We start from the raw sequence: 130,685 nt of genomic DNA on the forward strand, positions 1-130,685 counted from the left end.
AAAATTACCTGTCAGTTTAAAAATTGAAAATATAACGGATTTTTAGAGACCTTTTTAACCCAATAAGAGATTCAAATAGAGTATATGCTATATCCCTGGATGATAAACTTAATATTACAAAAAATATCCTAAGAGTACATATTTTAACATTAAATAAATTTTAGAGTTCATCTGGAAGAAGAATATATCATAGTCAATAAGACTGAGAGAGGGCTTCCCTGGTGGCGCAGTGGTTGAGAATCTGCCTGCCAATGCAGGGGACACGGGTTTGAGCCCTGGTCTGGGAGGATCCCACATGCCTTGGAGCGACTTGGCCCGTGAGCCACAACTACTGAGCCTGCGCGTCTGGAGCCTGTGCTCCGCAACAAGAGAGGCCGCGATAGTGAGAGGCCCGCGCACCGCCATAAGAGTGGCCCCCACTTGCCGTAACTAGAGAAAGCCCTCGCACAGAAACGAAGACCCAACACAGCCATAAATAAATAAATAAATAAATAAATAAATAAATAAATAAATAAATAAATAAATAAATAAATAAATAAATAAATAAATAAATAAATAAAAATAAATTAAAAAAAAAAAGAGCCTCCTGAATCATAAAGGAAAATTTCAGGTGAAACAAATTTATCATTATAAAAAAAAAAAAGGACTGAGAGAATTAGAGGTGGGTTGTTCTACCTGAGAGAAAATCTTATTTTAAAGCCACAAAAACAAAAACAGTTTTTCTTCACAGGCATGAGAATAAGCAAGGGGAAGTCTGTTCAAAGTTTGAAGTCTGAAAATGGACCAAGTATAAATCTTTCACGTTAATAGGGTAAGAATGGGCTGGTAGATGGCTAGCCATTTTTTTCACAGCTCTCTGGGAAACCAGCAACTCCTGCTCCATGTGGGAGCTGTGGGGAAGGTCTCCCCTTCCTCCTGAGGGCTTAGACAATCACACAGTCTATGTACCATCACAATTGTCTACTCTTTCCCAGAAGGTTACTGTGACAAATCCATACTCTGCCTTGGGGTACTACAGAGAAGGAAGAAAAGTTTTATCCAGGGTTTATGAGTATTCCTCTGAACTCGGTAGCTACAATTTTTCGAAATGTATACTGGGCATGCAGATCAAGCACAAAGACATACTGAAAATAAGTTGTTAGAAAGTCAAAAACATTTTTAGTTTATGCTCTTGATTCAGGGCTACATTGGGGTGAGTTCTTTGGAATGCACTTAAACACTTTCCAATTCGAATTCTTAGTGAATGCGACATAGGTGCATGTTCTTCTCCAGATTCTGGAAATACCTGACTCTAAATGGCAGACCCCTTGCTAAAGTTCCTAGGTAAAGAGAGTCAGCTCATACATCCCTGCACCCTTAAGCAAAAGGCTAAAGGGCATTGTCCCCCATACTAGACACAAAGGAGAGGACCCGTCACCTTTGTTCTGAAGTTTGGCTCTCCAGGCAAGAGATCTACCTCAATCATATGAATTCGCCTACCAATTTCCCCTAAAACTTCGCAGCCCTTCAGAGCATAGGAGAAAAATGGGACTCCAGAGAGAGAAAGTATCACAGGCCATGGGGGTACAGAGGAGGCACAACCAACTGTCTTGTGGAGGAGTATGAGAAAAGAAGAGCCTTCTTCCAAAATACACTCTACTCTTCTATATCCTAGATTGCACTTGCCAATTTACACATGTATGCCACGTTAAGAGTATGAGCTATCTGAGCACAGAAAGCAGGCTCCATAAGTCTTTGTATCACCATGCCCAAGCATAGTGCCTAGCGCATTATATGTACTCAAATATTTGCTGTGAAAAAAAATTGAGAAAATACTCTGTGGCTGTCAAAAGCAAAATACTGATCTCTGGATCTATTAGTTTGGGCTTTCACCTTCACACCTTCAGAAAGAAAGAAAAAAATTCTCTCATCAAAATCTCACTAGATGCAAAGGCAGAATGGATTACTTGTTCTATTCATGAAGCAAAATATGTAGGTATGGAGTAGGAAATCATCTCCACTAAATAGCTAGGAATAAAAATAAGGTGTTTGGATTTAATGTTTGATTACCATGTAATGGTTTGAGCAATGGGTTCCAAAACCTCAAGACAAGGTGCCAATAACCATTTGAAAAACAGGCCATCAGAAAGCCTGGTGTACTGCGTATTGCAATGCAAAGTGTGGCATCTAGCAGATTTTGCTTTTTTTAGGTTCTAGGGACCCCCATTAAGAAAGATTTTGTCACATTTATTATTTACTCTCCATCTTGAATTTAATTTTTCCTTGAGGGAAAAAATGCTGTCCCGTAAATAAACTGAATCTTCTCAATCTAGACCTTAAAGAGTAAACCTATTTCTATTTAACCTTTAAAACTCTGAAAAATCCGATCAATCCTTCTTGTTAGTACCCAATATGTGTCAAATTAAGTGTTACTAACGTATATGATGGAATAGAACTCTTTATCAAGAAACTAGAATGAGTGTTTCAATATTTGCAGAGTTACCTATTTTGCCATCTGACAGTATATACTACAGCTGATCAATCTTTAGCAGACTCTTTTAAAAAAAAGCTTAAGACCATCTTCACTACTTCAGAACCACATAAGAAATTCAGAGGTGTTGCATTTTAATGTCAACTATTGTAGTAAAAGTTGCCAGTGCCTGCCCAGATCCCTTTTCACCAGGCTGATATATGCATTCCCCAGTTGCTATGAATATTGGGGGCTCAGTGTTCACAGCTGCATTCTTTTCCAGAAAATTACCCTTGACAATAGAGGCCACCTCACCCGGAGGTGTCTGGGACAGCCCACAGCCAATGACCCACGGAGACAAGGGTATAAAGACCAGCCATCTTGCCCCACAGTGGGGCATCCTATGGTGCCATTCATGCCCCAGAGAACATATCATGGTGCCCATTACTACGTTCTGTTGAATCTCCTTCCGAATATCTATCACTTTCTCACCATTCTAATTGCTTCTCAACCCAGTTCAGGAGCATCTCTCACCTCACTATTTGAATTGCCTTCTGAATCAATGTTCATCTTCCCATAGTCCCTTCTCTACAATATTGCCAGAACACTCTAAGATGCAAATTTAATCGTCTTCCACTTCCCCTCCCACAACACACGTGCCTCTACTTGAAATCCTTCAATAACCATCCCCATCACCTACACAGAGGCAGTAAATGGAACTCAGTTCATCCATGCACTTTGTTTCTCCTCTAAGGAAATGAGACCATGGAGCAAAGAAAACCCTTGATATACATAAAATACAATGCAACTTGATGGCATTTATCTACCTTGAGAGCCAAAGTTAGCTGAAACAGTTAACTATAATCTTGGAGGCATTAGAAGACTTCCATTTAGTAGAGAAGAACTAAAAGACAAAGTAAATCCAGGGCAATGGGTTACAAAACCACTCAATTCCCTTTCTAAGTTAGGGAGTTTATTACAGCAAGTTAGGACTGAGTGTGTCCTACTGGTGTTTGGGGCAATAATCTCCTGGACCTCTGGCCCAGGAATCTCTTGGTATATTGTATGGGAAATTTCACAGGTTAAGGTTGGGATGATGATTAGTTCCTAAGTGGGTAAGTAATGATGAAAGTCAAACCTTCAGTAGTATAATTATGTTAAAGAATAATGTGTGCCTATTTGATACGTAAGTATCTAATGTTTGAAAGTTTAGCCTGTTAGAGAAACAGACTGACTTGTGATTCCGATTTATAATACACAGTTGAGTAACTGATTTAGACTTTTGGTTTTACATTAAAATCTACCTTTACAACCAGTACTGCAATATTTCATAGAACTTGTTTCCCTCCTCTCTCACTTTTTACTTTCAGAATCAGGAGATTTTATAGTATCTGGAATAGTTTGTCAGATAATATTAAAACAATATAATAAGCTTATGAACAGTTTAAAACCTCTATAGGAATTTAAGTTGTAAATCCCCTCATTAAACTCCACTGTAACAAATTTACTATATTTACAAATTGAATAAGATTTGAATATCAAAATAAAAGAATAAGGCTTCTCATTTTGAACTTCAATGCATTAATAAATCAAATACATTTAACGACTAAAGTAGCCCCTGAAATAGTATTTTCTGGGTTAGAAAGGTCACCCCTCAAAGTCATTAGGATCTCACAGTGACATACAAATCCAAGCTCAGATCCTTGCAAAATCATAAAACATAGCAAAATTGAGCTGAATTCCTGCATGACAAAAATGTCCCCTCCTTGAGATGGTTCATGAGTTCTAGGTCACCACAGTCCCTCCCCATACCACATACACGCATCGCTCAGTCACTCATTTACCTTTACATTCCTGGTTTTTACATAGGCATTAGCTATTTCAACCCATGTCTCTAGAGCAGTGCTTCTCAACCAGAGGGGATATTGTCACCCGGGGGCCAGCTGGCAATGTCTAGAGACATTTTTGGCTGTTACAAGTATGGGTGGGTGCTACTGGCATCTAGTGGATAGAGGCCAGGGATGCCGTTAAAATCCTACAATGCACAGCATAGCCCCCAACAACAAAGAATTATCCAGCCTAAAATGTCAATAGTGCTAAGGCCAAGAAATCCTGACCTAGAAGAATGCATCTAAAACCCTCCAACACGGCACAGAGGCCTTACAGTGATCTATCATCTTTGTGTATCCTGGAAATTAATCCATTGACATTAAATAGGTCACAAGTATCTCCTTTCTTCATGGTTTATAGAGTCCTCATTTGTCTTTAATTTCTTAAATTTTGATGAGTTTCTCTTTTCTTTAAAATTTGTTCTTTATTTCCTTCAAGAAACCCTTCCTTACACTGAGATTGAAGATACTCTTTTTTGCTTCCTTCTAACCATCCTACAAGTATTTCACATTTATGTCTTCAATCCATATGGAATTTATGTGCTGGAATTCAGAGATGTAATTTTGTTTCCATATGGATAACCCATAGCATCAACAGCATTTATTGAAAGTTCATCTTTCTCCACTAGTTGGTAACACCAACTTTGTCATATACTGAGTTTCCATGTAAACTCTCACCTGTTTCCAGGCTATTTTCTATTTATTCCTGTGATGCCATTATTTTAAGTTATACTTTTATTAGGGAACTTACTATCTGATATGATTCCTTTCTCTCGCTTCTTTAAATTTACTCTTACATGAATTTCAATGTAGGCCCTCTTGGAATTTTACTTGAAATTGTACTGAGTTTATGGATTAGGTAAGGATAACTGACTTTTCTCATTGATGAATATTGTATCCCTATTTGGATTTTCCATGACTTTAACAATTTCTCTGTAATCATAATGATAGACTTATTCCTGGGTGTTATATATGGTTTGTTTTTGAGGTTTTTGGTTTTTACATAATTTTTCTTTAGTTTGGATCTTATATATGGCAAACTTGCTGAACTGTCTTAATAGCTTGTCTGTAGATTCTCTTGGATTTTTCACTTACTCATATTACCTGGAACAGTTTTTTCTTCTGCAATACTTGCTAATTTTTTGTCTCATTGTACTGGCTCTGATCTCTAGCACAGTTTTGAAGAGTGGATGTCTTCACTTTGTTCTTGACTTTAAAAAGCTTTGCCTCTAATGCTTCACATTTAAACATTTTTTTCTTTCTAGATTTGTGGCCAATACTTTCTATCAGGTTAAGGAAATTTTATTCAGTTAGTGGTTTTCTAAGTTTTTAACATCCCTAATGGGTGGTACTAGACCATTTATAACACAAAGCAGCTTTGTTCTTTAAGTCTGCCCAGTCTTCCTGGAGGACTTCTTATATTAGGAGATGCAGCTGGAAAGCCTTCCTCCATCTTTGAACCTGCCTCCTTTTCACCCCTAGCCTTGCTCAGCATCTTTCAGGGAAATCTATTTAGCTTAAATCACTTTTGATTGGGATGCTCTTTAGTTTTCAGAGATTAACCCATTCACAGAAATATCTTAAGGGCCTTAAAAACTACCTCCTATCATTTCACAGATAGTTTGCAGGAGGTAAAAGAGTTAGAAGCCTGGCTATCAATTGTGGTCAACACATTTGATGTTGGGATCAATCTTTAAGGGATAAATCTTTAAGATTCTTGGAAGTATACACATGCCTCAACATTCCATTGTCTTCAAGCTCTTATTTAACTCCTTACTCAACCAGTGAGCAAGTCCTGCCAAAATACTAACACAACTGTACCCCAAAACTCCTGGGTGGCTGAGGAAGCTGGAAGAGGATTTGAGTGTGTACTCTCACACACGTGAAGGAAACTACTTCCATCAGGCAAAAGACCTCTTGAAGTGTTAAACTGTTATGGGTAAACAAAAATTCAGCAAAAATAATCCCTAGGTCTTATAAAAATAAAATGACATTTCAGTGTTCTTTCCCATCTTTTTTTCCTGTGAGAAAATATGCAGTGTTGAACAGTTGGTTTTTCCTTTGTTTCTTTCATTTTTTTCTGTACCAGTTACTGGGGGACAGTTTATATTTTAATTTCATCTTTTCTTCTTCACACAATTAAAGGGGAAAATAATTATTCATACTGGTTTCAAGCCAGGCTGCGTCAGTATTGTACCTGGGAAGGAAATGGGTAGGTTCTGGGAAAGGTGTTTTCTCCCCCCAATCAAAATACATATGTTGTTGGACGATTTCTCGTCAGCCAAAAAACAATGTTTGACTATTTCATTCTGAGTGTTATATATAACTTTCTGAAAATGTCAGAATATCTAACGTAGGCAGCCTGCTTTCAAGTGAACATCTCCTTGGTTATAATCAATTTACTTGTAAAGGCTGACACTGTTCTGAGTCATCTAAAAAGCCACAGGTTACTTGTTGATTAATCAAGGACCTCAAAGCATATAACTGAGCTTATACTTTTTTTTTTTCCAATCCTAAAAAGCTATGCATCTATCTTGTTCTCTGAAAGTTATACAGACATACCACAGTACCCTTTATGCACAGGTATGGTGGTTGCTGTTGGTATGTATGGGGGAGAAACACCGTTCTAAGGAGGCAAAGAAAAACAACAATTCGGCAGTGGTGCAGAATCAAATCCAAATTTCCCACTCGTTTTTATTGAAAGCAGCTGTTAATGACCTGCAGTAGGCAAACGATGACATTTATCTAAAAAAATTTTCAGTGGTCTTCCCCTTTGGGTTATTTTCTACATAAATTAGTCATTTTACGTATTCTTTTTCTTTGGTAAATAGAAAAAGGTATTTGCCTTTCTGGTTTTTCACTTTGATCCTTTATTGGTATCAAAAGCAAGTTAGGTCTAGACTGATGTTAAAATGAGAAGTGTTCTTCTGCCCATTTTTCTAACAAAAAGATACTACAAATAAAATTTAAACTTCAGTTCTGTCAAAAAATGGGCCTCTTCTATGTTCTCCAGTAGCAGATACAGGAGATCAGAGATCAAAAATCACATAAATACAAACATACATTCAACCTCTTGCCATACGTTTTCTTCTCCCAGGAAACCTCCAGCATCCACCACTTACCTCATTTTTTATGTAGCTGGTAGGAAATCTGCTTGATACACAAACTCTTTTTGACAACTGTAAAGCTGTGGTCAATTACGCCCTTTCTTGTATTTTCCAGGTCAACAGCTGTGCAGTACAGCAGTTAACACTCGTCTTTAGCCACACTTAAGAGTTATAGCGCAGGGAAATTCCTTTCAAGATTATCTCCTTTATTTTGTTGATTTTTAACAAGGAACCCCCCAAACTTTATACTACGTGTAATGGGCTTGAAACAGATTAAGCAGCAGGATGTGAGTTTAGAGTTCTTATTTCTGAGGCAGAACAAATCCTTCCTCATGCCTCCTTTCTGCTTATCCTCAGCCTTTCTTCTTCCCCACCCCCTCCCAACCAACAACTTTTCCCAGCCCTGGAGTAACAGCGGAGAATTATACTACTTCAAATCTTACAATATATTGTTAAACACAGCATTCCCGAATGAGAGAAAGACTAATGAAAATTCTCGTTGGAAAGCTCCTGAGGTAAGGGGAAACCTATGATATCGACTCTTTACAACTGTGAAAAACTTTCAGTTTTGAAAAGTAAGAAAGATACCATCAGGCTAGCGTAGTCTTCAATACTGCACGTCTCCCTTTACTCTTTTTAACTGCTACCAGCTGACTCACACTCCGACTCAGGGGCCCTTGGCAACCAACAGCCCAAGCCCCCTAAAGCCTGCTAAGGACCACCAACAGAGCACAGCGGAAACGCCCGCGGACCCTCCTCTGTGTTTAAATTGCAGCGGGAGGAGGCGTGGCCTAACGTGAGTAGGAGAAAGCCACGCCCCCCAAGGGCGGGGCTGTCTCCTAGCCACCGCCTCCCTAGAGGCGGGGAAGGGGCGGGGGAGCACGCGTGACGTCATCCAGGGAGCCCGCCCTGGTTGGAGGGAATTTAGAAGAGACTAGGCGGGAAGGAGGCGGAGTCTAGTTGCCCCGGTGATGGGTTGCCCGGCGGTCGCCTGGTAGTCGGCCGCGGAGGTCCTGGCTGCGCCAGCGCAGGCCGCGGAGGTCTGTGGGCCGGAGCTGACGCTGGGCTCTTTCTGTCTGTTCCGCGATGGCAGCGGCAGTGGTCATGCCGTCGGGTTTGGAGGATGGGGTGTCTCGGTCCCGCGGCGAAGGGGCCGGGGAGGCGGTCGTGGAGCGGGGCCCCGGCGCGGCCTACCACATGTTCGTGGTGATGGAGGACCTGGTGGAGAAGCTGAAGTTGCTGCGCTATGAGGAGGATCTCCTCCGGAAAAACAACCTGAAGCCCCCGTCCAGGTGGGTGCCCTCGTCCCCCGAGCGCCTGGATACTGGCTGGGCTCTGGGGAGATGCCTTCCTCCGGCCTTCGGGGGAACGCCAAGCGCGAGTTAGCGAGCACTTGCCTGCGTCTTCCTACGCAGGAAAGGGCACTTCACCCCAAACTTGGCGACGGAGGGCCGGACTACTCACGGAGCTTAGACTTCGTATTTTTGTAGGGAGAGTAAAGTTTTGGAACTACAGATAGGATTGGAAGACAGCTTGCCTAGAGCACACACGCAGCTCCATAAAACACAATTTTTTTTTTTTTCTGATTATAAACGTAATAAAACAACCTCATAGAAAACTCAGAAAACACAAGAAAATGTGTAAAAATAGTACTGCAATCACTCATAATCTCATCCCGCAAGATGAATGCCATTATCAATTTAGATCTATCTCTAGTTTTTGTTTTCCTCTTTGAGAGCCTGTCCCTACAACTTGTAACTGTGGGTACCTAGACCTTGCTGAGCACTTTATATGCAGTTAGTAAACTTGTTCACTAATTGCTGTGGTTTAAAAGACTTCTGCCCTTGCAGTAACAGTATTCTCGGAAACTGAGAAGTGAAAAAGGCAAATGAAATGACGATTATTGGAATTGTCTCTCTCTCATAGAACGCAAAGGCCTGCCCTGTTCTGGCGGGGAATAAGTCCATCATATCCTGAAGCCACTGGCATTAGTTACTGAGGATAGTGGACAGCTAGAACTTTCTCTTCCAGTCAGTGTAGCTTAGTGATAGCCTCATAAATAAGTTTTGTAGCTTTCCTTCACATTAGTACTTACTTAATTTTTTTGTGTTTATTTTAGATCAAGACTTTGTAGTACTTAAAGGCTACAGCTAGTCTCAAATAATTTCCCTTGACAGTTTGGATCTCATTTCTTGCTCTCTTCCAATAACTCACATTAGAAAATATGTAGGCTTCATGTAAACTGCCCATATTGCTAAGCCAGTCCATAATAGGAGAAAAGTTAGAGGAAGAATCATTGTTGCTTGATTCATGATAGAAATTGTAGGATTGGAAGTTATTACTTAAATGAATAGGATAATATAAACAACCAACAACTTCTATGTTAATAAAAATGTGTTTTTTTTCTCCAAGTATATTTTTCAAACTAAAAGAAAGGCCTTAAGGTTCTATTGATATAATCTCTATGCTATTTCCTCAGGAGTTCAGCAAGGTACTTTGAGTCATGGATTTGCATGGAAATATCCTAGTTTAATGGTTCTCAAAGTGCAGTCAACAGACCAGCAGAATCAGTATCACCTGGGAACTTATTAGAAGTGGAGGCCCTTTCCCTGGTCTAGTGTATCAGAAATCCTAGGAGTGGGGCCCAGAAGTCTGTGTTTTAACAAGCCTTCCAGGTGATTCTGATGCCTGCTAAAGTTTGAGAACCACTGTCCTAGGTCTACAGTATTTATCAGTATCCATTCGTCTGTCTTGGAGTTGTTATCAGCTGATACGGAAAAGATGAGTCGTTAGAAGTGTGTGAACATATATTGATACCTACCTGGAAGGAGTTCATGGCCTTTTTTTCTTCCCAGCTTTCTGTTATCTTTCAGAACATTTACACTTACCCTGCAGGAAAAAGTTTTGGAAACAGGAAGGAGTAGACTGCTGATTCTTATGAAAATTAGTTATAATATCTATAAATCCAAATGTAAACACAATAGTGATAGCTACACATAAAAGCAAAATAAGATCTTTGATCAAACTGACAAATGCTGTTGCTAGCAGGTTTTATTCCTGATGTGTTTAGGCACAAATCATGTTGACCCTCATAGGGCTAGTTTTAGTAGGCTAGGGGATTTAATCTAAGGCAAACGAATGTTTGTTAGACTGGGGATGTGATACAAACGCAGTGGTTCTTACTCCTGGCTGCACCTTAGAACCACCTAGGAAACTTTTGAAACATGCGCATACTGGGGCTTCACTCCCAGAAGTTCTGATTTAATCTGAGAGGGAAGAAGCAATGTGTAGTAAGGTAGCAATAGTTTGACAAGCTCCTCAAGTGATTCAATATGCAGCCAAGATGAGAAAAACTGTTTAACCTAGAGGATAGGTTAGAAACAGTAAGCAAAGGTAACAGTGACATTGTAAAAAATGTAAAAATGCATAGTGAATAATCATTAAGGTCTTTTTTTAAACTCTGAGCATCTCTTAATTCCAAATGACCATTTTCTGGAAGTACTCTCTTATTAATTATTCCTGACACATAAATGATTTTGGCCAAAGTTCTACATGCTCGGTTTTTTAACATGACCTGCACTTTCTGGATGTAAAGTCTTTGATCTAATATTTTGTGTCCAGTAGTATTGCCCTTATCCTGTTGATTAAAAACTTTAATGTGAGTGTTGTGGATTACTAGAAACTTCAAAGAGTGAATTATCAATGTGTTTTGTTGTTAGAGCCATTTGGAAAAAAAATCCTTTGGCAATTTTGGATTTAGCTCCTTTAGCTACTATGGACTTGTTTGAAATATTTCATATTCTACCCTCCCCCCTTCTTTTGAAACAGACACTATTTTGCACTGCCTACCAATCCTGGGGAACAGTTCTACATGTTTTGCACTCTTGCTGCTTGGTTGATTAATAAAGCAGGACGCCCCTTTGAGCAACCTCAAGAATATGATGACCCTAATGCAACAATCTCTAACATATTATCTGAACTTCGATCATTCGTAAGTGTAAACAACTCTCTTCTTTCTGCATTTTCTCAAGTTAGGACATTTTTAATATTGATAATACAGCCACGTAAATGCTAGCCTTTTAGAAGAATTCTCTTTGAATAACTATATATACACACATGCATATATATGTGTATATATGTATATATATAATTATATCTAGATTTATTTTTCAGGTAAAATCGTCTCAGAATGGTTGATATTATAACATTAATGCCACTTCTAAACATGTTTAGTGTACACACATTATAGCCCAAAGTAATAATATTTTTCTTAATCTTGATATGTCTCTGAGATAAATTTATGGATACTTAGTTCTCCTTCTAAAAAATGACTAAAAACTAGGAAGCTGAAACACTGTATTTTGAAGGGAACTTTGATTTAATAGACCATGATAGCAGTTGTACTTTTCTGACTTTTCCTGGGGACAAGCAGTAAGAATTTTTGGCACACATGTTATTGATTTTTGACAAGTGAATCACTTCATCCTTTGCATGGTTGTTTAATGATATGATACCAACCTAGTGGTTATACTGAATTTTCACTCTAACAAGATCAATGATTTGTTCTGCTGTCATGAGGTTATTGCCTTTTAATTTGATACTTTTGACAGTAAAACATCTTCATTTTCCTTTAGTATTTCTGTACCAATGGATTAAAAAAAAAGACTAAAGAGATGGATTTCTAAGAAGCAATGTAATTAGTTATTTTAAATCATATTTGAAGAATAGAGAAGTGATACATTTATTCAGCAGTACTTTGCTTAAAATATTTTGACATTTGCAATATAAAAAGTTATACCCAGTTTATCTTTTGTATTTCAGGGTAGAACTGCAGATTTTCCTCCTTCAAAATTAAAATCGGGTTATGGAGCGCATGTATGCTATGTTCTTGACTGTTTAGCCGAAGAAGCATTAAAATATATTGGTTTCACTTGGAAAAGGTAAAAATTACCCAACCTGGCAACAGTAATTTTATGTGCGTAGCTTTTTCTTCTAAGGGTTCAGAGCTATTTAATTGAACTGATAGGAAGTATTTCTTCTTGACTGTTCTAAACTGAAAATGCCACACTTAATTAGAAAAGTTAGTATAGACAAAATTGGAATATCTGGTATCTTCAAAACCAGTTCTGATATTGTGCCCCTTCCCAGTTCAGATATATAATTATTAAAGATTTAACTGTAACTGTATATCCTGGTCAATTTAGGAAATTTTTTAAAAGTTTGTTTGCATATATTTATTTATACAACCAAAGATAGTATATACTTGGGGGTAAATGATAGCTACAGATTTAAGGAAAAAAATGGAAATTAATATAGTATTTTAAGTGGGATTTTCTCCTTTGTTTATAGTGACTGGGCAAGAATAATACTGAAGAAGCCACCTGACACTCTGTTAGGCATTGTTCATTGCTTCTTTCTCTGACCTGTGATTTGTTTATATTTCTATTGTTGTATCTATACCATGGTATTAAAGTCATTTGTTTACAGGTCTGACTTTCTTGCTAGAAATTATGAAATCTTTGTATGTACTCTATGGCAGTTAACATAGCATTTGATGTATCATAGATACTCAATAAATGTTGACCACTTGGATAAGGGAATAAAATATTAAGAAACTGTCAATTTGTATAGGTTATAATTAGAAAATATATAAATTTGGTCCTTTGGAGATTGGGATTATTGATAGGTTAGAGACTGTGGAAGGCATTATTCAGGTAAAAACATGAGCAAGCAGTGATTTTGGATTAGAACTAACTTCTTGGAAAGGTGTATATATTGTTTGTATATTTTAATGTATATTCAGTTACATTCTCTCAGGAAAGTTATCTACTCTCTATTAATGAATACTTTTAAAAACTTACTTGACTTAGGTTATCATCAGGTTGAATCATATGAAATTACCGATATTCATCTATTTTTGAACTAAAAAAAGTGGTAATTTCATATGCTCCAACCCAAACAGTACTACTTAGTGCAGTGTGAAGAATGAGTACATAATCTACATTACTTCTTTATTAGATTCCATGAAAAGTTATGAGATATCCTGCATTTGGCATTTTTTAAAAATTATTAAATCTATTGCCTAATTAATTCTAAATTCACCAGAAATTATTGGTATCTTAACCACTATTTAATTTGGTACTTCCTTTGTTTCTTAGCATATCTTATTCTTGGCCACGCATTTGTGATTTGGATAATTTATAGGGACCGTATATACATGGGGGGAAAGCAGGGGGAAACATTGAAAATAGGGATTAGAGAATGTATCAACTATGTGATATGTAAGTGACGTAGAAGTTACGTGTTTATAGATGCTTATTTTATATATCTAAATATGCTAAAACAAACCCTAGAAAACGTAGAAATCCTAGGAAAACATTGCCTTTAAGATATTTTCTAGTTCTAATTAGTTAAAAAAAAAAAAAAAAAAGGAAATTATTCTTTAAGAAGATTGATTTGGTTTGTAGTACTTTACTTCCTTAGTATTAAATGTCGATTTTTGTATTTTGTTAACCTATCTGAGGTATGGATTTTTAAAATAACTTTCCAGGAGTAAATGCAAATACTTTTTCTGTAAAGATTTATTTATTTTTTTTATTTTATTTATTTTTGCTTCATTGGGTCTTAGTTGCGGCACACGGGATCTTCATTGAGGCATGCAGGATCTTTCTTTGTGGCATGCGGGCTTCTCTCTAGTTGTGGTGTGCGGGTTTTTTCTCTTCACTAGTTGTGGCACACAGGTTCCAGGGCGCATGGGCTCTGTAGTTGTGGCACACAGGGTCCAGAGCGCGTGAGCTCTGTAGTTTGCGGCCCACAGGCTCTAGTTGAGGCACACGAGCTCAGCAGTTGTGGCACGCGGGCTTAGTTGCCCCGCGGCATTTGGGATCTTAGTTCCCTGACCAGAGATCGAACCCTCATCGCCTGCATTGGAAGGCGGATTCTTTACCACTGGACCACCAGGGAAGTCCCCAAATACTTTTGAGTATTTTCAGTATGGGAAATGTGTGTCATTAATCTTGATGGAGAAATGAGTGTTCAATACTTAGTGTTAGGACCACTGATTAGATTTTGGAAATAAGAACAAAGCTGAAGTCCTTCTTATTACTTCTCTCAAAATAAATTTCAGGACTTCCCTGGTGGCGCAGTGGTTAAGAATCTGCCTGCCAGTGCAGGGGACACAGGTTTGAGCCCTGGTCTGGGAAGATCCCACATGCCATGGATCAACTAAGCCCATGTGCCACAACTACTGAGCCTGTGCTCTGCAGCCCGCAAGCCACAACTACTGAAGCCCACACGCCTAGAGCCTATGCTCTGAAACAAGAGAAGCCACTGCAATGAGAAGTCTGCGCACTGCAACAAAGAGTAGCCCCCGCTCACCACAACTAGAGAAAGCCTGCACGCAACAACGAAGACCCAATGCAGCCAAAAATAAATAAATAAATACATTTTAAAAATTTAAAAAATAAATTTCAGATTGATCAAAGATGTAAATGTGAAAAATGAAACTATAGGAGTGCTGAAAGACCAAAGGGGTGTGGGACGTGTCATGTGATGCAAAAGCCTTATGTATATGATGTTAAAGCTAGGACCCATGCAAGAAAATGTTGCTAAGTCTATGCAATAAGAACTGTAACAGTCCTGAATAGCTAAAAGTATAAGAAATAAATAGGAAAAATATTCTTAACACAGTTAGGCAAAGCATTAATTTTCTTAGTATACATACACAAGGACAGAGGGCATAAATATGCATTTCACTGAAAAACACACATAACCAATTGAAACATGAAGAGGTATTCAACCGCTCTCATGTGAAAGAAATGCAGTTAAAACAAGAGTGAGGTTTTTTCACTTAGATGATTGGCAAAGATTAAAGTTTGTATACCATATTGGCAGATGTTTACCATATTGGCAAATGTATGGAAACAGAGTCCCTGTTGTTGGGAGTGTAAATTAGGGTAACGTTTTGGAAGCTGGTTTTAGCAATATCGAGCAAAACAATAAAATGTACAAAGTTGTCGACCCAGCCCTTATACTTGTACAAATTTATTTTAAATGATATACATAAACGATAAATGTATAAGGATGATCTTTTCAGTACTGTCTAGTAAAGAAACTAGAAACAACGTCAATTTTCAGCCAGAGATTGCTAGTCATATGACTTATGGTTCAGTGGAATACAGTGCAGGTGTGTTGGGGGCAGCGGGGGGAAGTTGTACACTTGACCTTTGAACAATGCAGAGCTTAAGGCTGTGGAAAATCCGTGTATAACTCGTAGTAGGCCTTCCTTATAAGCCGTCGCTCCAAATCTGCAGTTCCGCATCTGCTGATTCAATCTACCAGAAAACGTGTAGCAGTGTAGTATTTACTATTGAAAAAAATCTCTGTGTAAATAGACCCACACAATTCAAACCCATGTTGTTCAAGAGTCAACTGTATATGTACTTAAGTGTGGTATATTAGTAAATAAAGAAAGTAGGTTGGCTAACAGTATGCGTGGTATCATCCCATTTATGTACTTGATTCTTCAAATTTGGAGGTAAACATTTTTGCTTCTTTACGTAGAAGGTTTCAAGAAGGATACATGAAACATTTAACAGTGATTCTGGAAAAGGGGGCAGGTGAAAAAGGACCAGAACTTGTGTAGCGGGGGGATCCTTGATATTCACATTATACCTTTTTGCTCTGCTGAAATGTTTTGTTTTTTACTCTTATCTCATGTTAAGCTTTATTATTTTAGACCAACATACCCAGTGGAAGAATTAGAAGAAGAAACTGTTGGAGAAGATGATGCAGAATTAACATTAAATAAAGTGGATGAAGAATTTGTGGTATGTGTGTTGCTGAACTTTTTGTTCATTTTCACCGTTGGATTCATTTCCCTTAATTCTCCTAGACTTCCATTTTCTGGAATATATTTTATTTCATTGTTTCTAGAGAAGAAAAGCTTTTGAATAGAGTGCCAAGTATCAGTTGTTTAGACCTTTAGTTAAGTTAATGCTCATGTTCTGTAATGATTGAGGTCTGAATTTTAGCAGAGGTTCTTCAAATGTAGACAGGAAGTAGTAGACCACTAGTTATATGGGTTAACATTTTATTAACAACCATTCATGATCTTAAATAGGCCATAAATGATAAAGAATTTAGAAGAGAGCAATAGAATTTAGGATTAATACATTCAGCTTCATAAGAACACCATTCATTTCTCAGGAACTCCTTTATGCTTCTAAAATTAGGATGATTACCACCCTGCAGGAACTTAAAAAATACTTATACATACCAACATTATTTAAATTGTTTGGCAGCCTCTGGGCCTATCTGCATTCTTAACATTCTATCCATAGTGTGAAATTAAATGTCCACGTCTCTACAACAGACTAGACTAGGAAAATGGTGGAGAAAAAGAGCTTTTCCTCAGAACCAGATATGGATTGACCCTGGTGTTTTAGGAAGTGTACATATGATTTGAAATTAAAATGGCAGGGAAAAAAACTTTGTAGTGTATTTTACTGTCATAAACCAATTAAATTTTTCAGGTGATTTTTTGAATACACAGAAAGTATATTCTGTATTTCAGCTTAAAGTAATTTACTAAGGTTCTATGTGCTGCAAAGATATTAATCACTGCATTATTTTATAGTGAATGATGAAAATAACCATTAAATAAATTAGACTGTATCAGATAGTAGAATATCATATAGCCATTAAAAATTGTTTACAAAGAAATGTTAGTAACATGAGGATGACAACTTATACTATATGCATAAACTCAACTATATAAAATATGCAGAAAAAGAAAAATAATATTAATATATTAACATTAGTTATATATGGGTAGAGGGATTATGGATGATTATTTTCTCTTCTATGCATCTTTATATCTTCAAAGTTTTTAACATGTATTTTATTAGCAGTAGAAATATTTTAAACCATATGTATTAGAAAGATGACTGCTATTTATAGAAGGAAAAAGACCACTATAAAACTAATCAATTTAAAAGATATCTTCCTTAATGTGATAACTTTTTAAAGTTAAGGTAAAAATGTAGTCATTCATGTGTTTATTGAGCATCTGTTATGTAGCAGGCACTGGGCAAGAACCTGGTGGTGCTGGATGTACAGAAACTCTGAGGCAGGAAGGAGCTTAGCATGACCAAGGAACTGAGAGAAAACCATAGTGGCCGGATCTTCTAAGTGAGGGGGAGGGTGGCTTAAGATTAACTGGGAAGATAGACCAGGTCCAGATCATTTTGGGCGTTTTAAGTTTAGACTTTATACTTTGTGTAATAGATCTTTCCATTCAGGCTCAGAAAATTCTAAGTCCTCACATAGTCCCAGTTGTTCGTCTCACTTATTTTACTCGGGTATCTTCCTCATCTTGTCTTCTTAGTTACTGTTTATTAGTTATTAGTTAATAGCTTATCTACAGATACCTGGTCCTAGTGCATCAATATTTAGCTTCAAAGACCTATAACTCAAAACTGCTAGTCAGGGGGAAAAAAGGAAGAAAACCTACTAATCAGAAGGAAAACTCTATGAGGGCAGAAACCAATTTTGCACATTTTTTGTATCTCCAGTTTATTATGCAGCGCCTGGTGCATAGTAGGTGTTCATTAAATATTTGACCAAAAATCACCTGTCAGCATATTGCTTGTACCTTTTAGAAATTATAGCTTTTTTTTTTTTCTGAGAATGATTTAAAGTTCAAAGCAGCATTATTGTTTCTGTAAATTAGAGAAACAAACTAGAAAGCAGCCTCTTCACACATTTCTTGCGAACTGTGAAGTAGAGACCTTCTACTGTCATAAGATCAAGCTGAAGGCCTTCCTCAGAGGGTTGCCTCTGAGGCTGTCATGTCTCTTGAATTTTTTTCTTTCCTTTCTTCCTTATTGTCATTGTATTATCCTAAGGAACCCTCCCTTACCTCTCCCATTCCTCTTGCTAAGGAGAGCTGGATCAGTGCCAAAAAGCCTTTGGCTGGTGGGATAGTTCTTCATTTTGTTGCCAGTTTGTGGGGTAGCTCAAGGATGGTAAAGATCATTTCTGACAGAGTAAAGTTAGTCTATAATCAACAAGAAACTCGAAACCTTCAGTTTTAGACTGGCCAAATAAAGATAGGACACACTGGAAAGAAAGAGAGAGAGAGAGAGAGAGAGGGAAGGAGGGAGAGAGAGAGGCAGAGAGGAAGGGAGGGAGGATGGGGATCACGACCCAGAATATTTTCAAAGAATATTCTCACAGAATGTTCTCACGGTATATAATCATATCCTTAGTAATTGGCAATAAAAGAATTAAGAGGATACATATTAGGCAAAGAAATGACAGGAAATTGTTGAGTGCCTTCTAAATTACTGAGATTAAAATCCTCTTAATTTATTTTAAAACTATTTTTGAGTCTGTTTATATTCAAATTCCTTTCGAATGCTTTCTTAATAATATTTAGTAACTTAAATCCTTTTTCTAGTACCTACTGTTAAAGCTTTTTGCCTATGAGTGTTCAAGCCACCACAATTCAACAAGTATTTATTGATCACCTGTGTAAATAGTACTGATTAGGTTATTATAAAAACATTATAAACTTGTCTCTTCTCCCATGGGCACTGAGTCACTGGCATTTCAATCATTTGCTCTGGTTAAGTAGAGCATCATTAGTGCAAACACAGGATAGACTGAGCTGTTTCTCAAAGGTGTGCCTCTGCATGTATGCTTAAGATTTAACATGTAAACAGATCAGTTTTGTCTACACCTCTATGCCCCACTGCCCCCATCGCCAAAAATACGAACGTTAGTTGAGTGTATGGAATCTGCATTTATATTGTTTCATGTTTTACTAAAATCTTTCCAGTTCCCCAAAGATTAGCAGAGTTCTCTATCTTGTTTTAGTGGCCCTACTCCCAGAGTTTCTACTTTCTGAGTAGCTCTGGGATGGAGCCTTACATTTTCACAGGCTCCCAGGTGATGCTGATGCTGATGCTGCCTGTCTCAGAATCACATTTTGAGAACCACTGTCTTACATACTTCTTTTAATTTCTTTTATTAATTTTTACTGGAGTATAGTTGCTTTACAATGTTGTGTTAGTTTCTTGCTGTACAGCAAAGTGAATCAGTCATACATACACGTATATCCACTCTTCTTTAGATTTCCTTCCCATTTAGGTCACCACAGAGCACTGAATAGAGTTCCCTGTGCTATACAGTAGGTTCTCCTTAGTTATCCATTGTATACATAGCAGTGTATATATGTCAGTCCCAATCTCCCAATTCATCCCATTCCTCCTGACCCCCTTGGTAACCATACGTTTGTTCTCTACGTCTGTGACTCTATTTCTGCTTTGCAAATAAGTTCATCTCTACCATTTTTCTAGATTCCACATATAAGCGATATTATACAATATTTGTTTTTCTCTTTCTGACTCACTTCACTCTGTCTGACACTCTCTAGGTCCATCCATGCCTCTACAAATGACCCAATTTCGTTCCTTTTTATGGCCGAGTAATGTTCCATTGTATATATGTACCACATCTTCTTTATCCATTCCTCTGATGACTGACATTTAGGTTGCTTCCATGTCTTGGCTATTGTAAATAATGCTGCAATGAACACTGGGGTGTGTGCACCCTTTCGAATTAAGGTTTTCTCCAGATATATGCCTAGGAGTGGGATTGCTGGGTCCTACGGAAGCTCTAGTTTTAGCTTTTTAAGGAACCACCATACTGTTCTCCATAGTGGCTGTACCAATTTACATTCCAACCAACAGTGTAGGAGGGTCCCCTTCTCTCCACACTCTCTCCAGCATTTATTGTTTGTAGATTTTTTGATGATGTCCATTCTGACCGGTGTGAGGCGATACCTCACTGTAGTTTTGATTTTCACTTCTCTAATAATTAGTGATGTTGAGCAGCTTTTCATGTGTTTGTTGACCATCTGTATGTCTTCTTTGGAGAAACGTCTATTTAGGTCTTCTGCCCATTTTTTGATTGGGTTGTTTGTTTTTTAGATATTGAGCTGCATGAGCTGTTTGTATGTTTTGGAGATTAATCCCTTGTCAGTTGCTTCATTTGCAAATATTTTCTCCTATTCTGATGGTTGTCTTTTCATTTTGTTTATGGTTTCCTTTGCTGTGCAAAAGCTTGTAAGTTGCATTAGGTCCCATTTGTTTATTTTTGTTTTTATTTTCTTACTCTAGGAGGTAGGTCAAAAAAGATCTTGCTGTGATTTATGTCAAAGAGTGTTCTGCCTATATTTTCCTCTAAGAGTTTTACAGTATCCAGCCTTACATTTAGGTCTCTAATCTATTTTGAGTTTATTTTTGTGTATGGTGTTAAGGAGTGTTCTAATTTCATTCCTTTACATGTAGCTGTCCAGTTTTCCCAGCACCATTTATTGAAGAGACTGTCTTTTCCCCATTGTATATTCTTGCCTCCTTTGTCATAGATTAGGTGGCCATAGGTGTGTGGGTTTATCTCTAGACTTTCTATCCTGTTCCATTGATCTATATTCCTGTTTTTTGTGCCAGTAGCATACTGTCTTGATTACTGTAGCTTTGTAGTATTGTCTGAAGTCAAGGAGCCTGATTCCTCCAGCTCTGTTTTTCTTTCTAAGATTGCTTTTTTTCTTCGTGGTATTTTGTGTTTCCATACAAAGTGTAAAATTTTTTTGTTCTAGTTCTGTGAAAAATGCCCTTGATAATTTGAAAGGGATTGCGTTGAATCTGTAGATTGCTTTGGGTAGTATAGTCATCTTCACAATACTGATTCTTCCAATCCAAGAACATGGTATATCTCTCCATCTGTTTGTAACATCTTTGATTTCTTTCATCGGTGTTTTATAGTTTTCTGAGTACAGGTCTTTTGCCTTCTTAGGTAGGTTTATTCCTAGGTATTTTATTCTTTTTGATGCAGTGGTAAATGGGCTTGTTTCCTTAATCTCTCTTTCTGATCTTTTGTCATTAGTGTATAGGAATGCAAGAGATTCCTGTGTATTAATTTTGTATTCTGCAGCTTTACCCAATTCATTGATGAGCTCTAGTAGTTTTCTGGTAGCATCTTTAGGATTTTCTATGTATAGTATCATGTCATCTGCAAACAGTGACAGTTTTACTTCTTCTTTTCCAATTTGGATTTCTTTTATTTCTTTTTCTTCTCTGATTGCCGTGGCTAGGACTTCCAAAACTATGTTGAATAATAGTGGCAAGAGTGGACATCCTAGTCTTTTTCCTGATCTTAGAGGAAATGCTTTCAGCTTTTCACCATTGAGTATGATGTTCGCTGTGGTTTTGTTGTATATGGCTTTTATTATGTTGAGGTAGGTTCCCTTTAAGCCCACTTTGTGGAGAGTTTTTATCATAAATGGGGTTGAACTTCGTCAAAAGCTTTTTCTGCATCTATTGAGATGATCATATGGTTTTTATTCTTCAGTTTCTTAATGCGATGTATCACATTGATTGATTTGCATATGCTGAAGAATCCTTTCATCCCTGGGATAAATCCCACTTGATCAGGGTGTATGATCCTTTTAATGTGTTATTGGATTTGGTTTGCTAGTGTTTTGTTGGGGATTTTTGTGTCTATGTTCATCAGTGATATTGGCCTGTAGTTTTCTCTTTTTGTGGTATCTATGTCTGGTTTTGGTATTAGGGTGATGGTGGCCTTGTCAAATGAGCTTGGGAGTGTTCTTCCCTCTGTAATTTTTTGGAAGAGTTTCAGAAAGGTAGGTGTTAACTCTTCCCTAAATGTTTGATAGAATTCGCCTGTGAAGCCATTTGGTCCTGGACTTTTGTTTGTTGGAAGATTTTTAATCACAGTTTCAATTTCAGTACTTGTGATTGGTCTGTTCATATTTTTTCCTGGTTCAGTCTTGGAAGGTTGTAGCTTTCTAAGAATTTGTCTGTTTCTTCTGGGTTGTCCATTTTATTGGCGTATAGTTGCTTGTAGTAGTCTCTTACGAGCCTTTGTATTTCTGTTGTTACTTCTCCTTTTTCATTTCTGATTTTGTTGATTTGAATCCTCTCCCTCTTCTTATTGATGAGTGTGGCTAAAGGTTTATCAATTTTGTTTATCTTCTCAAAGAACCAGCTTTTAGTTTCATTGATCTTTGCTCTTGTTTTGTTGTATATGCTTAGAGAACCTGCTCAGACTGTATTTACTGTATATTGGAGAGGGGATTGATTCTCAAAGGGTCACTTCTGACCCCATTCCCCATATCAGTTGGGCTAGGAATCAGGACCAGCTTGGAATCTACCTGAACTTTTCTTTTAGATAGTTAATATCTAAGATACAAGGTTAGTATCTTACATGTGTATATTTTACATCCTTATATAGATTTAATATTTAATATCTTTAAACTTGAGCATATAAAAGATGAGATGTCAAAAATATACATTAATGTGATTGGTCCCTGGAGTAGGTGAGAGTATTCTATATCTGTCAGCCTCTTACTTTTGTCCACTTTAGTCATGTTACTCAAAATTTCCATTAACTCCTTCCAGTGTCTCTTTATTTCAGATATGCCACTTGGGACTGTTTCTTGTTATGTTTTTATGTTTATTTATCCCCAGTTTCACAGCAGTGGCATCATTCTCTCTTTTTTTCTTTTCTTCAGTGACTCTAAAAGAGGTCCTATTTTTAAATGGCATCATCAAAACCTCAAAAAACAGATAACATTATGCCCTACTTTATGCACACTGCTAGGCTTTTAAATACTCTTTCCTGCATTAGTCTTTCTATAGAGCTTAGCATATTAAGTATGTGAAATCTGAAAATACCTTTTTTAATTACAACTTTTATAATGATTAACTTTTAAACTCTTCTATTTTTCTAAGGAAGAGGAGACAGACAATGAAGAAAACTTTATTGATCTCAGCGTTTTGAAGGCCCAGACCTATCGCTTGGTAAGTTACATGGGATACACACAGGACCAACAGGCAGTCAGTACACATATTCTGCTGGAAATTGAAACAAGTAGAAATCATTCTTGGCCATTGCTTTGTGTGTCATTTGAAAAGTAGCTCTCGAACTGTTTTTCTATATATACAATATTATAATTATAGCAAATATGAAAATCAGAGGGGCAAGTGGGAAAGCCTTCTGTCCATACCATGGAATATCAACTCAGTGCTTCTCACGTAAACTGGAAATAATTGATTTGCCTTTTGTTATTTTTTTATTATGGAAAAATGTATATAATTCAAGTTATTTTCCATTATAATGGGCAGTATTGAATGGTCTTGATTATAGGAAATACTCAAATGGTAATTCTTTGAAATAAAATGGTTTATATTAAGACTGGTATATGGATAGGTAGTCAGATGTTGCTTCAAGTCAGTTTTTGCTCTGTTTTAATTAGGAAATAAACCCAGTCTATAAAAGAGAACCCCCTCAATGAGATATTTCAAAAGTACGTTTGGGATTTTTCTATTTTCCTATATGTATGTAATATTTCAATAAAGTGATACCTATTGCATGCTCAAAACTGTATGTATGAAACACAATCTTATTTGTTCTTTATTTAATTATTCTTATCTCAATTCTACCAACAAGTTTGGATCTAGGGTTCATGTCATGAAGACTTCCTTGGCCACCTCACCCCACGCTGATCTCTTCACTTATTATTCACTGCCTTAGTATTGTTAGTCAGCATTAGTAACTATTATTAATGATATGTGTGCATTTTCTGCCCAACTTGAGGTGTAATATAACAAAACATTGTGGCTAACTTGACTGAGTGTGAGTTGAATTTGACACTTTCAGTACTTAACTAGCTGTCTGACGTTTGGTAGGTTTCCAACCTTCTTGTGCCTTATCTTCCTCATCTGTAAAATGAGGATAAAAATATTACCTTTTATGTAGAGTTTTTAAAGATTAAAAGAGTTACTACATCTAAAGCATTTATAACGATGTCTGGCACATAGAAAGTACTTAAAAGGTGTTGGCAAAAACCAAAACCACACCTTCCCCCCACATTCCTTCTCTCAAATCTGACTTGTACAAGCTCCTTGCTAACAGGGATAACTATCATTTTTTATATTCTCCATAGTATAACACAGAAGATTCTGAATAAATGCTTCTTAAATGAAAGAATGTATTTTTTGTTGCTCAATTGAAAATTATTTCAGAATAATGTGTTAACATTTAAATCCAAACAGATAAACTCCAGTTGTAACAATCCATTTGCACATCACTTTGTAGTTTTCAAAGTACTTTAAAACACGTTTTTTAGTGACCTTGTAAGGCATTTGAGAAGATATTATCTCCATTTTACAGATACAAAAACTGAAATTTATCACCTTGGGACAGTTTGATCTTTTAAAAAGCTAATAAATTACAGTGGCTTAATTTGAACTCAGTTTCTCCAAACTCCCAATTCTATTGCTTTTTCTCCTTTACCTTATAACAGGAGTTCAACGGGGTAGATTCCTATCTTAAGCAAGGACACTGTGGTGCTTGGTGTTCCTGTATGTGTTGAAGATGTGATGACAGAGTTCTAAAGTATGAAGAAAAAAACAAAAGTAGAGATGCATACACAGTTATTCTTAGAAAGAAGCTGATATTTGTACTCTTCATTCTTATATTGATGGTATAAATAGAGGCCGGTAAAGGCCACTTGTGATTCCCTCTGGACTAAGTAGTTTGAGTATTGGGAAGGAGCAAAGTGATTTAACTTGCCTTTACCACTACTCTAAGTCCCTATTGGTTCTGATTTCAATTTTTCACTTCAATTAAGCTGTGTAAGGATGGGTTTTCCGCCTACCTGTGACTTTATAATTATCTAGGTATTAGATCCTTTGGACAATGATTACATAACATATACCTTTTTGAACTAAGACTGTGTGGTTGCATTTTCACAAGAGGAAGAAGTCTGAACACCAGGTGTTTGTGGATGGTCAGCCATGAAGTACTAATGAGGCAGAAAACCCTTTCATATTTTAAAAAATCTGGCAAGTTTATGATGTTGCCCACTAAAGCCATCTGCCTGAGACAGCTGTATCTGACTATAGCTTGCGATGGCTCAGGCTGCTCTTTCCCCAAGACAGAATTGCGCTATAGGTTAGTAACACAGATTTAAGATTTTGTGTTTCATGCAGCATGTGGGCTCCCAATGCAGAAGAAATATTATTTTACTAAAGTTGATGTGATGAATTCTGCACTAGAGCAAGAATGATGGATACTATCTAGGAAATTGATGTACTAAATGTATACGTGAATGTGCCAGCCCAGCAATGTGCGGATTACAACGGTCCCCCTCTACCTGTGGTTTTGAGACAATAGATGCTTCTCCAGTCATTCTCTAATCCTCCCCCTGCTTTATTGTTCTTCACAGACTTCGGCATTGTATTCATCTGATTTGTTTATTGTCTATCTCAACCAGTAGGATGCAAACTCATCTAGAGCAGAAGCTTTTTTAACTGCTTTTGCACCTGTGCCTGGTGTGTAGAAAGTGCTCAATACTGAATAATGTTGAATGAATACACACGTGAATAAATGCTATTTTATATTTATAGTTTTATGAGAAAGTATAGTTTAATCTTCATAGAGAAAAGAACTTCTCAGCAATAATTGGGTCCTCTTCTATGTACTGTGTAGGATAATGCAGGGAGAAATCTACTTATACTCCTTTCTTTCATTAAATAAAGCAAAGTCTAGGCCCTGAAAAGTGTGCCCTTAAGTATCAGGATGACTCAAGAAGCTGGGTGTACACAAGCATTTTCCTGAGATTTGTGGTAAATGGGGCACGAGAAAAGGTAAATGAAAGAGACATAAGTTGCAGATTGTGTTCTCTGGAAGTGGACACTGAGACAGAGTTTGGGATGCAAGATGTTCATGGTGAAAGGCCGGGGTAAGAAGTGTTGCCTGCTGGGCCAGTAGCTGGAGGCGGTCTGCCCTGGGAAGGACGCGGCCCCAGGTAAGGTGGCTCTGCAGGTGGGACAGAGCCCGAGGGAGCTGACAGCCGGAAGCCGGCTGAGGGCCACCTTGCCCGCAACTGAGCGCAAGTCCTTCCTTGAAGGGAGACCCTAGAGGTCTAGCTTCCTGACTCCCACTGCATAATTGAAGCCTGTAACCGCTAGTTTGAAGAATTTGTAAAGAGATGCTGTGTGCCCATTGACTAAACTTTAAGATGTCTGCCTAATCAGACCATAACGCAGCAGCAGTATTTCATGAGCACTGAAACCTTTGTTCTAGGAAAATGGCGCTTCCGATCAATCACGAACGCTTATAGTGATGGCACTGGTTTGTTTCGAAGCAGGTGTTTTTCAGAATAGTTATTTACTTTGAGGTTTAAAAAAAATATTTTAAAGCCATTTTTACTGTGATTTCTTCCTCCAATTCTGTTACCCCATTGTGGTTTTACCAATACTACACGCATACCTCATCTTGTGGCGCTTCACTTTATTGCGCTTTGCAGGTACTGCATTTTTTACAAATTGAAGGTTTGTGGCAACCCTGCATCAAGCAAGTCTACTGGTGCCATTTTTCCAACAGTATTTGCTCACTGTGTCTCTGTGTCACATTTTGATAATTCTTGAAATGTTTCAAATTGTTTTCAAATGTTTCAAAATGTTTCAAAATGTTTTTCATTATCGTTATATTTGTTACAGCAATTTGTGATCAGTGATCTTTAATGTTACTACTACAGCTTGCTAAAGGCTCAGATGATGGTTAGCATTTTTAGTGATAAAATACTTTTAATTAAAGCACATACATTATGTTTTTAGATATAATGCTATTGCACACTTAATAGACTACAGTGTATTGAAAATATATCTTTTATATGCACTGGGAAACCAAAAAATTTGCGTGACTTGCTTCTTTATTGTGGTATTTACTTTATTGAGGTGGTCTGGAACCAAACCTGCAATATCTCTGAGGTATGCCTGTACTTTGCAAGATAATAACTCCTGCAATTAGTGAGGGATTGCTTTATTTTTCCAGAGTTTGATTTGCAGGTTAGTTATTTAAATTTTGAATTTTTTCTTAGAAAAAAGTATGGATAGATATTAGTTTTTGAGGCTAGCCCACAAAGTTCTACACTCTCTCTGTCCCTCTGATTTCTGAATGTTCTTGAAATCTGAAATTGAGCGAAAGCGTCCCTGAGAGTGGCCGTGGTGGGAGGGACACTGGTGTGGAATTAAAGCCCTGACAGTTGGGCAGAGCCTGTGAGGGTTAGGGGTACGGTATAATGTTCAGAGGTGTGAGGGGTGGGAGCAGGGAAGGAAGGCTCTGGTGGCAAGGTGTTTGGCAGGTGTTCTGGGTCATTCCTGTTTCAAACTTGAGTATGCTGATTGGAAAGTGCCTTATGTTCATGGTAACTATGCTGTAATTATGAGTGGTCTTTGTAGCTCCCCTCCATTCTGAAGCTCAATAGAATCACAGCAGTAGTGTTCTGGCAGCATGATGCAGATGTGTCATTCTTCTCCCCCAGTGAAAAAAAAAAGGATGGGAGGGAAGCTGTGTGCTCTCTGAATTCTATTTTTAAATGCCCATCACTTCATTTCAAAAAATTTTTTTCAAACATGCCATAGACACCATTCTTCCTTGAGATGCTAAATTTGAGGTTTTAGAAACCAAATCCTGAGTTATACAGCATAAAACCAACTATCTCAAAAGGTTTAAACACAATTGGTTTCTAATTACTTAGCAAAAAATTCATTGTACCAAGAATGAGAGAATTTTTAGCTTAAAAAGCAAAAGCTGTAAGGAAGTAAAAATCGGCTTAGAATAAAAATCATCATTTCAGTTTTAGTTTAGGATGTCATTGTGGCAAGGCTGCAATGTTGTGATCAAAAGGGGGAGAAGATGGATCTACTTCGATTAATATCTTAAATACTTTACATTTTCCTCATTTTACATATGATTTACACTTTACTCTTCAACAAAATGTCCTTTCTTAATACAGGAAAAAAATACCATTCTACAACATAATGTGCCCCATAGGATGCCCCTGGTTCTGATTCCTGCTCGAGGAAAATGTTTTTTCTTCTTTTTTCCTGAAACATTTGGGTGTGAGTTCTCCTGTCTGGGCTCTGACTGTGGGAAGTCTATCGTTGGTGTTTCACAGAAGAAACAATTAAAACGCCACGTGTTCGAGTGTGATGGAACACATTGCTGAGTAAATGCTTTTATTTCTCTGGTAGCTAGGCCGTACCACCCCATCAGTTTTACATCTGGAGGTGAATAGGAAATGTAGGTTAGAGAAGAAAGCTGTACTCCTCTCTGCTCAGAGGAGGCTCAAACAGCAGTTCTTGCTGAGTGTAAAAGAGAGTTTTACTTGATCTTTAGTGTAGCTTTTGAACGCACACTTGAAATAGGAAAGATCCTTATTTCCATTCGTGGTTTTATTGTGAGCCTAGAAAGAAGTAGGAAGCAAGGCCTTTTCAAGGTCCCTTCTAGCTCAGTCCATACCTTCAAGGTCAACGCTACAGTGGAAAAGCAGCCTTAGATAAAATACTGACCACACGTCACTAGCCATGTGGCCATACCGATTTATCCTCTCTGTAACTCAACTTTCTTATCTGTAAGATGGGGACACAATTCAACCAAGGGTTATTTTAAGATTAATAGAACTTGGGCACCACACCTAGCATGGTGCTGGCCTAGAGTATACATTTGATGCATTTCTTATTTTGTATAATTTTTTACCTCTCCTAGAGACTGGAATTAGTTACAAACATTCTTAGGTGCTGTAGGAAAATAGAAAAAGCCCCAGTCTCTCAATACAAATAAATTTCTAGATCACCATGAGTATTTTTGAATAAGAAGCTTACATAGCATATAAGTTATCAAGAAGGTTGCATTTTGATGTAAATTAGGAAGCTCTGGTGATAGCATGGCTTTATTTTCATAATCTGTCACATGAATTATTATTGAAGGCCCATTGGACTCAATCTGCTGTCACGTAGGGTCTCCCCTACAGAAATGACTAAGGGGAATTAAATGAAAAGTAATACAATGATTTTTTTTCCAGGAATCATTTGAAAGCCGTCCTTTTATAAACGGGTAGGTTGTATTTCCTAAATCAACACTAACAGCCTATGTTTATTATGTAATTCAGTATATTAGATGCATACCCAGAATGTGTGCTTTTTTTCAGTCCTCCTCTGCAAATGTACAATCTTTAAATACACCCACCCCCACCCATCCCCCCCTAACAGTGTTAGTGCTTTGAATATCTGACTAATGATTCACTTTCATCCAGGACATCTAGTTAGTTACTAAGACCTGTGGATGCGGCCTTTGAAATCTCTCTCATGTTCATCTCCCCACCTCCCTTTTCCAAAACATTTTTCATCTTGCTCCTCAATCTTACTTACCAAAATATGACTTGAGTCAGATCATTCTGAATTCAGTAACTTTTGATGGCTTTTCGTTGTCTTCAGGTCAGTTTATACAGATTATAAAGCAATACATTTCTGGTCTGGCTTTCAAAACCCTTAGCGATTTGACAGCTGTCCACATAGCCAACTTTATTTTCTTTCACTGGAATAACTTTTCCAGGTAAGTTAAAGAGGACCTCTCATAGGTTTTGAAACACCTCAGGAGTATATCTGCTCTCTCATCCTATCCTCTTTTCCTTTGTCTCTTACCCCAAATGCCTTCCATCATCTCCCTACCTGACTCTTCAATGTTCAAGGTTCAGCTCAAATTCTGCCTTCTTAGTGATACCTTCCCTTCTCACCCAGCCCCATTTAATCCTATGATCCACAAATCTACAAGCCGTAAATCTTCATAAAACACAACTAGCATGTTCTTTTATGAGGATTTTTTTATCATTTTATTCACTGTCCCTGGAGTAGCACAGTACCTGATATATAGTAGGTACTAAATAAAGTTTGGTGGGTTAAGTTATTTTACCTTGTCTGTAACTTTACTTTGCCTCCCCTCTGGCTTAAAGGACAAAATTCACATTCCTCAGCCTGTCCTCTAAGGTCTTTCACAATATATGCAATTTTTTTTGCTCCCCAGGATTCACCTTTTTAAGCCCCTCATCTCTCTTCTCGTATGATCTTCACAAGCCATGTTCATTCAGTATTTCATATTTTGGCTTATGATGCTTTCCTGCCTATATAAACACTTGGCTTGCCTTTTCTGCCTGTTTACATTCCAAACTTCCTTGTAAAGTTAAACTTAAATCTCACCATCGCCATTAAAATGCACTTCTCTCTCTTATTCAAACTCCTAAAGCATTTACCACCTGTACCAGCTAGTTTTTGGAAGTTAATCAAACTTATATTTTTACTTGTTTTTATTGAAAAAACTTTATTGTTTTTAAAAGGGAAGTATATTCCTTGGTTTGTTTTTTTTTTAAATGAAAGCACAAAAGAGTACAAAGAAAAAATTTAAAATTTCTTCAAATCTCAGCACCCAGATATAAACATTATATCCCTTTACGCATAATTGCCCTGAGGTCATGTAAGATGCTAACATTTAATGAATCTGGATGAAGGGTATATGGGAATTCTTTGAGCTACTTGTGTAATTTTTTGTAAGTCTGAAAAAAATTATACTGACACAAAAATAGATTAATGAAGTAGTGCAGAGTTCATAAAATAATCCACATATACAGTTATATTAGTATATGAAGCAATGCAAATCAATCAGGAAAACTAACTATTCAATTAAATGGTGATGGGATAACAGGCTACCCATTTGGAGAAAAAAGATGGACTCCTCCCTCATATCTTACACCCAAATAAACCTCACATGGATCAACAAATTAAAAAATGATGAGGCACAAGAATATGAGTGGCAAGTGTAATATTCATGGGTTGAAATAGGCATAATAAAGCATGGCAAGAAAACTAAAAACCATAAAGGAAAAATACTAATAAATCTGAATGCATAAAAATTAAACCCTTATATATGGAGGGGTGAGAAACACCATAAAGTTAAAAAACAAGTAATAAACTGGGTGGATATAGTTGTAACCTATATGACAAAGGATTGATAGGCATACAGTAAGGTGTTTCAGAGCTTGTGCTCTAGGGTAACATTGCCTGGGCCCTGCCACTTGCTAATGATGTGACATTGGGAAAATTACCTAACTGCTCTCTACCTCATTTTTCTCATTCGAAAAAAATAGGAATAAGGCTCCTTTGATTCATGGTGTTATTACTGGGCACTTAACCCATATGTAAAGGCATCTAGTACCAAGCTTGGCATATAATAATGATAATTATAGCTGCTAACATATATTGAGGGCTTACTATGTACCAGGTATTGTGAAAGCCTTTCAAATACATCATTTAATTTAATCCCCATATCAACCCTTCCAGTGAGGAGAGGGTACTATTATTATTCCCATTTTACAGATGGGAACCCTGAGGTTTAATGACAGCTACTAAGTGATGAAGGGGGGATTTGACCGGAGACGGCATTCCTGACTCGTCCACTTAACATTTACATCATGCTGTGGTGATTCTCAAGACAACTTAGTTCCCTTTTCCCTGAGTCCTGGGAATATTTACTCTTGACAGTTAATTGGACTTTCATGTTCCTCTCAGTAGGTATATGAATCGAGTTCTTCAAATGTATTTGAGCACTGGTATATCCATGTGGTTACAATCTCAAAAGAAACCTTATAGAAATTCATCCCATTAAAAAGTTAGACTTATTTTGCACACTCTACAACAGCAGTCCCCAGCCTTTTTGGCACCAGGGACCGGTTTCATGGAAGACAATTTTTCCACGGACCGGGGGCAGGGGTGGGATGGTTTCAGGATGATTCAAGTGCGTTACATTTATCATGCATTTTATTTCTGTTATTTTCACATTGTAATATGTAATGGAATAATTATACAACTCACCATAATGCAGAATCAGTGGGAGCCCTGAGCTTGTTTTCCTGCAACTGGATGATCCCATCTGGGGGTGATGGGAGACAGTGACACCCAAAGTGTGTTGCTTATGGCCATTTTACTCCGTGATCTCATTTTGGTTGCTGTCACTGCAGAAAACCCTGCTTCACAAAGATAGGATGTTGGAAACGGAAGCAGGCTTTTCAGTGCTTTTGTGGCAATCTCAGGATACTCTGCCTTGACTTTAATCTAGAACATATGGAGATTTGAAGTTGTCTCAAACATACTTTTAAGGCCACCATCATTTGCGATCTCAAGCAGTTGATCCTCTTCTAGCACGGACAAAGTCATTTGCCACTCACTGGTAGGGTTTTGATATGAGTTTGCAAGCAATTGATTTATTATGGTCTCTGTGCAGTCAAACCTCTCTGCTAATGATAATCTGTATTTGCAGCCGCTCCCCAGCGCTAGCATCACTGCCTCAGCTCCACCTCAGATCATCAGGCATTAGATTCTCATAAGGAGTGCGCAACCTAGATCCCTCACATGCACAGTTCACACAGTAGGGTTCACGCTTCTATGAGAATCTAATGCTGCCGCTGATCTGACAGGAGGCGGAGCTCAGGTGGTAATGCGAGCAATGGGGAGTGGCTGTAAATACAGATGACGCTTCACTCACTCACCGGCCACTCACCTCCTGCTGTGCTGCCTGGTTCCTAACAGGCCGCAAATACAGGTGCACGGCCCAGGGGTTGGGGACCCCTTCTCTTGGTATTGACCAAGTATAGTATTTGAGCACTGGTATATCTATGTGGTTGCCATCTCAAAGGAAAGAAGCCTTTTAGAAATTCATGCCATAAAAAGTTAGACTTATTTTGCATACTCTGCAACACCAAGTATAATGTCTACATTAGTTCCTCCAGACATACTTCCAGGGGTACTTTCTTTTGGTTTTATTTTGAGAAAATAAAAAGTCAGAGATGGTTTTATCTTAGCACTTAATGTACCAATGTAGCTAAAGTAGTTAAAGTAGTAGCAAAGGTAGTTTGATGTATTAAATAGAAATAATATTGGAGGTTAAATTCTCATTCAAAAATAATTTCATATTTCTTATTGGAAAATTAAATTTTTTTTGTGTTAATTTGGGGAGCTTTCTTTTTACCTCTTTTGATTGGTTGGAGCATAATTTATTCAAATCTTGGTTCACATTATAACTTAGAATAAAATTTCTTTTGATAGTCTTAAAATTGAACTTAAGAAAACCTTTTATGAACTTCATATATTTAAAGACAGAGGCTACCATCTATTTATTTCTTTTGATAGATTAGCCGGGGTTTAATTTGGTTATTCAGAACAAATCTGAAGATACCTTTTTTATGGTATTAAACATTTTTTTCTTCATAGTAATATAGTGTTAAATTATGTAAAACCTAATTTGGAAAGAAAATAATGAATCAAAATCACAATTTGTGCTTCTTTAATCATGAAGAAGAATTGGCTTGTAGGGACATGAAAGGTTTTAACTCTGCCTTCAGTATAATTTGTTAAAAATTATTGGATTTTGATGGAACACTCTTCATTGAAATAACTTATCCCTCTATCTAGCTTTATTGATAGATTGTAAGGAAACAGGGACACTAGATATCCTTAGGAGAAACCCTGTTTAATTCATAGTAAGACCGTATATACTATATTAGCCTTTTGGCCACCTATCCTATCTTGAAAAAACAGCAGATGAGGAAAAATGCAAAAAAGTCCTCTGAGCAACCAAAATAAGTATAAACACTTCCATTTAAAAAGATTCTGTGAAGAGTCCTAACCTCACTGCCCCCTGTCCCTGAGTGCTCACTTTTCCCTGTATTCTGACTTCGCGTAAATTCTAACAAGCTTGGTTATTAGGTTTCTAAACCCACAGCAGCCTAGGAGGAGGAAGGGGTGCTACAGGCAAGCAGGGAGACAGCCGCAGGTGATCACTGGCATCTTGATAACAGGAAGCTACAGGAACAGTTTACAGGCAGAATGTGAGCAACTTTGGTTATCTGGGATCATTTAGTGTGGGGTCAGTCATATCCAGATTTCTCCGCCCTGAGGGCATCATTGTATTACGGAATAGTACATACAATACGAGACATCAAAAAGATTAAATTATAGGCAGTAAGGGACTTCCCTGGTGGTCCAGTGGTTAAGACTCCATGCTCCCAATGCAGGGGGCCCGGGTTTGATCCCCGGTCAGGGAACTAGATCCCGCATGCCGCAACTAAGAGCCCGCACACAGCAACGAAGATCCTGCGTACCGCGACTAAGACCCGCTGCAGCCAAATAAACAAATAAATATTTTTTAAAAATTACAGCCAGTAAATGTCAGCATTTACCAATATCCAGAATCCAGTCTGACAGTGGTGTCTGATCTTCCTAAGAGGTAGGGATTTTGGCTTGGTAATTGTAGACGTAAGCACCTCCACTTATTCTCGTTTCATTACTAGTTCGGTCTTGGGATCTTCTAACTCTCCCTTCATCTCCCGTTTTCACCTGGAAGTCTGTGAATCCAGCTTCTGTCCAGGCCCTTACGATCTAGGTCCTCCCAGCAGGCTCCCATTTGAACTTGTGATCTCTCTGTAATGTCTGACATGGGGACTCCATTCCCAAGGAAATGTCTTCTCATTTCCTTGCCTGAGCAAGGTGCCTGAGCCTTGAGCTTCACTCTTGGGTCTGCCCATGCAGCCATATATGTTCCCTTTACCAGACACGGTCTCAGTCAGTGATAAAGGGATGTTTTGTAGGGTTGCCATAATTAGTCAAGTTTTAGAAATACTGCCTTATGCTATTCCCAGCTTTCTTCTTTATTCCCAATGGGGGAATATCTTAACCAGAGCCAACTGCCCAATCTGGCTTGGACCCTTGGGATCAAAAAGATCCTGTAGTACCAGGCTTTTGTTGTTATGGACCTAGCAGAGTTGAAATGAGTGGAGTTAACTCTTGCTGATATCAGGAAGTCATAGTCAACATTTCTGTGGCCAGTAACCTGATTAGTCCCCGAGTTTAATGACAAACTCTTACCAGGTTTTCCAGTAATGAGTGTGCAGTACCCATTAGGAATAGTCTCTCCCCAAAGAGATAGTTTTAAGTTCTTTGTTTTAAGATGGCAACTCAACAGGTTTACCAAAAACATGACCAGTGCTTCCACTGTATATCACCTGTAACAGTTTTCTGTATTAATACTTAATAGGTCCGTCTCTCTCTGTTAATACATTACTCCCTGTTCTGGTAGCCGTGGCCTACCTGGAGTCCCCAGAGTTAAGAGGTTTTGTATTTTGAAAATGTATCAGGTTTTGTAGTCATACTTAGCCTAGTTGACCAGAACAGCTTTGCAGCACTATGCACGCTATCCAATGCAAAGGGCTTTATATATCCTCACATGATCTCCCTTACCGATATGCAGGGCCTTCTCTTATTACACCCCTATCATCACAAGACCAACCACATCCAACTATGTATATTTATGTGTGTTTGTGTGTGTGTGTATAAATACACACACACACAGAGAACACAGTATTTCTTCAGATGCTTAACTATCCCATTAATATTACTTGGGAAAAGGGGAGACTACTTTCTGGAACAGGATTCTGAGCAGGCTAGTAACATTGCATGGGTTTTTTTTTGTTTGTTTTGGGGTTTTTTTTGTATTTCAGGTTCATTTTATTATTTTTTTAAATTTATTTTATTTATTTTTGGCTGCATTGGGTCTTCATTGCTGCACGTGGGCTTTCTCTAGTTGCAGTGAGGAGGGGCTACTCTTCGTTGCGGTACGCGGGCCTCTCATTGCGGTGTCTTCTCGTTGCGGAGCACGGGCTCTAGGCGTGTGGGCTTCAGTAGTTGTGGCACGTGGGCTCAGTAGTTGTGGCTCGCAGGCTGTAGAGCGCAGGCTCAGTAGTTGTGCCTTAGTTGCACGGGCTTAGTTGCTCTAGGGCATGTGGGATCTTCCTGGACCAGGGCTCCAACCCGTGTCCCCTGCATTGGCAGGTGGATTCTTAACCACTGCACCACCAGCGAAGTCCCTCAGGTTCATTTTAGAAACAAACTTCTCAGGATTAAGGTGATGGTGACATGGTTCAGATCAAACATCTTGGTGGCAAGCTGGGGAAAATCATAGGAGAAGATCCCAGGCGTGTTGTCTGTCAGCTTGGCAATGATGTTTGAGCATTGACCAATGTGCTTGGGTGCAGGTTGTGAGGAAATAATGATATCGTCATCCTGTCCTTAATCTGGTCCACAAGTTGAGAGCAAAGAGCTCCATACAGAGCTCTTGATATAAGGCTGTGCAAGGCAGATGGCCCTCACATCAAGTGTCTTGAGTGGCGGATGACCTGTGAAAACAAGTTCCTTGACAAATTTTTTAGTGACCGTGTGGACAGTAATTAGCTTGGAAGGATGCTGTGGGAGAAGACACCACAAATATAAAGTATATTTGAATTGCCTCTTAATCAAAAGAAAAAATAGAAGTGACCAAATAAAAATATTTGGAGCTTATGAAATTAAATTTCACTGACAAAGAAATAAAAGTGATCATTTTACATATGAAGAGGCACCCAACCTCAATGATGGCCTGGGGAAAATAAATTACAATGCCAGTATAATAGTTTTTATTTCCGTTATATTGAAAACTTAAAGTGCCTTTGTAGCATCTCTTGTCATCGTCAGTGGAAACAAGCCCTTTGCTGTACTCTTACAGGGAGTATACATGACTAACACCCCTTTTGAGGCAGTTTGTCTCCCCTTTTGCTTCTTCAGGATCTGGGCTTTAGGGGTTCTGTGGGGCTGATGTTTGTGTGATGACTTTGATATTTCCTGTGTTCTTGGGCCTCTGGTCAGTCTCCTTCGGGCACTGATAATTTGATTTCCTGGCCCTCGGTCCCCAGGAAGGTCACGGCTTCCGCCGGAGGGGCCCCACCAGAGCTGGCGGCGCTGCGGCCGTGGGCGGGGTCGGGGTTGGGGGTCACTCCACCCTCCCATTGGGCTCTGGGGCGGCTCAGCGGCAGTGGAGGGAAGAGGCCCTGAGCCAGGCGTTCCAGCTCCGCATAAACGCGGGCTCCATTCTGGGCGGCGGGGGTTTGGGAGGTGGGGCCCCTCTGCCCTTAGTCATTCCGGGAGGGAGGGAGGCAGGGAGGCAGGGGCACCCGGGGAGGGAGCAGCCCGGAGCGCCAACCTTGCACCTTCAATCCTTGTACTGACCCTGGGTAGTATGCCTCAAGGTTACGTTAGGGGATGCCTTAGACTGTTGTCTTCAACTCTCCCTTTGGCAGTCTTAGGGTCAGTTCTCATCAGTTTCTTTTTCTTAGGACCAATTATTACCCCCATTAACTAGCCTCAGACTCTTCCTAATAGGCTGTAAACTCTTTGCAGGCAGGGATTAAATCCTTTTATCTCTCCATACCAAGCACAGTGCCTGGATTCTTACCTTGAATGTTGTAGGAGCTTAACAAATGGCTTACTGGTAAATTAATTAATTATAAACGAGACTTCGGGATAACCTGTGTCTTATTGAGCTTCTAATTGTTTCTTCAGCAGCATTAACTGGAAAGTGCAATTTCCCAGGAGCCATGCTTTATCTTAGTTAATGTTGTTTCAGAGAGGGACTTTGTCATGATGATGTAAAATTTTGATTAAATGGAAACAGCAGTTTATATCTCTTTAACTAATAGCTCCACATAAAATACCATTTGTTATTAGAGAAACAATCGGAAAGGAAAGGTTTTCTCAAAGTATTATAACCAAGGCGTGGTTAAAATGATTTATACTTCATATGTAGGGCTTGCTCAGTTAATGTATCCACTTATTAGGCATTAGGAAATTCTGAGTGAGGAACAACGTTATGAAATAGATGTGCAAAGATGGAAGTAGGAAGAGACTGTATAGTTTGAATAAGTTAATGCTGCTCTACCAAGCCTAATGTTCTCTTTTTTTGCCCTTTCTTCATTTAGTAACTAGGCCATTTCCCCCAGTATATTAACTATAGCCTAGGAATGAGTGAAAATTTTTGAGCTGCTACATTATATCATTTCAGGACATTGGGAGTAAGAATTAGCAAATTACTGCCTGAGGGAACCAAATAATAAGCTAAGAAGGGTAAATGCAACTTACTGAAGGGCCCAATATAAAACCAAATAGTATTATAGCTTATGCACGGGGCTGTCTTGATGTGGTGTTTGATCTCCATGTACTTTACTAACTCTTAGATTCTGAGTCCGATTCAAACAGAGCCAATGCTAACCCATTTGCCTTTGTGAAAATTAGAACGATGTGCCCTTCCTTGAGTAAAAATTTTAAGTATGTTATGCCCAGCTTGAACAATCCGATGTTCAGGCCTGAAGAAGGTGGGAATGTGGATGGGTACCCTCTCTGGCTTTGTTTGGTGATTCTGGACTCCACCCTCCTGTAAGGAGGGGAAGAAGGAGGGATGGGATGGAGGGGATGATGGGGTTGGGGAAGAGTGGCTCAAGGATTTAATCAGTAGCACCAGTTTCAATTCACCCAAACAGTGGTTCTGTAAGTCAAACTTATTTTTAAATCAGTGACCAGAACACCTACGTTCTATTAAGAATCATACAGAACTGCTGCTTAAGAGGACGTGCCCCTTTTTGACTCAGTCTGGCTCTGTGGGATTGGGATGTGAGGCTCATAACCCTGGAAGGAGCAAGCCTGTGTATATATCATACACACGCTCCAAATGTCAGGGCTCACATCCCACTGGTAGTGTGTACATCCTCCCACCCCCCCTGTCATCCTCATAAGTCTACCCGGTTTTTTATAGAAAATGAGCCGGTCAGAATTGGGCCTCCTAGAGCCAGGGATGGGTACTGGGATGTGCCAGTGAGTGTGCAAGTATGTGAACATTAATGAATGTCAGTGTGGAGTTTCATGACTGAGAATTTTCACTGTGGCTTTAGGTTTCCACTGGGAGACCCAGTATCTCTTCTCATGCCATCACATACATTCTTATATAACGTCACACATGTCCGCTTTGTGAATACTGCCACCCGTCCCCAGCTATGACGCTATTGTGCTACCTTGGATTCAGTTTATATAGGTCTATAGCATTATATTAGGTACTCAAAATAATACAATGTTTCTATATTTAAATGAGCACTTTAATGTTTAAAATAGAATCTTGGACATTATTCACTTGGAGTTTCCACATTTTACTTTTCTTAAATTAATGCTTGTATTTTTTATACTAACTGAATAAATTCAGACCACATATTGTGAAATGTAAAAGCATATATTAGTTACCCATTCTCTAATTGCGTGGTTAGAACTGTATAGCCCCCTGAATTTCTGAACAAAAAGCAATATATGCTCCTTTTAAGGCTCTGAGTTTGTTCAGAACTTGCTAATATGAGCTGGGAGGTAGGAGAGAGAGAGAGAGGCTTTCTCACATCAGCAGTGCCCTAGAGACTCAGTCAGGAGTCAGTTCAAAGCCCCTAAAGACCTCAAGCTCCCCCCAAAATTAAATCCCAATATAAGGTTATTCTTGTACTTAGTGTTATACTGGACAAGAAATATCTTTTAGTGACATAAATTCACACTGAGAATGTAATTTCACCATGAGGTTGTTTATATAGTCTTTTATTTTTAAATGTTGTATTATGGGAAATTGCAAACATATACAGAATTAGAATGAGATAATGAACCCTTATGCAACAGTACCTGGTTTAACAGTTAACATTTGGTTGATCGTGTTTCCTCTAAAGCCCCTCCCTCCTTTTCTCTTTGCCCCATAATATTTTAAAGTAAATTTCAGACATTATGTAAATTCACCTGTAAATATTTCAACATTTATCTCTGATTTATAAGGCCTTTTTTTTTAACATATCCACCATGTCATTGTCATACCTATAAAATTAATAATAATTCCTTAATATCATCTAATACTCTTCGACATTCAAATTTCCCTGATTGTCTCAAAAACATCTTTTTACAGATTGTTTAAGTTAGAATCCATGTAAGGTTTATACATTGTATTTGGCTGTTTGTATCTCTCAGGTTTCTTTTTTTCTATATTAATAAATTTTTATATTTTTCTTACTCTTTAAATAATTTTTCAAGGGAGCATAAAAGGAAAAATACTACCAAAATTAATGCATTAAACTTTATCTTTAAATCATTAATTTTTACATTCTTTATGTTTTCAGAATCATACATACTTAATGCCGAAATGTGGAGGGCTGAGAAAATGGAAAAAAAAATTTTTCCTTTTCTCATTCAAAAACAGGCCTGAATTGAGCTTATTACTCAACAGCAGAAAACAAATGCAGAAAGTCGACCCCTACCCTATTTGAGTTCAAATAGGTCTGCATTAAATCACATTTTTAAGCTATATTATGGTTTGACCTAACCAAAATATCACCTTATAAATACAAAATTTGTAAACAATGTGCCCTTTACTTCTGGGATCTTATCTTTTTTGTCTTTCAGATTTTGGGTTTGTATTTCAGTACAGTGAATTCAAACTAAGACAATGTTTTCTTACCAAACATGTGAGTGTTTGTATCTTTTCTACCATTACCAATTAACATACCTAAATGGCTTATTCATTTGATAGTATTCCCATTGAGTTCACTCTGATATCTCAAAAAAATTATTCTTTGTAAAAATAGTTAAATCACATATTTGCTTCTTTTATAAATACTAACTTTTCTATTCTACCAGGTTGGTGCATTATTTTCTTTCAACATGGATAGGAGGACAGAAAAAAATTTCTTCTGCTGCTGTAATTTTAATACTACCATGCTTGATATAAATTGTGCAGTGCTGCTAAAATGCCTCAAAATTTTACCATTTCTTTTTATAAACTCTCAATCCTGTGATATCTTTCCTTTCTTAGGATATGAACGAGTCTGCCAAACAAGAAGATATTTTGGAATCCACAACAGATGCTGCGGAATGGAGTCTAGAAGTGGAACGTGTACTACCACAACTGAAAGTCACGATCAGGACTGACAATAAGGTATAGAAGAGAGAACACATTTTGTTCAGATAGATTTTTATAAGGCCATTTCAGGGTCAAGGGTACTCCCAGTTACAAAAATGATTTAAGAAGGGATTCAGTTTCCAGTGTTTTATTTTAATAGAGATTTAATAAATTGTTGTTGAATGAATAAATAATGTAATATGGCCCACAAAGCAAGGAGTGTATCTTTAAAATGATTTGGAACACATCATATTTCCCTGGGATTAAGGCGTATTTTCTCAATACATTTTGATATATTTTCTTGGCAATCATATTTTGTTTAGGTGAATAGTGAATGAAATTGGAATTCTATGACTGTATACTAACTGAGTAGAGTTAAAAAATGGTTTAGAACTCTGCTGGTTGGCAAAACAGAAGGCGTCCTGGAAGCTACCTTACATAATCTACTCAGTACACGTGATTAAAAGTTAAATATTAAGAAAATAATCAAGAAATCATATGCAATAAAGATTTGGGGATTAGGCCAGATGAACTGGCCCATTTAATCAAGTTTCTGCTTACTTTTTACCTACAATTTATGAGTAAGAACTTCAGAACAAGCTAATGGGTGACTAGACAATACTACTCTCATTAGTATTATAATAATCTCTATAAAAGGGGCTAGAGAGACATCTAGGTAAAAAAATTAAAGGATTTTTTTCCTTGGAGGCTAGAGACAAGCCCCAGAATTATGGAACAAGGTTCTAGGGAAACTTGTCACTCTACAAATGTGGTTGTATGTCTGCTCCCCAAAGTAGCAGCCATACAAAGATTGCTGTTTTCAGTGCCTTGGAAGCTAATTCATACTTCGATTGCCTGGATTTGGGCATGTAGAACTGTATCCTAGAGAAGGTAAGAAGTAGCCTAGACTCCTAGGGCAGTCCTAAAATAAGATAAGGACAACAGAGGTCTTCCTGGAGCGTGAACAGCTGTGGAACAAGCTTTATCTAGAGTAAGTGGGCAAATCCTGCAGCCTGTTTACTGTATATTTACCCAATCATTATGGAGGACAGCTATTATTTGAGTACATTGGGGGTAAATTCTCTGTTTATGTATCTCTTATATGTAAATACATATTAATAAGAATTTCTTTCCTGATTTGATCTCTGCTGGAAGTCATAATTTTCAAAAATGTAATTTTTTTGTGAAAATGTAATTTCTGATTCTTTAGTTTTGTCAGAACAAATTTCCTTCATACAATTAAACATCACTATTATTGTGACTGTAGTTAGAACGACATGTTAAAATAATTGTGTAGCTGGGAACTCTCAAGTACATCTTAGTCCCGTGAGGAAGCAAGTTTAATTTGTTTGCTTTCAAGGTAAGTAAACTCTTGAAATCAAACATCTCACTTAAAATCTAATAGGATCACACGAGTGTGTTTTTTTTAAGAACTGTCATTGATCTCCACATAATAGAAGTAACTGAATAAAGAAAGAGAGAATATAAATGTAACTGCTAACCTGTACAGTTTTATAAATCATTACTGCAGTAGTCAAAATCCTGGATTCGTAAAGAATCAATGTTCTCCTGATTTGGGGAAGAATTAACTAATTCGGAGTTGGACTCTTAGTCTCATGCCATTCATTACCAGCCTTGTTCTTATGAGGATATACTTTGTTATTAATTATACAGTCCGTGTTACAGGCAACATTCGAAAATGTCAGATAAAGTTTTGGGGGGGGTCGGTATTTTTTCAAATATGTGAATGTCATTTTGAGTTTAGATTTTTGTGGTAAAAATACTGACATAAAGTCCTATTTGATTGCTTTTTCAGAATTCTTCTCTAGATAATTTAGTCCTTGTGTCCAGTGTTTCGTAAACCCTTCTTTCTCCTATGTATTTCAGCTGTAGCAAATGGGAATTACAGCTTTAGGGTCAATTCTTTATTCAGCTTACTTAAGAAAAACAAAATTATACGTTGATTTGAGAAGATAAGGGGCTAATGAATAGAGAAATGTTTTTCATGTCTCAGAAATAAAGTAATCTGGTTATATATGTGGTTTCTCACGGACTCATTATCCTCCTTAATCAGGAAGGGTTGACACCAGAATCATGGTAGATCCCATTCTTCCTCAACTCCTAACTCTACCAAAACCAAACCCTCTCTTTTACTTTTGGACAAAACAATAACCTCTCACTCACCACAGGCCATTTAGGACCTTTCAAGATTTCAACTTCATGTTTGAGGGGGAAGAAAAGGAATTAATTATTTTCAGATCAATGTGTTTTACTGATCACTGTTACATTAATTTTTAAGTAGCATAGAGATGTAGGAGATAAGTAATATAGGGTCAGCATTATTTAAAACCATTATAAATTTCTTTAAAATTACCTTGTGTTAGAAGTAAAAAAAAGTCCCATATTTATTTGGCACCGGATCAAATATTTTGCTTTTTTTTCTCACAGGTTCATTTTAGTCCTTGTATGCGTCCCAGCAGTGTATTATAAAAAAAAAGTAAATCTTCTTTTCCGTTCTTTTTGCATATATTATAGTCTGTATGCTTGATGAGATCCTGTCATACACCAGTATTTTATTTTGTATATTCTTCATAATGTAATCAGATTTTTATTGCTAGGCTAGCTTATCCTTGTTTCTGGCACTACTTGTTACTATTACCAGTTCTCAAAGAATGCAAATAAATTTTAATATTAGCTTAAACAAATTACAATTGGGAAAATAAGTATGTTGCCAAAACTACAAATAATACATTCCACAACTGAAGATAAAGGATTTTTGTCATCTGCTGGCTTGAATGGACTATATTAGCAGTTCCCTTTTTAGAGCTGGGTATAGAGAATGCTCCTGGTGATTACTTCTAGAGTAGCTATATACCCATCTCAGATCTGCCTCAATTTGGAATAATGTATCTGAAGACACAGTCAGAAGTTGCGCCAAGAGAGTCGATAAATTCAGCCAAATCCTGGGTCATTAACCAGGTCATTAGCCAACCCTAGTTAATGCCTCAGTTCTGACCAAGTGAGTAAGGCTCAGGCATCAATTCCTTAGAAGGGCAGTCTGAGGACACCTAAACTAGAGTGGACGTCGGTGCCACCTAATAAAATCGTCTACGAGTATAATACATCCTGGACTTTTTGTTCTTTCCTTTCTTTTCTTTACTCTTTATTTCTCTAACTCTTTCCTTTTCTGCTGTGTTTTTATCTTTTTTTTTTTTTATTGTTCTTTATTAGACCCCATAGTAGTGCCCACAAGTGTTATATAACTACTCTGGTGGAATTTAAAACTAAGAGCAAACATCTGTGATTATACTCACTAGACTTAAGTCTGTAACTGGTCAAGAATTATCCTAATCTCTGAGTCTTTTTAAAACACAATTTTGTTTTAATTATAAAAATAATACAGAAGTAATATTTCAAGGGGAGAGGAGGCAGGCAGTGTACTGTGAATTAGAAGCTAGGGATCACACATTTAGTCCCACCATCAAATCCTGATTTATTGACCCAAAGTTTCAGAAACTTAGTAGAACTTTGGTAGCTATAAAGACCCAGAGAAGATGAAGCCTATCTCACACACCTTCCCTTGACACCCAAAATTCATATTTCTATCACTTACTAGCTGTGTGATCTAGGGCAAGCTACTATAGCTCTCTGTTCCTCCTTTCCTCATCTGTAAAATGGAACTAATTATATTCCTTACCTCATGGAGTTGTTGTAAAGCAACAAGAACAGTGTCTGACACATAGTTACTGCCTAATAAATGTTAATTATTGTTATGTTACAATATTGTTTTGTAATATTATTGTATTCTATGATAGCCCTCTCATGTTTGTGTCTGTATCAGTATTCAGGAAGAATTTACAAAATTTCTGCCCTAATGCTTCCATCATTTAAGGGAATATTGATAACAATCAGCCTTATATTTTTACCTAGGGTGTACTTGGATTCATATAAGTATCACTTTGGTAAATCTTTCTAATTTTTTTCTTAGTACAGGTATATATGATATGATGAAAATAATAATAATAAATGATATTTACTAAGCGTTTGCATTGTGCCAAGTGCTCTTCTTAGCACTTTACATACGTTGACTCATTTAATCCTTTCCACTGCCCTATGATATGCAGGTACCTTTTACTACAGATTAGGAAACTGAAACACAGAGAAGTTATTTGCCTCTGCCTAGTAAGTGACAGATATGATATTTGAACCTCCAACCCAGGCTCTTACCTATTCAGTTAGTGACAATATAGCATACTGGTGAAAAGCACAAATTCTAAACTCAGGACACTTGAGTATTCATCTTGTGTCTAACACTTATTAGCGGTTGGAGCCTGTGGGTAGGTTACTCAACCACTCTGTGCCTCAGTTTCCTCATCTGTAAAATGGAATTCATTATAAAGCCTACCTCAACAAAGTTATTAAAAGTATTAAATGAATTAACATATCTAAAGCACTTAGAATGGTGCCAGAAGAATCACTTAATATATGTTGACCACTATTTCTGTGTGCTTTTATGTATGGTGTTGAGATTTTACCTCTTTTTTAACATATCATTTCATCATGAGCATTTCCACATATCCTTAAAAATTATAAACCATAACTTTAGATGGCTGTCTGTAGTGCTAGAAGGTTACCGTCAATCTCCAGCTGAGTGCGTGGTAGGGAGATGGCTTGGCCAAGCTAGGCAGGCTGGGGTCAAACCAGGAGCTCTAGGATCTGGGTGGAGAAATGACAGGGCATTGTCCTGCAAGAGGTGATGCTTAGGACATGGGCAAGCCTAAGGACCAGAAGATCTGAGAATACAGACCAATAGCAAGAAATGGATCGGCCAGTGGGTCATTTTAGAGAACAAGTGGTTGTTGAATGTGGAAATCCAGCTGAAAGAGAAAACATGGAGAGCAAGAAGCAGAAATGAAGATTAAATAGAAAATGAAATTTAGAAATCTTGTATACTTACTCATTGCTGCAAGAATGTACAGTCAGACCAGCCTGTAGGTTGTAGCTGCTGTTACCTGTTTTTAACCGTGTGAGGGGCTCTTCCCTTATTGAAGGATAATATTTCCTACTTGATTGAAATATTTTAAATTCCATAATAGTAATTTTTTAAACTTTTAAGTGAATCAGTTGACAGTTGCTGAGTTGAATAATAAAATGGTTGAAGCTGAGCTGCGAAAGAATTCTGCATGTCCTCTGTTTCTAGGGGAATAGAAAATGTGAATGCATATTCATATAGATTTCACTCTCTGTATTTCTGATTAATTTTGATTGCTAAATAAATACTTAATGCCGTTTCTTGAGGAAAATTATTCTATCTTTTTTAGTTTCTGTTTTACTATTAAAAACAGCAAGCTTTTATTTGGCTTTGTGGAAATAAACAGAGGCCACCTAAATGAGAACAGGCAGAGCAGAGGCTATTCAGAGCTTGCCATAGCAAGGGAGTCAGCCCTGACCACTTGCGTCGGCAGAGAACTTAAGGCACGCAGGAGAATTTGAAAGACTTGTAGTGGAAAAAAGGGAAGGCTTCAAGTATGTTCAGATGTGACTGGAAGTTTGGAGGTGGGCTAACTAGAAGCAGGGCCTCTCATGTGATTGGTTAGGGGAGGATATTTGGCTTTGTCTAATTGGTCCTACGTTGGAAATGCGGGGCGGGGCGGGAGAGTGTGGTTTGAGCAAAAATTGGGGAAGCTGACAGTTACTAAGTCCTGACCATTTCGGTCAGTTGCTACAGAGGTTATATTTGGCTTTCTGGACTAGTTGCCACAGATTGTGGGTCAGAATTCTAAATATTTTGGGTAATGATCTAGCTGTTATCTGTTGTCCATTTGTATGTTCAGCTTCTCAACTTCATTCACTGAACTGAGGGAAAGTGTCTTCTTAAAATGATCACTCTTATTAATCTTTATCAGGAGAATGATTTTTTTCAAGTCAAGGGTTCTTACAAAGAAACTAAGTAATCATTAATAATATTTATTTCTGTTCCCCAGAAATAAAGAAGAGCAGCAAGCGTGAAATCAGTTTTCAACTAAACCTTACATAGGCCCTTTTTTTTCAGTTATGCAGTATTTATTCCGAAAAGATTGTATATTGTAATGATTTAATATTAGGTATTTAATGCAATGAACAAATGTTTTATCGTGCTTTAACGCCCTGTGGATATTGTAATTAGAATTTTGATTAATGACTTAAATAGACTTTTTTCCAAATTATAATTAAATGTTTCCTGCTTTGTTGTTTTAAAAGATAGTTGGCTAGGTACCCCCTTCATTCCACCAAAATGTATTTAGTAATTATGTAAATCTTCAGGTTCATTACAAGGAATTTAGATAAAGAGATTATTTTTTATTTAAGGCTTAGGAAGTACTACAGCATGTGTTTCTAGTTATTTCAAGCCTTTGCTTTACTGAACTGCTTTTTTACATCTTTACCTGTTCTTCAGTGTCCAACTTTCTGAAGGTTGCAGTTGTAAAAAGAACCTTAAACTTAAAATTTCAACTCTAAGCAATTGGATTTCGTTTTAATGTAAATAAATCGTACAGGTGTTGCCTTGGGTAATTCACAGCAGGAAACCTTTTGGAAAGAGTCTTTCTGCTAAGGATGGAATCATGACAATAGTCTTGAGCTCTTGGGCTCTCTAGTCACTGTGAGAGCCAAAACCTAAGAGGGAATAGAGAGGCCTTCATTAATCAGCAGGTGGAATTCCATTTAAATGAACTTGGGAGGACCACAGAATTGCCATATTAGATCTAAGTCTCTTGAAATTGGCAGCCAGATCGTGCAGAAATGGACAATGGTAGGCTTCCTCTTTTCACTCTTGTAGACAAATCTATATCTGGAAGCAATGGAGGGTATTTTTTTTCATTCCGAAGCAGTGGAAGGTCAACTTGCTTTGACCTTCTGCCATCACTGTGTTTGGATGCAGTGTAATAAAATTTAGCTTTCTAAATATTTCTGACCTGTAGGGATTTATAAATTTTTAAAGTTTTGGAGTAAAGAGCATTTCTCAAGACTTGTACTCTGGTTGCTGGATAGGCTATATTGATAGGTTTCCTGCAGTCATGAGCAAAAAAGTATAATATATTCTGTGGGCTAGGATACAGGAATACATTTTACATATATGTTCCTCATAAAATGGGATTCTGCCTGTTATTTAAATAACGGAGAAACCACATTTATAATTCTTACAGATGTGCTGGTAGACAGACCTTTTGTTGAAACATAGTCACACAATTTTTAAAAAATAAGGAACCAAATTTTTAAAAATCAGCTTTTGCAATTACCAGTAACACATGTAAATACAGGTGGCAATAAGCTGGTCTTCATGAGACTCCATGCAGGAGTAATAGCTCCAATTACTGTCACAAATGTTTGTAATTGTATCCATTGCTGCCAGACAGTAAATGCTTTTTAATATAGTAAGGCCGTAAATGTACATGCTGCCGTTGTTTAAACAAAATACAATTTTCAGCAAATTTATCCTTGAAACACCTGCTGTAATCAAAAAGAGGTGAATGCTATCAAAATAAACTGCCTAAATTAACTAGACACACATACATTTTTAGAGCAGCCGGTGTGATTACTCAACTGCCACGTCGTCTCAGAGAATGAGGGGAAGTATTCACTGATGGACTTTTACAGGCAAGCTTTCTTTAAGGGAGACTACACAAAACAGAATACCGTTTTGGATTTTTGTATTATTTTTAAAATACGGTGTTATTTGGTGGACTTTAAGTTGTGTTCTCAAGTTCAACGTTTTTTTTTTTTCCTTTGTAGCATGTGGGTCATGGACAGGGTTGTGGGAAAGAATACTATGCTTAAATTATACATTTGAAAATACTGCATAGGGGTGTAGAAAAACCCAGCCATCCTTAAGCAACTGGAAACAATTTTTAGCTGCTTCTGTCCCAGTCTTGTTGAACATTCAGGATATTCTGTGTTTAAAGTTAGTTGATGATGCCATCCTTCCTATTTACCCTGAGCATGATAAATGTTTCAACTGGATCCAGAAAGGTTTCATTTATCACAAGTTGAAATAGGAGAACAAGTGTTTTTGCTTTAGAGATTACCATCATCTGTAACTAAAGAGCATCAACAGTGGTAGATTTTTAAGGAAATAACCAATAAAGACTGCATGTTATGTAAATGCTAAGGAGGAAAGTTACTAATGCCTCATGGTAGGTATACCTCAAATAGACATTTGTGATTGAGAGCATTGAGTTAATACACATTGATTATAATTGAAATTTCTAGCCTAAATATATCATTATTACAAAGTATAATTCCATGTTTCCTTTTACTTAATATAAAATATGAATTGAAGCAGAAACCATTTATCGTATGGACCTCCCTATAAAATGCACTTTTTAATTGCCTTGACTCATTTTTCCAATCAACAGTATTAGAGCAGTTCTCACTATCAGAGTGTTTTATTACAAATTTCTTAATATTTGGACAAATTGTTACCCCCATAGTCTTTATCCCATTATATGTGATTGTTTCTTTAGGCCAAGGTAGTGATTTAATGTTTCTTAGTTCTTCAGATATGGAGATGACTCCATTTTTTCAGTTTTTGTTTTTTGAGTATCAGTATGAGATCAAAGTTTTGACTAGTAGATTATCAAAGTTGAGAGGGACTGGCGAGGTCATCTCTTCCGGCTATCCACCATGGTTCCTCAGCATCCTGTGAAACAATGACATTCTGAGTCAGCCTAAGAGTGTTCCTGCATTCTCAGAAGGCCCCCAGTCTCTGCCTTGCCAAATTGCTTCTCAAGGCTTGTAATGCCTTCTAAAGTCTGGAAAACCTCACTCAGAAGATTTGTGTGGTCATAGAAAAGGGGTGTGGATAGAATAAGCATGAATAATAAGTCTGAGTCAACATGTGAAAATGCTTAGTAACAGATGGTAGTCAGTAAAGATAATCTCTGAACACACATTAGAAATGTAATCATTTTACTAACAAGGTATTTTATGGAGAGATTATGGATCTCCAGTTTCAGTTCAATTACAGGCAGGTGTGAGAAGCCAGGTGATTGTTATGATAGCCTTTGCTTACCCTCTATGCACACGTATTATTTTTCTCTACAAGAGCAATATCTAGAAAGCAAGAACTTTCCCGAGGAAACATATATTTCCAGCCTGATTCCCACACCCCCTGCAACAAATACACACATACAGCATACAGCACATGTACATAGTGAACTCTTCCTAAGTCGTATGTCTAGTTCTTTGAACACTTATGAAGAAAAATCATGCTCTCACACCACAAAGGTGTATACCACAGAAGACTTTAAGCTGCTGACAATTAAAGAAAAATGTCACATTTAAAAATTCAGGAAAGCCGCACTCTGCAACTATCCTGCAACCTGATGGGCATTTTTCATTAAGAAAGTAATCTCATGAAAAAGTTACTTAATTTAATGGACAGTCTCTCTCTCTCTCTCTTTCTCTCTCACACGTACACACACACAAATACACACATAAATGTGAGCAGTGATGAAGCTGAAAATTAATCTAACGATTAGAACAGGAAGAAGAGATGGCAAAACTGCTTGTGCAAAGTGGCAAAAGGAGAGAATACAAATAATGTTCCGTCATTAGAGAAGGGAGTGTTCTGGGTGGAGGAGGGAAATACGCTGCTCATATCCTTGCAAAGAGCATGATAAATTATTGACCTGTCCCAAAAATATTTGCTACAGTGAACTTAGACATATGCACCTCCTTCTATCAAGCTGTCTTCTCTGCCTCTTTCATTTAACCTGATTTCCTGCCATCAGATTTCCAGAGAATTTTATCATTGACTGTGGATGGAGTATTAAATGTGTCACACGAACATCAGTATTCCACAGTGAAATCTTGAGACTGATCACTTTGGGACTGCAGCTCACCCTTGGCCCTACCTCTCTACCACTGCAGCTACAGTTATCATTTTAATAACTAAGTCTGTCTCTCTGTGGTTAAAACAGAGATGAATTGTCCAGATCCCCTTCCAAACAAGGACTTGCCGCCGAGCCGCAGAGAGTGCGGTCAGCAGACAACCTCCAGCTGTCTGCTCCTTCAGTGCAGAGCTGCCTAACTCAAGGTTGTGCCCTTCCAGGGGAGCCCACATCTGGCTTATGTGAGTTATTTATAGTTTGTGACATAAATAATGCTGATTTGAAAATTCTTGAAGTGTCTTTTGGGAAACATAAGTACACCTTTCTCCTGCAGTTTCTGCTCAGAGTGAAATTGCTAGGTCATAGTGTCTGCATATTTGAAAGTGGTTGTACAAATTTATACTCCTAGCAGTGTCTGAAAGTTCCAGTTGCTCCCCATCTTCATCAACATTTAGTATTGGTTCAGTCTTTTTTATTTTAGTCATCCTGCTAGGTTTGTTGTGATGTCTCACTGTCATTTTAATATGCATTTTCCTGATGACTGATGAAGTTGCGCCCCTTTCCATATGTTTATTTGGCAATTGGATATTCTCATTTGTCTTTTGCTATTGGGTTATCTGCTTTTTCTTTTGGTTTATAGAAGTTCTTTATATACTCTGGATATGAGTCCCTTGTCAGATATATGTATTGCAAATATCTACTCTTTAGCTTCCTTTTCACTCTTATTGGTGTATTATGATAAAGGTGGCTTAATTTTAACATACTCAAAATGATCTCTTTTGTGGGGAGTGGAGTATGGCTAATATTTATGTTTTAATCTTTGTTTAAAGAATCTTCGTTTACTCTTTGTTTAAATCTATGTTTAAGAATCTTTGCTTCCCCCGGTGTTGTGAACATATTCTCCTGTTTTCCTTTTGATGCTGTATTGTTTCACCTTTTGCAGTGAGATCTACAGTCCATCTAGCATTTATTCTTGTGTACAGTGTGAGGGTGTGAGGTAGAACTCAAGATTTATTTGGTTTTCATATGTATATGCAGTTGACCCAGTTTATTGAAAAGGTTATCCTTTTACCAGTGCTCTGCTTTGTCATAAAGAGAGAACATGTTTGTGAGGGTCTGTATCTGGACATTCTGTTCTATTACATTGGTCTATTTGTTTCAGTGGTATCTTTTAGATTTTATTTTCTGTTTATTTGTTGCTGTTATATAAAAATACATTTCTCTGTGTGTGTATATTTGTACACATCTCCAGCAAACTTGCTAAATTCACTTATTCTAACCATAAGCCTGTAGATTCTTTTGCATTTTCTGTGTATACAATTATATCATCTGCAAATAACATCAATCTCATTTCTTTCTTTACAAGCTTATCCCTTTTATTTCCTTTATCTTGCTTGCAGTACCTAGTCTATGTTGGATATAAGTGGCATTAGCAGGGGGGAAGCTTTCAATATTTCAATTTTACCATTAAGGATGATGTTAGCTTTATGACTTTCACAAATATCATAAGGTAGATTAGTGAACTTTCCTTTGGTTCCTAGTTTGCTGAGTTATTATTATGAATGGATGTTAAATTTTTTCAAGCAACTTTTTTTTCCTTCATCTATTGAGATGACCATTTGACTTATCTCCTCTTTTTTCCTCTCTTGTTATGGTGGATTATAATGGTTGATTTTTTTTTTTTACTCTCTCCATTTTATTGCTAAACAATCAATATATTTGTTAACAAGCAGTTGACTTTTATGCAATAACATGTATTGTTTGTATGTCAGGCCATAAATGTTATCACTTACAATATAGCAAGGGAAAACCAAAACACAAATAAATGAATTTTTGTTAGAACAAAATATATTAAATATATTCAATAAAAAAGCAAAGTGTTTCTTCCACAAAAAGAACTTTTACTCCCAAATGAGAAAGAAAATTGAAGCATGAAAAAAGCTGAGGAGGGAGAAGGAGGTAGGCTTAAAGCAGACACAGTTTGTCACTGGCTGTGAAAGTTTATGGTGCTGGTTTTTGTATGAACATATGTCTTCAGTTGTCTTTGTGTACTTGGCAGCAATTCCAACAAGTGGAAATGCTGGATTGTATGGTAAGTTTATTAACTTTTTGAGGAAATACCAAGTGTTTTCCACAGGGGCTATACCATTTTACATTCCTACAAGCAGAGGGTTTAGGATTCTAATTTCTCCACATCTTTGTTAAAACTTGTTAATTTCCTTTTCCTTTTCAAAAAAAATCACCTTCCTAGTGGATATAAAGTGGTATTTCATTGTGGTTTTAAAACTCTTCCCTGATGACTAATGATGTTGAGTATCTTTTCAAGTACTTGTTAACTATTTGTGTATCTTCCTTGGAAAAAATGTTTGTTTAAGTCTTTTGCTCATTTTTAAATTGGGTTGTCTTTCATCTTGCATTATAAGAATTGTTTATATATAATGGGTACTATCCCATTATCAATTATATGATTTGTAAATATTGCTTCCCCTTCTGTGGGTTACCTTTTCACTTTTTTGATGGTTACCTTTTCACTTTTTTGATGGTTCCCTTTGAGCCAAAGTTTTTAATTTCAGTGAAGTTCAACTTATCTGTGTTTTCTTTTGTTGCTTGTGCTTTTGATGTCATAATTAAGAAGTCCTTGTCTAATCCAAAGCCATGAAGACTTACACCCATTTTTCCTCCCAAGAGTTTTCTAGTTTCAGCTCTTATATTTAGGTCTTTGATTCATTTTGCGTTAATTTTTATATTTTATATGAAGTACAGGTCCAAATTCATTGTTCTGAATATAGATATCCAGTTGCCTCATGATTATTTGTTGGAAAGACTATTCTTTTCCCATTGAATGGTCTTGGCCCCCTCGTTGAAAATCAGTTGACCACAGATACGTGGGTTTATAACAGTATTACTCATAATAGCCAAAAGGTGGAAACAACACCAATGTCCATCAATTGATGAATGAATAAAGTAAAGATTGTATATCCATACAATGTGATATTATACAGACATCGAATAATATTCAGCTTTAAAAATAAAGGAAATCCTGACTTTTGTGACAACATGGATGAAGCTAGAAGACATTATGCTAAGTGAAGTAAACCAGACGCAGAAAGACAAACATTGTATGATCTCTGTTATAAGAGGAATCTGAAATAGTCAAATTCATAGAAGCATGTAGCAGAATGGTGGTTGCCAGGGGCTGGGGATAAGGGGAAATGGAGAGAGATGATCAAAGGATACAAAGTTTCCATTATGCAAGATGAATACATCCTGGAGATCTAATGTAGAGCAGTATGAATATGGCTTACAATACTGTATGTAATGGTTGATTTTTGAGTATTAAACTAACCTTGCCTTTTGGAATAAATGCAACTTAATCATGTTATATTATCTTTTTGTATATTACTGGATTCTATTTCCTGGTATTTTGTTGAGGATTTTTATATCTATATTTACAAAAGATATTAATCTTTAATTTTCTTGTTTTTTAAGTGACTTTGTCAGGCTTTAGTGTAATGCTATGCAGTTCTTATAAAACAAGTTGGCAATTGCTCTCCCTTTTTTTCCTGTTCTCTGGTAGAATTCATATAAGGTTGCTGTTATTTCTTTCTTAAATGTTTGAGAAAATTCACTGATAAAGCCATGTAGGTGTGGCTATTTCTTTGTGAGAAAGTTTTTAATTATATATGTTTATCCTAAAATGTTTTAAATATATTTTTTCATTATACAGTTGATATATAAATACATTCTTATAAAAATTCAAATATTAAAGATAAAACTAAAGTCTCCTTTAACCACCGCCCCATTAAAATTTTTAGTTATGCTTTACTGCATTTCATCAGGGGAATGACATGATATGATATAGCGGTCTTTGCAGGTTTAGACTCTGCCATTGTGTGAGCTTGGGAAGCCTACTTTAAAGTAGCTGCATCTCAATACCCTCGTAAAGTTTTTCAGAGAATTGTATGCGATGATGTACGAACAGTGCCGAGCATAGTGCCTGACACTTATGAAGCATCCCTGAATGTTAACATTGAAGTTGTTGTTATTAGACTTAGAAAGATCTCAAAATGGCTGTGAGGTACATAGGATCTCCTCCCCAGAGTGATCTTGAAAATCCCTAGAGAAAGTGAATTCAGAGCTGAAACAAAGGCCTGGTAAGAAAAAATGGGTTAAGCACCTTTAACGGAGGGAGCCCATAAAAGCCCTTTTAAATATTTTTATATTCATTAAAATAAAACTGCAAAAGCAGAACAATGAATTAAGATTTCATCACTAATTATTCATAACAGAATTGAGGGAGGAACAGTAAGAATAGAGGAGAAAAGTGGGGTATATGGCAGAAGTTGCATTTTGTGATGGACAGCAATTCAAGGCACGTCAGACCCTTGGGGCACTGCGCCTGCCCTTGGGGGAGAGGCAGGGCCCCTGCTGCCAGAGTCAGCTGTGCTCTGGCATGGACGTTTCCTGAGCCCAGGAGAAAACCATCCCACTACACGTGAAGGTGCCTCCCTCAGCTTTTCTGTATCAAGAGTCCTTTGGCACTCTGCCTCTCCACACGTAAAGAAGCTCAAACTTGGGTGAAAAAAAACTGAGAGTTTGACATTTCACAAGTTGTAAATTAGTGTAACTTATACACAGATAGAAGTTCCATTTGCCATGCTTAGCTCATGTTTCAGTCTGTCTTTCTCCTGCAGTTTCAGAGAGGCACTGTAAGCACTGAGCTGGAGATCCAGGCAAAGAAACAAAGTGTCTCTGTGTCCGCAGAGGAAATTGTTGCGGTGCTGTTGTGTTGAAGGAAAACCCAGAGATCCGTATAGTCTTCCAGTCACCTTAACTTCTGCAACAAGATCTCATATGTTGTGATTTTACGGTATACTGTGAATCACCATCTGCAGAGATGTCATCACAATTCTCCAGTTTCTGAAAAAATGGAGATATATAATTTGGTGCTAAAGAATTTGGAGCCAGGAGGGGAGTTATAGTTCAACAATACCTTTGCCATCTACCTCACAGGTGACAGAGAGAATTACACATGAGATTGTGTATGAAAGGATTTTTAAAAATAGAAAGTCTAAAGAAATGATATTCTGTTTCATTATTAGTCTTCTCATTTCCATAGAGAGGAAATGTGCTAGATTAGGCGAAAAGCTCAACTTCAACAGAGATCAGAAATGATGCTTAATAGACATACGTAGAGCACTTCGGAATGGGTGACTAGTAACCTCCAGTGGCCCATGTGGTCTCACTTGATACGTAACAAAAAGAATTCTTGGTTTACCTTAGATACTCTTTGGTAGTTCATTTTATCATAAAGAAAAGCAGCATATAATATGTGGAAAAAGCATTGGTATGGAGTGCTTTCCACTTCCCAGACATAAAACTTTGGAAAGGTCATTTAACCTATCTGATTCTTTTTTGTCCCTATAAATTATGTATATATAGTCAGTTTCTTGGTATCACAAACCACCCCCAAATCACAGTGGTTTACAATAAGAATAGCATACATTTATTCTCACTCAAGATACACATCTGCCGAAGTGTGGCACAGCTGTGGCTCTATTCCAGCTATGCTCCGTGTTTCATATTCTCAGACCTAAAGGATAAACCCCTCTGTGGGGCATGCCTGTTATCATGGCTGAAAGAAAGGGCAGGAGAGCTGGTGGATGCCTCTTACAGCTTCTGCACAGTCCTGGCATAGGCCGTGTCCATCATCATTCTACTGGCCAAAGAAAAGCACATGGCCAAGCCCAGCATCACTGGAGCAGTGAGGTGCAGTCCGCCCACAACCAGCCAGCAAGTCACATAACCCTCTTACAGGGAAGGATAGTGGTGAAAAAGAAGGGATGAGAATATCTACTTAGTGCTCCAAACCTTTGTGAGTCTCAAGTAAGGAAAGATGTTTAAAAGTGCATTGTAACCCAATGGATTCTCTCTTGTTTAAGAATAGCTATTATTGTTTAACAGTTCCTTTTACTGTTACTTATTTGGAGGATCAAATCCTTACATATCATTAAAACCTATAGTCTCCATTCTTACCACAAACGTTTATAAAGTTTTTAACCATCTCAGTTGCAGTTTTTTAAAAGCTGTGTATTCATGTCTTTAAACTGTTACAAGTACAGTCATTTATGTTCTCTATTATAACTATATTAAACCCCTTTTGGAAACGTCTTGGGCACCCAGAAAGTTTTTGACATTTTTTCCCCTGATGATTAAAAGTGACAAAATTCTCCTATAGGAAATTTGGAAAATGTTGTTAGGATGAGGAAGAAATTAAAAACACCAGTATTCAAATCCCTGTGTTAATACACACATACAGATATACACAAATATTAATTTTTACTAAATTGGACAGCTAATGAATATACTCTTTGGCAGTATTTTTCCACATTACTGTATGCTGTTAACATGCATTTTTTCTGACTATGAAATATTTTTGGGAACATGAATTTAACATTTCAATATACAATATTAATGTATTTAATATGCAATCATATAGAATTATAAAATCCAGGAATAAAGCAATCACTTATGAAACCACTACCCAACTTGAGAACTAGACCATTACAACATCCTGGAAGTTATCTATGTGCTGCTCTGCGGCTGCCCCTTCCCACCTATAGGTAACCACTGTCCCCTGGTTTGTGTACTGTCATTAGCTGCTGCTGCCTCTTTTTCTTCGTGTTTTTGTTTGTGTGTGTGTGTGTGTGTGCGTGTTTTCACATATGTGTGTATCTCCAAATAGTGTGTATCCTTGAGTTTTGCTTTGAGCTTTGTAAAAACGGTATCATACCGCATTATTTTTAGGGATGAAATGAACATTACAAAATTAGTTGAAATTGTCCTCTACTGTTAGATATTTAGAGAGTCTTCTGCTGTTTTACACAGAACTTATACATTGATCTTTGTGTGTATCCCCAATTATTTCCTTGGAAATAATTTCTAGAGGTGAAATTGCTGGGTTAAAGGGTAAGAACACTTCCAAGGCTTATATAAAAATAGCTGTACATCAGGAAATGTGTCCACTTAGAAGATTTTAATAAAACAAACATTCAGATTTGCCTGATGGATAATTATAAATCATTCCTAGCTTTCCACTTTAAAAGGCAATAAGAATACACAGTGTTCCAGTGGCTTATCAAATTAAAAAGTCCAAAACCAAATTCCTCAATAATTCGGACTCCCTGAAATCTACTCTGTTCTTGTCACACTGTGATATTACTATCCTCTCAGTTCCTCAGACTGGAAACCTTACAAACATCTTCTCTCTACTGGCCCACCTCCACTTCAGCCACCCCTCACTTCCCCTTAGTCAGTAATCAAGTGCTGCTGATCTGTGTCTGCAATGTCCCTCGAATCCATCCCTTCCCTTCCATCCCCTGCTAATCTGTCAGGTGGACCCTGACACAACCTCCTAACTGGTCTGCTACCTGTCTTCAGTCTCTTGCCTTTCTAATCGGTCCCTCACTCTGTTACTTTCTCAGAACACAGACTTGTCTTTAAAACTGAAACCAAAAGTCATTGATAGCTCTCCATTATCTACAGGATGAAATCCACACTCCTTAATTAAAGCCCTTGATCTAATTCAACCTACCTCTCCAGCTTTGTTTCCTTGTAATTCACCTTCCACACTCCACACCAAGAACTTTTTGTGTTATCTTCTAACCAGCCTGGGCTGCCTGTTCCCTATACACTTTCCTGTTTTTCTTTGTTCTTGTTACTCCCTCAGCCTAAAATACCCTTACTCTCCCCCACCTTTCAAGTGTGTTGAAATGCTACTCATGCTTCAAGGTGCCACTGAAATGCCAGCTCCTCCGTGGAGCTTAACATCAATGTAAGTTATCATAGTTATACTTCTTAGATGAGTCAGGCATGTTTTCTTCTCTCAAAATACTTTGAATATCAAAACATGAAAAAAATACATTTTTTTACATTTGCTGGATAGAAAATAATGCTGGGTAGAAAAAGCAGAACACAAACTATTTTAAACACATCAATTACAGTAAATTGTAAAACTATATATATATAATGTATGTATAGATATATATACGTGTATGTTTATGCATTTATATATGTATATATACACACATATACATATATATCTATTGACGGAGACAGAGACCAATAGGAATACTTGAGTTTGGTGTTTATTAAGCTTCTAAAATTCTTTTTGGAATCAGGCAGGATGAGTACTTCTTTAAAAAATTAATATAATGATACTTGCTAGGTTCATTATCTTTCATAAAGATGCTTGCTTGGGCTTAAGCAGGTTTCCATTTTGAAGCTTAACCACATTAGGTCTAGTTGCAGGAGGCCAGCCAGTTGCTTCTCCTTCCTGTTGCAGTATTGACTGGCTGAGCTGGAGGGCCTGTTTCCTGGCCGCACCTGTCTAGCCGTGGTCACAGGTGGTGAGCAGTGCCCTCAACTGTAAAATGAACGCCTTGCTCTAGACGACTGTTAGACGGATGAGTAGATGATCTTCAAGATCCTTTCCACGCTCTGTGTTCTGAGATACTTTTCCGCTCATGAGACAGAAAAATGCTTAAGGACAAAGGAAAGTGCTGTTTGTTCTCTGCTCTAGCACTTTCTTTTTATTTATTTATTTATTTTTTACATATCTTAAAATGAATTTAATACTCATTTATAAAAAAGTGATGTAAAATAAATACATCAATTCAGAGAAGGAAGAAATTGATATAAGTGAAATCAGAGGTAAATAAATAAAATAGCAAAATAATAAGAGCATATGGATAAAATAAAGCTAATTCTAATTTTTAACAAATTAATAAAATATATATTCATTACAAAACTAACCAAGCATAACATAGGATAAATTAAAATATACATATTCAGGAGGATAATGACTATGTAAGTATTATTAGATTGCAATGGATATTGAATAAATAATGAGTAAATAATTACAGTGATATGTCAAAAATATCCACATACAAATCACTTTTTAAAGAAAAATATTAATAAGTATCTGAATCAAAAGTGTAAATCATGGTAGCTCAAATTTTTGTTTTTTAAGGAACCTCCATACTATTCTCCACAGTGGCTGTACCAATTTACATTCCCACCAGCAGTGTAGGAGGGTTCCTTTTTCTCCACACCCTCTCAGTATTTATTATTTGTAGATTTTTTGATGATGGCCATTCTGACCAGTGTGAGGTGATACCTCATTGTAGTTTTCATTTGCATTTCTCTAATAATTAGTACCATTGAGTGCTCTAGCACTTTCACTGGCGTCAAGCGGCCAATTCCTCCTTTTATTAACTCTGAACTGCCAAGAGGTACTGCATGGGAATTAGTGCATTTGTCTTCTGATCCAGGTGCAGCACCACCTCTGTGGCCTTGGGTGTGCCCCTTTCTGTCTCTGGGCCTCTGTTTGCCTATCTCTGCAATGATGAAGGTCAGGCTAGATATTCTTTGAGGTTCTTTGCAGCTGTAATGTAATTTTATAATTGGTATGTGTGAAGTACCCAAGGATTTTTTTTACCCTATGGTCACTGGCCCACGTTTCAAAGTTAAGAAGTCAGTAGAATGGGATTATTCACAAAATAGTTTTTCCTTCACAAAATAGTGTAGATAGCAAAGTGGAGCGTCAGGGCATGCAAGCAGATATGTGTGATTGAGGGATATCCTGGCTCCATCACTTACTCCAACTCACCTTAATATTTTTTCTCTTCTGATGAGTATTTCTCAAGTCTTAAAATTGTTACCTTTAGTAATGTAAACCAAAACATTTTGAGGAGCTCTTGTAGGAAATTAAAATGTTGGATTAGAGAGTTCACATATGCACACAGATTCAGAGCGGTCTAGCGGTAGTACAGTACATCTCAAATATATGAACTCTACCATTACAGACGTCCTTTCTTAAGAAAGAGATTCCAAAGTCTGAAGAAGCGTCCCACTTCAATTTCAAGGGGCAAGCTAATATTTGATACATGTTGCTTGATTCCAGAGTTGCTTCTGGCAAACATAATTGTTACCGTTTAAACAGGTATTTCTTTTCTAGCAATTAGAATTTTTTTCATTTTGATGGGTAGTCATAACTATTAACCACCAGCAGTGCAGGGATAATTTACATTCAAATTGTGAGACCTCACTCTGTGAACACATAAAATATAGATTTATTTATTTAGAACCTTTCATCCTAAAGTGCTCTACATACATTTCTTTACAATCTGATTGCAAGCTATATATAGGACTCTCCCACCTGAAATAGGGCAGCAACCAAAGTAATTAAAATAAAGGATACAACTTCAAAAAAGTAGTGGAAAGAAGGAAATGTAATATTTTTTACTTGTTCCTATACGCTCTTATGCCTGTAGGATTGGAGAATCCATGTTGACCAAATGCACCAACACAAAAGTGGAATTGAATCTGCTCTAAAGGAGACCAAGGTATGTGAATTACTTCAGATGAGTACAGGAGTACATTTACTCATCTGTGTAATACCTATTAAGGGAGAACATGAAAGGAAGAAAGACCCAATCCCTGCCCTTGAGGAGTTTCCTGATTGAATGTACCATCTTATGTTTCAACAGCCCTAACACTTAAACCAACTAAAGAAAGGTAACTATATAAAAGCAATATGATATATACCTAGTATATTACATACTCTAGATATCTAGGTAGGCGTATTAGAATCATTTCATCATTCTTTCCTCTCTGAATCTCAGGGGATAACAGCACCAGGCCAGCAACACCTAGAACCTACAGCTTCCCAGGCTTGCTGCCCTGCCAGAAATAGGGACTTTTGGAGAATACCACAAAGAAGCAAAGCTGGAGTAAGAAGTTTTGGGTCCCAGACTAGAGCTATAAGTTTAATGATCTACTTCCAACTGGAATATTCCAGTCATCTTTGAATTGTGCTATAAGAAAATCGTGTTATTCCCTTACCTACTTTGATTGTGAACTTTATATAAAGCACATTCCACTCACATATATTTTAGATTTGCATAAGGACAAATAAATTGACCTACACTACCAGGTGCTTTTTTATTTTAACATTCTGCAAAGTGTGACTAAAATAATTTTCATTACAGACTTTTTCGTTGCTGAAAATTTCAAACTATCTTCTTTTTCATTGGTGGTTGAGAATTTGTGAGATGAATTGAGGGAGATTTAACCCATTTAAAACAACTTTAGAAAAATATATTTGTGAATTCTCTGTCTACTAAAATTTCATAAAATTTCTAGGGATTTTTGGACAAACTTCATAATGAAATTAGCAGGACTCTGGAGAAGATTGGCAGCCGAGAAAAGTACATCAACAATCAGCTTCAGCACTTGATTCAGGAATATCGTGCAGCTCAAGCCCAGCTGAGTGAGGTAACTGAGGAATGATATCCAGGGTTCATTCCAATTAATGACCCTAATCCCTAAACTTGACACAGCACTTTTTTTTTTTTTAAGTTTTTGGCCTCACCCCACTGCATGTGGGATCTGATTTCCCCAACCAGGGATTGAACCCGCGCCTCCTGCACTGGAAGGCAGAATCTTAATCACTGGACCGCCAGGGAAGTCCCGACACAGGACCTCTCATTTGAGAATCATGAAATACTTTTCACAAACAGCAGCACATTGATTCTCTGCCCACTTTAGGAAGCAAATACAACTTGTCATCTCCATTTTACATGTGATAGAAATTATCTCCTAGAAGTCTTTAAATGTATTTCTTCATTTGATTTAAGTAAAAGAAGTCATATTGCTGAGAAACATGGCTTAGAACAGGAACAGAGTGTCAGGACACCTGGTTTTGTTTCTAAGTCTGCTGTTAATTTACTGTCTGAGTAGGAGGAAGTGGAATAGTGTGCATTTACATGTGTCAGGGGGAAAAGACATCCTTGCCATTGTGGCTTACAACCACATAATAAGTAATATGAAAGCAAGACACGTTCGAAGACAAGGAGTTTAATTAATTAAATGAGCAAATTTTTTAATCTTTTCAAAGTTTTAGAAATTCAACCAAAATAAAATAAAACCTTCAGCCTTTCAGAGCAGCAGTGCTTTGTTCCAACAGTAGGGATCTAAAGGCTTTCCTTTGTGACTTATGCCCCCTCTTTCCTGATGTTGAGGAAGACTACTAATGTCTTCCTCAACAACTGCAAATGTCAGTTGAAGGCATATTTTTTTCTTTCAGCAGACAAGGTTAGAAGGAGAAAAAAATGGAAATAAACCTGAGATACTTCCATACTTTCAGAAGTTCTCAAAGACCAAGCAGAAAATAACCTTCACTGTTTTATTATTTGTTTAATTAGTTATTCACACATATACACGTCTATTTGCAAATGTTTTTACTTTTAAAATGCCATAAAAAGTCTCTGATTAAAGCCACCCTGTATCTCTCAAACATTGATATTAAATAATTGATTAAGTTCGTTCCCAAGAACATATTCCATATTGTCATACTGTTTGTTAATCCTTATTAATTACGGATTCTGATGCTCTATTATGATTGATTTTTTAGAACATGTTTTCTCTGCATAGCACGCAGATTAGATCGACCATGAGCCATTGTCTAAACTGTTTAGGAACGGCTGAGGACAGTTTTTATTGTGAACCGTGCCCCTGTGAGTTACACAATTATTATATGAAGGTTAAGGTAGTTCATCGTTGTATAGTGCTTTTGTTAAATACATGGTGCCTATGAGGGACATAAAATAGCTACCGTTAAAATGTCACTTTTCACAATAGTATTCACAAACAAGGAGGGGCGTTGTCATAAAATGATATGCAGAAATTACAAACACAAAGAGGTCATATTTAAGTCATCTGCTTCTGTTTTGAACTTGCCATTAAACAACATGTTTTCTCCCTCAGGCAAGGGAGCGTTACCAGCAGGGAAACGGCGGAGTAACTCAAAGGACCAGACTCCTGTCCGAGGTACATACTGTGTGCTCCAGCCAGATTCTCACCTGTCAGCGGGGTACCGTGGTTCAGAGCCATGGATGGTTTAATCTGCTATGGCCGTGGGTTGTTTACTCTACTGATTGCCTCCTGTGGCTCTTAAATCCTTTCCTTTAGGAGAAAATCCCTAAATTGTCTTATCAGTGAATCAATTACCTATTTATATACTACTTGTTTCCACAAAATGCCTGAAGTTGTTTTACTAAATGTAACATAACACATGCTGATAATATTAGCACATTTATAATCTTCCTTAATCTTTTTTAAAACATAATAATTGTAGTTAATATATAGAAGAGTAGGTAAAGCATTGACTTAAATGTCTTATAATAAATTTTAATGTTAGTCTTTAAGATATAAGATTTGTTTTTAGTGATCGTTGTTGGTAACTTGTGTGTGATCCTGCGTATTTCTCTGTCCACAAATTCGGAGTGGCTTGTAACCCTTTCCCTTCTAAAAACTTACGGAATATTTACATATAGTGTATTTATTTTCATCATCTTGAAGGAGATGTAAGACCTAACATATAACATACTACATGAATTATACTATATTAGTAATACATATATATTATATATTAGGTCTTACCTATGTATATTTATATATGTATATTAATAATATATACTCCCATTTTTCACTGACTAGCTGAGAGGAAAAAAAGCCTTACAACAAGGTCAGTAGCCAATATGGGACTAAAGTCCAAGATTATCTTTGGATACAATCAAGTATAATTGTCACAAACTTTTCTGTATAATAGAATTAAGCTTCTTTTATGGAGATTATTTGAGGAGTAAATAGTTATTTTAAAATACTAAAAATATAACTTTAGAAATATTTAGACTCTAACCCTGTGGTGCTTCTAGGCAGATAAAACATTATACAGAAGTAAAGTGCTCACTTATGTTAGGTAAATTAACACTTGAAGGGAGTCCAGGAAACCATTTAGTTCTTTTGGAGTATGTAGTTATCCCCAGTTGTAACATTTCAGGTGCCTGAAAAAAAGTTAATTTGCTTTTACTTGGATGAGCACTTTATTCCCAAGGAAGTTTTTACTCACCAGCATGATAAAAATAAAGGCTACTAAGTTACAATAAATATGGTTTCGTTCTAGATCATATCAAAATTTTTCAATTTTTAAAAGATATTTTCTACCTATATTTATGCTAGTTTGGAATTTATAGAGGCTATAGTAGTATAATTTTGAGTATGATATAGAGTACAGATTAGAGCCAATATCACAGCACAGTGTGCCTCTTGGAGTTCATGGTTTGGATAAAGCAGTTAGAATATTTTTATATATAGCCATATGGTGTAAATGTTATTTTTAGTGTCCTATAGAGGGAAAGGTGGCATATTCTCTTATAAAACTGTAATATTAAGAAAGATACGTAGTAAACTTCTAGAAATTTAAAATCTTTTTAGGATGTTTGTGCTGTTTTAATGAATAACTGATCATTAGAGACTGGCATGGTAGATGCTAAGAGATAACTGCAAAGCTTGAGTGCCTGATGCCTAAAAAAACAACTTAGATCATTTTTATTCTATCATGTTACAACCTGAGACAGTCAATAAAAAAATAATTTGGTGAAGTTTAACAATAGGAGCACTCTCAGAAGATAAAAAGCTTTGCATATCTGCACACTTTATTATTCAAATTATGTCCAGAATACTGCTAATATCTTTGTATCCCTTTATGTATGTATTATATCTGAATTAATTTTTTAATACATCATACAAAAATTTTGAAAGTTTATTAAAATCCAGTGCTCATGAAAACTTTTGTTTTCAATGAAAGGTTACAGAAGAGCTAGAAAAGGTAAAACAAGAAATGGAAGAAAAAGGCAGCAGTATGACTGATGGTGGTAAGTACACACTCATTTTAAGAAGAAAATGAGTAAAAGAAGAATATGTCTTTAAGAAATCTATTTTTAAAAGAGGTATTAATAAATAGGGAGTCTGCTTTTTAAAATGAATTTGTTTGAAGGGGAGGTACATGGTGCAAAAATGAGGTCTGATAATCAGTATACTGTTTTCCTTATAAATGAGCTGAGAAGAGTCATAATGTTTTTACTGTCATTTAGGATTTTTTAAAAAATTCAAACTATATTAATTCAGAAATAGAGTAGGAGATAGTTAAATATGCACTTTGTTATGCCAGTTTAAAAAAATAATATTTTGTTCCGTTTTCATCAAATGAGCTTCATTATTCCATTTTATGTACAAAAAAAGCACTAAGTGTATGCCCAAACAGCACAAAGGTGGTGATGTGATGACCTTTTTTTCCCCTCTTTCCTGGTAGACCTGACTGGGCAAGGGTCAAATAGAGAAGAATTAATAATCCTGCAGTAATCGTCCTCTGTTGTGAGCTAGTTACTTTGACATGGCCTAGTGGTGATTGCCTAAGGCCCTTCGTTGCTCTAGAAAGATTTTCTAGAGTTCCAGTGGAATATACTGAGTGATCTTTCAGAAGGTGATGTATAGGGGGTTTGCAGTATGTTTGAATGAGCCATTAGCTATGTCTTAAAGGTAGTTCTTCCTTCTCTTTTTCTTCCATTGTATCCCCTTTTCCTTTAGATAAATATACTAGCCCCTTAAAAAATATTGAAGACATTCTTAAACACACCTTTAGCAACTCTTCCTCTAGAAAAGAAAGGAGGTTCAGCCTCAGTACATCAAATGCTGCATCATTTCCCAGCCTAGAAATCTCAGGTGTTTAAAATGCCACAGCAAAACTGTGTGAATGTCAGTAAATTGTTGGCTGTGTTTTTTTTTGTTTTTTTGTTTTAAAATTTATTTATTTACTTATTTTTGGCTGTGTTGGGTCTTCGTTTCTGTGCGAGGGCTTTCTCTAGTTGTGGCAAGCGGGGGCCACTCTTCATTGCGGTGCGCAGGCCTCTCACCATCGTGGCCTCTTTTGTTGTGGAGCACAGGCTCCAGACGCGCAGGCTCAGCAATCGTGGCTCACAGTGTTGGCTGTGTTTTTAACCCCATTTTTGGCTTAAGACAAAGTGAGGAAAATGTCATACCATTCTGTAATACACTGATACTCCAAATGAACATTTTTATTCCATGTTATTTTCATTCTGCAGCTCCTTTGGTGAAGATTAAACAGAGCTTAACGAAGCTGAAGCAAGAAACTATTCAGATGGACATTAGAATCGGTGTTGTGGAACACACATTACTCCAGTCAAAACTGAAGGAGAAGTCCAACATGACCAGGGACATGCATGCCACAATCATTCCAGAATCTGCAATAGGCTCTTATTAAAACATATCGTTTTGCATGCTTCTGATTAGTTGTTTTTTTTATATCAAATCATATTTCATGTTGCATAGACTTCAAAACACAGTTATTCCTTTTAAAGCATGTTGAACGGGTATTTATTACATATATACACACATATTGTATGTGTGTATACATACAATGATGATTATGGATGGTCACAGCCTTTCAACTGAATATAATAAAGGAATGAAAAATTCTCACTGTCAAAGAAGCTTTCACTAATCATTACATATGTGAAAGCCCCCACCTGGTGGCTCACTGTCCTTATGGTTCCGTGCATTTGAGGAAGAGGTACATGATGCAGAATGTGTAGGACCCGTGCTTTCTGCAGGTGCTGCCGCTGCTGTCAGCACATGGACCCTTGACATAAGCCTGGCCCCTTCCACTGGATCCACACACAGTGATCACAAGTACTTCTGCACCCAGAGGGAGCCAGTGATGGCTGGGTATTCTTTCCAAGAACCCAAACTACCCTTGCCTCAGCTTTCTGGTTACCTAAAATTACATTTTTTAAAAAGAAAGCCTCAGAAAAATCTTCAGTATCTTTATTAACATTTGAAGTTTACTATTTATCACGAGCATTTCATGACTAAACTGATTTGATATCTTCTATGATCTAAGGCCACCTAATAAAAAATAAACATTTCAGTCGTGTTTGGCTTTGCTCCTACAGTGATGAAAATGTATATACGTTTCTCAGTTCTACTTTTTTCTGTGGTATCAGCTATACTAAGGAATCATGCTGTAGCAGAAGGAGAGACAGCAAGTCATGTCAAGATCAGCCTCCTGATACCGGTGATCCTTACTTACACGTCTTACTGAGCAACTTTCTAGTCTGGGATTTCTAAATTGGTGAAATAAGCAATATTAGAGTGACCGAACTTGGAACTGGGTGAAACTGGTGAGATGCACTCAAACCACAAGATAGTCCACATTTATTTTTTGAAAAGAAGGGGGAAAATAAATTTATCTAGTGATAAATTTTGATAAGAATACATATATATACAACAAAAATAATAAAATCCCATTCTCATTTTTATCTTAATATTTTATCCCCACCCCAATTTCTTTTTTTAGCCATTACTTTCTAGATATATACCCTCACACACACAAATCTTTTTCTTTCCTTCGTACTCTCTCTAGTTCAAGATTGAGTTTAGATAGAAGAAAATCAGTATGTGTAAACTATTACACAAAAGGGTGGCAATCGATAACAATGGCAAAGTCAGTTTATTGAATTTGGGATAACAGGCAGTTTGAAAAAGTCCAAAATTTTTCCCTTCCTGTATGGTCAGAGGAAGGGGCAGAATAGAAAGTGTGAAACCTAACCTTTGGACCCACAAACTAACAGTGATTCCCCTGAAACTTATTTGCAGAGGTATTGTCATGGCTGAGTAGTTTTGTGATGAATTCAATCAATGCAGAGAACCCTTCTAGATAAATCAGACCTCTCCACAAAATGTACTTTTGCTTGGAAGCAAAGTGCACTCTTCGCTGCATGCAAATTCAGTAATCTAAGAACTCTTCCAATAACTACTGTAAGCAACCTATTTTTACTTCCTTTGAAATAACCCAGTTTACTCAGGTTGGGTTGGGGGGCCCTCCTCTCTGTTTCCATAGAGCACTGTGAATAACTCTAATACAGAACTTATTGTACTATATTGTAATTATTTTTTCCTCAACTGTCTCTAGTAGATTGAGCTGCTTGAGGACAAGAAGAAAGTCTTTTTCATTTCCATATTCCTAGCCAAGTCCTAGCACATAAGGTGTGACTTAGTAAGTGAATGGGTAGATGACTGGAATTATGCAGTTCCAGAATATCTTGTAGCTGCTATTCTACAGCAGGTGAATTTAATGTCTTCAAGTCTATGAGATTTGACACAGTCTCAAGATAGTAATTATAAATGATGGGTCCAGGATTGGAATTGGCAGCATCAGTATGAACTCATGGGTTTTTCATACATATAGATGAAGAGAAAATATACATATTTATAGATACAGATATGCATATACATATATACATGTATTTACTAGTTCTGTCCCCAAAGAGGGTCTAGGAGCAGTGACAGCCCAATAACAATGAGAATACCTAACAGTCAGATCCTGGTTTCTAAATTTTCTACTTAAAGAAAAAAAACCCAACAAACACACCCAGACTTCTTAGAAAAACAACTGATTCCTGGGCTGGGGCAGGGAAAGCACAAGGTAAGCCTGAATACCTTGCTCTGCCAGATAGTAAGGACGTGCTCAGAGAATGATGGGGATATGACTAAAGGACACAGATTGAGGGGTATCCCACCAGCCAATCTGGGATAATTGAGTGTCAAAGCAAATAATTATAGTAATAAATTATAACCCACAGAATGAAACAAGAAACCACAAGTCCATACAGATAGAGATAAATGAATCAACAGCAGAAGAGAAGCGTCTTCCTTACAATAGAATGACAGTTAAAGTAAAAGGAATACTGCGTTTAGAAATCACCATCTGGCAACTACCATGCAGGAATATCTCAGAGACACTGCAGGTTCAATTCCAGGCTACCACAATAAAGTGAATATCACAATAAAGTAAGTAACATGGGTTTTTCAGTTTCCATGCATAGAAAAGTTATGTTTACAATATACTGTAATCTATTAACTGTGCAATAACATTGTCTTTAGAAAACAATGTACATATTTTAATTACAAAATACTTTATTGCTAAAAAATGCTAACCATCATCTGAGGTTTAGTGAGTCATAGTCATAGTAGTAGCATCAAAGATCACCAATCATATAATAATATAATAATAATAATAAAGTGAAATATTGCAAAAATTACCAAAATGGGACACAAAGAATGAAATGAGCAAATGGAAAAATGGCACCAATATTTCTGGTAATTTGAGCTTGCCTCAATTTACCTCTTCATTTAGGGTGACAGATGCTAAAACTAGTAGGTGAAAGTTTAATGAAAAACTGAATACTTAATCTCAAAGCCTATAAGATATTACACGAAAAGAAAAATTGTAACTTTACGGTAGAGAAACCTGGCAGATATCACTTTAAGTGATCAAAAGTTAACCTTACTAGTAGTGGAACAAATAGTCATCATGTGTCTCCTGAAAAGAGCACACATTCTTGAAAATGTATGACTTGAATCTAGTCATGAGGAAACAGACAATCCAATGGAGGGACATTGTTCAAAATGGCCTGTGTTCTTCAAAAATGAAAGCGTCATGAACACAAAGACTGAGGAACTGCTCTAAATTAAAGGAGGTGAAAGAGACATAATTAAATGCAACATGTGATTCCAGACTGGATCCTGGTCCAGGAAAAAACAAAACAAAACAAAACAAAACTTTGTTAGAAAAGGACATTTTTTGGAGGGGGCGGGGCTGCATTGGGTCTTCGTTACTACGCGCAGTCTTTCTCTAGTTGCGGCGAGCAGGGGCTACTCTTCGTTGCAGTGAGCAGGCTTCTCATTGCAATGGGCAGGCTACTCACTGTGGTGGCTTCTCTTGTTGCGGAGCACGGGCTCTAGGTGCACGGGCTTCAGTAGTTGTGGCTCGCGGGCTCCAGATCGCAGGCTCAGTAGTTGTGGCACACAGGCTTAGTTGCTCCGCAGCATGTGGGAATCTTCTCGGACCCAGGCTCAAACCCGTGTCCCCTGCATTGGCAAGCAGATTCTTAACCACCGCGCGACCAGGAAAGTCCCAGAAAAGGACATTATTGAGACCGGTAAAATTCAAATAAGGTCTGTAGACTGGATAATAGTATTAAATCAATGTTAATTTTTTGATATTTGTACTGTGGTTATATAAAAGGATATCCTTGTTTTTAGCAATACACACAAGTCTTTGGAGGTAAAGGAGCATCATGTCAGCAACTTGCTCTCAAATGGTTCAGGGAAAAAAATGTACATATACATATGTGTGTGTTTGTATATTCACACACATATAGAGAGGGAGAATGATTTTTAAAATGTGAACCGTTAACATTTTTGGGAATTTGAGAGAAGAATATACAGAAATCCATTGTACATTTTTTACAACTTTTCTATAAATCTGAAATTATTACAAAATACAAAGGTTAAAAAAAAAATGATGTTTCTTGGAAATGATATGCTTTATACAGAATTTAGTCCCCCTCTGTATCAAATAGACAGTCAACTGTGTAAATCATATAACCTCTCCAATAAAATTATATGGCCTGGTGAACATGTCTTAAGCTTATATAATCATTTACTCATTGACCAGGTAGGAACAACTTTTTGACACCTCTAAGGAAGTTTTTCCCTACTGCCCTCTTAATTTATCTAGGTCAGCATTTCCCATGAGTTTAAACAAAAGCAAAAGTCTCTGTAACCAGTAAATTTGAGAAACGTTAAACAAGTTTCATTTTCTTCAGGACTTTTCATCTACATTGTGAATCTGCAAGCAACAATGTAGTTCCTTTTTTTTTGCAAATATGTAATCACAGACCCTTTTCACTCAGAACACGCTTTAAGAATGCAGATTTAATTAAATGGGTATGTGAAAATCAGTATACAAATCTGAGATTCTTTTCCAACCTTTTATTAGAACTGGTGGACCTGTGTAGGAATATGAGAAAACATGTAATTCTGATTCAAAACTCTGCTGCGTGGATGGTTTACAAGCATGGGATGGATGCTCTCTGAATGTCAGTAGACTTTGAGGATTTGGGAAACTTTGTGGAGAACATGGGATTAAATGGCCAAATGTTTTTCTTCTTAAAACTCTTCTCTGCCAGCCCAAAAGGCTTTTTGTGTTTTCTTTAGTCTTCATTATAACAATGCAATTGTAGTAGTTAGAAAGGACCCCTCTACTTTGAGGTCAAATAGCAACCATTGTCAAAGCATTATTACCTTTTTAAAACCGAGTGTGCCCAACAGCCAAGTCGTAATTCCTAAAACTTTATATTTGAAGAGGTGTAATGGCATTTATAAAGGGTAAAAACAATTTGGGGTTCACTAGCTGTTGTTGTTGTTGCTGTTGTTTGACAAGTCTTTTTAAAAATATAGGGAAGAGAAGGGCAAGAACCATGCTCATCTTAACGTGTTCTAAATAGCAGGTCTCAAGCATTGGATTTCCATAATTGGGTGCTATTGATACAGACATGCAAAGTTCAAACCTGCGATTTGCTGACTCACTATCAGTGCTTTATTTTAGGCCCACCTTGGTCCCCTCCATGCTTTGTCCTTGCATTGCTAAGTACTACAAGGACATTTTCCAGTTGACCCTCAGACAGTACCCTAGAGCCCACCACCTGCTTCTTCCCATCCCCTACTTGAGAAGCTATTGGATAAAGTCTTCGTACATAGCCCCTACTGTATGGGTCAGTAGTTAACAACTAATTACTGCTTTCTTACCCTACACAGCAGTCTCTAGGCTAGAAACAGCTGAAGTTCCTAACTCTAATTGGGAATCAAAATCAAATAGGCAGCTTCTAGAAAAATACCCAATTTTTCAGCCCTCTTCTCCCTCAGTTCTTATTTCACAGGTCTCTGGTGGGACCTTGGGTGGTCAGAAATTTTAAAAAGCACCTCATGTGACTTTGATGCAGCTAATTGAAGAACTGCTTTAAGGAGCTACCACTCTAGAAATGTTTCCTGGCTACGAGTAAACAGATAAACCATTTTAGATCTAAAAGGGTCTTTAAAGAAGATCTAAATTATTGTTTTTTAAAGTATGACCTGTAAACAATCTTAAAATTAGCCCTGCCTGGAATGATTTTTAATAAGTACCCTTGATTATGTAACAAACACTAGAGTTTAAGACATACTAATATTAAAAACTGTCACTTAAAAAAATCATAAAACCAAAGCCCCAAAAGGTTAAGTGGCCTGCCCATTTAACAAACCAAGATTAAAAACTTCAGTTTCCTGAGTGATTCCCAACACAGCTTGAAACAGCTCTGAGGGAACTTCACGTTCACAGCCCCTATCACCCATCCTGTCCCATCCACATCCCAACGCAAGATTATACAGTAATGTTTCCATTTATATCCAAAGACTACTTTTTTCTCTACTCCCTATATAAAGCCTTTTGCATAGAATACTGCATGGGGAGTCCAGACACCTTGATTCCAATCCCAAGTTTGCTAGTAATTGCCTGCATGACTTTTAGGATGTTACTTATCCTTAGTGTCAATTTTCTTCTTCCGAAAATTTAGCAGTAGGACTAGAATATTTTGGATGCTTCTAGTCCTAAGACTGCATGATTTTAAAACTTTAACAGGCTCTCCTCCACTGTTTGTAATAACTTGCAATGGTGTACCATCTCCTAAGAGCTGATTGTCAGAGATTCAGAAACTTTGAGAGCAGTTGTTAAACTTGGTAGCTTAAAACCAGCCCATAATGGGAGTATTTACACCATAGAAATAGGAAAACACTAAAAATCAGGGCTTTAAAAAACAAAAAGAAAACAGAACAGAGATCCGGTTTACCAGCACACCACTGATTATGAGTATTATAATGTTCCATAGACTAGAACCAAATGCAGTGAATATACAACAGAATGTTCCACCATATTTTAAGGTAGATTATTATAGTACTAACTGAATTAGACCAGATTTGCAAATTGTTCTCAAAAATCATTGTCTCCATAAACCTACTGAGTGTGTCAAATGTGCATCCCCTGCACCATTTTATTGATGTTATTTTACTGCCTTCCTAACTAAACCCAGTTCCTTTTACTGCTTCTCAAATCAATAGGCTAAAGCAGCCCAAGCATCTTCTTACACGAGAGATTCAAAGATCAGACTTGTACAACTAAAAATATGTAGAATGCACAACTAGTTCAATTACTTGGCTGTAAAAAAAACAACTAATTCAGTTCACTGCATCGTTAATCCATTTAATTGTATAGCAGCTTCCTATTGATAACAGGAAATGTCCCTGACCCAACCATGCTGAGACTGAAACTGGCCAGTTTTCCACAAGCATAAATTTCATTCAGTAAGGATTCTTCATAATACACAGGAACTAAAATCACAGCCAGAGTTTATTAGATTTTTTCGTAGTTTCACTGACCTATTGCCCTTGCATATGACCTGGTTTCTTTTACGCTTCCCAGACTGCCTTAGTCATTAAATGTTAGCTTATACTTATGTTCATGACTGGATATTTTATTTCAGCTAGATATTGCGATACATTTTAAACCATCTATTCATCTGGTTCTTGGAAACCATTCAGCAACCCATGAGCTTCACAGAAGGTACTGCTGATCCAGAAGTGCCGCCTTCAGTCATACATCTGACCTATTGGTTTAGGCAGATGCTATTTAGTACATTTAAGTAGTACAAATACAACAAAAATTTGATGAATTACTCCTATCTTTTGAGCACAATGTTAGGTACTGAGGGAAACAAATATGAATAAGACATTATCCTTCCTTCCAAGAGCTCACAGTCTAATGCGAAAGATATGTGCATATAATTAAAATGTTATAATGCTAAGTTTCCTAATAGAGAAATAAACAGTGTTACTGAAGCTAGTTGAAAAAAGTAATTCTAACTTGGAGGAGACAGAGAAGAATTCGTAGAGTTGGTCCTTGATGGATGAGTAAGATTCCAGTAGCAAAGAAAAATGGGGAAAAGCCATTCCAGGCAGAAGGAAAGACACAAAGTCATGGGGGTGTGTTACAGTAAGGGGTCAGGTGGTTGAGAGGAAGTATTAGAGGAACATTGGGAGAAAGGAAAGGTAAAATCAATACCAGGATAAAGAGTCAAGCAGGGAAAGTGGTAAATCAAATATGTATAATGCAATAAACTGTAATAATAGACCTGAATGCAGTGGAACACAATTGAGGAAACATGAATCCACGAGGAAGAAAGGATGTTTCAACCAGGTCTTTCTTCTAGAATTTTGCAAAATGAAAAAGAGGAGAAGCAGTATTCTAAGAAGACTAACATGAACAAAGGCACAAATATAGTGATTGTCACTCTATATGCCAGACACTGTGCTGAACATCTTATCTATATTACCAGATTTCATTTTGCAACTGAGTGAGGGAGGTATTATTTCCATTTTACAGATACGAAACTGAGCTGCAGAGAAGCTAAGTAACATGCCCAAGGCCCCACAGTAGTAGACTTGAACCCATTATGCTATAGTACTTTCAATCTGAGGAATGTAAAGATATATGACGTGGGAGGGCAATGATAAGTCAAGCTGGTTATAGTGTAATACATTTTTTAAATTATAATAATCCTTTATTGAGCAGCTACTATTTTGAAAGGAACTTCATATACGTACAGGCGTACCTTGGAGATACTGTTGTTCAGTTCCTGACCACCGCAATGAAGTCACACAAATTTTTTATTTCCCAGTACATATAAAAGTTATGTTTACACTATACTGTAGTCTATTAAGTGTGTAATAACATTATGTCAAAAAAATGTAAATAATTTAAAAATACTTTATTGCTGGGGCTTCCCTGGTGGCGCAGTGGTTGAGAATCTGCCTGCCAATGCAGGGGACACGGGTTCGAGCCCTGGTCTGGGAAGATCCCACATGCCGCGGAGCAACTAAGCCCGTGCGCCACAACTACTGAGCCTGCGCGTCTGGAGCCTGTGCTCCACAACAAGAGAGGCCGCGATAGTGAGAGGCCCGCGCACCGCGATGAAGAGTGGCCCCCGCTTGCCGCAACTAGAGAAAGCCCTCACACAGAAACGAAGACCCAACACAGCCAAAAATAAATAATAAATAAATAATAAATAAAAATTAAAAAAAAATACTTTATTGCTGAAATATGTTAACCATCATCTGAGCCCTCAAAGAGTCATCATCTTTTTGCTGGTGGAGGGTCTCGCCTCGCTGTTGACGCTGCTGACTTATCAGGATGGTGGTTGCTGAACGATAGGGTGGCTGTGGCCATTTCTTAAAATAAGACGTCAGTAAAGTTTGTTGCATCGATTGACGCTTCCTTTCACGAATGATTTCTCTGTAGAGAAATCATGATTTCTCAATTCTCTCAAACCCTGCCGCTGCTGTATCAACTAAGTGTCTATCGTATTCTAAATCCTTTGTTGTCATTTCAACAGTCTTCACTAGGAGTAGATTCCATCTCAAGAAACCACTTTCTCTGCTAATCTGTAAGAAGCGACTTCTCATCCGTTCAAGTTTCATCCTGAGATTGCAGCAACTCAGTCACATCTTCAGGCTCCACTTCTCTTTCTAGTTCTCTTGCCATTTCCACCACGTCTGCAGTAACTTCCTGCACTGAAGTCCTGAACACCCCAAAATCATCCATGAGGGTTGGAATCAACTTCTTCCAAACTCCTGTTAATGTTGGTGTTTTGATCTCTTCCCATGAATCTCGAATGTTCTTAATGACATCTAGAATGTTGAATGCTTTCCAGAAGGTTTTCCATTTTCTTTGCCCAGATTCCATAAGAGAAATCACCATCTAAGGCAGCTATAGTCTTACGAAATGTATTTCTTAAATACTAAGACTTAAAAGTCGAAATGACTCCTTGATCCGTGGGCTGCAGAATGGATGCTGTGTTAGCAGGCATGAAAACAACATGTATCTGATTGTACATCTCCATCAGAGATCTTGGGTGACTGGGTGCATTGTCAATAAGTGGTATTATTTTAAATGGAAACTTTTTTTCTGAGCAGTAATTCTCAACTGTGGGCTTATATTCCGTAAGCTATGTTGTAAAAAGATGTGTTGTCATCTAGGCTTTGTTGTTCCATTTAGAGAGCACAGGCAGAGTAGATTTAGCATAATTCTTAAGGGCCCTAGACTTTTTGGAAAAGTAAATGAGCATTGCCTTCAACTTAAAGTCACCAGCTGCGTTAGCCTCTAACAGGAGAGTCAGCCTGTCATTTGAAACTTTGAAGGCGGGCATTGACTCCTGTCTCACTATGAAAGTTCTAGCTGGCACCTTCTTCCAATATAAGACTGTTTCATCTATGTTGAAAAATCTGTTGTTTAGTGTAGCTTGCTACCTTCATGAATTATCTTAGCTAGATCTTCTGATAACTTGCTGCAGCTTCTACATCAGCACTTGCTGCTTCACCTTGTACTTTGATGTTATGGAGGCAGCTTCTTTCCTTAAAACTCGTGAACCAACCTCCACTGGCTTCAAACTTTTCTTCCACAGATTCCTCACCTCTCTCAGCCTTCACAGAATTGAAGAGAGTCAGGGCCTTGCTTGGAATTAGGCTTTGGCTTAAGGGCATGTTATGGCTGGTTTGATCTTCTATCCAAACCACTAAAACTTTCTCCATATCAGCAGTAAGGCTGTTTCTCTTTCTTATCATTCGTGTGTTCACCGGAGTAGCACTTTAATTTCCTTCAAGAACTTTTCCTTTGCATTCACAACTTGGCCAACTGTTTGGCAAAAGAGGCCGAGCTTTCAGCCTTTCTCAGCTTTTGACGTGCCTTCCTCACTAAGCTTGATCATTTCTAGCTTTTGAATTCAAGTGAGAGATGTGCGACTCTTCCTTTCATTTGAACACTTAGAGGTCATTATGGGGCTACTAATTGGCCTAATTTCCATACTGTTGTGTCTTAGGGATTAGAGAGGCCCAAGGAGGGGAGAGCTGGGGTGCAGCCAGCCAGTGGGGCAGTCAGACACACGCACCATCTATCCATTAAGCTTGCCATCTTATATGGGCATGGTTCGTGGTGCCCCAAAACAATTACAATTGTCACATTAAAGATCACTGACCCCAGATCACCATAACAAGTATTATAATAATGAAAAAGTTCAAAATGTTGTGAGAATTACCAGTACATGACACAGACACGAAGTGAGCAAGTGCTGTTAGAAACGAGTGCTGATAGACTTGTTCAACAAAGTGTTGCCACAAAGCTCCAATGTGTAAAAAACACAATATCTGTGAAGCACAGTAACGTGAAGTGCAATACAACAAGGTATGCCTGTATTAAATTTTCCGAACAGCTTGAAGAAAAAATTTGACCGAAGTCACCCAGTTAGTGGCAAAGCCACACAGAAAGGGCAGAGGGAGCTGAGAGAGGGAGGGAGAGAAGACACCCTTCATGACTTTCCAGAGAGGTATCAGTGGAAAAAAAGTGAGGAGGTCTTGGTAGCTATGGATGACAGCTACACTATTCTATGCCTTCTGCCACTGACCCTTCTTCCATTTGAACAGAGAGAAGGAACCAGAGTCAGGGTCAGGAGAGAGGCCCTACTTTATTTGAGTCTCCTGGGATTTGAAGCATATTCAAAACATGCATGTGGATACACTCAAATAGGCAGCTGCTGGGACTGTCAGTCAGTAGTTGGTATGGGAGATGGTGGAGGAACCTGACTTGAAACTAAAATGGAAAATGAGAAAATGGACCAAGCTTCCATTCCTTGGAGGGGGCCCATATGGCAAAGACTGAGTCCGCTCAGGGATGTCACAATTTAGTCCAGTTTGGAATCAGGAAGTGGCAATCCTGAGGTTTCAATCCAGGGACATGGGTCAGAGCAGAGTGGGTATGATACCAAATGCTAAAGCAGGTAAAGCCAGATTGTGGAGAACGAGAGTAAGAACTGGTCTTTCCACGTCCTGGGGCTGGTAGGGAAATAGGATTTGGTAGGGATACTGGATGGGTGTCCCCATGCAGTGAACACACCTGGGAGGGGGTCCAAAATGCCCAGGACACCAGAAAACGCAAGGCCCTTGGAAACCACTCAGCAGCCCCATTATCTCCAGAGGGCACTGCCGATCCAAGGTGCCCCCTTCAGTCAGATTTCTGATCTCCTGCTTTAGGCAGATGCTCTTTGGTCCTACTCTCACTGGGATTCTGGAAGGGGCTGGAGTGACTCTGGCCTCACACATACCCATTGCCCATGAGCAGTTCAGCCCTGCTCATTTATGTGTACAGGTAGCTGGGAGTGACCAAGGCTGCACAGGTCTGGAATTAGGACGGAATCAGGGCTAGAGATGGGAGTCGTCTTTCAGGAGGCTGTACCTCAAGCCTGGAGTAGGTAAGATCTTTCAGAAACAGAGACTGGGAAAGGACTAAGGATTGGAAGTGCTTACCCTTAAGGGCCGTCCAGAGGAAGGAAAGTAAGAAGGATTAATCAGATCAGTTAAAGGTAAGTGAGGAGAACGTAGCTTTTAATGTTTCCCTTCTTTCCCTCCTTCCCTTGTTTCCTGTGTATCACTTTTATTTTTCACTTTGATTTCCGATTAGAACACACCTTCAAAAAGAAAACTCATTTCATTAGAAAATGAAGGTAATGCTACCTCCCTCTGGGGAAGCTGTGAGTATTAAATGGGACTGTGGACATGACTGCATCTTTGGGTGCTCAACGTGTGTTGATTTTCACCACTTCTGGCACCACTTCCTACCCTCCCGCTTCCCTGGGGTTGTACGCCTCAGCTTATAAGTCCCTTGATCTCATCATCAAAATAGAAACAGGTGTGATTATATTAGGTGTGGTTGATTTCTACATACAGGCTTAATAGTGAAAGAAAAGAATCAAGCCTTTGGTTTCCAAATCAGCTTTCACAGTGTATGAAAAGGTGTTCTTTGCTCTACCCTTTAATGGGTGAGAAAATTGAAATAATCAGCTGAATAGAAGTACCCTATCCAGACGTATAGTTCTAGTCTGTGCCCTGGCAGACACTCTCTTGCCTGTTGCTTAGCATTTGGGAGATTCCAGGGAGTCAAAAGAAACAAGACAATGAGTCATTTGGAAGTACTTATCCTTCCAGCTCTGGAGCAAAGCAGTTCCCCAGAATTCCCTTACAGGAGGTCTGTTGCTTAGCTCTTCTATTTTACAAGTGCAGCGATGTTAATCATTGGCCTGCTTACCTTTTCCCCTTATTAGAAGTAGCCAGCGTTTATGATTCTAGGAGTCACCAAGTCCACTCCCCAGACCCTCATTTCCTGTAATACAATGCACAGTGTTTTCTCTTAGAAACCCACACAGCTGTCAAAGCATAGTTCCGTTATCTGCCTGTTAACTGTCTTACGGCCAGGGGAACCCATGATCCTTGACAAATCAAATGGGGAATCTAAAACAGTTGTAAAGGAGTCTTTCTCAACTGCCGGTCCCTAGGAAATTGATGAATGTTTCCGTCATGGCCCAGCAGCCTCTCTGCCCGCACCTTGGAGGTTAGACTGAGTTCCAGAAGGAGAGACCATGATATTGTTGAGTTATAATCATGTCTGCTCCTCCTGCCTGACACCACTATCTCCTCTCCACCCCTGAGGGTCCAGGGATCCCCAGGAGACCACCCCATCTTGCCTCACATAACGATCTGTGCATGTATGTATAAGTACATGTATACACACGCCAACATTCAAAACTTAGAATAATGTCACATAGAATTCATTAGACCGCAACTAAAAATCGGAGGATGCCACAACACGAAGCCTGCATCCCCATCTGCGACCTCAGATCAAGAGGAGCGATACTCTCTGTTGAACCTCAGCCCTCCCCACTCCCGGCCGTATTCCCAAAACGAGGCTTTTGGTTGCAGCTCTGATTACGATATATAACGACACTGGATTATAAGAATTCTTATGTTGGCTGCTTCACGCTTCTGCATTACCTGCTGAGCCCAGTAGGCATTTGAGTGGAAACGAGTGAATTCTCACTTCCTCCTAGACTCTCATCACCACCAAGGGCACCAGCACCGCCAGCCCTCAGTTAGCTGTCTACTTTCAGGGGAAAAAAATGATCAACAGGGTTTCTTTTCCCCCTCTCACTGAATCCCTAGAGCTCTTGGAATAGAGTCCGTACAAGGCTCCTAAGGGCATCCAAAGGCCTTGAGCCTGTTCCCAGGGCTGGAACGTGGGCTGGCAGGGCTCTGACTTTGGCATTGGGCCCCTTTGACATTTCCTGTCTCTTCAGGGGTCAGAAAACCAGCTTCCCTCATAGGCCAGTTCAGTGTGATCTGACTGAAAGGAAGATCTTTTTGTTGTTGCTATCACTGAAGTATTGGTATCCCTATATTTTATATCCATATATGCATATTTTACATATATCCTGTGTACATATTTTACACATATATAGGCCTATGTGATTTTGATATATCACAGTAGAAAACTTCGATATATTACCGGTCTGTAGTTCAGTTGAGGTTGGGAAGCCCTGGCCTGGGGTGTGTGGCCCCTGTTTCCTGACATCTCAGTTCTCTTTCCCATGTGAGGAAGTACCCTGCATAGACATTAATAGTCATGTTAATCTTTAATGGACCGTATCCTACAAAACAGCCTGTCCATCCATTGTCACTGAGCTTTCCCATTCACTCGCAGAGACGCACAGGGCAGGAGTCATTACCCTGATTTGCTGAAAAGGAAACTGAGACTCTGTGAAGTGGCTGGTCACAGGCTTTCAGGTGGTTGGGGAGGAGTCGTAGAAAAGCCAATCTCCTGGCCAGGAGCCCAGGGCTCTTTCTGAGACTGATGCCTCCACAGAATCCAGTGAACATTTAAAACATCTGCTGATTGACTGAACAAGCACAGTCCCTGGCAGTTAGTACATAAGAAGATAAAGCCAAATATTAAAAATACACATGCACTGCACTGAAAGTTCCTAGGTATCGTATTGGAGTTCGAGGCTTAAAGCAGTTGTCAAGGTACTCTATAATGAAAAATGGTCATGGTTGGAATGTGCTTCTTTATCTCACTAACTCTATAACCCAATTTTTATCAAGAACCTCAGGGCTGAAGACCTCAAAATGCATTTTGAAGCTTATTAATATTCACCACCACACCTTCAATGGGTGCAGGGCATGTATTATTATTTTCATGTTTCCGACGGAAACATGGCAGGGAACAGAAGCATAGCCACATGTGTCTGGGTTAAGGATTCAGAGACTGTTTTCTTTTAGCACTATCATCCACGTCCAATTCGGCTCTGCCCTCCCCTGTAAGAAACAACACTGCGATAAACCAAGGGGGATGCTGTCATTGCAGCCTGATGCCCCCGGTGTCACAGTCTGACCAAAATAATAAGATCAAAGCCCCAAGGCTACGATGGAAGTAAGAGGCTATGATGAAGCGAGATCGGCAAAGAACCCTGGGTACTCAATTGTCCTTAGAAAAGAAGTAAAAACATAGATGTGTATTATGATACAGTGGCAATTAAAACCTATACCTCACAGTGAAAACAGCCAGCTTAGCCATCCAAGCAGTGGCCACACAAGAGCTGGGATTTTCGATTCGATTCTGCAGTGATGTTTCAGCCTGATCTCGAGCATGCGTGTGTCAATTTCACTGCTTCCTATACTTCACTATTTCTCATTCCGCAAATCTCTCTGTTTTTTTTTAAGCAGGCCAAAGACACCTGGCATTAGCAATGACCACCGAAAAACACATAAGAAATGTCATGCAGGGCAGGTCAGTGGTCCATTTGATCAAGAATTCTGCCACCATTATCTGAGACATTTAAGGGAAGACATGACTTCTTAAAAACTGGTGTTGCACATCTGAAAACTTATCCTACAAATACAAGAATCACACAAGATTATTCATTGCACTGACATTTGTAAAAACAAGAACTTGGGAACTAACTAGGTGGTCGTTAATGAGATAGGTTGAATAAATTAGGGCACATCCATACAATCGACTATTACTCAGCTCTAAAAAAAGGACGACGAAGGTCTTTATGTACAAATAAGGAAAGATCTCAAGGACATATTTTCAAATAAACAAAGCAATATGCAAAGAAGCAAGTATGTATAGGATGCTGCTATTTGTTTAACAATTATGGGGGTAAATATATTTGATCATTTAATATATATTTATTGAACACCTTCGATGTCCCAGGAACTCTTCTAGACTCTGAGGATATGACTGCAAACAAAACAGACTAAACTCCTTGCCTTCAAGGAATTTATTCTTATCTGCCTGTATATGCACTTTAAAAAGTATTTTAAAAGATACAGGAAATCCATAAGAGTGATTACTTGTTGGGAGAGGCAGGGACTGGGGAGATGTAGAACAGGGGCAAGAGAGCAAGTTTTCACGGTATGGCCTTTTATATTTACTAAATATTTAAATCAAATAAAATACACATGAAAAAATAAACAAGAAAATCTTAAACATCTTTCTTTATTAATCTGATATGGATTTGCACTCAGTAATTTATCCAAACCTGTCTTGAACCTCTTTATCAATTTAGCCTACCTATTACACCCTGTTAGCAGGGATTCTTCCATATATTTCCTTGTTGAATTAAATAAAAGAGCATTCCTTTTGTTTATCCTATAAGCATTTCTTTCTTGGTTGAAAAACAAACACCTTTCATCTAATATGCTGAGATTAAATGAACACATTTATGTTTTTTGTCCTCAGACCATTCATTAATCTGTAAGCCTTAATGAAATCTCCCCATTCTCTTTGCTTTTTCTCACCGAAGAGTTCTCATTCCTGCTAATAAAATCCTTATTTCCATTCTGTTAATTACATAAATCAGCTTCTCTGCTTGTAATTGAAGTGACTGGGACTTCATTTCTTCCCCCTCCTGGAACCATCAGTCAACAGTCTCACCCCTCCCCCTGACTACCTTTTCCCTTCATATTCATCCATGAGCTCTTTTCCCTCAGAAAACATCCAAAAATGATCATTATGGAACACAGACATTTTTAAAAACATCCTAGCACTAAATTCATCTCTTTCTGTCCCCCGTCATTCCTCTAACTCCCAGGTTTCTTGTTCCCTTTACACCCTCGTCCATGGGGGACGCTGTGCTCTCTACCCATTGTTGAGTTTCATGTCGTACCATTGTGTTTCTGCCCCTCTTCTTTCACCCATGCCTCTAATTGCCAAATAAAAAGACCTTTCCCCGCTCTGATCATCCTCAGCCCTTCTGCAGTGTTTGAAACAGTTTGAAATCATTTATACCTGTCATAGGTCACAGGCTCTTATCATTGAGAGGGTCCTTGACTGCTGGCTGAAGTCCAGCATCCCTGGTCTCTTACAGAGGTGCCTCTGGAGAGTCCTGTGAGCCCCACTATCTCCAGTTTAGAGATATTCATGCATCCGCTATAGCAGATGCTGTCAGGCTCTGTCCGTGTCCCCCTGGGATCCCTTTCTAGGGTGACCAACTAATTGTTTGACTTGCCTGGAACTGAGCAAGTTCTCAAGATGTGGGACTTCCCATTTTAAGTACAGTCCCTGGCAAACTGGGATGAACGGCTTACCCTCCCTTTTCTAGTTTACATACCCTGCTTCTGTGAGCGTCTTCACTCATGGCACCTGTGTCTCCTTGCTGACGAGCTGCCCTCAGGCTGCTAACCTCCTCCCCACCCCCCCAAAGAACCAGAAGTGACTGAGGGTTTATCTGTCCCTGGGCCAGCTCTTAACCAATGACTGAAGGGTAAAGGGGTTTAGATACACCAGTGTTTTTGACCCTGATGGGGACGACACTGAGTTAGGACTTTCACTGTCTCCTGTGCTCCTGACAAGAGTAGGTCAAACTTACCCTCCATGGGACTTTGTTTGATGCCACATCCTTGCTTGGTTGTCTTCCCTTTGCTGTCCCACTTCCCCATTCACTTCTAGTATTCCTGGGAGTACCTCCTAATAAATCACTTCCTTATCTCAGAGTCTGCTTCTGAGGAATCCAAGTATTTTGGTTATCTCTCGCTGTGTAGTAAAACCATCCCAAAATGTAGTGGTTAAAACAACTGTTTTATTCTCTCTCACAATTCAGTGGGTGGGCTGCCTCTGGTGGGTGGTTCTTCTATCGCAGGTGATGACAGCTGGGGCTGCAGTCATCTGGGCTGGAATGTCCAAGACGCCCCATGCCATGGATCCTCGTGTATCTGAGGCCCCTTGACAGTTCTGCTTGTCACACCTGGTGTCTCTCATGTGGTTGTGGTCAGATGACAGCTGGGGCTAGAGTCACCTGAAGAACCAACCAGAACGCTGTATAGCTGGTCTTCATTCCCTCTCCATGTAGTTCCGAGGCTGCTTCTCTTATATTCATTTCCTAAGGCTGCTGTGAAAAAGGGTACCACAAACTGGTGGCTTAAAACAACAGATATGTATTGTCTCACAGTTCTGGTGGCTAAACGTCCAAAATCAAGGTGTCAGCAGGGCCATGCTCCTTCTGCAGGCTCTAGGGAAGAATCCTTCTTCACCTCTTTCTAGCTTCTGGCAGTTGCTGTCAGTCCTTGAGGTTCCTCGACTTGCAGCTGCATCACTAAAATCTCTGTCTCTGTCATCACATGGCCTTTTCCCCTTGTGTATCTGTGTATTTACATGGCCTTCTTATGAGCATACCAGCCATTGGCTTTAGGTTCCATCTAATCCATATGACCTCATTTTAACTTGATTCCATTTGCAGAGACCCTATTTCCAAATAAGGTCTCACTCACAGGTTCTGGTTTGGCACATGGTCTGTCCACCTGGTGTCTCCATCAGAGTAGCCAGAGTTCTTATAGGCAGCTCAAGGTTCCCAGAAACACAGAAGTAGAAGCTAGCAGGGCTTCTTGAGACTTACCAATTACTCACAATGTGCTTGGCACTGTTTTAAACGCTGAGGTTACAGTGAAGAACAAGGCAGGCAAGGTGCTTGCAGTCATACAATCTCCACTGTAGTGGAGAGAACATCATTGACCATTTCCCTTGCCTAGAACTCTTTGAGTTACCATGTTGTGATAATGTGGGAAGAATAATAAACTACATCTGACACCTGGACTTTAGCTGTGCTTTGAGTTCCAGACAGAATAAAAGATAAAGTAGCCCATCCTTGGGCTCAATCACATAACGTCCCTAGGCCTCCATTTCCTTGTCTACGTAGTGGAAGGTTTGAACCAGACAATCTAACGGTATCCAGCTGAGGTCTCCACCATTGACACAACTGCTTTCTTTTGTTCAAACAACGTTCCAACTTCTATCTCCTTCATGGGCTTTAGAAGTACCTAATGCTTTGGGAGACAAGTAAGGAGGGAATGAGAACTTATAATGAGGAAGAAAGAAAATGATCTTCCTGGACTGTTGAAAAGTGCCTCTCCCACTTCACAAGACAGCCCGTCTTCTTGTCCTCTTTCCTTTAAATTGTCACACTTCCCTAACTTATTAATACACATCTGCTCAAATTGTGGTTTCCATCTCAACTGACCCATTTGGCAGGAGTGACAGGCTGCAAATCGTGATCTGAGCCAACATCATCTGATTTTTTACCATTGCTATCTCAAGCATACACCTGTCACAGAGAACGCCAGGTGTTAGGCAACAGATGTTCCTGGGATTCACAAAGAAAAACAGGTGACTGCTCCTCTATGTTTCTTAGCATAAAAACACAATAATAGCCATTAATATATTTAATAGAAGGGACCAGAGGATCAGCCCATTGGTGGAATATATGTATCTTGTTCCAAGCAAGTCAGTAGAGCTAAGAATATAGGACTTTTTTTTTTTTTTTTTGAGAGTAAGTGTTAACAGTGCTCTGAGTAAAATGTGACTCTATGCCACTGTTGTTTCAAAGTGCGGTACAGGGACCACATGCATTAAAATTACCTGGGCTGCATATTAAAGTGCAGATTTCTGGGCCAGTCTCAGAGATTCACAGTTAGAAGACCTGGCACTTAATCATTTCCCCAAAGCACACTGAAAATATTGAATCCTATTGGTATCTCATCCTTTCATGAAATTCTAAACACTCCCCTGTTCTTTCTTCTAGACCGTTTGGATTCTAGATCAGACCTTCACAAATTTCCCTCCTGCCAGGCCCCTGGAATGAGCCCAACCATCAGTATCCCCACTGCCATCCTCTCTTCCTTCCATCCCCAGCCCTGCACTCCCCACTTCTGCTGAAGCTGTAGGGACACAAAATCCAAGGGTGGAGCAAAAAATAGAGCCTAAGAATCACCCCAACCAAGGACCAGAAACAGGCTCTGACTTGAAGGCAGGGTAGCTGGGAAGCCCAAACGGTTGAAGATGCAGGGAAGTATAGTGAGTGTGGTGGAAAAGGGGGCAGCCAAGCCAGTATCCCAAAGCAGTGCCCTGTGGCTGCCACACACTCCAGCGAGGCCAAGTTTCAAGACCCAAGGATGGAAAAGATTGGATCATACCATTTTGTCATATGTCACTGAGAAAATTAAAAGGATTATACAATTCAGAGTGTGGTAAGAGGCTTACAATAGAAGAGAGTTTTGAGTCAAAAATTTTTAACTACCTTAAAATTTAATATAGTCCCTATCACTCAACAGAGATTTAGTTCTTGCCATTTAATCTGTTGCATTTAAAATTAATTCTGTTGTGTTTTAAAAGTGAACTTGGATTCATTCAATGAATATTTATCAATGCCTGCAGGGGATACAATGTTCAGCAAAAACTGACTTGGTCCCTGCCCTTAGAGACTTTATATTCCCACAGGGAAGAGAGTCGTTGAGTAAATAATCACATAAACAAAAGCATTATTGCAAACGGAGCTAAGTGTTATGACAGTGAGGTTCAGGGTGTTATAAAGATGTATTACAGGAGTACCTGTCCTAGTCTGGGAAGGTCGGGGGTGGTACGGCAAGAAGGTGTCCCTGCAGAAGTGACATGTGGTCTAAGAACTGAAGAATGAGCAAGTTAACCAGACTTGGTGCGGAGAGCATTTCAGACAGAGGAAACAGCATGTTTCCTCTGCAGTGGGTTGAAGATGCCCACATGAAAGCAAGCAAGTGGTCCTGAGTACAGAGAACAGAGAGAAGGGGATTCGCATGAGGCTGGAGCTACAGGCAGGGGTCAGACTTTGCAGGGCCTTGCTGGTCCTGCTAAGTAGACAGTTCTTTATCTAAGAACAACAAGAACCATGTGAAGCAGGGGATGATATGGTCAGTTTGCATTTTTAAAAGGCCTCTTATACTGCAGTGTCAAGAACAGATGAAGAGGGCCAAGGCTGGAAGTGAGAACACCACTCAGGGGTCTATGGCACCAGGTCAGATGAATGATAACCGTGGCTTGGGCAAAGCGGGTGGCAGTGGAGATGGGGAGAAGAAGACTGCTTTGAGACACATTTCAGAGGTATCAGTGACAGGACTTAATAATGGATTGGATACAGGATTAAAGGAGAGGAGAGGGATGAGTCAGGAATTATGCCTAGGTGCCTGGCTCGTACCACTAAATGGAGAACTCTTTCCTTCACTGATGGAGGGAACACTTAAGAGGACTGGGTTTGGATGGGAGAATAATTATGTTAACTTTTGGATATGCTTAGCTTGAAGTGTTGCTGAGACATCCAAATGGAGATCTGGAGGAGGGACCTGAAGCTCAGGAGTCGTCATGCTTTGATGGCAATTGCACTCGTAAGTGTGGATGAGATCACTTAGAGATCCCATATAACCCATGCAATACAGAGTGGTGATTGAGGGCGGGGTCCTGGAGTAAAACTGCCTGGATTTGCAGCCCAGCTCGGTTTCCTCCTAACTGTTCACCCACGAGGAAAAGACTCGAATACTCTAAACCAAATTTTCCTATCTATAAAACAGAGACAATACCAAATTTTCCTATCTATAAAACAGAGACAATACCAAATTTTCCTATCTATAAAACAGAGACAATAATATTTCCTATGTTATAACACTGTTGGGAATATGAAATGGCATGAGGAATTTAAAACTCTTAGCATGGTTCTCAGAATCTAGTAACTATTTTATAAACCAGTGTAGACTTTCCTTCTTCCACCCAGGGCTAAGCCTCGTGGAAATCCAATGTTTAATGACTGGATAAAGAAGGCTGAAGAACAACCGCGTTACAGTCTGAATCTGTGCTGTCCAAATCCACCCACCAGAGAAACTAGGTCAGCAGCTGTATCTGGAGTCTGCTGGGGTGGGTTATCCCTTTTCAAGCAGATAGAAAGGGAGGCAAGAGTCCTTGAAGGGAACCCAAAATCAAAGGCCTGGTTCAAGGAATAAAAGGAGATAGAGAGTAGGGGACAATAAAGCAGAGTCAGGAACAGGCTGGAAATAGCCCAGGAACAGGTCACAAATGAAGGAGCGAGAGACTGGGAAATGCCTGCTAACTATGGGATGCCCAGAGCATCTTACTGAAGATAGAGGGACAAGATGGGAGAAGCCACAGGATTTCATACCATTCTTAGATAGATAGATGCCTGCTGCTCAGAACCACTTACCCTAAAAATATTTAAAATTGTTCTATACATAAACAATGAAATAATAGAATTTGGTAGCCCTTCTAGTTTAAGAGTGTCCTGTGTTATATAAGTTAAGCCATGACACATTATGAAATTTTGATACTTATATATTATGTTAATATGTTACTTTAAAAAACATTCTCTACAATTTTCAATTACTGTTATTGTTTTGGGATATATCGGACAGGAGGTATTTACTTTATCCAAAACGCAGTTCACAGTCACATTCAAAATGTTCTAAAAATGTTTATCAAGATGATGATAATGATGATGATAATAGTGATATCCTCCATGTCATTATTAATGTTGCCCAGAGAAAATAGGATCTGGTCAAATGTGATACCTGTGCTATAAAATATATATATATATATATATATATATATATATATATATATATATATATGAAGTTTGTGTGTGTGTGTGTGTGTGTGTGTAGAGAGAGAGAGGATCATGCAATGGCAAAAAACTTAATTAAAAGCAAATTTGGATTGAAACCAAATATATAGCAATCGAATTTGCATTATTAAAGTATTGATATTGGCTCCTGCTCCTAGAAGTCTATTCTCATTATTATGATAGCTTCTGTTTCTCCCATTAGATTGATGAATTGCTGAAGGAAGCAAAAAGTGAATTTGTTTCAGTAAGTGAAAATCATTTCAGTGAGCATGAATTTCTTTTGGTCCAGCCCCAATATTAAAATAGTCACAGGGTGAATATCAAATGGTGTCTAGCCCAGGCTATTTTCAGTCAAAGGCAAACATGCAATGAGGTTCAAAGGAAGGAACATTACTACCTGAAATTTAACAGAGATCTTGGGAAATATTTAAATAGACTAAATCTACCTTTATTTATTTATTTATTTTTTCCTGAGTAGAAATGTTGTTCTGAAAGTTCTTCAGGCTGACATGGTCTGTTTACTTATCGATTGCATGTTCCTCACTGTGCCAACAGCATTCTAGTTTCCTGGATCGTTTTTGAACATAGCTTTTTAGTTTTGTATATTAGGGCACTGTAATGTATTAAAGGCAGGCAGAAAGTGAAAAGTAGCTATCTCTCCACACACACCCACAGGCATACACATTCCTCCACGATATTCTCCCCACCCATCTCCTTGCTGCCCTGCCTCTCTTCAGGGATCCTCCCGTTCTATTGGAGTTTGGGGGCAGGGTAAAAATCACTCATCCAAAACTCACCTTCCAATTCCACGCAGTTAAGACCTTGGCAAAAGGAGCAACTGGAGAACCAAAGCACAGCATCAGCTTTACCAGCAGTAAAGCCGGATAGGATAACACTGCGACATCCAAGCACAGGATCAGGTTTCTGATAGGGCCAGAAAACCCAGGGCGTTTTGTTAATCTGCGCGGAAGTTCAGCCCGGACCTACTAGTTCTCTGCTTGGTATCTATACCTGGGGATCCACTGGACCATGACTTATTACCCACCTGCAAGTGGAGAAGCAAGAACAAGTCACTTAGCTGGACCCATCAGTGACAAGCTAACCTTTTGGAGACGTGAGCTAGGCATGTGCAGCTCCTAGGAGCACTTGGGTCTAAGAAACCAGGAGAAAAAGAACAGTGACCTATCAACACTTAACTTGGCCCAGTAAGGAAATGTGGTGAGTAGGTGGGGCGCTTTCCCTAGTCTCACCAATCAGAAGACCATCTTCCTCCAAGAGAAGAACTGAGGAAGGTGGGACGGACAGGACTATAGAACGTTTCCCACCAGGGTCATTGACCATTCCGGAAGCATGTAGAGAAACTGTTATTTTTCATTATTTCTCCAATGGAAATAATACACCAAAATACTTTTTCCTTTCATATCAAGCACTGGTTATTGATGACCCAGAAATCCCAGGATGGAAAAGAGTTTATTGAGGTCAAGTTTAATTATTCATGTTCACCATTTTGGTGATTATTAACCCTCTTTTCAACTGGCAGCAAAGGATTTCTGGAGATCAGCTAATTCAGTGTCTCTGAAGAAGCTGGTACAGTTTGTTGTAAATGTGTTTTGCTTCACAGACAATAGTGCTGTGATGAAATGGTTTGTCCATGAGTCTGTGAATAAATGAATAAATCACACACCTGTTAAATTGTGTGCTGCACATAATGAAGGGGTTGTGATGTGGGTTTTTTTTTTAAAAACAAAATGTTGCTTCTCTCCATTTGCTGCTCCTAAACAATTTCTCAGTGTACTGTCTTGTGTATCTCCCCTTTTAGTGAAGCTCAAAGTGCTTCATGGTGTTCATATTTATGAATTCCAATTCTATTTATTCTCCCCATCAACTTTCAGAGTTGCAAATATAAACACTGCAATTTGGCATATGAGCAAGTTAAAATATATCAACATTCTGATCCTGTACTAGGTCATACTGTCAGTCAAACAGGGAGAAGTAGAAGTGGTAGATCCTGAACCGGTGCCAGGGCATGCCACTCATCTGGGTGCCCTGTGGAAGAGTGGAAGGTGTGCAGGACCCTGGAGGGATTCCCCTAAGCCTTGGAGCCCCAGGCACCAATTCAGGAACATCTACAATGGATGAGATCTCCACGCCAGGAACATGACCATTTTGTCCACTGGTCCAGGCTAAAGGAAGAAGGAAACCATGAAGATGCTGTGTTTAAAAACTTGTGCATGGATAGCTTCTGAACCTTCAGTTGTATCTTGTAACTTTAAAACAATTTCGTCTTCAAGAGTAGGGAAATGTACTCCCTATGAAGGAGGATATTACAACTTTATCTAAGCTAAGCAATAATTGCAACACTGATTTGGTCCTACTTTGTACATGTTATCTCCCAAGATAGGCAGGGAAAAGAATAAAGGCTTTGGAGCCAGACAAGCTGGCTTTGAATTCATGCCCCACATTCTAGTTATTGACCGAGCTACTTAACTTACCTGATTTGTTTATTCATCTTAACATGGCATTTTTTAGATTCCAAATGGAATAGGTTCTAAAAAATACAACAAACTAGTGAATATAACAATAAAAAGAGGCCGACTGACAGATATAGAGAACAAACTAGTGGTTACCAGTGGGGAGATGGAACAGGAGAGAGGCAACATAGGAGTAGGAGATTAAGAGGTACAAACTATTAGGTATAAAATAAGCTATAAGAATATATTGTACAACATGAGGAATATAGCCAGTATCTTATAACTATAAATGCAATATAACTTTTAAAACTTGTGAATCACTATATTGTACTCCTGTAACATGTAATATTGTACATCAACTCTACTTCAATAAAAAATTTTTTTAAATAGGCATAAAATGATTATAGAGTAGTGCTGTTGGGGGAATTAAATGAGATTGTGTGTGCGTGTATATAAACAAAGCATGTAACACTCAGATTGAAATAGACATGTAGAAGTTAGATGCTTTTACTGCGCTTTGGCTGCTTTATATATTAACTTCTTTATTGGTCCACCTGGTCCACATATACTTATCTATCACAGCATCAGAGAGGTTCTTTAGCTTGAAATATCATAAATACAAAGGGAAGTGAAAGGGACAGAGAGAGAGAAAAGAAAAAGAAAAAGAAAGAATTGAAAATGACCGAAATGCCATATTACTGAGAGCTACATGCAGTTGACTTAGCCATAGTTGTACTAAAAAACTGTATGTTCCATATAGTGGAGTTCTGATATAACTCGCAATTCCTCCTCACTGAGAGCTGAAGAAGACTCCAACAGGAAAGACAAATAGAGTAGTCTCTGGTCTAGGATAAACTTTCCTTTCCTCCTTTTTCAGCCAAGCCTTCCCCGCCTGCTTTGAGAGGCTGCAGTCTAGCTGGCCCCTGTTCTCAATATTTTCTCATTCACTTGCTCCACGTTTGCTTTACTTTGAGAAGAGCTCTTATCACTGTATTGCTAAGGAAGGTCTCATACTCTCCAGAGACTGAATCAAAATGCTAGCCACTATATACTTGGGGTATCATTGGAATACTCCTCTTTTTATTTTTGTTTCCCTCAAAGCTTTTTTCTCTTTTTTTATCTGGCCAGAGGAGCCCCCTGCCCTTTTCCGCAGGTGATACGTTTCACGACCTCCCAGTGGATGCCTGAAACCACAGATAGTACCAAACTCTGTGTATATTAAGTTTTTTTTTTCCTATACATACATACCTATGATAAAGTTTAATTTATAAATTAGGCACAATAAGAGATTAACAACAACTCATAATAAAATAGAATAATTTTAATGATATACTGTAATAAAAGTTATGTGAATATGGTCTCTCTCTCTCAAAATATCTTATTTTACAGATTTAATACCTCTTCCATCTTAACTAAGCACTTATCACTTAATGTGGTGAATGTGAATTTCTTTTTCCCTCTTCCAGTTTTACAAAGAGAAGATTCATTCTTACCATAGATCTTAGCAACCACAGCACACGATTTTTTTTTTTTCTTACTAAGTTGAGGACTTTCACCTTTACATTAAATTTGGATAGCACTTTACAGCTTCTCTTTGGCATATCAGAATTGCCAGCATCACTACTTTGGTGCTTTGGGGCCATTATTAAGTAAAATAAGGGTAACTTGACAACAAGCAACGTGATACCGCAATAGTTATCTGATAACCTAGGTGACTACCTGGCGGAATACACTGGACAAAGTGATGATTCACGTCCCAGGAGGGACGGAGCGAGATTTCATCATGCTACTCAGAACAGCGTGCAACTTAAAACTTATGAAATGTTTATTTCTGGAATTTTCCATTTAATCTTTTCTGACCAAGGTTGACTGTGGATAATTGAAATTTCGGAAAGCAAAACAGCAGATAAGGAGGGCCTACTGTATTCTAGGTCATACTGGGGAGATTTTACTTTCGTTTTTCTTCTCATTCTCTGCTCCTGTTGGTGGAGGGAGTAATTTTCATGTTGGTTTCATCCTGAACAATGAATTTCCTCATTGAGTGAAACGTGGATGCCATGACTTTTTCTTTATAATTTCTGTATATGAACAGTACCTCTGGCTGTAACAGATCAAGACTGCACCCCTTAACTAACCATTTACATCCAATGCTGAGTGGGCTTCTAAAGCACATAAAGTGATATTGAAATCTGTGTCTGTTATCTTCAAGTGCCATTTTCTGAGGTTTGTCAGCAGGGCCTTCTAGCCTCATAAAATAACTAAGTAGGAAGAATAAACAAAAACCATCTGGCCTCCAAAATGCTGCTCTCCTCTCCCCTCACTTTTCTATAGCTTCTGAAATTCTCAGCACTTCATTCATTCTTCAGTCCACAAGTATTTATTGAGGTCCTCCAAGTATTTCATCACAGAACTAGGTGGTGGGAACTCATAGAGCAGTATATGTGTATGAATATATATGAGGCTGCAACGCACACAGAACTCACAGTGGGTCCAGAAGGGGGCCAGTTAAACGGTGATCACGGTAATTGGTGCTCAGTGCCATGGCAGGAAAAGTACACTTTGCTCGGGAGCCTTTCTAGAACATTTTAACCTGTGGGGATGGAGGGAGACAGGAGATACTTCCTGGAGGAAATGAGATTTTAACAACCCTATGATGCCAGTCTTTTGAACTAAGGCATTTGTTTTTACCCTTGTTAAAATGCAAACTACGTACTCGGAAGAAAAATACTTTTACATCATAAGAACTATGGGTATTAGTACCAATTAATGTTCACAAACTGAGGCCCTGAAGAAATAAATATTTGAACTGTTAAATTTTGGATGGTGGCAAAAGAGAAATTAAGCCCAGGGCACTGTTAAAAAGAGCAGGGAGCCCCTTCTGTGGTGGATTTTGTGTCTGCAGGAATTCGAGGTGCTTGGGAGGGGATGAGGATAGGGCTTGGGCTCAAGACACTGAAACTAGGTGCAGCTACAGCAATAATTTCCCCTGCATTTAGCTTTGCCTAAAGCCCACTCCACTCTTGAGCTAGTCCTTACAAGTCCCCCTCATCAAGGAAAATGCCTCAACTTGGCTTCTAGATAGTGAAAGTGAAGTGTGAGAGGAAAAATATCTTTATAAAATCTAACAATATGTCTAAGGTAGTTGTGATCCAAGACAAGTTTGGCTGGAAAAATCCATCTTGTTTTCCTATAGGTTATCTCTATGACCCCCTCCTTCTATGTAAATTGTTTATAACTGTGTGATTCTATAACTTAACATAAAAATTGGTCGTTCATTATTTGATTACATTACATGAACATGAGCTGGCATCTCCACTTCCTCATTCCTACAGCATTTCAGAAATGCCAGTGAGTCTCCTCTTTATTATTTAGAAAAACTTTCAGTTAAACATAACTGCAACATAATTTATATTGGTGCTCTGGGATGTAATAAAAATCCTTCACCCTAATCTCAAGCTGTGTCCTTTTTTAGTCCAATTCAAAACATTTATCAAATGATTTGCCTTCTTCCATTAAGTAAATAATAGGAACTGTTTCCTTGTGAAAATGAAGAGAGTTCGCAAGTTACCCGCAAATAGGAATTTTGTCTCTATTCCCCTTCCTGGGGTAGGGGATGAAATCTCTGCAAACCAGGAACCCTACCTCTCCTGCTGATAGTGGGGTGTGTGTGTGTGTGTGTGTGTGTATTAAGCAACTTATCTAATTTGTTTATTCATCCAAAAACTGGGCATAAAATTATTATAGAGTTGTGCTGTTAGGAGAATTAAGTGAGACTGCATGTGTGTGTACGTGTGTGTGTAAATAAAACATGTAACACCCTCAGATTGAAATAGACATGTAGAAGCTAGATATTTTTACTGGGTTTTAGCCACTTTATGTACTACTTTATTGGTCCACCTGGTCCACATATATTGATCTGTAACAGCATCAACAATGTTCTTTAACTTGAAATATCATAAAGACAAAAGAAGGTAAAAGAGACAGAGAGAGAGAAGAAAGAGAAAGAAAAAGAAAACAAAAAAGAGAATTGAAGATGACTGAACACATGCTCATATGTTTGAAATAAAGAGGGATTGAGCTTGGAGTTCCCACTTTTGCTATGGGACAAAGATCTGCCCCTGGTGTCCCAACATGGAAGTGCAGAAATGGGGCATGTTTCATGGAAATGATAACAAAGATCTGAATAACATTTCACAGTTTCACTTTCACTTTATTCCAACAACAAAACTGTGAAGAAAGTAGATTAGTTACAGTCACTCTTCTGCTTGCCGACTTTCAACCTATGGATGTGCACAGATAAAAACAAAACTCTCCTGTGAGAACACACTGCACGGTACCAACAGATGATGTTGGAATGTGGGCTGCTGCCTTTTGGACACTAAAACTGCATTACTTGCCATCAGTGCATCTTGCTGTGTTTGTCTTTAAGACATTTTCCCCGAACATTATTAACCACATCAGGTCCAGTAAGTCCAAGAGCACTGAGAGTGTTAAAAGTCTTTGCAAGATATACAATCACCATGGAAACAGAAGAGATTTTTAAAATTTTAAAGTGGTGAGAAAAGTAGGAATGTTTCATGTGACTATAGAATGAATTATTCAAGAGTAGAAATGATTCTGAAGGACAAAGAGCAAATCATGTAACATATAAAGATGCTGTGCTTGTTCCAATGGACAATATCATCAAGAGAAGGGAAGAGGGACACAGTGGAACTCTATTTGAGTGCGTGGCTAGACACCGGGTGAGTAGGGGCCTTGGGTTAATTCTAGGCACTGGAGAAGTTTAAGGACTAGCTGATGGGGCCCTACTCCTGAAACTCTTGTCTCTAGCCAAAGAGAAAGTCTCTTCCAATCTGCCTTACATCCACCCAAGGGGGGAGGTGGTGAGATGGGCACTAGCTGCTAAGGGACAGCTCAGGACCCTGGTAGATTCCCAAGGAAAGCAGTTATCTGCCTGCAGAGACTTCCAGTAGACACAAACAAGGATGATGTGGAGAAAATATATCATTCAATCATTCAAAAAATATTTACTCAGTGTCTTCTGTGTGCCAAGCTCTATTGTCTCAGCTAGGCATTCACGGCATAGCACATGTATGAATAAGACCGCTAGCCTTAGTTAAAAGTTTACAAAACTGATTCATGCTCCTATTTCTGGAAATGCACTTGGGACTGCAAGTTTAGTCACTTTGGACTTTCCAACAAATGGATTCACTTGCAACTTGATTGTTGGTAGAGTTTTTGTATTCGTAGCTGGTCTACTGATGAGGAAAGTGGGCTTTAGAGAGGTTAAGAGACTTGCCCCAAGTAGTCAGAGGTGGAATGAAAATTCAAATCCTGGAGTTGGCTTCAAACCAGTTCTCTCTTCTACTGCGTCATGATTCTTTAAAATAGCGTTCAATGTATTATCCAAAACTGGACCAAAAACAAATCCCCAAAATTTCCTTCCTCCAGTTCTTGGAAGTAAATGACATACATGACATACAATGCCTTAGATTTTCTTTCTTACATATAATAAGAGCTTCTTTCTAATAACCAACAAATTATGTTACTAAGGATTACTAAAATATGGTATTGTGATCTAAAATAACACAGTATTAGAGTTTACCAAGGACTTAATTCTATATTCTACCAAGAAGATTGAATAGCACCAAAGGATTGTCAACTTTGGCATGTGACCTCCTTAAAGGCATGGAGATAGTTTGGAACTTCTGTAATTTTGAGTAAATATGCTCTACATTTTTAGTGCTGTTATCATGAGTGGGCGGGAGACTTCAAATTCTGTTGAAGTTATTGTTACCTTTAATTACAATTCATTGTTACTTTAATTTTAGAATTTTGTTTTAGTTTGCAGTGAGTTGTTGGGTTAATCCTACAGTGAATAGTGATGTATCCATAATATTTGGGATCAAAATTACCTAATGACTTGATTTTAAGACATAGGTTCTTTGAAGAGCAAAATAAGCATTTATTTTGCTAACGCACATATATGTAGAATCCACCCTCATCCAACAAATGTACCTGTACATGGACTTCATTTGGAAAATGGAAATGAGTAGAATAGTAAACAGTATTTTCCACCTGTGCTCAAGAATGTCTGAGAGTCACTTTAACCTGTAGAATTCAATTATTACTATCCTCTAGGTGTGTCATTCACAACTGGTTAGCTGTTTATGAGCTGCTCCCAATCCCTTGTCTCTTTCCACCTCCCACTATCGGGGCTGGAAAACCAAACATGTGCTTTCCCCACTTTTCTTGAAGCTAGAGACAGTCAGTGATCCTGTCTGGCCCATGAGATGTAAATGGAAGTCTTCTAGGGGAGGTTTCATAGAGAGCTCGTTCTTTCCAGGGCAACCCTACTTCCAAATTCTTCTGGCATTGAAAGCAACATCTGGAACAAAAACAACCATTCTGTAACTATGAGGAAAGTAGCAACAGAAACACAGGGATGCATTGTTAAAACCCTGAACTCATGCTGGCAGTTGCCTATGTACAAATTTCTTCCTATGGTAGAAAAAGAAAAGCCCTATTCGATAAGGTCAATGAGTGTTGAGTTTTTTGTTAGGATCCAAAAGCATCTCTATTAATACTTAATACTTACGTATGGGAAAGTAGGAATTTAGGTGCCGACTTTTGTGTATAATTCTTATTTATAACATTGCTTCTGGGGAGACAAAGTATTCTGGGTTCAGACTTTTTAAAAAGTGTTAAACGTGTTTTTAAACGAACAGAACATTGTAAATTAATTATACTTTAATAAAAATGTTTTTTAAGAAGTATTTGAAACTTAAGTCCCTAACTAATAAACAGGTTCAAATGTTCATTTTCGTTACATCTCCCTCAACTCTTTGCTCTCCCTAGCACTCACACACACACATTTGTGCACACACACCTGCTCAAAGACCCATATTTGCCCCTATTACCTAGTGCTGGGTTGATAAATTGGTTTCATCTCAGATGCCAACATTGATAAATTGGTAGTGGCTGTCTGGATCACTATGTTGAGAAGAATTTTGAGGCAGACAACACAACTCATGAAGAAGAGTGTTGTGATCAATAGGCCAAGGACCCATGAATGTGAAAAATGGAGTGGCAGCACCTGTGTTTTTGTAACAGTTGACCTGACCCAGTGTATCAAATTTTAATTGCTCAACCTAGTGTAATCCCTTTTCTTCTCTTAACCCTGTAGGCAGGAATTTAGTATTTTCAAACTGAGACATTTACGCGGGCCATAGTTTACTAACTAGAAAGTCAAAGTATCCTAAATAAAACAATATCCAGCTAGCGTACTTAAAGTGTAATTGTAGAGAAAATGTCATATCTTAACTAACATTCAATATTTGCTGTACTGACCATGGGGGTGCACCACTTGCCTCTCCCCTTGAGAAAGAACTTGTCGCTCAGCTATAAGAAGAGCAGTTAGCTGATAACATCCAGCTGCAGTGCCTGCAGAATCCGCCTCAACCTTCAAGCCAAGGACACATGCTTCCTGGGCAGACCCAGACATTGATGAGCAAGGTGAGGGGTCAGAGCCTGGCCATTTCTATCCAACGTGGGGCTCCACTACGGGTAATCTTTGCTCAGGGATGCCCCTCATATTGGTTAAGACTTCATCAGATCTGTAACATGGTCGGAGGCACTCCCAGCTTGAGTCTGCTTCCTTCCACCTCTTCTCTCACAAGGAGGGATGCAAGATAAGCATCCCTGTCCCATCCCGCTCCCTCCTTCTTTATCTTTCACACGTGGTACTTCCTCCTCCTCCTCCCGCACTCCATCAGAGTGTCAGCTTCCTGCAGGACCCAAACTTATACACATACCTAGTACGGATATGGCTACTTACATTTACAAGGCTTTTACATTAAGTGTACAACATTCCAAAAGAGGCAAAGTGCTGTATTGGCTTTGGCATCGGAGAGTATGGATTAAAATCGCAGACACTTACCATCGAATGGCATTAAACTAGTGTTCTTATCTTTAAAATGAGGTTGCTAGTGGTGATAACTGATGGGACTGTGTGAGGATTGAATGAAATAATATCCATGAAATTGACTTCTAAACTATTAAGCACTGCATAAATTTTAGTTATCACTATTATTATTATTCCAAGTAATCTTAAATAGCAACTACCGGCTGATCAATTAACATTCCTTTACAAATATTGATTGTGCCTTTACCAGGACACTAGTGCTGATCTAGGAAATGCGGTGGACAAAGTCCACCTGCTCTGGTGAAGCTTACATTTTCTACGCTAACCAAGTAAATATGAGTTTCATTTTTAAAAAACTAATAAGTTAGCATTAGCTCACTAACAGGGGAGGCCATATCTCTGGCTTGGTTCAAGTGTAATCCCAGTTTGGTCTAGTCCCAGGATTTGTCTTTGTTGATCTTTCCTGCTGAACTGCCTTTTCTTTCTTTTAGTTTCACCATCCTTGATGCTGTGACTCCTGCAGGGGGCTAACAGACTAGAGCGATAGCTTTTTACTATGCTGTGGGTCAGCTGGCCCGCTCCTTGCCTTATACACTTGCTGTTTTTCTCTTTGCCTTTCTCTCCTTGATGACCCTACCCCCCTTTTCCTGAACATTTGCCACAGCTCACCTCTCTGCCCCCTATTTCTCTGTCTTCACTTTCACATTTCCTTTTTTGCTGTCACCCTCAGTGGGAGCCGCTCTCTCTGTGTCTTCAGATGGCTTTGGTGTTTTGGCAGGAAAGAACAAACTTCCTGGCAGAAATAACAGGAAGACACACTTCTCAGGAAATAATATAATACCTCTGCTTCTAACACATCTTGGTGCCTTGTAGCCACAGGAATCAACATGTGTCTCTGAGAGGTTTCATCATTTCAGATTAACTCAGGCCTCAACAAGGCAGAAAGAGATGTAGCCATGCATTACAAGCCGTGGTCAGGGTCAGCTGGTGACCATCCACCAAGGGGTTGGATGTACAATGTCAAATGTCTGCATCCAAAATATGAATATTTTACCACATTCTGCACCCATAATTTTTAAATGGGATTTTTAAGTTTTTACCCTAATGTCTAGAAGCCAATAGATCAGTGGCTACCAATTTTTTTGGCCATACTCTACTGTTAGAAATAAATATGTATATGTATAAACACACACACGCACACATATATATACATATGTGTATTTGTACACACACCTATTTATGTATCTGAAACAAAAGTTTCACAAAATAATACTCATCCTTATCACATACGGAGCTCAAATTGTTCTTTTTCATTTTAATCTAGTCTATCATAATAACTTTTTTAAAATATTGATCTTGACCTTGGGATTTTTAACCTTTTTTTTGGTGCCATTTCTACTCCGTGTGGTGAAGCTCATGGATCCCTTCTTGGGCTAATGTTTTTTAATGCATGAAACAAAACTCATAGGATTACAAAGGAAATCAATTATACTGAAATACAGTCTTATGCTTGTGCCTCTGGGGGGAGGGGGGACTGTGTCTATGGACCCAGGTTAAGAACCCCCTGCATGACCAAATTGATCTCACAACCGTCTGCAAGGCATAACCTGCGGTACGGAAACTAGGGCTGTAGATAAAGCCTCAGAACACTTTGTAGTAATTAAATATTTCAGATGCTTATTATCCTGTCATGGTTTTATAGCTCTCTTTTCCGTCCCTTTCCCCATGCTTCCCCCTCCAGTGACAGCCCCCTCCCCCGCGCATGCGCGCGCACACACACACACAAAGACACACAAAGACACACACAAACACACACACAAACACACACACAAAGACACACACACATACACACACACACACACACACGCAGATCTTAGGTCACGTATCTGAAGTGAGACCAGCCCCCAGGCTACTGTGTCTGGCTCCCCCCTTATCTCCCCATTCCCACTCCCTGACTTCTCCTCCATCCCAGCCCCTCTGGCTCTCATCTCAGAACTATTTCAATGGCTCATTATCTCTGCAGGCCAGTGCCCACAGTTGTGGTTTTCTTGGTTTCCTTCATGGCACTGTGATCTGATAGATGCATTCTAACCAGAGTAATGGTGGAGGCCAGAGCCCTGGACATTTATTTCTCAGGCTTCAGAGAACCCTCTGCGGCAGGTGTTTCCATTTGATAGGTGGCTCTGCCACCACCCACCCCACCGCAAGGCAGCCTCTCGCCTGTCACTCCCAGGCTGCAGCTGAAGCTCTAACTTGGCTCCCCATGGCCATGCAGGGCACACGGCGTCCCTAACCCCAAGCGGCTCAGCGAGGTCCTCTGGGAGGAACCGTAGTTACGGCCACACTGAATTGCTCAAGTGCTTTCTTGAATGGTTTGCTGCTGTGGCTTCCCACAAAAGTGTGCCCACTCCCCTGAGGAAAGAAGGAAACAGGAAAAAGAAGAGCCTGTGTTCACTTCCTCTTTGGCCTGAGAACAAGGCAGACTGCTCTAGAATCATTCTCTCAGCAGAATTTCCTGGTCCAAAATATGAATGCTTCACCAGACCCAACACTCCGAATTTTAAAAATAGACTTTCTGGGTTTTACCCTAATGTCTGTAGCCTATAGACCAAGGATTACAAAATGGTTTTTTAACCATGTTCTATGATGAGAAATGCAAACATGCAGAATAGGGCCTTGGAAGCATTCAATCCAATGACTTCATGCAGACAGGAGGGCACTGAAGCCCTGAGAGAGGATGGGACTTGCCCAAGATCACACAGCGGGAAGGAGCAGATTGGGAACTTGAATTCTGCCCTATTCTCCAGGGGTCTTTCTACCAGGTTTCCATGGTATATCCTGCTAAGGAGCATTCTACTGTAAAATCTATACCATGAAAATTAATTTTTAAATTCGTACCTTACTACCTTTCCCTCAAATAGGCATTTAGATGTTGCAAGATCACAAGGGCCTCATAAAATTACCCAGAAGAATTCTAAAAAAGGCAACTGAAGACAGAAGTCTTTGTTTCAAAATCTCTGTTTTTCATGAACACAACTTTTTTTTCCTCAGATAAAATTAAATTTCTCTTTTTTCCTTCCTTGTGTTTTTCTAATTGTGCTTAGACTTTCCTTTTAAAAATTCTCTGAAATAGTTCTTTCTTTCTATATGTTAGTCACCTTACAATGCACCCTTTTTTAGCAAACAAAATTCTAAAACTTTTTTTAACTCTTAGTCCTTTTCCATAATCCTAATTCGTTTTTCCTACCCTGTTCAATCAATTATATAATTATTTTCTCAGCTTCCAAATAGTTTGCTATTGTATGTGTTGTAGTTCTCTTCTGGATGAGAAAACTCTTATTTCACACAATAGTGTTATTGCTTTTATTATTCTTCCTGTCACTGAGGGGGGAAAAGATCAAGACCAAACAATAAGACTTTTATTTCCAGCCACTGGAGAGCTGTCTTGAAAGTTATTACAGGCCTCTCCTATTGTGTGCTTCCATCTTGGACATGCTATCCGAGATGCGTAGAATGGCAGCAGTCTTGGTCTCCTAGACCATGAAGTCTAATCCCTTCATTTCACAAAAGAAGAAACTGAGGCAACCAGGTCTTCCCAGGACCACACAGCTAGCTAGTGGCAGATACTGAACCCAACCTCAGGCCTCTGATTCTCAACACACTGTCTTTTCCACTGTCCAATATGTCTCAGGAATTCCTCCTGATCGCCTCAAGTTCATCCCAAACCAGGATTGTGATCCATTTGTGTTTCTCTCAGCAATATGGAGGAAAGAGGATGTCATGACTCCTGGCTTAACAATAAATTTAAATACTAATTTGCATAATTTGGTTGATTAGTTTCAAACTGCTCCAACTCCAACCTTCAATCTATCTTCAGAAGTTCCATCTATCAGAATCTAGAAGCTGTCATCAGGATCCTGCACATGACCTTGTGTTGTCCAGAGGATGGGCTCTGGCATCAAACCCAAGCAGGTTATTAACCGTCCTCTGCCTCAGTTTCCCCATTTGTTAGATAAGGATGCTGATAGCACCTGCTCATGCTGCTGTTTTTGAGGATTAAATGAGATAATGCATGGAAAGGGCTTAATATTCATAACAACTCAATAAATATTAACAGCTATTATTCTAGCTACCAATGAGGAAACTATTTGACAGTGTTTTAATAAAAATGTATAAACAAATGTAAGAGAAAAATTGAGTGCATCTGTAACAGTTGGGGTGCAGTAGAGATCATTGTGGGAATTGGGAAGTCACAGCACCAGATTCAGCTCTGCCTCTAACTAACTGTGTGGCCAGGGAAAAGCAGGTTCATCTCTCTGAATTTTTTAATCAACAAATCTAATTCTAATCTCTAAATGGGAGAAAAGGACTCCCTGAGAAGTATAATTTAATGGACTCAAAATCTGTCAGAGCAACACCATCTCAAGCCAGAAGAAGGTGAACCTCTGCCAACCAACATCGTCCTCTCTGCAGCAAGGAAGCTGGTTCCTTGGTCCACCTACATGACAGAAGCAATTGCTGGGGCATTGCTCTGAAGCACCCTGTCCCCAAAGCAACCCAGAAATAATTCCATCCTTGCCTTTGCGTAAGCCACCTGCCTGAGCTCAAGCCAGAGAAGAGAGCAGATGAACAATGAATGTCACAGCAATTAGTTTTGGCAATTAGGCAGGCAATTAGTTCTGCCGCATGGAGAATGGGAAGAGAAAGTAAATCAGTGCTGAGAGGTGACAGGGAAATATGATTAGGACATCAGGTTCCAGTGACACCCAGGTGGAAAGGCATGCAGCAGGGGCCCAACCTCCCCTTTCCCATCGCTGCCATGACAAAGGAGGGTGCTTTCCAGAGGCCTTGGAAACAGCTCTGTGTGGAAGGGGCTTCCAGCCCACAGTTCTCTTCTGTTTCTCAGGGTCACCTCACACCTCCCAGTGTTCACTCCACACCACCAGTGTTCACTCCAAGCTAAAGCTCTTGCTGGTTTCTCACCAGGAATTCTGCCCACAATGTTAAATAAATGGAGCAGTAGATTCCTGGGGGTTGTCTTCTCTTAGTTGAAAATATGTTTGATTTTTGGTTTGTTATTTTTTTGTTTCATGTTTGCTTATTTGTTTTAATAGCTTTGATAGTTCTTCTCTAGAACTAATTCCACGTTTTGCTTGGAGTGGGTCAGAGGGAGATATTGCATAATTGTATCATATGATGAAGGGAAAAAAAACAGCTTTAAAACCAAAGACCTGGGCTTGGATTCCACCTCTGCTTCTTGCCAGACTCTGAACGTTAGTTTCCTCAACTACAAAAGGGGCATAATAATTAGGTTGCCAGTAAAATGTATGACATTTTGGTAGCAGTTCTCCAAGGACAAGTTAATTTCCCATTTTGGGGGAAGGGGCATACTTATATTAAAAATTACTTGCTTTTATCTGAAATTTGAATTTAACTGGGCAGTCTCTAGCTTATTTACTAAATCTAATAGCCCTAGGTAATAATACCTAACTCAGAGAGTTACTGTGAAGACTAAGTCAACACTGTATTAAAACCCTTCCCAGTGAGCCTAGTAGGGAAGTTGAGGAAGAACTGAGTTACTTCCTTTTCCCTGCTCTCTGCCACTGTCATCTGAAAGGCTGGACTCGTTCTACTGAACCCATGAGAACAGAGCCATACCAGCAGCCACAGGGTTTGACACGAGGTGAGAAAAAAGCCTTAGCAGTGCGTTGCCTCTGGTACGGGGTTGAAGCTCAGGCTGGAATATGCCTTGAAGAAGAGGATGGAGCTGCAGAGCAGTGGCTGAAGTTGACCCTCAGGTAGGGCCCTTCCTACCCTGAGATTCTGAGCTGGTATCTCCAAGCTGCTTTTCCCATTAATAAGAACCGAATTCAGCTTAGGAGGAGACATAGTGGAATCAGAAGCGTGGTGACCCAAACACAACAGCACTTTGTAAACGGTACTTAGGAAAAGTCAGGAATGGACTCTGGTGGCAGACTTCACACTTGGCGGTCCTCAGGTAACGTTCTGAGGACCCAGCTAATCAAAGGCACCTTAAGGGTTTGTGAAGCATGAAGCTTATACAATTACAAGAGCCCTCTTTAAGGAAAAAAAATGCAGATTTACAAATACAAAATTAAGCATGGAAGTGAATATTTACTTTGAATGAGAAAATAGATCATGACAATTTCAGGAGCACTGGAGAATTAAGTCCCTTTCTTCTGAGATCTCTTCAGGCAATTTACCAGAAATGCTGACATAGAAATTCTTCTGACTGTCAGGCGGCTCTTCTCTCCACCTGGAATGCTCTTCAGAGCTCAGCAACTCAGGTTCTCACTGGGCCCAGGCAAGTGAGGGGAACTGCAGCTTACACTTTACTAGGTTCATGGTGTATCTTCTCCTGCACCCAACTGAATACTTTTATAACTGTACTTATTACACAAGCGATATTGTAAGAGTGCCAATGGAGAACTAAAAAAAACTAGGGGGAACTTTCATAATCCCACCATCTTAACCAACCGTCTTTTTCCTCTGTCCATATTCCTTTTTCAGTCCATGCTCATATATGCACAACGTGTGTATTTGAAATCATGGTACAGATACAATTTCATATTCTTTTTCCCTTAACATGCCATCATTTCCCTATGGTGCTCCATTGTCTTAATCAACGTGATACTTCCAGGATGTGGAATTATCCACTGTCCGCCATTGTCAGAAATTCATATTATACAAACAAGAATGGTGAAGATGGGAATGGAATTTTACCCTATGAACAGGTCTAAACTCCAAAAAAAATATTTTAAAGGAAGACCCTTGCAACATTGTAATTCACAGAGGCATAAATAATCTGTCATTTTAAAGAGAAAAATCAGTCAAACCAATTATTAGGTGTGGGCAGATAAAGAAACTATCAGCAGGTTGGATTTCCACTTTTCAACTAATTTCTTCAGGTAAGCAATTGAAAAGCCAGTGCAAATGACCCTTCTCAATGTGTTATTGAATAGAATAAACAGAGATTGCCAGGTGATTGGGTGCTACAGGGGACATTTTTTTTTCGTAAGGGGTATTTCCTAATGGAAAATGTTTCTACCAAAGTCACACCATGCCAATTCTAGGGAAATAATTTAATTATGCCATTTAGAATAGAAATTATTCCACGAAACACTGTGAGGACCCTCTCTCTGAGAAATTCTGAACAAAACATTTCCATAGGCTCAGTAGTTTTGCCTTCCTGGGTGGAAATTAGGAGCTGAACACAGTGATTCATAACTTCATAGAACAGTTGCTGTGGGTGGACTAATGTCACTCACATCCCCCTTTACGCCCATGGCTACACCTTCTAACCTTTTACTTCTCAACTTCTCAGTGGGGTGCAGCAACCAAACCACCCTGTAGGGGTTTGACTTTTTAAAATTCCAATATAAAAAACTTGGGTAATAAAGACGTGGCAGAAGAATCAAAAGCTCCTATTCTAAATTCTCTGAGTGTCACAACAGGTGGCAAGATCAGGTTTTGAAATTGTTGTTTCTGTGGTTTGGAACTGTCTCCACAGCCCATCCGATAAAGTGATTACATCTCATCACAAGTCACTTACAGCATTATACCAAAGATGGGTCTAAGCTACTAAAATTATGCCTAAGTCATTTTTAGAATGAACCTTCACATTAACTGGCATGATTCACTTTATTTGGGGGCTCCTAATGTATCAAAGTTTGTTACGAAGGTCCCATATGAGAATTTAAATCTGTTATCTCTCATGTTCTCATGTGAAGGGCAGGATAGAGGTCTGAGAGCGTCTGAGGACATCTGAGCAGAGGCCAGGTCTCCATTTCAGCTGAAGGTGTCTTGGATGTTATAACAGTGTTGAGGCTTAGACCCTTCCCAAGCTTCAACCTATAACATCCCCTCAGACTTTATGGCTTTAGTGCCTTGTGATGAAAGGCGAGATTTGGGGGGTAACTACAAAGAAGTGATTTCACAGAGTCTCCTAGTGTATTAATCTCCCTTCTGCATCAGTGACTCACCTGATGTCACAGGGATGGCGATGATCAAAGGGTTTCTGCCTGGCAAAGACAAAAATGTGTACATTTATTATTTTTTTTTAATTTTATAAAAGCCAATGTCTATGTGAACCAAAAACAGGGACTGACATTCTGACCAGCCAATTTTCTCCCTGACGCTTTTGTAAAATGAAATTTTCTTTGCTTCCTATTTTTATGCGGTCTTCTAGTGTTGCTGGCACGGGTAACAATCACACTTGGCGCTTCTGTCGGGCTTTTCATCCAAAGATTTCAAAGTGCTCCACAACAGGATTTCATCCTCACTGCAGGGCAGGGAGGAAGGTCAGCTCCATTTTGCCTAGTGAGCAGATGGGATGCTGAGAGGTGACGTGACTTATATGCCTGCCCTGCAAAGTTGCAGGGGCAGAACAAAGTTAGAGCCAGGCTTCCCAATCCCTAACTCCATCTGCTGTTCACTTGTCCAAACTGATGTAGCCTCTTTTTCGAAGGGTTGAACATTAGATCCAGCAAGACACATTATGAACAGCTTGTTAAGTGTTTTCCTGTAAAGCCACCACGCCAAGGTGACCGATGTCAAGGAGAAACTAGAAGCCCAAATCCAAAGAGGTTGGATTTGTTTTGAGAACTAGGTTTCAGACTTTAAGAACTTGGACAAATAAGCCTAAAAAGTGAGTGCAAATCTCCTGAGTGAAAAATGGCTACCAGATTTCAATACTTGAAAATATCAAAGTATTGGCAAGAAAGTCAAGCAACAAGAATCTTATACTCTGCAGTTGGGAATGTAATTAGTACAACCACACAGGAAAACAATTCAGCAATAGCTTATAAAATTGAATATGAACATACACTTCAACCCAGCCATTCGATTACTGTGTATATACCTGTATGTATAGGTATACGTATAATATATATAATTCATGAAATGAAATATTATCCAGGGGTGAAGATGAATGAATCATATACTTGCATAAAAGATGGATAAATCTTATATATAGTACTTAATGGGGAAAAAAACAAGACTGAGAAGATAAGTTAAAAGATGAATCTATTTTTGTAAAGCTCAAAAATATGAAAACTAAACATATGGTTAGAGGTACAAACATATACAGGATCAAATGGTTTTTAAAAAAAAAAAACAAGGGGATGATAAAGGCAAAAGCAGGTGGTAGCTACATCTTGGGAAAGACAGGAATCTGAGATGGGGGAGCGTATTAGTCAGGGTTCTCAGAGAAACAGAACCAATCATATACGTATAGGAAGAGATTTATTATAAGGAATTGGCTCATGATATTATGGAAGCTGGGAAGTCCTGTGATCTGCCATCTGCCATCTGCCAGCTGGAGACCCAGGAAAGTCAGTGGTGTAGTTCCAGCCCAAAGGCCTGAGAACCAGGGGAGCCGATGCGGTAAATCCCAGTCCAAGGGGAGGAGAAGACCAATGTCCCAGCTCCACGGGCGGGCAGGAAGCAAAGGGGACAAATGTTTCCTTCCTCCATTTTTTTGTTTTATTCACGCCCTAAACAGATTGGATAATTCCCACCCACACAGAAGAAGGCAAGCTACTAAGTCCACCAATTCAAATGCTATCTCATCTAAAAACACCTTCACAGACATACTCGGGTATAATGCTTAACCTGGGGCACCCCATGGCACAGTCAAGTTGACACACAAAATTAGCCATCACAGGGAGGAACACTGAGTAGTTAGTATGTTTTAGTTCTTAGGTTGGGTGGTTAATTCATGTGATTTTGTTTTACCATTTTTCTTCAAAACTACATATATATTACACATATTATTTTCAAATATTACAAAATAATTGAAGTCTGACGTGCTAAGAGTTAAAAAGAATAGACTTTTAAAGGAAAGCGTAAACCTCTCCCAAGTGTTGTATGTGTGCGCGTGCATGTGTGCAGAGTTTGATACACTGTCATTAACATCTAAGGTTTTAAGGGTATTTTTTAAAATATATTTGTTTATTTATTTTTGGCTGCATTGGGTCTTCATTGCTGCACCCGGGCTTTCTCTAGTTGCGGCGAGTAGGGGGCTACTCTTTGTTGCGGTGCGCGGGCTTCTCATTGCAGTGGTGTCTCTTGTTGCGGAGCACGGGCTGTAGGCACGCGGGCTTCAGTAGTTGTGACACACAGGCTTAGTTGCTCCGCGGCACGTGGGATCTTCCCGGACCAGGGCTCAAACCCCTATCCCTTGCATTGGCAGGAGGATTCTTAACCACTGTGCCACCAGGGAAGTCCAGGTTTTAAGGGTATTTTAAAAATGTCTATCTAACATTTAATCAAGAAAAGTATTTGAAACAAGTATGACATAAAAAGAGTTATTATAGTTAGACTGTAAAGAGTTCATATAAACTGGGAAGCAAAATGTGAAATACAAAATCTGAGAAAGTATATGAACAAACAATTTACAGAAAAGTTCAAATGAGAAAGATATGAAAGAAGTTTAAGCTTTATTAACAAACAAAGAAATGTAGATTGTTTAGGGTAACTGTTTTTAACCTGTAACATTGATGAAGATTGAAAACATCCTCAGTGCTGGCAGGAGTTGAGTGGAGCAGGTGTAAACACTGCTGATGTACAACCTTTTCTGGAAGCATTTTGGAGATAGGATTCAGTAACATTAACTAAGCCCATAACTTTTCACCCAGTTCGGTCCTGGAAACCTTTGCAAAAGAAATCCTTAGAAACCCAAAGATGTTCAGTGCAACATTATCTTTAACAGAAAAAAAATTAGCCTAAATGCTGAACAATAGGAGAATGGTTAAATAAAGTATAGCACATCCTCAGTGGAAATTATACAACCATTAGCAATGACCTTTTCAAAAAGTATTTACTGATATGGTAGAATGCTCATGCTAAGTGAAAATCAGGATACAGAATTATTTGTACTGCACAATTTAGATTTGTAAAATATATGTATACACACACACACACACAGAAAAATGCATGGAACGTGCCAAAAGATTTAAGTAGTGATCTCTGCATTAGGGACTTGTGTGGTTTTTAGTTTCTCTTTTATTTCCTTCCATGGTTTCTAAATTTTCTAGTTTAATAATAAAATATAATATTTTTGAGATAATAGAAAGTATCTGCAATAGAGAAGCAGGCATTTCCTGTAGCATAACGGTGTTGGGTCATAAAGTGTCTATTGTGGTGTGACCAACTCACATGTTTCAGCAAAGAAAATATCACTTCCTGGGAACCCTCTCAGCCCAGGCAAAAGCAGGACAGTTGGTCATCCTATTTTTGGCCTGAAAAAAATCACTGGAGTGGAAAGATTTCCCAACTGTGAACTGCAAAAGTAGTCTTGATAATTCCTTAAGTCTCCCTATAGATAGAAGTGGCTATTTTGACCTTGCATTATTTATGAAGATTTTTAAATAAGTCACATCTTAAAGAGCTTGTTGAAAGCAGAGCAGATTGCATAAATGCTAAATAGGCTGGTTAAGCTACATTATACAAGCTCTGAATGCGTACCCAAATAGGTCAGGTTAACTACCTCTTGTCTCTGGGAAGAGAAGCCTATTTATCTCTCTTTTCATTTCTTTGTGCTGTGCATATTCTTTCCTTTTGCAAGAGTCGGAGTGGCAGGTGTATCATGTCACCAGAGGAAAACTGAGCTCCAGGGAGTCAGCTCAGAGGGTGAAGTGTACTCCCAGTTAGTGCTAAAGCCCTCTGGAAGAACAAGGATTCTGGTTAGACTGCCTTTACCTGCCTTTCTTACATGATCAGGACAAATCCCCTCCCTTGCTAAATCTACAGGAAGTTTTTCTACATCTTTGCTTAGGAAGCATCTCAAAAATATGATAGAACTAGGATACTGTGTGTGCCAACAGCCATCTCTTGTCACAGAGGAGAGCCACTTGTGGCAGATCAGGGGGTGGCAGGGCTGTCAGGTGCCTGTGTGTGAGTCATGCCTTTGTACCTTTGGGTAATCAGTTAGCCACTCTCCGTGCCTCAGTGTTCTCACATATAAAATAGGGATGCTAATAGCACCTACCTCATAGTGTTTGAGGATTACATACATTCATAGCTAATAAGAGCTTGGAGCAGTGCCTGGAGATGGGCGAGCATGGGGTTTATTAGAGAATGCTCCTAAAATCCTCAACTGGTGTAGCTAAAGGAAGGAAGCAGGATTGAGCAGAGTGAGACATTGAACTGTGATGAAATCTTGACAGAGCCTCAGTGGGGACCCTCCACATCTGTCCTGAGTTGCGGTGAGAGGGCATTTGCCTTGAGATCCCTGCAATCAATCAAATGAGGACCACCCCAAGAAGAGGGCATGACCCTGGTGTGGCAGCCTTGTGTCACCTCTCAGGTCTCCTCCCACAGACCCAGGGCTGGGATCTGAAATCCATCCTTGCTTTTGTGCTGTCAGGGATACTAAAGCAGGTCTCTTCCTGATCTGATGGCTGATTTTGTCTGGAGAAATCCCAATGGCTTTGCTGAAGCTTTCTTAAATTTCACAGGGTCTAGGATGCTTCCACACAGCTTTCTGTCCCTCTCTCCTGTACTCAGGATCTGATTCCTTAAAATTTGTGGTGAATTCTGTGATATGCAACTCCAATCCCCCTTTAGGAACAAATTTTAAAGTAGCTTTAAAAAAAATACTCTTTAATTTTATTTTTTAAATGCATAAAACTATGTGATTTGAAAGCTAACACTTAAAATACTAAACAAACAAACACAAACAAGAAGCATACTTAGATAATTCAGATGTCCACCCCAAAAATGCAGAAAACAGGGTAGAGGAATTGTTCTAGACTAAAAGAGACTAAAGAAACATGGTGACCAGTTGGTTCAGGGGAAAGAAATCTAGCTATAACTAGATACAAAAAAACCAATGTGGCAAAATGCTAGCAACTGTTGATCTAGGTAAAGAACGTTGTATTAGCCTTTGAGTCTTTCTGTGGACTTTGATAGTTTTCAAAACTATAAATTCAGGGGAAAAGTAAGAAATCTCTCCGTGCTAAAGTGTCTGGCACTTGGGTTCGTATTTGTTGGGCTGGCCAAAAAGTTCATTCGGGTTTTTCTGTAAAATCTAACTTTTTGGCCAACCCAATATCTGCAAAGATGTTAAAACAGAAGATGAACAACATGGCCTGAAGGGGAACAAATAAGTCAAACACTAAAAACACACCCTAATTTCTTATAAGTCAAGCAGGAATTAGTAGAGGGAGATCTCTGGGGTTTAATATAAACACCCTTTAATTCTCAATGAAATGTTAGAGGAATAAAATGCATGACATGTGAGCACTTAGAAAGGACACGACCATTAGGAGACGACATATGTTATGAAGAATAAGTCATGCAAAATACACCTTTCCCAGTGGGGAATATCAAAGATACAATTTAATTGCAACAAAGTATTTGAAAAAGTCAATCATATTGGTATCATGATTAACATGGAAAAATATAAACTGGGTTATCAGCTGAGCTTTCCTTCCCATTCTTCATTCCTTCATCCCTTCACTCATTCATTCAGTATTAACCATGTGTTCAGCACTGTGGTAGACAACCACCCTATTAGAATGAATGAACACATTACTGTCAACTCAGGCTTAAAGAAATTTCTAAATATGTTTCTAAAGTGTAGCCTAGGACCCAAAGCATCAGAATCACATGTGGTGCTTGTTAGAAATGCACATGTGAAGTCCCATCCCACACTTACTGAATCAAAATTTCCAGAAATGAGGCTTGGTAATCTGCATGTTTAACAAATGTCCCAGATAATTCTTTTGTACATTAAAATTTGAGAGCCACTCTAAAGTTCTCTGCCCTCTTTCCTGAAACCCTAAACATATTAATCAGTAAGTTAGATGAATTCCAACATAAATTTTGTCTATCAAATTAATAGATGACTGAAAGTGGGAGGAAAAACGGATAAACCATATTAAAGAATCAAACTTGAAAAAGACCTTGACAAAGGAGAAAGGTGGAATGGAATTAACGATATACAATTTAATAGGGTTAAATGTTAAGTTCTGCATCTAAGTTCAAAGAATCAACTACTTAAATACAAGGTAGAAGAGCTCTGCATTGACAGCAGTTCACTTGAAAAAGATTTAAAGTTCAATGAGAGTCAAAAATATGGTATTATTTTTTAAAAATGAATACAAATTTTAGGATACATTAATAGAAACTGAAATTAAGGAAGGGGGGGGGAGGGTTGCACCCATCATATTTTGCACTGGCAGAGCACATCAATTTCAAAATATTTAAATACCTATTTTTTAAAAAGTCATTGTCAAACTAGAGTTTGTCCAAGGGAAGGTGACTAGGTAGTAAAGTGTCTTAAACCCACATCATATGAAGACTCAATTAAGAAATAGAATATGTTTCACATAGAAAAGGGAAAATTTACTTCTTCATGATAGTTGACTTTGTAGGGTTGAAAGGTTATCAGTTGAGGAAAGAATTGATTTTTTTTGTATGGTTCTACAGGAAAAACCTGGGAACATTGGGGCAAACTTATAGGAAAGTTATTTTTGGTATAATGTAAGAAAGAATTATCTAAGAGTTGTAGGGCTCTATATATGGTATTAGCTGTTCCCTATAGAGATAGTGAGTTCCAGAAGTAGGTTAAAATGCCTGTCAGAGACATTGTGGAGAGGATTCCAATTAATCACTAAATCAACAAAGGGAGGCCTTGCTCGGACCAATAGTGATGGTGGGCTGGGAACTGAGTATGGTCAACTCAATGCTCTGTAACTGAGATACAAAAAAAAAAAAAAGTAACAAAAAGAAAAATAAATAAGAAAGAATACCTGCATTACCTAGGTGGTTCTTTCAAACAAAGTTTTTGTTCTTTAAATTTCTATATAATTTTATTCAGATTTCTGGTGTCAATGAAAGGGCTTTAGATCTTTATCTTGTTATATCAGCTGTTCCTCCTTCTAAAGGAATCCATTTCTGACATCTTTTAGAGGGGCTGTTTTGGAGAAGGCAAGAGTGAGGGTGCCCATGACACACTTCCACAGTCTACTGCAGAGGAAACCTGACCCAGGTGAATCCTGCAACTGATGTGATTTTAATCCTTAAGCTGTGGTACCCCTCTGACACAACAACAGCCAACCTCCCCAGCAGTGGGAACTGAACTCAAGGGCAAGCAACATGTAGGTTGGCTGGTGCTCTATGAGGCAGCTTGGCACAAAATCTATGTCAAAATAGGGATAATGGTGATTAAATGAAGGAATTACATTCCCTCTTTGGAGAGTTTTACGTGTAATACGCAAATTGGTTTGAGCATTTGAAAGATGGAGCAGAAGAAAAGATACCCAGAAAGAGAGTAGGCTGGAAAGGATATGAAAGACTACTGGATATACTAAAATTATTAGAAGGCAAATGCAATAAGAAAGAAGAAAGCAAAAGATATATAAAGGAATGGAGAGGGTGGTTGGCTGGTGGCAGTAAGAGCTGTCGAAGCAGTCATATAGACCCTAGACAGAGTTATCTTAAGTGCAGAGGATGAAGCATTCACCTGCTGAGGTGATGTCAATATAGTTCATTTGCTAGAGCCATCCTGGATTTTTTTTTTTTTTTTTTAGCTCGCTCTGTTCTTTGAACAACATTCCAATCTCCAACATTTTGTTGTGCAGCTCTTGCTATTGTCCTTGTTTCTATGTGAATCCTATACAATACTTCTCTGACCTTTCCACTTAACTAAAGAAAAGAAAATCCTGTGTACTACTAGCAGTCTGGGACACAGCCCAAGCAGCTTATCACAAGTTCAACATTTCTTTGCAGTCTCTTGTTATTTTTATCTTTAAAATTTCATGAGAAATTTGCATTCTCCTCAAGAGATCTGTACTGGTTTTTATACAAAAATAATGTTTAATCCATTAATTTAAATTAACAACTTAAGGAGATGTGCCACATTTTTTTTCAGTTGCTTCCCATAAACTCCTGGCCAGTGACTCATGTAGTCCTTGGAGGTGTGGTGACCTCAGTTTGAGAAACATGGTTGTATGATAAACTAACATTACTTGTGGTTATCTGAGTGACTGTTCCCTGAAGATTCTAACAGATGCTTTTAGGGAGTTTTTTTCTTTTTTTTTTTAGAGTTGACAGTGAAAGTTTACAATTTACTAATTGAGATGTCTTGCTAAGGACATTAGTTTGCATCTGGGTTTGGTTTGGTTTGGTTTTTGTTTTATTTATTTATTTATTTTATTGAAGTATAGTTGATTTACAAGGTTTCAGGTGTACAGCAAAGTGATTCAGCTATATGTGTGTGTGTGTGTGTGTGTATGTGTGTGTATATACACACACATACACACACACACACACACACACATATATATATTCTTTTTCAGATTCTTTTCCATTATAGGTTATTAGAAGATATTGAATATAGTTCCCTGTGCTATAAAGTAGGTCCTTGTTGGTTATCTATTTTATATATAGTTGTGTGTATCTGTTAGTCAAATGCTTTTAGAGAGATATTAATGTGTGAATGTGTGTGTGTGTGTGTAACCCAAAACCCCAGAACCTCTTCTGAATCACAAAAGCCAGGACAGGCAGCATTGCAGATGTTTTAAATACTTGTTAATTTATAATAAAATTAACCACAGCCTATAGAAAAATGGAATTTTAAAGTTTAAACCCAAAAATGTTTATTTGTAGACATTTTTATATCTTCCTATATATTAAAAGTAACTATATTTTGTTGTCTTTCTTTAGTCAGTGTTGTTTCCCCCACATTACTGTAGCCCTGAAGAAAGTCCATCTTCTTTCACATAACCCTTACTGAAGAAATAATAGGAAGAAAAAAGGAGAGAAAGCTGTGGAATGAGAAACACAAAGAGAATCAGAGATAAGATTAGACCTAAAACTTGGTCAAGGTGTAGAGTTGCATGCAGAGTAATTTTTCTATTACATTTTCTTTAAAAATTAATTATGTTAAAAAGTAAGTGTTTTATATGCTAAAATATCATTGGCAGTTATTACATGTTATTTATTAAAACCCTAATAAGAATTACATTTTTAAATTAAATATTGACTCCCAATAAACTAAACTTAATAAGTAAGCCTAATATTAATGGTGAAGGATTACAGGAGAGAAAGACAATCGTTAAAAGTTTCATACATAAATAATGCGTTCAAAGATTATGAATTTCCAAGCCACTTTTTTTTTTCCCATTGCTAGTGTTTACATTCTCTAGAAACCGGTTTGTTCTTCCCAGGCACTATTATGTCCAGTGACATTTACTGAGAACCCACTAGGGACTGTACACACCAGTTTAGCTCAAAAGACCTTACTGGACAGTAATATCTGCCCGACACAGTGAGGCAAGAACACTAAGACTGGCCCTGCCTCCAGAAGCTCACAGCCTGGAGAGAGGGAGGGATGTGTAAACACATCATTACAGTGAAGCGTGATGCGTGCAAGAGGGGAATGTGTACAGGGCATCAAGGCAGGAGGCTCAGAAGAATCTCCGCAGATATGAGGGTCCCTGGGTAGAATTTTGACAGAATACTAGGCAGGACTTTGACAGCTGAATATCAGAGAGGAGGATTCCGAGCAGAAGTACGCAGTGTGTGCAGAGGTGTAAAGCAGCATGGGGTGTTAGAGGGACAGCGGTTATTTCAGTGTAACTGGGAGAGGTTAAAGGAAATGAATCACAGCTTGAGTAAGAAAGGAAATGGGGTCAAGGCTAGATTTGTCATTTCTTCTCTCTGTGTGACCTTAGGCAAATTACCTGACCTCTATGAGCTTGTTTCCTCATTTACAAAATTTATTCTTAGAGTCATTGTGAAAATCAAATGAGATATAAGGCAATTTAAGATTACGGGCAAGGACTGGTCCTGAGCACTCCAAGAAGACGAGTTGCTCATGGCATTTGTGGAGTTTGATACAATTAAACACAAGAAGGGGGATGCCAGGCCCTTGACCATACAGGACCACCTCAAACTCCCTGCCATGCCAATGTCTGTAAACTGGCGGCACCACAAAGACAGAACTCTGGTGTGTGTGTGTGTGTGTGTGCGTGCACGTGTGTGTTGAGACAGAGAGAGAGAGAGAGAGAGAGACAAAGACAGAGACAGAGATCAACTCTGGGAAGCAGGAATTCATTCCACCTGTGTCTTCTACTTTCTGACACCTACCAGATGATTATACTTCATCCACTTTCATAATAAAATAAGTGTGTTAGTACTGCCCCTTTTCTTCTCATCCTAACACCTGGCCTGGACAACCATGGAGCTTGTAGGAATTGTACATGTTCCTCCCCCACTCCTTCAGAAATCCACTAGAGTATGGCAAAAGGACACCTGTATGTGTGATGCCCATTAGAGTGAAATACAATACACTTCTTTAAAAGCCACTTGATTGAGTTTTTTTTTTAATTATTATTATAATAATCTTTTTTAAAAATTTATTTATTTTTGGCTGTGCTGGTCTTCTCTGCTGCGCACTGGCTTTCTCTAGTTGCGGTGAGCAGGGGCTACTCTTCGTTGCGGTGCGAGGGCTTCTTATTGCAGTAGCTTCTCTTGTTGCGGAGCTCGGGCTCTAGGCATGCAGGCTTCAGTAGTTGTGGCACGCAGGCTCAGTAGTTGTGGCGTACGGGCTTAGTTGCTCCACAGCACTTGGGATCTTCCCGGACCAGGGCTCCAACCTGTGTCCCCTGCATTGACGGGCGGATTCTTAACCACTGCGCCACCAGGGAAGTCCTTGATTGAGGTTTGGTTGACATACAAAAAGCTGTAGGTAGTTTGTGTATACCACTTTATGAGTTGGAGATACGTATATATCCATGAAACCATCACCACAATCTATGCCATAGATATATTCATCACCTCTAAAAGTTTCCTCCTGCCCTCTCGCTTATTATTTTTAATTTTTTGTAATAACATGTAGCAGCTACCGTGTTAGCAAATTTTTAAGTATATAATACAGTATTGTAAACTGTAAGCATTTTGTTGTACAGTGGATCTCTAGGACTTGTTTATCTTGTATAACTGAAACTTTGTGCCCTTAGATGACACCTCCCCATTTCTGCCTTCCCTCAGCACCAGCAACCACCATTTCACTCTCTGCTTCTATCAGTTTGACCATTTTAGATTCCTCATATAAATGGTATCATGTATTATTTGTCCTTCTGTGTCTGGCTTATTTCACTTAGCATAATGTCCTCCTTGTCCATCCATATTGTCACAAATGGCAGGATTCTCTTCTTTTTAAAGGCTGAAAAATATTCCATTGTGTGTATATACCACATTTTCTTTATCTTTTCATCTGTTGATGGACATTTAGGTTGTACCCATCCCTTAGCTATTGTGAATAATGCTGCAATGACATGGGAGTGCAGGATCTCTTTGAGATCCTGATCTTAATTCCTTTGAGAATATACCCAGAAGTGGGATTGCTGGATCATATAATATTTTATTTTTAATTTTTTGAGGAACCTCCAAACCTTAATTTCCATAGTGGTTGCACAAATTTACATTCCCACCAACAGTGTACAGGGTTCTTTTTCTCCACAATATGCTCAATAAAAGTCCTCACATCAAAGCCCAATCGGACATCTTTCTAGTTTTTGATAGGATAGGCGCTGGGAGTTCATTTATCTGAAAATCAATCTCCTTAAACATTGCCCCCAAGCTTGTATGCCCTCCTCTGCTCCCAATGCTGGTCAATAATAGCATCATTATACACCTAGAGCTCATGCTAGAAGCTTGCAAGTCATTCTTCATCCTTCCTGTCCTTTACCATCCACATTCAATCAATCACCAAGTCCCAGTAAATCTAACTCCAAATCGTCAAGCTTGTGTTCTTCCTTCCACTTCTGCTATGGCTTCCTCAGGTCAGGTCCTTATTATTTCTATGTTCTCACGAGACTTAATTGCAAAAACCTTCTCACTGGACTTCCTACATCCAGAAGGGCCATCCCACATGGTGGCAGAGATGTAACATTACACATTTCTGCTTAAAATCCTTTCAGGGCACATTATTGTCTACAAAAGGAAGTCAAAAGAGGGTGGCCATGGTCCTCCCTGCTCTGACCCTGCCTCCCTCTTTATCTCCCACCATACAACCCTTCGCATTTTGTGCTCTGATTATACCAGGTTCCTGGTAAAACTCTTCCAAGACTTCATACCTTCACACCTGCCACTTCCTCTCCTTTGCTACTCAGAGTGTGGTCCGTGGGCCAGCGGCATCAGCGTCACCCAGGAGCTTATTCCTGAATCAGAATCCACATTTTAGCAAAGTCTCCAGGCGATTGTTATTCACATTTTAGAGTACTGCCTAGAATGCTTTTTCCACCTACTTTGCCCCTCTCACTGGTTCTCACCTTAGAAACCCAATGCCCCTTTTTTATATATTTTTAAAAAGTAACCTGCTTTTTACTATCTTGCAACAAATGTCATGGGTAACATACCTACACTCATAATTTTAAACAATCCAAAATCATACTTTAACTGTAATAGGAAAAAAATGCAAGTAGTACAGAATAAAATACGTGTTTCTGTATGTAAATGCTTGGGCACAACTACACTCAAAGACATAACAAATGTTTGCCTAGAACCACTGGGGATTGAGAGATACAAATGTACCAATTCAGGTGTATTGTATTGGCAAAACAAATACCATGATCAATGAGACAGTCAGTGATGTGACTTTTCAAGATGGTGATTGACTCTTGGCAAAATTCCAAAAAGAACAGAACGCAATCTTTGACTCATGGAGGGTCGGATTCCTGGAAATGCAATTTTTATTAAAACTGTGCAAAGTGTATCTTGTGTTTATATGTGACACGAGTTGGATTTTAGGTTCAGATAATTATAACCAAATTTTCACCCAGATAAATGTCTGGCGGGACACACTCAAACATCATGTTGGATGCAGGATTGTTCTTTGCGATATAGGACCGAGACATGCATAGCAGGACATCTAGCATCTCTGGTCTTCATCCACTAAATGCCTCCCATCAGCGACCACCAGAAACACCCCCTAAGATTCTCAAACTCCTGGAAGGAGCAATACCTGGCCTGCTGAGAACTGTTGGTCAGCTTAATCCAGTCTAGACCTTCCTTCAAGCCTCGGTCAGCCTCACCACCATCCCCCTCTCCAACCCTGGTGCTCCCTGGCTCTTTCCTTCCATGGTCCCTAGCTCTCCTGAAGGTAGTTCTGGTTCAGGCCCTTGTAGTGCAGGAGGGCAGGTGTGTAGGGCAGGAATGTCTATCAGTCACCTTCGTACCTGCCCAAGGAATCACACAATCTGAAACTGAATAAACGTTCAACAACGGTTGATGAATAAATGACTTTAAAACAAACAAACAAAAAATAAATAAATAAAAAGAACAACTCTAGGAGCATGTAGATTGGAGATTAGACAACAACTGAGTGTTTTCTAATTTATCGACTTTACCCTGACATGATAAAAATAATACACTTCTCAAACAGATGATTTGAAATTAATATCATGGGGGTTTTTTTCCCCACTAATGTATGAAGTATAGTACTTGGGCCCTAAGGAAATTTACCACCAAAAAATATGCTCCTTTAGTTCAAACAGTAAATAGAATAGGTCTTGAATGTATTTGTACTTTTAGGGTGGGTTGTGGAGATGGTGGTAAAAAATTAAAACGAAAATACTTCTGACAGTTGTAATATTTAAGAATGACAACAACAACCTATACATCTGCCTGGCTCTCTGTCCCAGAGTATGCCACAGCTCCTGGCATGTCTAGGCAGGTAATAAGTGTTTGTCGAACGAATTAATGCACACATACATAAATGAAATGGTCTATATTTCCATCTGTTCTGAGCTTCGGAATTTTTATGAAAATTAGTAAGCTTTAGGGAAGTAAAATATGTTAAGGAAAACAACCAAGAAGCGTTTTCCTTCCCATGCTGGAGTGAATGCAGTCTTTGAGACACCGAGGACGAGCGGTCAGGGAATGCTGTGACCTCCGGAACCTAGCACAAAGGTGGCCTTTTTTGTTTTCCTCCTTCTCTTCACCGGTTTCCTGAGCTGGTGCCAGCTGAGTCTAGATGGCGGATGCTTTACACTTGAATGAAACACTCCCTGCCCTCCGTTCTAGGAGCTCCACTCTGCTGCCTCCATCTGCTGCTCTGATAAATGCTCGTATTTTAAATCTATTACTATCAGCTCACTCCCAAAGTGGTTTGCCAGCTCCCCACACAGTAAACAACCCCACTGGCACTGAGCCACTTCTGGGGTGGAAAGAATTTGGGCAGACAGAAGACATATCTCCCAGGGAGGAGAGATGAGAAAGAAGAGGAAGAAAATTGCCTGCAGAAGCTGATAGCAAAGACCATGTCTGTGTCCCACGGGTCCCCCCCCGGCCGTCAGGATCAGCGCCCAACTCTGGGGTATCTATGCAGAGGGTGAGTGGGTCTGAAGCGTGGCCGTTTTGAGGGTGGAGCGGAGGTGAAGTCGAAGAAGATGCTTTGCTTTTTCTCTGAAAACAAACTGAACATGCTTAGCCTGGTGGGCTGACAACCCTCCAGTATGAATAACCTCCAGGAAACTAAGATACACGGGAACTTGCCCGGGCACGTACACCATTCCTGCCACTCTTCCAAGTCCCCCCCGGTAGTTTCAGCTGGCATTTGCCTCCCTTTCAGCGCTTCTCCCTTCCAGCAACTGATCTCTAGCTTGCATAATCACCAGTTGCATTTGGGAAAGATGGAGTAATGCAGCGTGGAAGGTCTCCCTGAAGAACACAATTACCGCAGAAGCCACTAGGGTAGATGTTCATTCTCTCACAGTTGTGGAATGATAGAGTATTAGGGCTGGATGGAGAGTTAGGGAACATATGATCCAATTCCTTTATCCTAAATGCATCTTACATTTTCATTTCCCAAACTGACTCCTGATACCCTCCCCTCAATCCCACACCGAACCTCCCCACTAGGTTTTCTCCATTTATTTCCGTAGTGGTGACCCCATTTCTCCAGTTGCTCAAGCCAAAAACCTTGGAGTCGCCCTTGGCTTCTCTCCTCGGTTTCCTTGGTTTCTCTCACACCCCACATCTGGTCTGACAGAAAGCCCTGCAGGCTCTACCTTCAAAAGGTAGCCAGTATCTGATCCAACTTCACTTCTACAACCCTGGCCCAAACCACCTTCATCTCTCCGGTGGGTTACTGCAGCAACTCAAGGATCAGCACAGGCCAGATCTGGCCTGCCCCCTGTTCTTGTTAATAAAGTTTTGCTGAAACACGGCCACACTCATTAGTCTATCTTGTGCTATGACAGCATCGTCAAGGAGTTGCAACAGAGACCTCGTGACCTACTGAGGACATTTGCCATCTCTGGCCGACCCCAGCAGTAGCCTATTAATTGAAGGTTGTATAATGACACTGCCCCCCAAAACTCTCTCACTCAAAGTTAAGTCTTATAAGGTGCTGTGTGAACTGGACTCCCCATGGTCTTCTGACCTTATCCCCAACTATTCTCCCCTGTGCTCACTCTCGTCTGACCACACTGTCCACTGCCCTGCCCACAGATCCGCCTACCGCCCGCACCCCTGCTCTTCCTCAAACAAGCCAGCCAGACTCCTGATGCAGTACCTTGCATTTACTTTCCCCTCTGCTGGAAATGATCTCCTCGTGGACATCTGTGTGGCTTCCTTACTCCTTACTCACTTTTTACTCAAATGTCAGCTTCTAGTGAGCCTTCTCTGACCACCTTATTTAAAATGGCACTCCCTCCCCAGCCCCTCTCATTGCTTTTCTCTTCTCCAGAGCCTCTATCACATTTAACTTACCACACTTCCCTTACGTACTGTGTCTGCTGTCGCTGCCCACCCCCCGCAACCCACACTAAAAGGCAAGCTCCTTGAGGGTTGGGTTCTGTCTGTTCTGTTGTTCTGATACATCCACAGTGCCTAGGTATGTACTAGGTGTTCAATAAACATCTTTAAATAACTAAATAAATCCTTGGAAATAGTGATGCCAAAGCAAATGTGAAATTTAGCAGTGTCTCAGTAAGGGTTTCTACAAACACTCCTGCCTAGGAAAGAATCTCTAGGACCTGGCAGAAATGACCTGTGGACTCAAGGAGCCACCTTATTTCCCACTTTCCTATTTCCATCTTACGCCTTACCATGTAACTAGTGTCCTTGTGCTATTCCTTGAGCCTATGGCTATAGTTTCTGTAGTATTTCCAATCTCACTCTTTCTTTTCCACCTATCGTTATTAAAACATATCTCTCTGGCTTCTATTACCAAAAGACTCTGGCCCGTTCTCTTCTAAGCTGATAAACTCATTAAAACCCAAATATTAATGAATAATAATGTCTCTACCACCTAGAAAATAATTTGCATTTAAACAACTTTCAGTGCCGGAATCCAAAGAGGCCAGTGATGTGGGAATTCCCAACAGGCAAAGGGCCTGGGCCAGCGGGGGTAGTCACCGAGAGGACCCTAGATTAAAATCAAACCCCAGCCCATGGGCAGCTGTCCACTTTGCCTCTACAGGGTGAATCCAGCCATGTATATCCCCATCAGAGTGTGTGTGTGTGCACAGATATGCAGGGCATCAATTAGAGGCACTGAGAATATCTTAACTTGCATGGAAATGAGCCTGTCACTTGTGATATATACACACACTTACATATATTACCATTGATTCCTTCCCTTAGTGCTTTGATACCTTTTCATCTAGCTTCTAGTTCCACTGGCACAAAGCCACTTCTTGGGGAGGGAAAGGAAGCTGGATAGGCATAGACTTAGCCCCCCAAAGAGAGGAGACAGGGAAAGGGGAGGTGACTATTGGAGCACAAATCACAAGCATGTTCAATTGGCCTTCTGGGACCATATTTACCATGCTCCAAATCACAGTGAGGGTTCTGAGAGTGGAAAGGAGGAAGAGCTTGAGAAATGCAACCTTTTCGCCAAAAAAGGGTAAAAAATAAAATTCCTAGTTCACAAGATTTTATGCTGTGCAAGGAAACCAGTGGACTTTCTTAGACAATCCAGTACTGCTGACAAAATTAAGAGAATCATCTGAACAACTGAAGGAGAGGAATATATCCATTAGCAAACCTGACTGATTCGTCCATCAGGAGCCCTTCTCTCATCTCCAGAGGAAGGAGCGCTCATGCATTCCCCCTGACAAGAATGCCACGTACCTCCCAGTGATAGAGCAGGTTAAGACGAGCCCTTTACCTTAGTTTACCAGAGCCAGCTCCAGGTGGTCTAGCCCCTGTGACTGTTTAAAATGAACACATCATTTTCTTTTAAATTATGATAGAGTACGACTCGTTTCTCCCCTACTTTACATGCTGACTCGTGGGTGCCTCTGAATTTGTCATCTGGTGAAATGGGTACTGATCTGCCCTTTCTCCAGGGGATCCCCCAGTTTCATTTAGTTCATTCTCTAGACAAAGAAGCACAATTACATAACCATATGGAAGATTTCTACATTTTATCAAAATGGCATCTTGTAAGTGGAAACTCAAGAGATTAGCACAGATTTCAGGTCCTAAGTACTTTGATGGACACACAAGAAAGGCCGTTTGTAAGCTACAATAAAACCAGTTCTTAAACTACTCCTAAACTCACTAAATATAGAACTGAAGAGATCCTCAAGCCTCTTTAAAGCACACATCTGTTTCTCTCAGAACGAGGTGGGATATGTGCTCTTTCACCATGAGACGTCAGAGAAGCCCTGCTCCCATGTGAGATGCTTCTCTCGTGGCCGTCATGATTCTGTCTCCAGGTCACTGCCACAGCAGCCCGGGTAGAACCTGTGACCTACAGCAAATACAAAATGCCCAGAGGGCCAGGAGATAACCGGGGTTCCAAGGGATTCTCCACTGTACTACATGTGGGTCTTTCCCAGCAAATCAAAGGGGACAGAGGAGCTGATGATATTTTTACCAAGATGGATGACCTCCTAGGCAGGCCACCTGACTTCTGAGATCAAACCCTAAGCTGGTGGCTCTCAAACTTTGGTATACACCAGAATCACCTGGAAGACTCCCTAAAACACAGATTGCTAGTCCCCACTCCAGAGTTTCTGGGGTAAGGTCCAAGTTCCCAGGTGCTATGGATGCTGGTGATCCACATACCATGCTTAGAGAACCATCCCTCTAAGCACAGTGTTGCAATAATTTTTTCTTTTCCTCCTACTATTGGGGTTCATGGGACCTATGGTTGGGAGAAACTGAGTAGAAGTTGCAGCTGCAGCAGCAGTGGCAGTTGGCATGTGGGAGACTTCAAGTCCAGGCTGCCATTCAAGACAGACAGATAAGTGAGGTTAAAGGCACATGGAATCAGGCAACCCTTCTCATGATTCCAAATATGTACATGTGTCTTGTCTGGCAGTTTGATCCTAGTTTATCCACTTCACTTTTAAAGCCCATCTGATGATAGTTTGAGTCTCTGGCCCACACCCATAGCAATTAGACCAGTAAGTATTAGAGAAAAGTAAGTTGACAGATGTACCCAGGGAACTCATGTAGCATCAATAAGCAAACCTCACGAGGCACAGTGTCTTGAGTAATTTTGTGCTGTGGCCATAGTAGGGGACGGGGGGAGGAGCACACGTAGGGAGCCCTGGTTTTGGCGGAGAACAAAGGTTCCTCAGCAGACATTCCCAGCTGCTGCAGGTGGGGAATTCTTCTGAAACTGGAGACGGAGATGAGACTGTCAGCCTGAAATGTACACAGTTTCTCTGCAGCTAATTTCAAAGAACACCCATGTGCTCTAGCCTTCATTCTTTCTTTTCTAGAAAACGTGCCCATCTAAGGATACAAAAGGCTGTCTTTAAAATCCATTTCTTTCTACACCTTGGCCCCAAAGAGGAATGGTAAGCAGTAAAATGTTGCCAGTGGAGCTGGAGCTAAGAGGAACAGTGAGCTTGCAGAGTGGTTTTGGTTAACGCCAGTATTCAAGGGTGTTTTTGTATGTAAGGAAGGAAATGGGGAGCTGCATTAGCTGCTGGAAATATCTCTGAAGGGCTGGACTGTGGTCATTAAATACTTCAGATGCTATCCCTTCAGGAGAGATGACACACTTATTTCTATTCTTGTTGCGTTTCCCTTGTAGATCAGCTGGGGCTCCGCTTTGCTCCATCTTCACTCCGGGACCCAGGCTGAGGGAGCAGCCACTCTCTGGAGCACTGCTAATTGCCACGGGGGAGGGAAAGAGATAGTAGCAAACCCCATGCCCAGAACTAACACACTTTACTGGCTACAGTGAGTTGAATAGTCTCCCCTCCAAATTCATGTCCGCTCCTGGTACCTCAGAATGTGACCTTATTTGGAAATAAGGCCTTTGCTGATGTATTTATTGATGGTTAAGGATCTGGAGATGATATCATACTAAATTTAGGTTGGACACCTAACCTAATGATTGGTGTCCTCGTAAGAAGAGAGGACATATGGACAGAGCAGAAGGTCATGTGGGGATGGAGGCAGAGAGTGAAGTGTTGCAGCTCACATCAAGGAATTCCAAGGATTGTCAGCGTCTACCAGAAGCTAGGAAGAGGCAAGAAACGATTCTTCTCTAGAGCCATCAGAGGGAGCAGGGCTCTGTTGACACCTTGACTTCAGACTTCTAGAATAAACTTTTCTTGTTTTAAGCCCCCCTCATTTACGGTAATTTGTCAGGGCAGCCCTAGGAAACTAATACACTGGGCAAAGTCAGTCTTACCCAGTTTCAAGGGGATAGGGAGGGATAGTCTTGCTGTGCTGGATATTCTCCCTCAGGTCAACTCTCCACCCTTCCATACTCTCCTGAGCCTGGAAAGCTGAACTTCAAGAACTGCCTAAGCAGAGCTTTTCCCCCCTGGCTTCTAGCTGAGAATTGGCCACAGCAGGAATTCAGAGGGTGGGAGGGAGTGAAGGCTGACTACTTACTTTGACACCTTCCTCTCCAGCAGGCTGGTAGTGGCTGTGTTCCTCTATCAAAGGCCACAGCTCTTGCCTGGAAGCCCTCCTTCAGTTTCTCCTTTCTCTTTCTGGTGACCACTTCCTCCTCTTGCACCTCCAGACCTAGGCACCTGGGAGCAATAGCTATTGTTAGCTAACATCTCTTGCCTTTCTTTGTCTGTTTCCTTTAACCCCACCCACATCCTTGTAAACAGTCCCTTAATCCAGGGGTCCCCAACCTTTTTGGCACCAGGGATCAGTTTTGTGGAAGACAATTTTTCCACGGATGGGGTTGGGGGGGACGGTTCAGGCCATAATGCGAGAGATGGGGGGCGATGGGGAGCGGCAGATGAAGCTTCACTCGCTCGCCCACCGCTCACCTCCTGCTGTGCTGCCCCGTTCCTAACCAGCCGGACCAATACTAGTCCACAGCTAGGGAGTTGGGGACCACCACCTTAATCCATCTCTTCTAAATCACTTCATTTGAGTGTGCCACCTGTTTTCTGCTGATGCCTAGTGGATACACTTATCTGGGACCTAGGAAGAGAACTGGAAATTTGGTGGACACAGTGGTGACTACCGCGCTAAGTTGAGAAACAGCGCTAGTGAAACAATAGTGGGAACTGCAGCGAGAGCAACAGATCATGCAATTGCTTTGCTCGCACTATTCCTTCCCTCTGGCAGAGGAAGGAGTGTGAGCTCTGAAGCAAGATGCGAACTGCAGCTCCACTATCTCTTACCTGTGATATAAGCCTCTCTGAACCTCAGTTTCTACACATGCACAATGGGTATAATGAGGCTTCCCTTATTGGGCTGTGATGAGGATTGAGGGACATAAATATAAAAGAACCTAACTGTGGTAGGCAGAATAATGCCTCTCAAAGATTTCCAAGCCCCTAATCACTGGGAGTCTGAGAATATGTTACTTTACATGGCAAAAGAGACTTTGTGGATGTGATTGAGGTTACAGACCTTAAAATAGGGAGATTATCCTGGATTACCTGAGGGGCCCAATCTAATCACTTGAGCACTTAAAAGTAGAAGAGGAAGGCAGAGGAGTCAGTCATAGAAATGTGGCAGAATAAGGGGAGACAGAAGAAATATGACAACAAAAGAAGGATTTTGTGTACCATTGCTAGTTCTGACATGTTCTGAGACTACATGCAACTATACACAATGACCCAAAAGAGACCTCTAGGTGATCAGGAGCACCCCTAGATGGCAGCCAGCAAAGAAATGTGGACCTCAGTCCTATAGCTACTGAATTCTGCCAATCACCTGAATGATCCTGGAAACGAATTCTCCCCTAGAACCTCCAGAAGGGAAAGGAGCCCAGTCGACACCTTGATTTTGGCCTTGTGAGACCAGAAGCAGAGAAACCAGCTGAGCCCACTGGACTTCTGACCTACAGAACTGTGAGATAATAAATGGGTGTTATTTTAAGTGCCTAAACTCGTGGTAATTAGTTCTGGCAGCCATAGAAAATGACACACTAGCATGGTGAGGTCTCGGTACATAGTGTGACCTGCTATATGTATGTTACCTGCCCTCAGAGAGGAGAGTTAGGCAAGATACAAGGGGCTTTTCCAGGACCCCAAATGTTATGTGCTCTTAAAGAAATAAGCCTTCGGCCATTTTACAACCTAAAGTAGAAGCTGCCTTTCTCTAGCGCTTTCCCGCGGTCTTAAGTACGGGCCCCCCCACAGGGGTAGCCGCCAGCCGCAGCAGCAGGAGGGGCAGGACACGCTGTGCTTCTCCCTGACCCAGGCAACACAAGCCAGTGCACATCTGACATCCACAAGGAAATTCACACCAGATCAGGTGGTCACCTCTCTGGTAGGATATCTCTTACCAGAAACCTTCAGTCCTACTTACCATCCTCCTACTGGGAGGCAGTTTCTATTTCGAGTATTTGCCCTTAATTGAAGCATGGGCGAGGAAGAAGATCATTTCCTGCTGCTGGAGCCTTCCTTCCATTTCCCTAAGCCAAATGCATCTCCCCAGTCACACGTCGATATCTTCCAGCTGCCTAACCAACCAAACCCAGTCCTTGCCCGGAGAACACAGACCCTCATTGCTACACGGCTTTATTTAATGACTGGGACTCCTATGCTTTAGTAACTGGGTCAAGTTGAAATAACATCCTAGGACACTGGGCCCTGAGCCAGGCGACAGACCTGTGGGTCCCTCAGCATTCAATCACGAACACAGTGTGCAGAAGGGCAAGAGGATTAAGGCCTACCCACTGGGTACAGACATGTGCCTCTAGCTTAAATCAAAACTGTAGATAGTTCACCAACCCACAGTAATTTTGCAGGGCTCCAGATCAGTAATTGGTGATCTTTCTGAAATACTCTTCACTGCCCATCTAGGAGACCCATCTCACTGTAAGAAGATTGTAATCAAAAGAGCTGATATTGATTGTGGGATTACTGTGCACCAGGCACAGCTCTATGTAACTGTAAAAGTGTTAACACTAAATTCTCAAGGCAATTTGAAGAGTTAATTTCTATTATTTTTATCATTTTATCATCTAGTTTTTACAGTGAGGAAAGGAAACTAGGGCTCAGAAAGGTTACATAACATGTCCAAGGTTAACTGGTAGTATGTGGCTGTAACTCCAACCTAGGCTAAAGCGTTTCTGTATACGACATAGCACACTGATTTCTCTTGATTGATTTAACACACGCACAGCC

General features: G+C 39.1%; 1 protein-coding gene across 1 annotated transcript; it reads left to right on the plus strand.

Annotated features, from left to right (window-relative positions):
- Positions 1 to 8,415: 8,415 nt before the first annotated feature.
- Positions 8,416 to 67,467, plus strand: IFT57 (intraflagellar transport 57). Its single transcript, XM_068546785.1, has 11 exons — positions 8,416 to 8,737; positions 11,274 to 11,436; positions 12,267 to 12,385; positions 16,183 to 16,273; positions 23,264 to 23,332; positions 41,115 to 41,237; positions 61,405 to 61,476; positions 62,276 to 62,407; positions 63,899 to 63,961; positions 65,781 to 65,847; positions 67,075 to 67,467. The coding sequence occupies exons 1-11, from the start codon at positions 8,532 to 8,534 to the stop codon at positions 67,251 to 67,253; spliced, it is 1,284 nt and encodes a 427-aa protein (XP_068402886.1). The 5' UTR covers positions 8,416 to 8,531; the 3' UTR covers positions 67,254 to 67,467.
- The last annotated feature ends 63,218 nt before the right edge of the window (positions 67,468 to 130,685 follow it).

The sequence above is a fragment of the Eschrichtius robustus genome, chromosome 6 (assembly GCF_028021215.1).
Source record: "Eschrichtius robustus isolate mEscRob2 chromosome 6, mEscRob2.pri, whole genome shotgun sequence".
NCBI classification, from domain to species: Eukaryota; Metazoa; Chordata; class Mammalia; order Artiodactyla; family Eschrichtiidae; genus Eschrichtius; species Eschrichtius robustus.

What these genes read in the sequence shown, in the direction of transcription:
- IFT57 (XM_068546785.1), top strand. Translation starts at nt 8,532, where the DNA reads ATGGCAGCGGCAGTGGTCATGCCGTCGGGTTTGGAGGATGGGGTGTCT. An exon ending in AGGCCCAGACCTATCGCTTG is followed by an intron (nt 23,333 to 41,114) that starts GTAAGTTACATG and finishes TTCCTTTCTTAG; the next exon opens with GATATGAACGAGTCTGCCAA. An exon ending in GGACCAGACTCCTGTCCGAG is followed by an intron (nt 63,962 to 65,780) that starts GTACATACTGTG and finishes TTTCAATGAAAG; the next exon opens with GTTACAGAAGAGCTAGAAAA.